This window comes from Zootermopsis nevadensis, unplaced genomic scaffold, assembly GCF_977971745.1.
Source record: "Zootermopsis nevadensis isolate Lab colony 2312 unplaced genomic scaffold, Znev_1.0 Znev_ptg000023l, whole genome shotgun sequence".
Lineage (NCBI taxonomy): Eukaryota > Metazoa > Arthropoda > Insecta > Blattodea > Termopsidae > Zootermopsis > Zootermopsis nevadensis.
Genome location: NW_028259155.1, coordinates 9,538,854 through 9,647,500, shown reverse-complemented (window position 1 = coordinate 9,647,500; position 108,647 = coordinate 9,538,854). Strand labels below are relative to the sequence as shown.

General features: G+C 40.0%; 2 protein-coding genes and 1 pseudogene across 14 annotated transcripts; 1 reads left to right on the top strand and 2 right to left on the bottom strand.

Moving 5' to 3' along the window:
• Positions 1–1,408: 1,408 nt before the first annotated feature.
• LOC147872922 (transcription-associated protein 1-like) lies at positions 1,409–35,794 on the bottom strand. Of its 10 annotated transcripts, XM_087354461.1 has the most exons (10): positions 35,714–35,729; positions 34,447–34,876; positions 33,701–33,850; positions 33,119–33,216; positions 32,532–32,619; positions 32,067–32,287; positions 31,497–31,708; positions 30,748–30,961; positions 29,891–30,027; positions 1,409–1,523 (listed from the first exon to the last, which is right to left on the bottom strand). In XM_087354461.1, the coding sequence occupies exons 8-10, from the start codon at positions 30,895–30,897 to the stop codon at positions 1,520–1,522; spliced, it is 291 nt and encodes a 96-aa protein (XP_087210587.1). In that variant the 5' UTR covers positions 30,898–30,961; positions 31,497–31,708; positions 32,067–32,287; positions 32,532–32,619; positions 33,119–33,216; positions 33,701–33,850; positions 34,447–34,876; positions 35,714–35,729; the 3' UTR covers positions 1,409–1,519. The 10 variants fall into 10 exon arrangements, with proteins under 10 accessions (XP_087210587.1, XP_087210583.1, XP_087210588.1 ...); XM_087354462.1 differs by lacking the exon at positions 1,409–1,523 and having other exon boundaries at positions 29,643–30,027; positions 31,497–31,705; positions 35,714–35,786; XM_087354458.1 differs by lacking the exon at positions 1,409–1,523 and having other exon boundaries at positions 29,646–30,027; positions 35,714–35,736.
• A 1,089-nt stretch (positions 35,795–36,883) lies between these two features.
• On the bottom strand, positions 36,884–61,018 carry LOC147872921 (peroxisomal multifunctional enzyme type 2-like; annotated as a pseudogene). Its single transcript, XR_015536617.1, has 27 exons — positions 60,939–61,018; positions 60,677–60,760; positions 60,017–60,154; positions 59,640–59,789; positions 59,022–59,166; positions 58,455–58,582; positions 58,110–58,226; positions 57,516–57,715; positions 57,067–57,127; positions 56,830–56,993; positions 55,389–55,512; positions 55,038–55,210; positions 54,460–54,636; positions 53,551–53,712; positions 50,921–51,100; positions 49,603–49,765; positions 49,009–49,208; positions 48,515–48,575; positions 48,278–48,441; positions 47,108–47,231; positions 46,757–46,929; positions 46,183–46,359; positions 45,291–45,452; positions 42,698–42,839; positions 42,249–42,344; positions 41,659–41,821; positions 36,884–40,317 (listed from the first exon to the last, which is right to left on the bottom strand). The product of XR_015536617.1 is annotated as a peroxisomal multifunctional enzyme type 2-like (transcript).
• Positions 61,019–71,607: 10,589 nt separating this feature from the next.
• Positions 71,608–107,293, top strand: LOC147872920 (uncharacterized). 3 transcript variants are annotated; one of them, XM_087354560.1, is made up of 7 exons: positions 71,609–71,710; positions 72,512–72,588; positions 74,421–74,584; positions 75,789–75,958; positions 77,491–77,662; positions 79,552–85,911; positions 89,443–107,293. In XM_087354560.1, the coding sequence occupies exons 3-5, from the start codon at positions 74,449–74,451 to the stop codon at positions 77,641–77,643; spliced, it is 459 nt and encodes a 152-aa protein (XP_087210686.1). In that variant the 5' UTR covers positions 71,609–71,710; positions 72,512–72,588; positions 74,421–74,448; the 3' UTR covers positions 77,644–77,662; positions 79,552–85,911; positions 89,443–107,293. The 3 variants fall into 3 exon arrangements, with proteins under 3 accessions (XP_087210688.1, XP_087210686.1, XP_087210687.1); XM_087354562.1 differs by lacking the exon at positions 75,789–75,958 and having other exon boundaries at positions 71,608–71,710; XM_087354561.1 differs by lacking the exons at positions 71,609–71,710; positions 72,512–72,588 and having other exon boundaries at positions 72,617–74,584.
• Positions 107,294–108,647: the final 1,354 nt, after the last annotated feature.

Here is a 108,647-nt window from a genome sequence, read left to right as displayed (position 1 = left end):
AGTCTTGAGAAGTTCTTGTCCCAAGTCTTCAGAAGTCACTTGTCCCAAGTCTTGAGAAGACATTCGTCCCAAGACTTGAGAAGTCACTCGTCCCAAGTCTTGAGAAGTTCTTGTCCCAAGTCTTGAGAGGTCACTCGTCCCAAGTCTTGAGAAGTTCTTGTCCCAAGTCTTGAGAAGTTACTCGTCACAAGTCTTGAGAAGTCACTTGTCCCAAGTCTTGAGAAGTCACTTGTCCCAAGTCTTGAGAAGTTCTTGTCCCAAGTCTTGAGAAGTCACTCGTCCCAAGTCTTGAAAAGTCACTCGTCCCAAGTCTTGAGAAGTTCTTGTCCCAAGTCTTGAGAAGTCACTCGTCCAAGTCTTGAGAAGTCACTCGTCCCAAGTCTTCACAAGTCACTCGTCCCCAAGTCTTGAGAAGTTCTTGTCCCAAGTCTTGAGAAGTCCCTTGTCCAAAGTCTTGAGAAGGCACTCGTCCAAGTCTTCACAAGTCACTCGTCCCAAGGTCTTGAGAAGTTCTTGTCCCAAGTCTTGAGAAGTTCTTGTCCAAGTCATGAGAAGTCACTTGTCCCAAGTTTTGAGAAGTCATTCGTCCCAAGTCTTGAGAAGTCACTCGTCCTTGAGAAGTCACTTGTCCCAATTCTTGAGAAGTTCTTGTCCCAAGTCTTGAGAAGTCACTCGTCCCAAGTCTTCAGAAGTTCTTGTCCCAAGTCTTGAGAAGTCCCTTGTCCCAAGTCTTGAGAAGATCTTGTCCCAAGACTTGAGAAGATCTTGTCCCAAGTCTTGAGAAGTCACTCGTCCCAAATCTTGAGAAGTTCTTGTCCCAAGTCTTGAGAAGTTGTCCCAAGTCTTGAGAAGTCACTCGTCCCAAGTCTTGAGAAGTCACTCGTACCAAGTCTTGAGAAGTCACTCGTCCCAAGTGTTGAGAAGTTCTTGTCCCAAGTCTTCAGAAGTCCCTTGTCCCAAGTCTTGAGAAGTCACTCGTCCCAAGTCTTGAGAAGTCACTCGTCCCAAGTCTTGAGAAGTTCTTGTCCCAAGTCTTGAGATGTCACTCGTCCCAAGTCTTGAGAAGTTCTTGTCCCAAGTCTTCAGAAGTCCCTTGTACCAAGTCTTCAGAAGTCACTCGTCCCAAGCCTTGAGAAGTCACTCGTCCCAAGTGGCGTGAAACGCGAAGAAAACTAAGAATATTCGAAATTTTCGAAAAAAATTGAATTCAGCTAAGACGGGTGAGGCACAGCCCTAAAGAAGACTTGGGACAAGAACTTCTCAAGACTTGCGACAAGAACTTCTCAAGTTTTTCTTAGAATTTTCCGAACTTGTACCAAAAACTAAGTTTTTGGCAAAGTTCGAAGAAATTCTAAGTTCTACCTAGAGTGTATGGAAGGAATTCAGGAATCCTAAATGATAACATTATTCAATAAAAAAAGTCTTTATTATGCAAAAAAATTCTGTTTGTACATCAGTTTACAAAATATAATTCATTCACTTCTTTCATCTTCTTAATCTCGACTGGAAAAAAGTATCATCACCTGAACAAAATCAAAAAACAAACATTAATTTCAATCAAAGCAAAGAAAATTAACTGAAAACAAAATAAATATATTCTGAGTAGGACTTCTCAAGACTTGGGACAAGTGACATCTCAAGACTTGGGACAAGAACTTCTCAAGACTTGGGACAAGTGACTTCTCAAGACTTGGAACAAGAACTTCTCAAGACTTGGGAGGAGTGAGTTCTCAAGACTTGGGACAAGTGACTTCTCAAGACTTGGGACAAGAAATTCTCAAGACTTGGGACAAGAACTTCTCAAGACTTGGGACGAGTGACTTCTCAAGACTTGGAACGAGTGACTTCTCAAGACTTGGGACAAGTGACTTCTCAACACTTGGGACAAGAACTTCTCAAGACTTGGGACGAGTGACTTCTGAAGACTTGGGAGTCTAGTCCTGACAGGGATGGGACAGGTCAAATTTAGAATGAAAATTTTTTGAAATTTTTCGAAAAATCAAAAAACGCTGCAAACCTTCTGAAATGCGCACAAAACCAAAAATTTTCGGAAAATTCGGAAAAAAATTAAAAGTTGAAAATTTTCAAAAATTCTTAGTTTTGTGCGCTTTTTGGACGATTTGCTACGTTTTTCGATTTTTTTAAATTTTTCGAAAAAATTGAAATTTCTCAAAGGGGTACCCCTTTGAGAATTTTCAAAATTTTTCGAAATTTTAAAAAAATTAAAAAACGACTGCAAATGGCGCGAAACGCAAAGAAAACTAAGAATTTTCAAAAAAATTTGAATTCAGCTAAGACAGGTAAGGCACAGCCCTAAACAAGCAGAAGTGACTTCTCAAGACTTGGGACAAGAACTTCTCAAGACTTGGGACGAGTGACTTCTCAAGACTTAGGACAAGTGACTTCTCAAGACTTGGGACAAGAACTTCTCAAGACTTGGGACAAGTGACTTCTCAAGACTTGGGACAAGAACTTCTCAAGACTTGGGACGAGTGACTTCTCAAAACTTGGAACGAGTGACTTCTCAGGACTTGGGACAAGTGACTTCTCAAGACTTGGGACAAGAACTTCTCAAGACTTGGGACAAGGACTTCTCAAGACTTGGGACAAGTGACTTCTCAAGACTTGGGAGTCTAGTCCTGATAAGGATGGGACAGGTCAAATTTAGAAGGAAAAATTTTCAAATTTTTCGAAAAATCAAAAAACGCTGCAAACCTTCTGAAATGCGCACAAAACCAAAAATTTTCGGAATATTCGGAAAAAAATTAAAAGTTGAAATTTTTCAAAAATTCTTAGTTTTGTGCGCTTTTTGGACGATTTGCTACGTTTTTCGATTTTTCGAAATTTTTCGAAAAAATTGAAATTTCTCAAAGGGTACCCCTTTGAGAATTTTCAAAAATTTTCGAAATTTTAAAAAAATTAAAAACGACTGCAAATGGCGCGAAACGCGAAGAAAACTAAGAATTTTCAAAAAAATTTGAATTCAGCTAAGACAGGTAAGGCACAGCCCTAAACAAGCAGAAGTGACTTCTCAAGACTTGGGACAAGAACTTCTCAAGACTTGGGACAAGAACTTCTCAAGACTTGGGACGAGTGACTTCTCAAGACTTAGGACAAGTGACTTCTCAAGACTTGGGACAAGAACTTCTCAAGACTTGGGACAAGTGACTTCTCAAGACTTGGGACAAGAACTTCTCAAGACTTGGGACGAGTGACTTCTCAAAACTTGGAACGAGTGACTTCTCAGGACTTGGGACAAGTGACTTCTCAAGACTTGGGACAAGAACTTCTCAAGACTTGGGACAAGGACTTCTCAAGACTTGGGACAAGTGACTTCTCAAGACTTGGGAGTCTAGTCCTGATAAGGATGGGACAGGTCAAATTTAGAAGGAAAAATTTTCAAATTTTTCGAAAAATCAAAAAACGCTGCAAACCTTCTGAAATGCGCACAAAACCAAAAATTTTCGGAATATTCGGAAAAAAATTAAAAGTTGAAATTTTTCAAAAATTCTTAGTTTTGTGCGCTTTTTGGACGATTTGCCACGTTTTTCGATTTTTCGAAATTTTTCGAAAAAATTGAAATTTCTCAAAGGGGTACCCCTTTGAGAATTTTCAAAAATTTTCGAAATTTTAAAAAAATTAAAAACGACTGCAAATGGCGCGAAACGCGAAGAAAACTAAGAATTTTCGAAAAAATTTGAATTCAGCTAAGACAGGTGAGGCACAGCCCTAAACAAGCAGACAAGACTTGGGACAATAACTTCTCAAGACTTGGGACGAGTGACTTGTCAAGAGTTGGGACAAGAACTTCTCAAGACTTGGGACAAGAACTTCTCAAGACTTGGGACAAGAACTTCTCAAGACTTGGGACAAGAACTTCTCAAGACTTGGGACGAGTGACTTCTCAAGACTTGGGACAAGTGACTTCTCAAGACTTGGGACAAGAACTTCTCAAGACTTGGGACAAGTGACTTCTCAAGACTTGGGACAAGAACTTCTGAAGACTTGGGACAAGAACTTCTCAAGACTTGGGACAAGTGACTTCTCAAGACTTGGGACAAGTGACTTCTCAAGACTTGGGACAAGAACTTCTCAAGACTTGGGACAAGGACTTCTCAAGACTTGGGACAAGAACTTCTCAAGACTTGGGACGAGTGACTTCTCAAGACTTAGGACAAGTGACTTCTCAAGACTTGGGACAAGAACTTCTCAAGACTTGGGACAAGTGACTTCTCAAGACTTGGGAAAAGAACTTCTCAAGACTTGGGACAAGGACTTCTCAAGACTTGGGACAAGTGACTTCTCAAGACTTGGGAGTCTAGTCCTGATAAGGATGGGACAGGTCAAATTTAGAAGGAAAAATTTTCAAATTTTTCAAAAAATCAAAAAACGCTGCAAACCTTCTGAAATGCGCACAAAACCAAAAATTTTCGGAATATTCGGAAAAAAATTAAAAGTTGAAATTTTTCAAAAATTCTTAGTTTTGTGCGCTTTTTGGACGATTTGCCACGTTTTTCGATTTTTCGAAATTTTTCGAAAAAATTGAAATTTCTCAAAGGGGTACCCCTTTGAGAATTTTCAAAAATTTTCGAAATTTTAAAAAAATTAAAAACGACTGCAAATGGCGCGAAACGCGAAGAAAACTAAGAATTTTCGAAAAAATTTGAATTCAGCTAAGACAGGTGAGGCACAGCCCTAAACAAGCAGACAAGACTTGGGACAATAACTTCTCAAGAATTGGGACGAGTGACTTGTCAAGACTTGGGACAAGAACTTGTCAAGACTTGGGACAAGCACTTCTCAAGACTTGGGACAAGAACTTCTCAAGACTTGGGACAAGAACTTCTCAAGACTTGGGACAAGAACTTCTCAAGACTTGGGACGAGTGACTTCTCAAGACTTGGGACAAGTGACTTCTCAAGACTTGGGACAAGAACTTCTCAAGACTTGGGACAAGTGACTTCTCAAGACTTGGGACAAGAACTTCTCAAGACTTGGGACGAGAACTTCTCAAGACTTGGGACAAGTGACTTCTCAAGACTTGGGACAAGTGACTTCTCAAGACTTGGGACAAGAACTTCTCAAGACTTGGGACAAGGACTTCTCAAGACTTGGGACAAGTGACTTCTCAAGACTTGGGAGTCTAGTCCTGATAAGGATGGGACAGGTCAAATTTAGAAGGAAAAATTTTCAAATTTTTCGAAAAATCAAAAAACGCTGCAAACCTTCTGAAATGCGCACAAAACCAAAAATTTTCGGAATATTCGGAATAAAATTAAAAGTTGAAATTTTTCAAAAATTCTTAGTTTTGTGCGCTTTTTGGACGATTTGCCACGTTTTTCGATTTTTCGAAATTTTTCGAAAAAATTGAAATTTCTCAAAGGGGTACCCCTTTGAGAATTTTCAAAAATTTTCGAAATTTTAAAAAAATTAAAAACGACTGCAAATGGCGCGAAACGCGAAGAAAACTAAGAATTTTCGAAAAAATTTGAATTCAGCTAAGACAGGTGAGGCACAGCCCTAAACAAGCAGACAAGACTTGGGACAATAACTTCTCAAGACTTGGGACGAGTGACTTGTCAAGACTTGGGACAAGCACTTCTCAAGACTTGGGACAAGAACTTCTCAAGACTTGGGACAAGAACTTCTCAAGACTTGGGACAAGAACTTCTCAAGACTTGGGACGAGTGACTTCTCAAGACTTGGGACAAGTGACTTCTCAAGACTTGGGACAAGAACTTCTCAAGACTTGGGACAAGTGACTTCTCAAGACTTGGGACACGAACTTCTCAAGACTTGGGACAAGAACTTCTCAAGACTTGGGACGAGTGACTTCTCAAGACTTAGGACAAGTGACTTCTCAAGACTTGGGACAAGAACTTCTCAAGACTTGGGACAAGTGACTACTCAAGACTTGGGACAAGAACTTCTCAAGACTTGGGACGAGTGACTTCTCAAAACTTGGAACGAGTGACTTCTCAGGACTTGGGACAAGTGACTTCTCAAGACTTGGGACAAGAACTTCTCAAGACTTGGGACAAGTGACTACTCAAGACTTGGGACAAGAACTTCTCAAGACTTGGGACGAGTGACTTCTCAAAACTTGGAACGAGTGACTTCTCAGGACTTGGGACAAGTGACTTCTCAAGACTTGGGACAAGAACTTCTCAAGACTTGGGACAAGAACTTCTCAAGACTTGGGACAAGGACTTCTCAAGACTTGGGACAAGTGACTTCTCAAGACTTGGGAGTCTAGTCCTGATAAGGATGGGACAGGTCAAATTTAGAAGGAAAAATTTTCAAATTTTTCGAAAAATCAAAAAACGCTGCAAACCTTCTGAAATGCGCACAAAACCAAAAATTTTCGGAATATTCGGAAAAAAATTAAAAGTTGAAATTTTTCAAAAATTCTTAGTTTTGTGCGCTTTTTGGACGATTTGCTACGTTTTTCGATTTTTTTAAATTTTTCGAAAAAATTGAAATTTCTCAAAGGGGTACCCCTTTGAGAATTTTCAAAAATTTTCGAAATTTTAAAAAAATTAAAAACGACTGCAAATGGCGCGAAACGCGAAGAAAACTAAGAATTTTCGAAAAAATTTGAATTCAGGTAAGACAGGTGAGGCACAGCCCTAAACAAGCAGACAAGACTTGGGACAATAACTTCTCAAGACTTGGGACGAGTGACTTGTCAAGACTTGGGACAAGAACTTCTCAAGACTTGGGACAAGAACTTCTCAAGACTTGGGACAAGAACTTCTCAAGACTTGGGACAAGAACTTCTCAAGACTTGGGACAAGAACTTCTCAAGACTTGGGACAAGAACTTCTCAAGACTTGGGACGAGTGACTTCTCAAGACTTGGGACAAGTGTCTTCTCAAGACTTGGGACAAGAACTTCTCAAGACTTGGGACGAGTGACTTCTCAAGACTTGGCACAAGAACTTCTCAAGACTTGGGACAAGTGACTTCTCAAGACTTGGGACAAGTGACTTCTCAAGACTTAGGACAAGAACTTCTCAAGACTTGGGACAAGGACTTCTCAAGACTTGGGACAAGTGACTTCTCAAGACTTGGGAGTCTAGTCCTGATAAGGATGGGACAGGTCAAATTTAGAAGGAAAAATTTTCAAATTTTTCGAAAAATCAAAAAACGCTGCAAACCTTCTGAAATGCGCACAAAACCAAAAATTTTCGGAATATTCGGAAAAAAATTAAAAGTAGAAATTTTTCAAAAATTCTTAGTTTTGTGCGCTTTTTGGACGATTTGCCACGTTTTTCGATTTTTCGAAATTTTTCGAAAAAATTGAAATTTCTCAAAGGGGTACCCCTTTGAGAATTTTCAAAAATTTTCGAAATTTTAAAAAAATTAAAAACGACTGCAAATGGCGCGAAACGCGAAGAAAACTAAGAATTTTCGAAAAAATTTGAATTCAGCTAAGACAGGTGAGGCACAGCCCTAAACAAGCAGACAAGACTTGGGACAATAACTTCTCAAGACTTGGGACGAGTGACTTGTCAAGACTTGGGACAAGAACTTCTCAAGACTTGGGACAAGAACTTCTCAAGACTTGGGACAAGAACTTCTCAAGACTTGGGACAAGAACTTCTCAAGACTTGGGACAAGAACTTCTCAAGACTTGGGACAAGTGACTTCTCAAGACTTGGGACAAGAACTTCTCAAGACTTGGGACGAGTGACTTCTCAAAACTTGGAACGAGTGACTTCTCAGGACTTGGGACAAGTGACTTCTCAAGACTTGGGACAAGAACTTCTCAAGACTTGGGACAAGGACTTCTCAAGACTTGGGACAAGTGACTTCTCAAGACTTGGGAGTCTAGTCCTGATAAGGATGGGACAGGTCAAATTTAGAAGGAAAAATTTTCAATTTTTTCGAAAAATCAAAAAACGCTGCAAACCTTCTGAAATGCGCACAAAACCAAAAATTTTCGGAATATTCGGAAAAAAATTAAAAGTTGAAATTTTTCAAAAATTCTTAGTTTTGTGCGCTTTTTGGACGATTTGCTACGTTTTTCGATTTTTTTAAATTTTTCGAAAAAATTGAAATTTCTCAAAGGGGTACCCCTTTGAGAATTTTCAAAATTTTTCGAAATTTTAAAAAAATTAAAAACGACTGCAAATGGCGCGAAACGCGAAGAAAACTAAGAATTTTCAAAAAAATTTGAATTCAGCTAAGACAGGTGAGGCACAGCCCTAAACAAGCAGACAAGACTTGGGACAATAACTTCTCAAGACTTGGGACGAGTGACTTGTCAAGACTTAGGACAAGTGACTTCTCAAGACTTGGGACAAGAACTTCTCAAGACTTGGGACGAGAACTTCTCAAGACTTGGGACAAGTGACTTCTCAAGACTTGGGACAAGTGACTTCTCAAGACTTGGGACAAGAACTTCTCAAGACTTGGGACAAGGACTTCTCAAGACTTGGGACAAGTGACTTCTCAAGACTTGGGAGTCTAGTCCTGATAAGGATGGGACAGGTCAAATTTAGAAGGAAAAATTTTCAAATTTTTCGAAAAATCAAAAAACGCTGCAAACCTTCTGAAATGCGCACAAAACCAAAAATTTTCGGAATATTCGGAATAAAATTAAAAGTTGAAATTTTTCAAAAATTCTTAGTTTTGTGCGCTTTTTGGACGATTTGCCACGTTTTTCGATTTTTCGAAATTTTTCGAAAAAATTGAAATTTCTCAAAGGGGTACCCCTTTGAGAATTTTCAAAAATTTTCGAAATTTTAAAAAAATTAAAAACGACTGCAAATGGCGCGAAACGCGAAGAAAACTAAGAATTTTCGAAAAAATTTGAATTCAGCTAAGACAGGTGAGGCACAGCCCTAAACAAGCAGACAAGACTTGGGACAATAACTTCTCAAGACTTGGGACGAGTGACTTGTCAAGACTTGGGACAAGCACTTCTCAAGACTTGGGACAAGAACTTCTCAAGACTTGGGACAAGAACTTCTCAAGACTTGGGACAAGAACTTCTCAAGACTTGGGACGAGTGACTTCTCAAGACTTGGGACAAGTGACTTCTCAAGACTTGGGACAAGAACTTCTCAAGACTTGGGACAAGTGACTTCTCAAGACTTGGGACACGAACTTCTCAAGACTTGGGACAAGAACTTCTCAAGACTTGGGACGAGTGACTTCTCAAGACTTAGGACAAGTGACTTCTCAAGACTTGGGACAAGAACTTCTCAAGACTTGGGACAAGTGACTACTCAAGACTTGGGACAAGAACTTCTCAAGACTTGGGACGAGTGACTTCTCAAAACTTGGAACGAGTGACTTCTCAGGACTTGGGACAAGTGACTTCTCAAGACTTGGGACAAGAACTTCTCAAGACTTGGGACAAGTGACTACTCAAGACTTGGGACAAGAACTTCTCAAGACTTGGGACGAGTGACTTCTCAAAACTTGGAACGAGTGACTTCTCAGGACTTGGGACAAGTGACTTCTCAAGACTTGGGACAAGAACTTCTCAAGACTTGGGACAAGAACTTCTCAAGACTTGGGACAAGGACTTCTCAAGACTTGGGACAAGTGACTTCTCAAGACTTGGGAGTCTAGTCCTGATAAGGATGGGACAGGTCAAATTTAGAAGGAAAAATTTTCAAATTTTTCGAAAAATCAAAAAACGCTGCAAACCTTCTGAAATGCGCACAAAACCAAAAATTTTCGGAATATTCGGAAAAAAATTAAAAGTTGAAATTTTTCAAAAATTCTTAGTTTTGTGCGCTTTTTGGACGATTTGCTACGTTTTTCGATTTTTTTAAATTTTTCGAAAAAATTGAAATTTCTCAAAGGGGTACCCCTTTGAGAATTTTCAAAAATTTTCGAAATTTTAAAAAAATTAAAAACGACTGCAAATGGCGCGAAACGCGAAGAAAACTAAGAATTTTCGAAAAAATTTGAATTCAGGTAAGACAGGTGAGGCACAGCCCTAAACAAGCAGACAAGACTTGGGACAATAACTTCTCAAGACTTGGGACGAGTGACTTGTCAAGACTTGGGACAAGAACTTCTCAAGACTTGGGACAAGAACTTCTCAAGACTTGGGACAAGAACTTCTCAAGACTTGGGACAAGAACTTCTCAAGACTTGGGACAAGAACTTCTCAAGACTTGGGACAAGAACTTCTCAAGACTTGGGACGAGTGACTTCTCAAGACTTGGGACAAGTGTCTTCTCAAGACTTGGGACAAGAACTTCTCAAGACTTGGGACGAGTGACTTCTCAAGACTTGGCACAAGAACTTCTCAAGACTTGGGACAAGTGACTTCTCAAGACTTGGGACAAGTGACTTCTCAAGACTTAGGACAAGAACTTCTCAAGACTTGGGACAAGGACTTCTCAAGACTTGGGACAAGTGACTTCTCAAGACTTGGGAGTCTAGTCCTGATAAGGATGGGACAGGTCAAATTTAGAAGGAAAAATTTTCAAATTTTTCGAAAAATCAAAAAACGCTGCAAACCTTCTGAAATGCGCACAAAACCAAAAATTTTCGGAATATTCGGAAAAAAATTAAAAGTAGAAATTTTTCAAAAATTCTTAGTTTTGTGCGCTTTTTGGACGATTTGCCACGTTTTTCGATTTTTCGAAATTTTTCGAAAAAATTGAAATTTCTCAAAGGGGTACCCCTTTGAGAATTTTCAAAAATTTTCGAAATTTTAAAAAAATTAAAAACGACTGCAAATGGCGCGAAACGCGAAGAAAACTAAGAATTTTCGAAAAAATTTGAATTCAGCTAAGACAGGTGAGGCACAGCCCTAAACAAGCAGACAAGACTTGGGACAATAACTTCTCAAGACTTGGGACGAGTGACTTGTCAAGACTTGGGACAAGAACTTCTCAAGACTTGGGACAAGAACTTCTCAAGACTTGGGACAAGAACTTCTCAAGACTTGGGACAAGAACTTCTCAAGACTTGGGACAAGAACTTCTCAAGACTTGGGACAAGTGACTTCTCAAGACTTGGGACAAGAACTTCTCAAGACTTGGGACGAGTGACTTCTCAAAACTTGGAACGAGTGACTTCTCAGGACTTGGGACAAGTGACTTCTCAAGACTTGGGACAAGAACTTCTCAAGACTTGGGACAAGGACTTCTCAAGACTTGGGACAAGTGACTTCTCAAGACTTGGGAGTCTAGTCCTGATAAGGATGGGACAGGTCAAATTTAGAAGGAAAAATTTTCAATTTTTTCGAAAAATCAAAAAACGCTGCAAACCTTCTGAAATGCGCACAAAACCAAAAATTTTCGGAATATTCGGAAAAAAATTAAAAGTTGAAATTTTTCAAAAATTCTTAGTTTTGTGCGCTTTTTGGACGATTTGCTACGTTTTTCGATTTTTTTAAATTTTTCGAAAAAATTGAAATTTCTCAAAGGGGTACCCCTTTGAGAATTTTCAAAATTTTTCGAAATTTTAAAAAAATTAAAAACGACTGCAAATGGCGCGAAACGCGAAGAAAACTAAGAATTTTCAAAAAAATTTGAATTCAGCTAAGACAGGTGAGGCACAGCCCTAAACAAGCAGACAAGACTTGGGACAATAACTTCTCAAGACTTGGGACGAGTGACTTGTCAAGACTTAGGACAAGTGACTTCTCAAGACTTGGGACAAGAACTTCTCAAGACTTGGGACAAGAACTTCTCAAGACTTGGGACAAGAACTTCTCAAGACTTGGGACGAGTGACTTCTCAAGACTTAGGACAAGTGACTTCTCAAGACTTGGGACAAGAACTTCTCAAGACTTGGGACAAGTGACTTCTCAAGACTTGGGACACGAACTTCTCAAGACTTGGGACAAGAACTTCTCAAGACTTGGGACGAGTGACTTCTCAAGACTTAGGACAAGTGACTTCTCAAGACTTGGGACAAGAACTTCTCAAGACTTGGGACAAGTGACTTCTCAAGACTTGGGACAAGAACTTCTCAAGACTTGGGACGAGTGACTTCTCAAAACTTGGAACGAGTGACTTCTCAGGACTTGGGACAAGTGACTTCTCAAGACTTGGGACAAGAACTTCTCAAGACTTGGGACAAGGACTTCTCAAGACTTGGGACAAGTGACTTCTCAAGACTTGGGAGTCTAGTCCTGATAAGGATGGGACAGGTCAAATTTAGAAGGAAAAATTTTCAAATTTTTCGAAAAATCAAAAAACGCTGCAAACCTTCTGAAATGCGCACAAAACCAAAAATTTTCGGAATATTCGGAAAAAAATTAAAAGTTGAAATTTTTCAAAAATTCTTAGTTTTGTGCGCTTTTTGGACGATTTGCTACGTTTTTCGATTTTTTTAAATTTTTCGAAAAAATTGAAATTTCTCAAAGGGGTACCCCTTTGAGAATTTTCAAAAATTTTCGAAATTTTAAAAAAATTAAAAACGACTGCAAATGGCGCGAAACGCGAAGAAAACTAAGAATTTTCGAAAAAATTTGAATTCAGGTAAGACAGGTGAGGCACAGCCCTAAACAAGCAGACAAGACTTGGGACAATAACTTCTCAAGACTTGGGACGAGTGACTTGTCAAGACTTGGGACAAGAACTTCTCAAGACTTGGGACAAGAACTTCTCAAGACTTGGGACAAGAACTTCTCAAGACTTGGGACAAGAACTTCTCAAGACTTGGGACAAGAACTTCTCAAGACTTGGGACAAGAACTTCTCAAGACTTGGGACGAGTGACTTCTCAAGACTTGGGACAAGTGTCTTCTCAAGACTTGGGACAAGAACTTCTCAAGACTTGGGACGAGTGACTTCTCAAGACTTGGCACAAGAACTTCTCAAGACTTGGGACAAGTGACTTCTCAAGACTTGGGACAAGTGACTTCTCAAGACTTAGGACAAGAACTTCTCAAGACTTGGGACAAGGACTTCTCAAGACTTGGGACAAGTGACTTCTCAAGACTTGGGAGTCTAGTCCTGATAAGGATGGGACAGGTCAAATTTAGAAGGAAAAATTTTCAAATTTTTCGAAAAATCAAAAAACGCTGCAAACCTTCTGAAATGCGCACAAAACCAAAAATTTTCGGAATATTCGGAAAAAAATTAAAAGTTGAAATTTTTCAAAAATTCTTAGTTTTGTGCGCTTTTTGGACGATTTGCCACGTTTTTCGATTTTTCGAAATTTTTCGAAAAAATTGAAATTTCTCAAAGGGGTACCCCTTTGAGAATTTTCAAAATTTTTCGAAATTTTAAAAAAATTAAAAACGACTGCAAATGGCGCGAAACGCGAAGAAAACTAAGAATTTTCGAAAAAATTTGAATTCAGCTAAGACAGGTGAGGCACAGCCCTAAACAAGCAGACAAGACTTGGGACAATAACTTCTCAAGACTTGGGACGAGTGACTTGTCAAGACTTGGGACAAGAACTTCTCAAGACTTGGGACAAGAACTTCTCAAGACTTGGGACAAGAACTTCTCAAGACTTGGGACAAGAACTTCTCAAGACTTGGGACGAGTGACTTCTCAAGACTTGGGACAAGTGTCTTCTCAAGACTTGGGACAAGAACTTCTCAAGACTTGGGACGAGTGACTTCTCAAGACTTGGCACAAGAACTTCTCAAGACTTGGGACAAGTGACTTCTCAAGACTTGGGACAAGACTTAGGACAAGAACTTCTCAAGACTTGGGACAAGGACTTCTCAAGACTTGGGACAAGTGACTTCTCAAGACTTGGGAGTCTAGTCCTGATAAGGATGGGACAGGTCAAATTTAGAAGGAAAAATTTTCAAATTTTTCGAAAAATCAAAAAACGCTGCAAACCTTCTGAAATGCGCACAAAACCAAAAATTTTCGGAATATTCGGAAAAAAATTAAAAGTTGAAATTTTTCAAAAATTCTTAGTTTTGTGCGCTTTTTGGACGATTTGCCACGTTTTTCGATTTTTCGAAATTTTTCGAAAAAATTGAAATTTCTCAAAGGGGTACCCCTTTGAGAATTTTCAAAAATTTTCGAAATTTTAAAAAAATTAAAAACGACTGCAAATGGCGCGAAACGCGAAGAAAACTAAGAATTTTCGAAAAAATTTGAATTCAGCTAAGACAGGTGAGGCACAGCCCTAAACAAGCAGACAAGACTTGGGACAATAACTTCTCAAGACTTGGGACGAGTGACTTGTCAAGAGTTGGGACAAGAACTTCTCAAGACTTGGGACAAGAACTTCTCAAGACTTGGGACAAGAACTTCTCAAGACTTGGGACAAGAACTTCTCAAGACTTGGGACGAGTGACTTCTCAAGACTTGGGACAAGTGACTTCTCAAGACTTGGGACAAGAACTTCTCAAGACTTGGGACAAGTGACTTCTCAAGACTTGGGACAAGAACTTCTGAAGACTTGGGACAAGAACTTCTCAAGACTTGGGACAAGTGACTTCTCAAGACTTGGGACAAGTGACTTCTCAAGACTTGGGACAAGAACTTCTCAAGACTTGGGACAAGGACTTCTCAAGACTTGGGACAAGAACTTCTCAAGACTTGGGACGAGTGACTTCTCAAGACTTAGGACAAGTGACTTCTCAAGACTTGGGACAAGAACTTCTCAAGACTTGGGACAAGTGACTTCTCAAGACTTGGGAAAAGAACTTCTCAAGACTTGGGACAAGGACTTCTCAAGACTTGGGACAAGTGACTTCTCAAGACTTGGGAGTCTAGTCCTGATAAGGATGGGACAGGTCAAATTTAGAAGGAAAAATTTTCAAATTTTTCAAAAAATCAAAAAACGCTGCAAACCTTCTGAAATGCGCACAAAACCAAAAATTTTCGGAATATTCGGAAAAAAATTAAAAGTTGAAATTTTTCAAAAATTCTTAGTTTTGTGCGCTTTTTGGACGATTTGCCACGTTTTTCGATTTTTCGAAATTTTTCGAAAAAATTGAAATTTCTCAAAGGGGTACCCCTTTGAGAATTTTCAAAAATTTTCGAAATTTTAAAAAAATTAAAAACGACTGCAAATGGCGCGAAACGCGAAGAAAACTAAGAATTTTCGAAAAAATTTGAATTCAGCTAAGACAGGTGAGGCACAGCCCTAAACAAGCAGACAAGACTTGGGACAATAACTTCTCAAGAATTGGGACGAGTGACTTGTCAAGACTTGGGACAAGAACTTGTCAAGACTTGGGACAAGCACTTCTCAAGACTTGGGACAAGAACTTCTCAAGACTTGGGACAAGAACTTCTCAAGACTTGGGACAAGAACTTCTCAAGACTTGGGACGAGTGACTTCTCAAGACTTGGGACAAGTGACTTCTCAAGACTTGGGACAAGAACTTCTCAAGACTTGGGACAAGTGACTTCTCAAGACTTGGGACAAGAACTTCTCAAGACTTGGGACGAGAACTTCTCAAGACTTGGGACAAGTGACTTCTCAAGACTTGGGACAAGTGACTTCTCAAGACTTGGGACAAGAACTTCTCAAGACTTGGGACAAGGACTTCTCAAGACTTGGGACAAGTGACTTCTCAAGACTTGGGAGTCTAGTCCTGATAAGGATGGGACAGGTCAAATTTAGAAGGAAAAATTTTCAAATTTTTCGAAAAATCAAAAAACGCTGCAAACCTTCTGAAATGCGCACAAAACCAAAAATTTTCGGAATATTCGGAATAAAATTAAAAGTTGAAATTTTTCAAAAATTCTTAGTTTTGTGCGCTTTTTGGACGATTTGCCACGTTTTTCGATTTTTCGAAATTTTTCGAAAAAATTGAAATTTCTCAAAGGGGTACCCCTTTGAGAATTTTCAAAAATTTTCGAAATTTTAAAAAAATTAAAAACGACTGCAAATGGCGCGAAACGCGAAGAAAACTAAGAATTTTCGAAAAAATTTGAATTCAGCTAAGACAGGTGAGGCACAGCCCTAAACAAGCAGACAAGACTTGGGACAATAACTTCTCAAGACTTGGGACGAGTGACTTGTCAAGACTTGGGACAAGCACTTCTCAAGACTTGGGACAAGAACTTCTCAAGACTTGGGACAAGAACTTCTCAAGACTTGGGACAAGAACTTCTCAAGACTTGGGACGAGTGACTTCTCAAGACTTGGGACAAGTGACTTCTCAAGACTTGGGACAAGAACTTCTCAAGACTTGGGACAAGTGACTTCTCAAGACTTGGGACACGAACTTCTCAAGACTTGGGACAAGAACTTCTCAAGACTTGGGACGAGTGACTTCTCAAGACTTAGGACAAGTGACTTCTCAAGACTTGGGACAAGAACTTCTCAAGACTTGGGACAAGTGACTACTCAAGACTTGGGACAAGAACTTCTCAAGACTTGGGACGAGTGACTTCTCAAAACTTGGAACGAGTGACTTCTCAGGACTTGGGACAAGTGACTTCTCAAGACTTGGGACAAGAACTTCTCAAGACTTGGGACAAGTGACTACTCAAGACTTGGGACAAGAACTTCTCAAGACTTGGGACGAGTGACTTCTCAAAACTTGGAACGAGTGACTTCTCAGGACTTGGGACAAGTGACTTCTCAAGACTTGGGACAAGAACTTCTCAAGACTTGGGACAAGAACTTCTCAAGACTTGGGACAAGGACTTCTCAAGACTTGGGACAAGTGACTTCTCAAGACTTGGGAGTCTAGTCCTGATAAGGATGGGACAGGTCAAATTTAGAAGGAAAAATTTTCAAATTTTTCGAAAAATCAAAAAACGCTGCAAACCTTCTGAAATGCGCACAAAACCAAAAATTTTCGGAATATTCGGAAAAAAATTAAAAGTTGAAATTTTTCAAAAATTCTTAGTTTTGTGCGCTTTTTGGACGATTTGCTACGTTTTTCGATTTTTTTAAATTTTTCGAAAAAATTGAAATTTCTCAAAGGGGTACCCCTTTGAGAATTTTCAAAAATTTTCGAAATTTTAAAAAAATTAAAAACGACTGCAAATGGCGCGAAACGCGAAGAAAACTAAGAATTTTCGAAAAAATTTGAATTCAGGTAAGACAGGTGAGGCACAGCCCTAAACAAGCAGACAAGACTTGGGACAATAACTTCTCAAGACTTGGGACGAGTGACTTGTCAAGACTTGGGACAAGAACTTCTCAAGACTTGGGACAAGAACTTCTCAAGACTTGGGACAAGAACTTCTCAAGACTTGGGACAAGAACTTCTCAAGACTTGGGACAAGAACTTCTCAAGACTTGGGACAAGAACTTCTCAAGACTTGGGACGAGTGACTTCTCAAGACTTGGGACAAGTGTCTTCTCAAGACTTGGGACAAGAACTTCTCAAGACTTGGGACGAGTGACTTCTCAAGACTTGGCACAAGAACTTCTCAAGACTTGGGACAAGTGACTTCTCAAGACTTGGGACAAGTGACTTCTCAAGACTTAGGACAAGAACTTCTCAAGACTTGGGACAAGGACTTCTCAAGACTTGGGACAAGTGACTTCTCAAGACTTGGGAGTCTAGTCCTGATAAGGATGGGACAGGTCAAATTTAGAAGGAAAAATTTTCAAATTTTTCGAAAAATCAAAAAACGCTGCAAACCTTCTGAAATGCGCACAAAACCAAAAATTTTCGGAATATTCGGAAAAAAATTAAAAGTAGAAATTTTTCAAAAATTCTTAGTTTTGTGCGCTTTTTGGACGATTTGCCACGTTTTTCGATTTTTCGAAATTTTTCGAAAAAATTGAAATTTCTCAAAGGGGTACCCCTTTGAGAATTTTCAAAAATTTTCGAAATTTTAAAAAAATTAAAAACGACTGCAAATGGCGCGAAACGCGAAGAAAACTAAGAATTTTCGAAAAAATTTGAATTCAGCTAAGACAGGTGAGGCACAGCCCTAAACAAGCAGACAAGACTTGGGACAATAACTTCTCAAGACTTGGGACGAGTGACTTGTCAAGACTTGGGACAAGAACTTCTCAAGACTTGGGACAAGAACTTCTCAAGACTTGGGACAAGAACTTCTCAAGACTTGGGACAAGAACTTCTCAAGACTTGGGACAAGAACTTCTCAAGACTTGGGACAAGTGACTTCTCAAGACTTGGGACAAGAACTTCTCAAGACTTGGGACGAGTGACTTCTCAAAACTTGGAACGAGTGACTTCTCAGGACTTGGGACAAGTGACTTCTCAAGACTTGGGACAAGAACTTCTCAAGACTTGGGACAAGGACTTCTCAAGACTTGGGACAAGTGACTTCTCAAGACTTGGGAGTCTAGTCCTGATAAGGATGGGACAGGTCAAATTTAGAAGGAAAAATTTTCAATTTTTTCGAAAAATCAAAAAACGCTGCAAACCTTCTGAAATGCGCACAAAACCAAAAATTTTCGGAATATTCGGAAAAAAATTAAAAGTTGAAATTTTTCAAAAATTCTTAGTTTTGTGCGCTTTTTGGACGATTTGCTACGTTTTTCGATTTTTTTAAATTTTTCGAAAAAATTGAAATTTCTCAAAGGGGTACCCCTTTGAGAATTTTCAAAATTTTTCGAAATTTTAAAAAAATTAAAAACGACTGCAAATGGCGCGAAACGCGAAGAAAACTAAGAATTTTCAAAAAAATTTGAATTCAGCTAAGACAGGTGAGGCACAGCCCTAAACAAGCAGACAAGACTTGGGACAATAACTTCTCAAGACTTGGGACGAGTGACTTGTCAAGACTTAGGACAAGTGACTTCTCAAGACTTGGGACAAGAACTTCTCAAGACTTGGGACGAGAACTTCTCAAGACTTGGGACAAGTGACTTCTCAAGACTTGGGACAAGTGACTTCTCAAGACTTGGGACAAGAACTTCTCAAGACTTGGGACAAGGACTTCTCAAGACTTGGGACAAGTGACTTCTCAAGACTTGGGAGTCTAGTCCTGATAAGGATGGGACAGGTCAAATTTAGAAGGAAAAATTTTCAAATTTTTCGAAAAATCAAAAAACGCTGCAAACCTTCTGAAATGCGCACAAAACCAAAAATTTTCGGAATATTCGGAATAAAATTAAAAGTTGAAATTTTTCAAAAATTCTTAGTTTTGTGCGCTTTTTGGACGATTTGCCACGTTTTTCGATTTTTCGAAATTTTTCGAAAAAATTGAAATTTCTCAAAGGGGTACCCCTTTGAGAATTTTCAAAAATTTTCGAAATTTTAAAAAAATTAAAAACGACTGCAAATGGCGCGAAACGCGAAGAAAACTAAGAATTTTCGAAAAAATTTGAATTCAGCTAAGACAGGTGAGGCACAGCCCTAAACAAGCAGACAAGACTTGGGACAATAACTTCTCAAGACTTGGGACGAGTGACTTGTCAAGACTTGGGACAAGCACTTCTCAAGACTTGGGACAAGAACTTCTCAAGACTTGGGACAAGAACTTCTCAAGACTTGGGACAAGAACTTCTCAAGACTTGGGACGAGTGACTTCTCAAGACTTGGGACAAGTGACTTCTCAAGACTTGGGACAAGAACTTCTCAAGACTTGGGACAAGTGACTTCTCAAGACTTGGGACACGAACTTCTCAAGACTTGGGACAAGAACTTCTCAAGACTTGGGACGAGTGACTTCTCAAGACTTAGGACAAGTGACTTCTCAAGACTTGGGACAAGAACTTCTCAAGACTTGGGACAAGTGACTACTCAAGACTTGGGACAAGAACTTCTCAAGACTTGGGACGAGTGACTTCTCAAAACTTGGAACGAGTGACTTCTCAGGACTTGGGACAAGTGACTTCTCAAGACTTGGGACAAGAACTTCTCAAGACTTGGGACAAGTGACTACTCAAGACTTGGGACAAGAACTTCTCAAGACTTGGGACGAGTGACTTCTCAAAACTTGGAACGAGTGACTTCTCAGGACTTGGGACAAGTGACTTCTCAAGACTTGGGACAAGAACTTCTCAAGACTTGGGACAAGAACTTCTCAAGACTTGGGACAAGGACTTCTCAAGACTTGGGACAAGTGACTTCTCAAGACTTGGGAGTCTAGTCCTGATAAGGATGGGACAGGTCAAATTTAGAAGGAAAAATTTTCAAATTTTTCGAAAAATCAAAAAACGCTGCAAACCTTCTGAAATGCGCACAAAACCAAAAATTTTCGGAATATTCGGAAAAAAATTAAAAGTTGAAATTTTTCAAAAATTCTTAGTTTTGTGCGCTTTTTGGACGATTTGCTACGTTTTTCGATTTTTTTAAATTTTTCGAAAAAATTGAAATTTCTCAAAGGGGTACCCCTTTGAGAATTTTCAAAAATTTTCGAAATTTTAAAAAAATTAAAAACGACTGCAAATGGCGCGAAACGCGAAGAAAACTAAGAATTTTCGAAAAAATTTGAATTCAGGTAAGACAGGTGAGGCACAGCCCTAAACAAGCAGACAAGACTTGGGACAATAACTTCTCAAGACTTGGGACGAGTGACTTGTCAAGACTTGGGACAAGAACTTCTCAAGACTTGGGACAAGAACTTCTCAAGACTTGGGACAAGAACTTCTCAAGACTTGGGACAAGAACTTCTCAAGACTTGGGACAAGAACTTCTCAAGACTTGGGACAAGAACTTCTCAAGACTTGGGACGAGTGACTTCTCAAGACTTGGGACAAGTGTCTTCTCAAGACTTGGGACAAGAACTTCTCAAGACTTGGGACGAGTGACTTCTCAAGACTTGGCACAAGAACTTCTCAAGACTTGGGACAAGTGACTTCTCAAGACTTGGGACAAGTGACTTCTCAAGACTTAGGACAAGAACTTCTCAAGACTTGGGACAAGGACTTCTCAAGACTTGGGACAAGTGACTTCTCAAGACTTGGGAGTCTAGTCCTGATAAGGATGGGACAGGTCAAATTTAGAAGGAAAAATTTTCAAATTTTTCGAAAAATCAAAAAACGCTGCAAACCTTCTGAAATGCGCACAAAACCAAAAATTTTCGGAATATTCGGAAAAAAATTAAAAGTAGAAATTTTTCAAAAATTCTTAGTTTTGTGCGCTTTTTGGACGATTTGCCACGTTTTTCGATTTTTCGAAATTTTTCGAAAAAATTGAAATTTCTCAAAGGGGTACCCCTTTGAGAATTTTCAAAAATTTTCGAAATTTTAAAAAAATTAAAAACGACTGCAAATGGCGCGAAACGCGAAGAAAACTAAGAATTTTCGAAAAAATTTGAATTCAGCTAAGACAGGTGAGGCACAGCCCTAAACAAGCAGACAAGACTTGGGACAATAACTTCTCAAGACTTGGGACGAGTGACTTGTCAAGACTTGGGACAAGAACTTCTCAAGACTTGGGACAAGAACTTCTCAAGACTTGGGACAAGAACTTCTCAAGACTTGGGACAAGAACTTCTCAAGACTTGGGACAAGAACTTCTCAAGACTTGGGACAAGTGACTTCTCAAGACTTGGGACAAGAACTTCTCAAGACTTGGGACGAGTGACTTCTCAAAACTTGGAACGAGTGACTTCTCAGGACTTGGGACAAGTGACTTCTCAAGACTTGGGACAAGAACTTCTCAAGACTTGGGACAAGGACTTCTCAAGACTTGGGACAAGTGACTTCTCAAGACTTGGGAGTCTAGTCCTGATAAGGATGGGACAGGTCAAATTTAGAAGGAAAAATTTTCAATTTTTTCGAAAAATCAAAAAACGCTGCAAACCTTCTGAAATGCGCACAAAACCAAAAATTTTCGGAATATTCGGAAAAAAATTAAAAGTTGAAATTTTTCAAAAATTCTTAGTTTTGTGCGCTTTTTGGACGATTTGCTACGTTTTTCGATTTTTTTAAATTTTTCGAAAAAATTGAAATTTCTCAAAGGGGTACCCCTTTGAGAATTTTCAAAATTTTTCGAAATTTTAAAAAAATTAAAAACGACTGCAAATGGCGCGAAACGCGAAGAAAACTAAGAATTTTCAAAAAAATTTGAATTCAGCTAAGACAGGTGAGGCACAGCCCTAAACAAGCAGACAAGACTTGGGACAATAACTTCTCAAGACTTGGGACGAGTGACTTGTCAAGACTTAGGACAAGTGACTTCTCAAGACTTGGGACAAGAACTTCTCAAGACTTGGGACAAGAACTTCTCAAGACTTGGGACAAGAACTTCTCAAGACTTGGGACGAGTGACTTCTCAAGACTTAGGACAAGTGACTTCTCAAGACTTGGGACAAGAACTTCTCAAGACTTGGGACAAGTGACTTCTCAAGACTTGGGACACGAACTTCTCAAGACTTGGGACAAGAACTTCTCAAGACTTGGGACGAGTGACTTCTCAAGACTTAGGACAAGTGACTTCTCAAGACTTGGGACAAGAACTTCTCAAGACTTGGGACAAGTGACTTCTCAAGACTTGGGACAAGAACTTCTCAAGACTTGGGACGAGTGACTTCTCAAAACTTGGAACGAGTGACTTCTCAGGACTTGGGACAAGTGACTTCTCAAGACTTGGGACAAGAACTTCTCAAGACTTGGGACAAGGACTTCTCAAGACTTGGGACAAGTGACTTCTCAAGACTTGGGAGTCTAGTCCTGATAAGGATGGGACAGGTCAAATTTAGAAGGAAAAATTTTCAAATTTTTCGAAAAATCAAAAAACGCTGCAAACCTTCTGAAATGCGCACAAAACCAAAAATTTTCGGAATATTCGGAAAAAAATTAAAAGTTGAAATTTTTCAAAAATTCTTAGTTTTGTGCGCTTTTTGGACGATTTGCTACGTTTTTCGATTTTTTTAAATTTTTCGAAAAAATTGAAATTTCTCAAAGGGGTACCCCTTTGAGAATTTTCAAAAATTTTCGAAATTTTAAAAAAATTAAAAACGACTGCAAATGGCGCGAAACGCGAAGAAAACTAAGAATTTTCGAAAAAATTTGAATTCAGGTAAGACAGGTGAGGCACAGCCCTAAACAAGCAGACAAGACTTGGGACAATAACTTCTCAAGACTTGGGACGAGTGACTTGTCAAGACTTGGGACAAGAACTTCTCAAGACTTGGGACAAGAACTTCTCAAGACTTGGGACAAGAACTTCTCAAGACTTGGGACAAGAACTTCTCAAGACTTGGGACAAGAACTTCTCAAGACTTGGGACAAGAACTTCTCAAGACTTGGGACGAGTGACTTCTCAAGACTTGGGACAAGTGTCTTCTCAAGACTTGGGACAAGAACTTCTCAAGACTTGGGACGAGTGACTTCTCAAGACTTGGCACAAGAACTTCTCAAGACTTGGGACAAGTGACTTCTCAAGACTTGGGACAAGTGACTTCTCAAGACTTAGGACAAGAACTTCTCAAGACTTGGGACAAGGACTTCTCAAGACTTGGGACAAGTGACTTCTCAAGACTTGGGAGTCTAGTCCTGATAAGGATGGGACAGGTCAAATTTAGAAGGAAAAATTTTCAAATTTTTCGAAAAATCAAAAAACGCTGCAAACCTTCTGAAATGCGCACAAAACCAAAAATTTTCGGAATATTCGGAAAAAAATTAAAAGTTGAAATTTTTCAAAAATTCTTAGTTTTGTGCGCTTTTTGGACGATTTGCCACGTTTTTCGATTTTTCGAAATTTTTCGAAAAAATTGAAATTTCTCAAAGGGGTACCCCTTTGAGAATTTTCAAAATTTTTCGAAATTTTAAAAAAATTAAAAACGACTGCAAATGGCGCGAAACGCGAAGAAAACTAAGAATTTTCGAAAAAATTTGAATTCAGCTAAGACAGGTGAGGCACAGCCCTAAACAAGCAGACAAGACTTGGGACAATAACTTCTCAAGACTTGGGACGAGTGACTTGTCAAGACTTGGGACAAGAACTTCTCAAGACTTGGGACAAGAACTTCTCAAGACTTGGGACAAGAACTTCTCAAGACTTGGGACAAGAACTTCTCAAGACTTGGGACGAGTGACTTCTCAAGACTTGGGACAAGTGTCTTCTCAAGACTTGGGACAAGAACTTCTCAAGACTTGGGACGAGTGACTTCTCAAGACTTGGCACAAGAACTTCTCAAGACTTGGGACAAGTGACTTCTCAAGACTTGGGACAAGACTTAGGACAAGAACTTCTCAAGACTTGGGACAAGGACTTCTCAAGACTTGGGACAAGTGACTTCTCAAGACTTGGGAGTCTAGTCCTGATAAGGATGGGACAGGTCAAATTTAGAAGGAAAAATTTTCAAATTTTTCGAAAAATCAAAAAACGCTGCAAACCTTCTGAAATGCGCACAAAACCAAAAATTTTCGGAATATTCGGAAAAAAATTAAAAGTTGAAATTTTTCAAAAATTCTTAGTTTTGTGCGCTTTTTGGACGATTTGCCACGTTTTTCGATTTTTCGAAATTTTTCGAAAAAATTGAAATTTCTCAAAGGGGTACCCCTTTGAGAATTTTCAAAATTTTTCGAAATTTTAAAAAAATTAAAAACGACTGCAAATGGCGCGAAACGCGAAGAAAACTAAGAATTTTCGAAAAATTTGAATTCAGCTAAGACAGGTGAGGCACAGCCCTAAACAAGCAGACAAGACTTGGGACAATAACTTCTCAAGACTTGGGACGAGTGACTTGTCAAGACTTGGGACAAGAACTTCTCAAGACTTGGGACAAGAACTTCTCAAGACTTGGGACAAGAACTTCTCAAGACTTGGGACAAGAACTTCTCAAGACTTGGGACGAGTGACTTCTCAAGACTTGGGACAAGTGACTTCTCAAGACTTGGGACAAGAACTTCTCAAGACTTGGGACAAGTGACTTCTCAAGACTTGGGACAAGAACTTCTGAAGACTTGGGACAAGAACTTCTCAAGACTTGGGACAAGTGACTTCTCAAGACTTGGGACAAGTGACTTCTCAAGACTTGGGACAAGAACTTCTCAAGACTTGGGACAAGGACTTCTCAAGACTTGGGACAAGTGACTTCTCAAGACTTGGGAGTCTAGTCCTGATAAGGATGGGACAGGTCAAATTTAGAAGGAAAAATGTTCAAATTTTTCGAAAAATCAAAAAACGCTGCAAACCTTCTGAAATGCGCACAAAACCAAAAATTTTCGGAATATTCGGAAAAAAATTAAAAGTTGAAATTTTTCAAAAATTCTTAGTTTTGTGCGCTTTTTGGACGATTTGCTACGTTTTTCGATTTTTTTAAATTTTTCGAAAAAATTGAAATTTCTCAAAGGGGTACCCCTTTGAGAATTTTCAAAAATTTTCGAAATTTTAAAAAAATTAAAAACGACTGCAAATGGCGCGAAACGCGAAGAAAACTAAGAATTTTCGAAAAAATTTGAATTCAGGTAAGACAGGTGAGGCACAGCCCTAAACAAGCAGACAAGACTTGGGACAATAACTTCTCAAGACTTGGGACGAGTGACTTGTCAAGACTTGGGACAAGAACTTCTCAAGACTTGGGACAAGAACTTCTCAAGACTTGGGACAAGAACTTCTCAAGACTTGGGACAAGAACTTCTCAAGACTTGGGACAAGAACTTCTCAAGACTTGGGACAAGAACTTCTCAAGACTTGGGACGAGTGACTTCTCAAGACTTGGGACAAGTGTCTTCTCAAGACTTGGGACAAGAACTTCTCAAGACTTGGGACGAGTGACTTCTCAAGACTTGGGACAAGTGACTTCTCAAGACTTAGGACAAGAACTTCTCAAGACTTGGGACAAGGACTTCTCAAGACTTGGGACAAGTGACTTCTCAAGACTTGGGAGTCTAGTCCTGATAAGGATGGGACAGGTCAAATTTAGAAGGAAAAATTTTCAAATTTTTCGAAAAATCAAAAAACGCTGCAAACCTTCTGAAATGCGCACAAAACCAAAAATTTTCGGAATATTCGGAAAAAAATTAAAAGTTGAAATTTTTCAAAAATTCTTAGTTTTGTGCGCTTTTTGGACGATTTGCCACGTTTTTCGATTTTTCGAAATTTTTCGAAAAAATTGAAATTTCTCAAAGGGGTACCCCTTTGAGAATTTTCAAAATTTTTCGAAAATTTAAAAAAATTAAAAACGACTGCAAATGGCGCGAAACGCGAAGAAAACTAAGAATTTTCGAAAAAATTTGAATTCAGCTAAGACAGGTGAGGCACAGCCCTAAACAAGCAGACAAGACTTGGGACAATAACTTCTCAAGACTTGGGACGAGTGACTTGTCAAGACTTGGGACAAGAACTTCTCAAGACTTGGGACAAGAACTTCTCAAGACTTGGGACAAGAACTTCTCAAGACTTGGGACAAGAACTTCTCAAGACTTGGGACAAGAACTTCTCAAGACTTGGGACGAGTGACTTCTCAAGACTTGGGACAAGTGACTTCTCAAGACTTGGGACAAGAACTTCTCAAGACTTGGGACAAGTGACTTCTCAAGACTTGGGACAAGAACTTCTCAAGACTTGGGACAAGAACTTCTCAAGACTTGGGACAAGTGACTTCTCAAGACTTGGGACAAGTGACTTCTCAAGACTTGGGACAAGAACTTCTCAAGACTTGGGACAAGGACTTCTCAAGACTTGGGAGTCTAGTCCTGATAAGGATGGGACAGGTCAAATTTAGAAGGAAAAATTTTCAAATTTTTCGAAAAATCAAAAAACGCTGCAAACCTTCTGAAATGCGCACAAAACCAAAAATTTTCGGAATATTCGGAAAAAAATTAAAAGTTGAAATTTTTCAAAAATTCTTAGTTTTGTGCGCTTTTTGGACGATTTGCCACGTTTTTCGATTTTTCGAAATTTTTCGAAAAAATTGAAATTTCTCTTTGAGAATTTTCAAAATTTTTCGAAATTTTAAAAAAATTAAAAACGACTGCAAATGGCGCGAAACGCGAAGAAAACTAAGAATTTTCGAAAAAATTTGAATTCAGCTGACAGGTGAGGCACAGCCCTAAACAAGCAGACAAGACTTGGGACAATAACTTCTCAAGACTTGGGACGAGTGACTTGTCAAGACTTGGGACAAGAACTTCTCAAGACTTGGGACAAGAACTTCTCAAGACTTGGGACAAGAACTTCTCAAGACTTGGGACAAGAACTTCTCAAGACTTGGGACAAGAACTTCTCAAGACTTGCGAGGAGTGACTTCTCAAGACTTGGGACAAGAACTTCTCAAGACTTGGGACAAGTGACTTCTCAAGACTTGGGACAAGAACTTCTCAAGACTTGGGACGAGTGACTTCTCAAGACTTGGGACGAGTGACTTCTCAAGACTTGGGACAAGGACTTCTCAAGACTTGGGACAAGTGACTTCTCAAGACTTCGGACAAGAACTTCTCAAGACTTAAAACGAGTGACTTCTCAAGACTTGGGACAAGTGACTTCTCAAGACTTGGGACGAGTGACTTCTCAAGACTTGGGACGAGTGACTTCTCAAGACTTGGGACAAGTGATTTCTCAAGACTTGGGACAAGGACTTCTCAAGACTTGGGACAAGTGACTTCTCAAGACTTGGGAGTCTAGTCGTGATAGGGATGGGACAGGTCAAATTTAGAAGGAAATTTAGAAGGTAGTCTTGTGTGTGAATCACGTACGTCATTGCTAAAATAAACCCCTGCCTTGTCTTGGAAGTGGAAGTGTCAATGACTGATTTCAAATCAGATTAAAATTTCAAAACTCCTTTGCGTTCGTCGGACTCCGTGAGAGACAATAATAACTCTACATGATCGGAAAAATCAACTACCTTTGCACTACAATATTTTTATTCACCGTCTTTACACAAGCTTATAGATTGTTAAAATCACATAAAATTATAACATTTCAACATATGATATTGTTACATTTTAAAATGACGACATGTTTCCATGTTCATTCCATCATCGTCAGGTCTATCAATTAAAATTAAAAACTGTTGCACTTGCTGCCCTGCGTATACTGATTTGTTCTACCCGTTAGATTTTATTTGTTTAACCTCCAGGCTTCTTCCATTTAATTTTTGAAGACTGCGCCTGGATGTCTTAAATCTGCAAAATCAATTTTAATTTTCATATCCTGATCCTGGCTACTGACATAGGAAATGGAATAATTTTAAAGAATTACTCAATATATCGTAATACAAGCAAAAGAAAAGTAATCACAAAATATTTAAAGTATTATAACATACCGGGTTGTGTGTGAGGTGCGTGTCCGATATTAATCTACCAAATACGTTTAACATAACAAATTCTATAAAATTAATAAACGAAATCCAACAATTGAATTTTCATAATAATAAAATTATACAAATTTGTTCTTTTGACATCAATAATATGTATACAAATATTCCAACAATCATGCTACGAGATATTGTAAGAGATATTCTAAATAGACAGAATATAAATACAGATCTAATAAATGAAATTACAAATATAACTAACATTATTATTAACCAAAATTATTTCCAATTGAACAATGAATATTGGAAACAAGAAACAGGGTTACCCATGGGAGCTCCAACCTCGAGCATATTATCTGAAATATTCTTACAATATCTCGAGCATGATTATATAGTAAATATATTAAACAAATATCAAATCAAATACTATAGTAGATATGTTGATGATATACTCATGATTTTTGATGCAAAAAATACAAATATAAAAAATGTTTTAAATGAATTTAACAACATAAATCAAAATATACAATTCACTTTAGAAACAGAACAAAATAACAAATTAAATTATTTAGATCTAACTATAATACGAAACGAAAACAACTCTGAATTCAAAATATACAGAAAACCTACAAATACAAGCACCATAATTCATGCCTGAACATTAACAAATGGCTATTAATTACTTAATAAACCGAAAAAATACATATCCCATGACCACAATAAACAAACAAATTGAATGTAACATAATAAAACAAATTCTAATAGAAAACGGATATAATAATTATGAATTAAAACCCAAAAATAAAATAAACAATGTAAACAACATAAATGAAGACAAAAACGAAAATAAACAAAACAAATGGGCCACATTCACATATATAGGAAAAGAAACCAAATATATAACAAAAACATTTAAAACAAATAACAAAAATAGCATTTAGAACAAAAAACACAATAAAAAACATCTTGAAACAAAAGCCACAAATAGACACAACAAATCAATACGAAAAACCAGGCATATATAGGTTAAAATGCAATGATTGCCCGTTAACCTATATAGGCCAAACCGGACGCACCTTTAGTCAAAGATACAAAGAGCATATTACAGCAATTAAACACAATAAAGATCATTCAGCATATGCAAAGCATATATTAAACACAGGACATACATACAACAAAATAGAACAAACAATGGACATTATAAAAATAATACAAAACAAGCGACATAGAGACACCATAGAAAAATATCATATACAAAGAACACATAAACAAAATCTTGCATTAAACGACAGTAACATCTACACGAACAATCCGATATTTAACATTCTACAGTCCATCGACCCAACCCCCTAAACAACTTTCACCCAATATATATAGCCATACACGATACTCACAGCTTAGTTGCAGTCTACAGCTCCGTAATATCGGACACGCACCTCACACACGACCCGGTATGTTATAATACTTTAAATATTTTGTGATTACTTTTCTTTTGCTTGTATTACGATATATTGAGTAATTCTTTAAAATTATTCCATTTCCTATGTCAGTAGCCAGGATCAGGATATGAAAATTAAAATTGATTTTGCAGATTTAAGACATCCAGGCGCAGTCTTCAAAAATTAAACGGAAGAAGCCTGGAGGTTAAACAAATAAAATCTATCGGGTAGAACAAATCAGTATACGCAGGGCAGCAAGTGCAACAGTTTTTAATTTTAATTGATAGACCTGACGATGATGGAATGAACATGGAAACATGTCGTCATTTTAAAATGTAACAATATCATATGTTGAAATGTTATAATTTTATGTGATTTTAACAATCTATAAGCTTGTGTAAAGACGGTGAATAAAATTATTGTATTGAAGAACACAAGCATGACGCAATTAAGATATAAGTTACCTTTGCACGTTGCACCAAGTACTACACCATACGCCATTCAAAGTAAGGTGATGAACGATACCGCAACACACACAAAGAGCCATTCGCCTCGAGTCCCCTCCAGAACAGGCCGCATCCACTCGTACGTGTCCGATGCACTGGCGTACATGAAACACAAACACAGATTATAAGTCAAACATACCAACCAGCAATCGCCAATGCTCAGAACTTGGATCCATAAAATGGAAAGAAAACAACACACTCGCACCATAATTTAACTGTATCACCCTTTTTTAAGTTAAAAGGGGGAGGCTCTTAGTGTCATTACATCCACCGGCAATCCCATTTTACGTAAACTGGATGTAAATGATCAATGATAAGGAGATATAAATACAATACCAATTTCAAAAGAATCAAACATGAGCATACATTTACAAAGTTCAAAACCACGACAACGAAGACTGAACCAATCTGACTCAAGTGATATCTCAACCTCTCACAAGAAATAAATAAAACACTCTCTCAAAAAAAAAGAAACTCGCCCTCAGTCTCTCACCGAGAGATAGGGAAGCTACCTTACCTATCCTGGAAATCCTCTTTCTTGGCCAAATTAAAATACCAATGCCAAACACATAAAATGAAGGCAGAGCTACCTCCAATGGAAAACATGGTAGAATACTATTATTATTATTATTCAGTGTTCTGTCTTACGACAAGTCCTTCAAACTGTGAAACTTGTTACAATGCAGATATCAAAACATCTTGTAAACATAAACAAGTGCATGTGCATGGTGGAATATTTCGCTATCTTGCCAAAGAATTTGATTGTGTGAATCATGAATTAGCACATTTCATAATCATATTTCTCGTATACTTACACAATGCATGTCAAGTAGACACAGAGATAAATCTCTCGCAGACATGAGGTCCTTCGTGATAACAGCCGATTGATTTCCTGTCGTCATATCAGTGAGCCAGCAAAGTGTTTCTGCACATACTCCACTCTTTTCCTGGCAAGCAGTAGTCATGTCAGGTGACGCATCCTTCAACCTCAGTAAAGTCCCATGGATCAATCAAGCTTCTTCTCTGCAGCTATTACCAGAAAAAAAAATGCAATCACATTCAACACATCACCTAATTTAAAGGTTTCATAACCGATCCCCTTGCTCAAAATTAACCAAAAGCACAGAAAATATCCCAGCAGCTCCGGTCACTGTGCACAATACTCACACGTCAACAAAACTAAATTCCTTACCTTCGCAATTAATCACTTATTAATTAGTAAACACATCACATTAAAGGCTCCACAGCACTACACACATCACACATGTAACAAAACCACTCATTAACAAAACCTTATCACAAATAGTCACCACCCTCGTCTACAAGCTATACCTAACCTCCAATTTTGATGTCCTATGAACAATATATTCACTAGAGAATCATGAATGCCTCTAGCATACCACAGATACAGCAATTATGCCAATCTCTCACCGCACATAGGTCTTTCAACATATCAAATCTCACATTTAAGTTCACAACATCTGAAGTACCTAATAAAATTGGACAGACTCATCTCTCTCACACGACAACCACATCAAATACATTCTAATGCTCATGTACTCACACAACGAATGCCTCGTTCAGACTGATATCAGTTTCTTGCGGATACGATGTTCCTTCTTTGTCCCAGCAGGTTTAATCTTCTGACATCAAGTCGGTCCGCCAACTGTTACCGCACGTACTTCAATGCTTGTCTGGCTGGCAGTACGCAGGTCACGTGACAAACAGCATGGTGCTCAGTAGAATCTGAAGGATCATTCTGTTTCTCGTAATCTGCTACTCCCAGAAAGAGAAAATACAGTCACATTCAAGAAATCAAGACATCACACTCTTCTAAGAGCACACAGTTTTACTTCACCAAGCAGTTAACACTCCTACCTTAGCCAATGAACAAGCACCTTCCATTTTCAGAAGACAAATTCTGTCAAGTTCATTACAAACCCATTCACAAGTTAACTTTAAATACGGGTCACGACAGTGTCACAACCAGCGACCTGACAAATTCTGAACTCCCTCACTCACAGATTCATACTGGAGCCTTTCTTTCCTCCCCCCCCAGCAAATTTAAAGCATTCGCCAAGTGGGCCATTATTCCACACGTCATAATACTGCAACTACAAACTCTACAACTCACACACATCACGTCAGTCCCACGCAACTTCTGTTGCCACTGATTCAGTGGATATTTAACGAACAGTTCGCTTGCCGTCTGTTTGGAACCGAGGATGTTGATCGCTGTCTCCAAGATACACGGCTCCCTCTCCTCGTGCCCCATTATGACAGCAAGGGAGTCTACAAACACCAGTCGGTCCATGCCCCTCAGGTTCGCCTGTTTTGATGTCATGGAGAAAGGACCTAAATGAAAGATTAAGAAATGGCAAGCCACTACAACACACCCAACATCTGTAGCACTTCTACTACTAAGGTGAATTCAACCGACAAGGGGCAAGAGGTAGCCGTAGCAATTAGATTTTTTTTCCATATCACCATCAGTAATGCCACTTTATCATACCTTCTGGAAGCAAAGGTGGAAACTTCACCATCAGTAATATAAATTGTTTCAATGTTGAACAATCTAAATTTATAAAACTGAACTCACCAGCTACCTGAGATATCGCCACCATTGTGTAGTGACAAACAAGGAACACACCGTCGTAACTCTTTCATGGCTGCAGCAACAAACACTCCTACCAACATACACAACAGGCCTTACTGGCTTTTCCAGATATGAAGCAGACGCTTTCAACAAGTTCACATACTAAATGTGGTTTTAAGAGAGATTTCAGGTTCTCACAGTGGTCTTTGGGTTCTAACACCACTTGGACTTACAGAAAACCAACACAGATTATGATTTTTAAACATTTAATGGTTCGCTATATCAGCTGCAGTTATCCTTGTGACTAAGCGCAATGCCATGAGGCAGTGGGAGCATGGAGGTACACTCCATGCATTCTCAATTATAGAACAATGTGGAGGTCAGCCTCAAAATGTGGTTCCTTAAACTGGCAAAGAAAAATCACGTTCTTCATTGTTTCTTTGTAGTCTCAATAGAAGAAATAGACAAGTTCTTTATTTCATTAAAACCATTTACTACTTTTCAGGAAAAAAGGTCTTCTTCTTTCAATAATGGCATTGCAATTCAGAAAATAAGTTCATTAAACAATTTACTCAAATGGATGAACTTGCCTGTGACTGCCATCTGGTGAGTGGCTCTGGCTTGCTTGTCCTGCAATCTGCACGCAATCCCATGGACTGCGGAGATCTCCACATGTGGATCATCAGAACTGCAACGGCGAATCACAATGAGTACAGATAATTACACTCACATCCTAATGTTCAGTGTACAAAATGTTGGTCACAACAGTGGCCAATGCAGTAGCTGCTTCCTAAATCAGCAACTGATGTAAAAGGGACAGAGAAAATGGGAAATCTGGGTTTATGATATGAGAAAGAAATACATTACGTGCAGATGCCTCCTGGTACTGGCAGGATACTAAACACAAACTAATTGTGATACAGCCTCTAACAGGCTCACTGTACCAGTAAATAATGAGTTCTGGGTGCTCAGAGAAAGATCTATACCAGTGCCTCATAGACTGCCATGGGACTCGCTTACAATTCTGCGTTGAAAAGCCAGTGATTAACAATCTGTTATGTCATGTTAGTACCATCAGGCTGGAAAAACATCTTTTATTTTGTACACTTTTTTAATATCAAGAATGAGGTTAGTTTTACAATATTCTTCTGCCTCCAACTGCTCTTATATACCTTGGACAGGAGAAAAGCTGCTGCACTGTATTCTCATCTTCATTAAAATTCAGGGATGCCACCAAGAAACAGCAAATTATTTCCCAGCACTGACGACGGTAACGGATCCGTCGTGCTTGACTTCAGAGCAATACATGCTGTCTCCACGACCTGGAAAACACAAGCAACAGTTTCAAGTTATAACGAGTGACAACGCAGGCCAGATTCACTGGTAAGGGAAGTCAAATGTTTTAGTTACAGTAACTTTCAAGTACTGCACTTACTGTAATACTCTAAACACCTTTTCTCCACATCAGGGCGCATGTCATATTTATTTCCAGAACCTTTGGGATTCATGGACACCAACATATCATTGACTAGACTTTTATTTTGTAAGTGGACTTTGACAAATCTCAACAATAAAATAAAAATTAATTACAAGTATATAATTTTTCTATAGTCTATGCTAACCGTAATAAACGTCAAAAAGGAACGTATTATACGCGTATCAAGTCATTTAATGATCTTCCACCAACAATTAAAACTCTAAATGATTTAAAGGTGTTCAAGCCTGCATTTAAATTATTTTTCATAATTGAATTGCAGAATCTGAAGGTTATGTACATTCACATGTGAAACACATCCTTGTAATTGTGTCAAAAGTACTGAAGTTTATATGTATTGTATGAAATGATTTGTTCTCCATCCTTTGGTTTAGTCCTAAGAAGGATCTATGGAATGTAAATAAACTGTACTCTCTAACATACCTGAACAATGCAATTCCTTATCCAAGTCACAAACACTACAGGTGCTTCGTTCTGTCTGGTTCTTCACATCTCCAACTCCAAAAAAGCTGCTTCCCCATCACGCACACAACTGATCTTCTGAAACGCTGATATTCAGACAAATTAGTCCTCCATGTCTTCGTTGATACCAGTAAACACACACTACAGCTACAGTTCACATGAAAGTTGCTACTCAGTACATCCCCTGATCTCAAACTACTCTTTGAGACAGACTAGGCACTCCCACTAAATCTATAACCGTACACCTCCTCGGAAAGCAAGGTAATCGCACGAGGGCCTGAGGTCTTCCTTGTGGCATTGTGAGGCATGCTACGAACACCCCATACTTGGTCACTAGGAATCAAAAGTGGGCAACGGCTATAGTATCCCACATGCTTGCAGGCACTCCTACCTGAAACAATACCAAATACCAAAATAAATATACGCATTGTGACACCAGTCGTAACTGCTACTACGAATGCACTCTACACCTCATCAATAATCAACTGGCCAACTAAACCAACCCTCCATGCAACCAAAATATTTCACACTTATGTCCTTCACACAAGGGAAAGATGACACACATCAATTCAAATTAACTTCCACGCCCTGGCAATATATATGAGAGTAAATCTGCACTGGACTCAGAATGCATCCTAGCAACCAAAGAAATACAGAGGGGCAGAACGCCCACGCCATTTTATCATAGGCAGGGACGGCAACGTCTGAAAAACAGCGAACTCATCCGACCTCCTTGTCATAGCAGAGTAGTAGTAAACTACGTCTTACGCAGGAAAAGTCTGAGAACTGTTGGACAAAAAACAATCTTCCACGTGCAAAATTCCTGTTGCGATAAAAAGTGAGCCTGCCAAGTGTACTGAACATACTCCACTGATTTCCTGGCAAGCAGTAGGCTGGTCAGGTGACAGACAGCTTTTCCCCGAGTAAAATCCCAAGGATCAATTAAGCTTCTTCTCTCAGCTATTCCCAGAAAGACAAAATGCATTCACTTTTAACTAACACAAATGCAAAAATAAACAGCATTCTGATGACGCAGTTGATTGAACATGTACTTTTGTTCTTGGGGAGGGGGGCACACCACACACACTTCTGAGTATATAAATGTCACTTATCAATGCCGTAAACGCCTCATGGCGTTTATTTATTTGATTCCTCGGGAATCATCGACACATAACCTCAACCGTTAAACGATAACACCCCATCATTCCGTAACCTGATGACAGCCCACCTAGATCGCTGTTCGCACACATAAACTTACAGCACCTCCAAGACTCCGAAGACTAGACTCACGCTTACCAACACACACTCACTCTCACTCACTCTCACTCTCACTCTCTCTCACTCTCTCTCTCTCTCTCTCTCTCTCTCTCTGTGCGAACTTGACCACAGCGAATTATAGTAGCGAACCCAGTAAACTACGTATTGAGCGGGAACAGAAGGGCAGCCGAATGGCATCGGCAGTTCGAGACCCAGCGGATTCTTACAGTAGTATTAAGTGTAGTATTAAGTTCTAAATATAAAACGAGGGCAGGACTGAACCGATTTCTGATTTCTGCCCTCTAAAAAAATAATTGAGGGTTAACGGGTGGGTGGGGAGCCGAAGATGAGAGAATGAGGGGGTTATGCAAAAATATATTTATGAGGGAGCAGCCAAAGGTGGTCCAAACAGACATCATATCAATCAACAATCTTTAACCAAAATGTGTTCAAAGCACTTGAGTCGAAAGAAAAAATCCAGCCAAATAAATCAACAAATCTGTCATCTACTGGGCATGAGATTTTTGCAAGCAAATCCAAATTCATAACAAACACCACACGCCAAACTTACAAGTTTACAAGTTTTAAAACCTTTATCCTTGCTTAACACACCACAAGCACAGAAAATACCCCGGCAGGTCACAGCACTACATAACAAAAACCAAAATCACTTCACAAATAGTCTCCACCCACGCCTACAAACGATACCTATACCAACTGGAAACAGCAATAATGTCAATCCCAAACTGCATTTACTTCTGTCAACATATCATCTCACACTTACAATCACAACATTTAAAGTGCATCCTATAGGTCAGGTAATTACACACTTCATTCATTGTCCCATCAGGTTTCCTGTTCAGATATCAAGTCAGTCTGCGAACACACTCAACAGCTTACATGACAAGCATGCAGGTTTGATGGTTTGATTTATTTCGCTGGATTGTTTCTTTTTCGACTCATATGCTTTGATGTCTGTATGTTGTTGGTATACCCCCAACTGAGCCCCCTTTTATATATTTGTGCATAACCCCCCTCATTCTATCATATTAGGCGCCCCACCCTCCCGGTAACCCACAATTATTTTTAGAGGGCAGAAATCAGAAATCAGAAATCGTTTGAGTCCTGAGTCCTGCCCTCGTTTTATATTTAGAACTTAATACTACTGTAAGAATTAAGAATTAATACTACTGTAAGAATCCGCTGGGTCTCGAACTGCCGATGTCGTATTCCGCAGGCCAGCACGCTATCCATTCGGCTACCAGGCTCCTACAAGATTACGATTCTGGATCTTCCTGATATATCGATGCCCTGCATTTCCCGCTCAATACGTAGTTTACTGGGTTCGCTACTAGAATTCGCTGTAGTCAAGTTCGCGCAGAGATAGAGAGAGAGAGTTGGTAAAATTTGTTGCGTGAATCTAGTCTTAGGTGCTGTAAGTTTATGTGTGCGAACAGCGATCTAGGTGGGCTGTCATCAGGTTACGGAATGATAGGGTGTTCTCGTTTAACGGTTGAGGTTATGTGTCGATGATTCCCGAGGAATCAAATAAATAAACGCCATGAGGCGTTTACGGCATTGATAAGTGACATTTATATACTCAGAAGTGTGTGTGGTGTGCCCCCCTCCCCAAGAACAAAAGTACATGTTCAATCAACTGCGTCATCAGAATGCTGTTTATTTTTGCATTTGTGTTAGTTAAAAGTGAATGCATTTTGTCTTTCTGGGAATAGCTGAGAGAAGAAGCTTAATTGATCCTTGGGATTTTACTCGGGGAAAAGCTGTCTGTCACCTGACCAGCCTACTGCTTGCCAGGAAATCAGTGCAGTATGTTCAGTACACTTGGCAGGCTCACTTCATATCGCAACAGAAACCTGACCTGCCTACTGCTTGTATCACAATGTTGTTGCACATTAAATCCCTTACCAGCTGTAACATTAACTTCACAAAGTTTACAGAACAGAATTGTTCCATCAGAACTAAAATATTCCTCACCGAAATCTTTAATGAAAGCTCTTAACTTTGCACTTTCAGAACACCACTTTTGGCATCTGAACTAAATGAAGGATTCACTGTAAATGCCCGAGAAATGTAGTTTCAAGTAAGAATTTCATACCCAAAATATGAATTTTATCCTCAAAATATAACCAAAATGATCCTAACCATGAATCACCAGTATTGTTCCCAACAAACTGTGGTCAACCGGTGTCCTTGAAGATCTAAACATGATTTTGTGATTGTAAATAAAATTTTCATGAAGCAGAGTCCTTGAGAAGCTAATAGTAGATCATACAGTAAAGACTGCACCAAACCCTTAATTTAGTATGACTCCTTCTTGTTCCTGTACGAACAAATATCTTTGAACAGAATGAGCAGTTGATTGATCCACTGGTTGCTTAGCCGCCTGACTGTGATTAAGAGATCAAGTGGCTAAAAGGGTGAATGAACTGACTAATTGATTCGTAGGCTATTTAATAATTATATTTCAACCGTACAAATTACTTAATACTAAATGGGATTAGGATTATTGTGAATGGAGGATCCAAGACATGAAATTGTAATCTGAACAAAATTAAACAAACAGCGATGCAAATACATAGTAATTAAATGGCTAATTTGAAGGAAAAAAAACATGCACAAACAATATTGATTATATAACTATCCACTGCTAATACTAAAGTGCCACTACATTCCTTGGGCAACACCAACCACCCACTGGTTTCTTGATTTGAACACTTTCCCAAAAAAACAGCACAATTCATGAAGCTCCTCATTATGTAATTTTCTCTCGCTGCCTGTATGTTTCTCTTAGTTACATGTATTCTGCTCATCACAGACATCAGTGCAAGACACCAAGTTTAACACCCACACAAAACAGCAGGTGAAATAAGTAGCCATTATTATCTGTAATTAAGAACTTTTCCAAAAGCAGGAACTTTGAACAATGAAGCATGAACTGGCCTTCAACCTAATAGAGGAAATAAATGTCTTAAATATACTGTCTCTTAGTATAACGATATTGCACAGTTCAGTATCACCTCACAATTGAATAAATATAGTCATTTCTTTCACTCTGATGTTGGAAACATACATGGCACCTATCACACCGTGCAAAGACGTCCATTCGACACAGCCCACACTGACAGGTTAATATTTCCCACTTATAGGACCACAGTTCCCTTGTTCTGTAGTGTCCTCTGTATCAATGAAACATTATGTCCATGTGACCATGCACTCTTTCTCCTACACAGTAACAATTCTAAGGCCATGTGATATCCCCAATTTCATCATGATCATGTAGTGACTGCTTACCATAATATACTACCAACATAATAAACAACAGGAAGCAGCAATTACCTGGCATGTCACAGCATTAGTGGGGGAGCCTACACAGACAAGACATGCAACATAAATCACATGCGTTGCGCATATGCGCATGCCAATCCAAATGTTCTTGGATCAGCACACAAGAACAAAACACAATTCTAACACACATGAAGAATCACAGCAAGGTGAAAAATCACTAACACACTGTCTGACCGGTATTCTACACTACTGTGAATGAAACAGTGATCCACAGAGCAATAAAATTAATTTAGTGTCCTACAAAACAACTCATTACAAAGATGGTTGCCTGCGACGTTGCACAAACTGATTTTTACATTAAATGGTGCAACAACCTGCAAGACAGCCACCTCCATATTCACTATCATAAGAACCTCAAAACTCAATTCAGTAATGGCAGATGACAAAGTTAAAATGAACAGAAGATCAAGAGAACTGAAATGGTAGATATTCACACCAAATTTCACAAAAACCAGTCAACTGCTGTGTAACTGAATCAGGCTAGATGGACATACACATGCAGCTTACTTAATTAATAAGACTGCTTTATAAGTCATTCAAAAACCACTGGATCAACTGGCATATTCTGATACACTATGATCAGATTCAACTGGAAGATCTGAGGAAACTGACAAAAAAAACCCTCTTCAGTCAGGACAGCAAATCCCCTGCTGAGACTTGTGCATAGGACGTAATTCATTTGAGAAACAGGAGTGCTAACACAACACTGCTATAATTTACTGGTAGAATCACTCCTTCCCAAACGAGGATTTGCACAGAATAGTTTTGTCCATGTACTACACAACAATTCAGATCATTTTTTCCTTACGCATAGGAGATATTTATTTATGGGGGATTTACACTAGTGACAGACTTCCTTCCTGTTGCTATAAAACAAGTTTGTGTCCCAAATTCCCCAAACCCTATTTCCTTCATGTATTCTAACACACAGGTAACCCACAAATTTAGCATTCTGTACTTGCTATAGTACATTCTTTTCCAACTGAAACACATTTGCTCATCTTACATTCAGTTCACATATGAATAAAATGGGAAGAACCCTGAGAGAAGGCACAGACAGACCACAGAAATCACGTCCACAACATTCACAATAACACTCACCTGCGAGCTTCTTCATACTTAATCTGCTGTCGCAAGAACACCGCATTCTTCAGCAGTTCCTGTATGTTACCAAGGTTATCCTCTGCCCCCTCCATAGACTTCACTGCCCTGGAGAACAATACAACTGCTGAAAAAACTACACAAAGTTCTGGGAAGGTCTTGTGATTCTCACTTTTCTTCCAAATCATATATATATATATATAGATAGATAGACACATGCACACACACCATATTTGGCGACTTTGTGTCAGGACTCAGGATCTTATTCCTTTGCCAGGCAGAAATGTCAAATGAATGAAGGTCTAAAATCACTAAGTTAATTGATTAAATAATAAGCTTTCCTTGTAACATAAAGAAATTACACTTCACATAATTCAAAATGTCAACTAGAAATGAGCAAGATGCTGCTACAAGCCTGTGGAAAAGTATTCACTTGGGAACAAGGTTCCTCTTGAATACTAGTGAACGAACAGAATTTCCTTTAAACCTTACCCAATGGCATACTCCACATCGTAGCAACGTCCCTGCAACTCATGATGCAGTCTGGTAACTTCTACCCTCTTCTCCACCATCGGGGGCAGTGCTTTGCAATGTTACGTATATAAGTTCAACATAAACAACTCAATCCATGTTTGACACGTTTTCAAACCTTTTTTAACTTTCATTTCCAATTCCGGGTCTGATGACAGAGACATCGACATGATTCTCAACACAGTTACGTTATATTACCGATAACAAAGCACATCCATATGTGCCTAATAATTATTCCAAATAATCGCATACGAAGTACAGCCGATTAACAAACTACAGTTCTGAGTTACAAAGCATGTTACAAACTATGGAACTTCTAAACTTCCGTGTTTAACAGTGAAGCCAAAACAGTTTCATTTTAACATTGGCAACGGCTGGAACGGTATATTTTATCGTCATTAACTTTTAAATTGGTGACAATGAAGGGAACCGGAACTAATTTTTAAGTGCGGTCATTGCCAGTAGGAGTCGAATTACATGCTTTGTTGCTTGTGAGTTGGCAACGAGTTGGAAGTTTTGATAAAGAAGTGCCATTCCGTTGGGAAAGATTCGAAGTACTCGTGCGTACAACACGTTGGGGAGTGTATAAATTAATATTTCGTTAAAAGTCTTGAAAGAATGAAATTTATAAGTATTTTTGTTCTCGCAGCCCTAGCTGCTTATGTAGATGGTAATGAGGAAGAAGAAACGGGTGCCAGATTGCTAATTTCGAAACAGATACTGAATAGATATCTGGTTGAAGACATGGACATAGTAGCTGGGATATTTAGATGTCATATTGTTTCAGAAAAATTATCGTCCGGTTGTTTTTGCAGAATAGAAATTTTTACATATCATAGGCCGTTTATGTTACAAGCCAAAGAATATGGAGCATCTCATGATAATATTGTATTTAGTACCCATATAATACCAACATACCTCATAAACTTGTTTGATTATAACACACAACATTCTTTGCAGTACACACTATATAATGTTGGCACAAGTACTGCTCTTGGTGTTAAGCTGAGTGACAGTAGCTTTCACAAAGAGGCCTTCACTTTGGTGGGTGGTCAGCTCAACATCAAGATTGACAGGATCCCTGCAGGGACAAATGTATCTCATGTAGTAGTTGTCAGACCAAGGAAATATGGATACTTCAACTTCACAGCTGCAGAAGTCAACTACAGACCAACAGAGGATGCCTCTGAAGTGAGTTATCACTTGCATGGACCGTGGTCAAAATTTATAGAAATGTTTGTAATTTCCATTGTGCTGGTCCTAAATTATATATTTAGAATGTACAGGAAGCCATTGTAAAATAATGAGCATAAAACACAAATTCTTCAGATTGATAAAATGATTTTCATTTTGAAACATTTAAATATTACTTGGAAAATCCATCTATGGACACCATACTTGTTTCTGTCTGCTTCTCTGATATTCAAAGCTCATAATTAAAATGAACTGAGGACTGAATATAGCTAACATCAAAGCTAAAATTGAATATTAATCTCCAAACTTCTTACAAGTCTTCCAAGTGGTGTTCCTCAGGTTTCACCATCAAATTTCTGCATACATTTCATTTTTCCAGAACTTCTTGACAAATACATATGCCACAAAGCCTGTAATCATGTAAAATTCCTAAGTTTATCTCTTGTTTTGTTTTTTGGGTTTCTGTTAACATCGTCACACACTGCTCCTGTAGGACGCAACAGAAATGCATAACAAGTCTTTCCGTTTCAGCTGCAAGTGGCCGTGACAAGCGAACCCGGCGAGGGTCTCATCATTGCCTTCCTTGACTATGATAAGAAAACCCTGTCTCTCAAATGAGATACAAACCCAAGATCTGCCAGATATGAAGTAGGAGAGTTAACCGCACAGACAAAACGTTTAACCGATGAAAGTTTTAAGTTAGTCTGTATAAAATTTACTCTCTAACAGTGCTGTAAATCCATGACAACTGTGTGATACATACTCCAGGTGGCAACAGTATTGCCATCTTTGGTGATGTTGTACTGGAACACACCACCGATCTTCTTGGCACGCTCTGGGTTTGCCGCAACCCGCTTTTTCAGCAAGTCAAACACACCATCCGAATCCAGCGCTGATGTGGATGCCTGCACCAACAATGCAACCTCACATTACAGTTTACAAAGCCACCAACATCATACACCATTTCTGCATGTCTCTAGGAACCTGTTAACTCTCTGGTGATAGAAAACGAAGGTCGAACATTGCCAATACCAAACAGTATCACTAGCTGCAGGACCAAGCCACTTTGGCACAGTTCAAACACATCTGTATTTGTCTAAGATCCAGCTTAATATTATCCTCCCCTTAAATTCTCAGTCTTACTTATGTCCAATTTTTTTAACAGGATTCCCACCAAACTATGCATACATTATGTGTTTTCATCTTATGAACAACACATTTAGTCCTTTAGTTCACTATCCTAAGAATCCACTTATTTGATCCTTCAAGATCCCAAATAATATTTGGTTGTTTTCAAACACAATTTAGGTTCTTCACACAAAGAAAGAAACCATATTTTACAACCATACAAAAGTGGAAAAATATGGATATGATGTAATTTGATCTTTAGCATTACTGAGAGTAGTTTCGATGGTTACACACTCTGTAATCAATAATGAGTACTTCCTGAACGTGTTAAATATTTATGAATACTATATTTTTAGCTTAAAAACAAATGCAAAACAATGTTCATATTTTCATTCTATGTCAGGACATGAGATGTGCCTCTGAACTACAAATTCCAGTTTTCACTTCCCTCACCTTGGTGGACCTCATCACAGCAGGCATAGTGACTGACTGATGCAACCAGCATACATCAGAGCTACTCACTTGTGTTTCTTCCATGACCTTGAACACAGCTACTGTACTGTACTGTACTGTACATGTTATCAAGACAACCTTACATGTAGGCTAAAGTGCAAAGTCTTTCCTGCCTCCTTGACAGTGACTCAGCTAGTCAAAAAACTTACTGCTTTTACAAAACAAAGGTTCATTATTCTGTTACACAAAACACACACAAATGGCCATATCATGACTCGGCTCCACCCCCAGCTTCATGCCAAAATTTTTTTCCAAGTCTAAGCCAATTTCTGACCTAATGACATTTTACATAAACAAGTGTAGTGAAACAATGTATTCATGTGACAACTTCTCTTTGTCTCCCACAGTTCACTATTCACAAAGCACTAAGTGAACTGTACAAATCGTGAAGTTTCTTCCTCACTTTGCCCACTGAAGATGCAAATATCCTGAGAAATTGATTTGCAGATATTTACCATAAGCTGGAAATGTAACTAGGAAAGAGAAAACAAAGAAATTCCATAGAGCTTTTGAGTAACCTCTGAAGACCAACTAGGAAATTAAAGAAAATAATTAACCCCTTCAGCCACAGTGAAGGTGCATAATATTCTATCAATACATTGTTACCTCAAAGAAAACACAACACGTCTCCACAACAACACTAAACTAGTTAATGCTGCTTAGAGAAATAAATTACTGTTTATTCTGAGATCAATATAAAACCCACATTATATATTCTGTGGGCAAAATGCAGAGATAATGACTGTTACAGCAGGTGGTACATACAGTTACAACTCAGCTTTAAAGGGTTAAAATGGATCTTACTGAAGATGTGATACTAGCAATGCTGTAATGTTTGGGATCTTAACAAAAAGGAAACATAACCTTGTCACTGAGAGTAAGAAATTGCTAGGCTGAACAATGCAGGTTATCACAAGATAACAGAATATCAGTTACACTTTATATCGATTATAAACACAACTTGCAATCTGTAGGAACAAACACCACACAGCTCAGGCCTGCCTCATGGACTTATCTTGAACCACTTGAACACAATCCACAACCTAACACCCAGTATTTTAAAGATCCATTTTAATATTACACTCCCATCTATGAGTTGGTCTCTGAAGCCATCTCTTCCCTCAGGTTTTCCACACAAAATTCTGTACTCATTTCATGTCTTGCTCATGCATGCTGTATGCCCTGCCCATCAGAGCTTTCTTATCATTTTACTAAAAATCCAGAATTAAATCTTATATTTGGCTCATTAAACCCACACTAAATTAAACATTCTCCAACACACAATTACAGAATTTACATCAAAATGTACATTTATATTAAGTAAGCTTTACATGCAAACAACACAGCTCAAATCCTTCGTCTTGTTTAGTAGCAGTGTACTGCATAATCAAATTGCATTTTTCTGTGAGGAACCTGCAATATGTGTGACTTTTTATTTCCACTGCGTAGACATGAAATTTGACACAAAAATTTCATTGGAAAAGCTGAAAGGAAAACAGTACTTGGGAGATCTACACACACACACAGACATTACTAAAATGCACCTTAGAGAAATATGATGTGAAGAGATAGATAGGACTCAACCAGCTCATGACAGAGCATAAGGGCAGAATTATGTGAACGTGATGAAAGGCCAGCAGCAACGAAATTTCTCACCAGCAGAACAACCATCATCAAAGATGATCTTGGCCCATCAGTCAGCCACAAAAACGTACCTTGTGCTGCGGGACGGATGCCTCGGTGAGATCGACATATGCGCCAGATATCACCACGCTCCCCGTCTCTTTCACCTTGGTCTGAAAGTGGATACGGTTCCCCTGTTGCCACATGTCAGTCTGTAGTGTCTGCCCAGGGATAACCGGCTTGCTGAACCGAGCCTGTAAACCAGTGACAGTCATCATTTTCTTCATACCCTCACACTCTGATGGCCTGTGTAGTGCAACGATCTAAACCATATTAATGGGGATATCAGGTTGCATCTCAGTCCAGTTTCTGACTATCCTTCTCAGGCTAATCAGAGTTCTCCTCAGTCCCTCCAAAGAACTTCCAGCATAGTAACATGAAAATTAATATTACTGCCCCTTTCCAAATTCTCTCATTCTATCTGATGCTATATAACCTCTGAAAATGAAACAGATTCATGAAATAACATCATATTTAACAATCTCTCTGATGGAAAAAAAGTACAAAGAACTTACAAAGCAACAAGATGATAAAATTAAAAAAAAGAGACTGAAATGGTAAAATGTTATGAACAGTCCTCCGGAATTACAACTTAGAAATCTACTATCAAGCCACACCATTGCACCATACTTCACATGAATATTTTTTTACTTACCATAGGCCTCCCTTAACGTATCCACTGTGAATGGGAGTCACGGTTATGAAGTATTCCAACAGGGATGCGAGAAAATAGGAAAGCATGTGGAAAGAATAAGAAAGTACAATGACTGACATCAACTGAACTGTACATCAGACACGGAAGAGGCAAGTGAAAAATGCTGTGAACACAAACAATCCATAGAACAACAGAAAGAGGGTGCTGGAATGTTATCATGAGAATGTGAAAATAGGAAAGCCCCAAAAATAGACGTTTCTATTACACACCTTTATGGCTTTGAATTTGGTTGGATCATTATCCGCATACTGCTGTAGGACATGGCGGGCTGAGAAGCCCAGCGAACACAGACCGTGCAGGATGGGCCGATCAAATCCACCAAATGCAGCCACATTCGGGTCAATGTGAAGTGGGTTGCGGTCTCCAGACAGTCGGTAGAGTGCAGCCTGCAGGAAATAATGTTGAAGTGTAGAAACATTGACAATTAATTTGTAGGTGTGTTTATGATCTCTCTGCATACTAAATTCTACAGACTTAGCTGCAGTGTTTCATTAGTCATAATTTTCACACACAGCAATAAGTGCAGATTCAAAGCAGTCAGCATTTTCAGTCTACATCAAATAATCTTAAGGATGCACATTTTACAAAGCTCTATCACCACAAATATGTCAAGATCTTAATTAGATTGTCCTTCTTCTCCATATTTCACACGTTAGTACTACTGACAGAAGAAACTAAAAATACATACACAGAATAAGAAAAGTTACATTCACCCCCCCCCCCCCCTCAAAGAAAAATAACCAAAGAGCCTCACACGTAACACATGCTTCCCTCTATTCTGACCTGATCAAGAGACGTGTGTAGCTCAACAGACAAATCAGGAACCCGCTTTGGTGGTTCTGCTGTTGGCACATCATAGGGTGAAGTACGCTTGTCTGTAACACCCTTCATTCCAACAGCAAATGTTGTCAGCAGGGACTGTGCCACCTTCTCACCACTTTCATCAAATGTCTCCACTGCAATAATGACAACAGACAGCAACTGAATTTGTATCACCTTGAAGACTAGACTTTTAAACCACTTATATTCCCCCTAGCCTAGACAGATCAATGAAAAAGAGACACGTTACAACTGCACGAACCAAGTTGACAGAAGTTACAAATGGAATGATCATACTGCACAATTTTATCTCACCTTCCACCAGCACAACAGTCCCAGATCCCTTGTCCAAGATATCCACCACCTTGCAGTGCACCTCAAGAGTCACTTCACTGTTGATGGGATGCAGAACCTCCAAGTACTGCTCACCATGCAACATCTGGCAACATAGCAGCAACACGATCCTCCTCAGTCAACTCCAATTATGTACTCAATCGTTTCTCATTCCTTTGTGCCTCATCAGCAACCCTAAGGTTCATAATCCAATCAGTCTCTACGTCGAAACCACTGAACTATCTTTAAGTTAGCAGAACTTCTCGAATCCATTTAGTGGAAAGAAAGAAAGAAATACTTTATGATATATCTGCAAAAACAACTGAATACTGTCATTTGTTTACACGACCGAGTGGCATGCCAGTGGGAAGCATCTACACTTTGTGCAGCTCACTGAATCAGTGTGAATTCTATCCTCACTCTCTCTATGGTGCAGGATATTCTTTGAAAAACTGACTGTATACTTGGCTTCTCAAAAAATAGAACACTTTCTTTATAGAAGCCAAAGGTTCATCACTGAGTTCACAAAAGCCTGCCATAAGACTAACCTGAGCCAGCTGCATCCAGTTTGCTCCATAGATTTCTATCTCCCAAAAATCCATCTTAACGCCATCCCACCTACGCCAATGTCTCACCCACAATCTCCTCCCTTCAGGCCTTCTAACCAATATCTTGTAAACACCCCACAACTTCACTAGCATAGAATACGACCTGAATGATCCTCCGTTGCACTGAACAGAAAAACAACCCACAGCAGTATTATTTTTGCAGAAGCTGGATCTGCTTTCATTCCATGAGGACCAGCAGACTTTTAATTTCTTCCTCACTGCATGTACAGTGAACTAAACAAGTCAAGTGCGATGGAGACTGGCTATTATATTCGTAATAGACAAAGCACAGGCAGTAAAATGTGCCTTGCGTTAAGATATATGGACATGTTCAGCTGCGAAGGCAAGAAATGCATATAGGACTCTGGTGGAGAAATCTCTTGGAAAAGAAGCCACTTAGAGAAGTGAGTAAGAGATGAAAACACAGCAAGAAGATTGTGAGGTGGCTCAGGGTTGCATCCGAAGGCAGGCTTCGAAATGACCGATGCTGAACCTTGCGGTTATCCTCAAAAGAGTGTGCTTATCAAGACATAACCTCACTTACCCTGGCAGGATTGAAATCCCTGCCACTGAACACCTCAGCAGTAACACTAGACTCCATCACGGCAGACACGCCTTGCAACACGAGGAACGTCGGCAACGCAGAGAAGTCTGCGTGGCCTTCATACAGGAATCTCAGGTCACTTGGGTTGGTCACAGTGCTACCAACTGCAATAAAACAAACACATTACTTGTCTGTCACACTGTCACAAACACACGCACATAATGGCACATTACTCACCTCCCAGTGCATACAGGATCAGGTCACGAGGAGTGTATTGGAACTTTGTCACAACACTCTTCTGGAAAGGAAATTGGGACCTTAAACCATGTTCACAGAATAAGTGTCATCAAAAAGACAAAAGAAGTTCAAGTCTGCACAAACATTAGCCACCATCAATACTTGGATGGCAGCACCAGCCATTGCCAAAACTAATGTACACCTCATTTAACAAAATACTGGACCTCCAGTGGCGTAAGCCACAATGAAGCAGTCAGCTTCTTCCAACACCATACGCAAGAAACACACAACTGAAGTAACGTAAACCACGTACTACAATTATGGCGACGGGCTAAAACCCTGTACACAATAAACAAAATTAATTCTGCTCATTCATACGTCTTATACTACACTCCCTCTATACACCTCCACTGGATGGTGCTTAGACACAGGGGTAACTTGAATAATTACTATCTGAAAGCATATGCAAAAAACTACATCGAGTCATAACTCACGCCATCAGAAGAAAGCCCAGAGTTCGACTTCATCTGCTCCAGAACGGTCATCAGGGTACCAGATGCCTCCTGGATGGACTCCAATTTAACGGCAGCAGACATATCTGTCACCTTGCCCCAGTTCTCACGAACAGCCTCTGGCGTCACCAGCTCATTCATCTGTGCACACAGCAGGCCGCCCGGTGAACGCACCAGATAACCTGAAGGTTGTCAGACAAGAACGCATCCTGATGGAAAGTTCTGCCGACACTCAGCACGGGAGGTAAACGGTTCTCTGCTTGTCTATCATTACTGCGCTTCATGGCTATTCCAAGCTGTTTCACTGAAATCAGGACCCTTGAAACATGAATCCGGTCATTCTACCGCTGTTGACACATCTATGGAAGTCCACATGCAGATTCTGCGACTTATCTACGATTGTGATTTGCAGTGAAAAAATCATTTCTGCATTTCACTGAAAGAGCAACAACAGACCCAACCTTCATGACCCTAATGAAATGCAGTCCTGTTTTGGACGGCATCACATGACTCAGAACCAGTGGTGTCGTTACAGGCATCGAGCATATTCCGAACAGGGGTGCCACTGACACTTACATTTTCCTGCCCAGCCAGCAGCAGATTCGATGATGGAGCCAGTCTCCTCACAGGATTCGTGACACAGCCACGTGACGACTGGCGCAATCAGCTCGAAACAGATACTGAATAGATATCTGGTTGAAGACATGGACATAGTAGTTAAGGTTAGTACAGCTGGGATATTTAGATGTCATATTGTTTCAGAAAAATTATCGTCCGGTTGTTTTTGCAGAATAGAAATTTTTACATATCATAGGCCGTTTATGTTACAAGCCAAAGAATATGGAGCATCTCATGATAATATTGTATTTAGTACCCATATAATACCAACATACCTCATAAACTTGTTTCATTATAACACACAACATTCTTTGCAGTACACACTATATAATGTTGGCACAAGTACTGCTCTTGGTGTTAAGCTGAGTGACAGTAGCTTTCACAAAGAGGCCTTCACTTTGGTGGGTGGTCAGCTCAACATCAAGATTGACAGGATCCCTGCAGGGACAAATGTATCTCATGTAGTAGTTGTCAGACCAAGGAAATATGGATACTTCAACTTCACAGCTGCAGAAGTCAACTACAGACCAACAGAGGATGCCTCTGAAGTGAGTTATCACTTGCATGGACCGTGGTCAAAATTCATAGAAATGTTTGTAATTTCCATTGTGCTGGTCCTAAATTATATATTTAGAATGTACAGGAAGCCATTGTAAAATAATGAGCATAAAACACAAATTCTTCAGATTGATAAAATGATTTTCATTTTGAAACATTTAAATATTACTTGGAAAATCCATCTATGGACACCATACTTGTTTCTGTCTGCTTCTCTGATATTCAAAGCTCATAATTAAAATGAACTGAGGACTGAATATAGCTAACATCAAAGCTAAAATTGAATATTAATCTCCAAACTTCTTACAAGTCTTCCAAGTGGTGTTCCTCAGGTTTCACCATCAAATTTCTGCATACATTTCATTTTTCCAGAACTTCTTGACAAATACATATGCCACAAAGCCTGTAATCATGTAAAATTCCTAAGTTTATCTCTTGTTTTGTTTTTTGGGTTTCTGTTAACATCGTCACACACTGCTCCTGTAGGACGCAACAGAAATGCATAACAAGTCTTTCCGTTTCAGCTGCAAGTGGCCGTGACAAGCGAACCCGGCGAGGGTCTCATCATTGCCTTCCGTGACTATGATAAGAAAACCCTGTCTCTCAAATGAGATACAAACCCAAGATCTGCCAGATATGAAGTAGGAGAGTTAACCGCACAGACAAAACGTTTAACAGATGAAAGTTTTAAGTTAGTCTGTATAAAATTTACTCTCTAACAGTGCTGTAAATCCATGACAACTGTGTGATACATACTCCAGGTGGCAACAGTATTGCCATCTTTGGTGATGTTGTACTGGAACACACCACCGATCTTCTTGGCACGCTCTGGGTTTGCCGCAACCCGCTTTTTCAGCAAGTCAAACACACCATCCGAATCCAGCGCTGATGTGGATGCCTGCACCAACAATGCAACCTCACATTACAGTTTACAAAGCCACCAACATCATACACCATTTCTGCATGTCTCTAGGAACCTGTTAACTCTCTGGTGATAGAAAACGAAGGTCGAACATTGCCAATACCAAACAGTATCACTAGCTGCAGGACCAAGCCACTTTGGCACAGTTCAAACACATCTGTATTTGTCTAAGATCCAGCTTAATATTATCCTCCCCTTAAATTCTCAGTCTTACTTATGTCCAATTTTTTTAACAGGATTCCCACCAAACTATGCATACATTATGTGTTTTCATCTTATGAACAACACATTTAGTCCTTTAGTTCACTATCCTAAGAATCCACTTATTTGATCCTTCAAGATCCCAAATAATATTTGGTTGTTTTCAAACACAATTTAGGTTCTTCACACAAAGAAAGAAACCATATTTTACAACCATACAAAAGTGGAAAAATATGGATATGATGTAATTTGATCTTTAGCATTACTGAGAGTAGTTTCGATGGTTACACACTCTGTAATCAATAATGAGTACTTCCTGAACGTGTTAAATATTTATGAATACTATATTTTTAGCTTAAAAACAAATGCAAAACAATGTTCATATTTTCATTCTATGTCAGGACATGAGATGTGCCTCTGAACTACAAATTCCAGTTTTCACTTCCCTCACCTTGGTGGACCTCATCACAGCAGGCATAGTGACTGACTGATGCAACCAGCATACATCAGAGCTACTCACTTGTGTTTCTTCCATGACCTTGAACACAGCTACTGTACTGTACTGTACTGTACATGTTATCAAGACAACCTTACATGTAGGCTAAAGTGCAAAGTCTTTCCTGCCTCCTTGACAGTGACTCAGCTAGTCAAAAAACTTACTGCTTTTACAAAACAAAGGTTCATTATTCTGTTACACAAAACACACACAAATGGCCATATCATGACTCGGCTCCACCCCCAGCTTCATGCCAAAATTTTTTTCCAAGTCTAAGCCAATTTCTGACCTAATGACATTTTACATAAACAAGTGTAGTGAAACAATGTATTCATGTGACAACTTCTCTTTGTCTCCCACAGTTCACTATTCACAAAGCACTAAGTGAACTGTACAAATCGTGAAGTTTCTTCCTCACTTTGCCCACTGAAGATGCAAATATCCTGAGAAATTGATTTGCAGATATTTACCATAAGCTGGAAATGTAACTAGGAAAGAGAAAACAAAGAAATTCCATAGAGCTTTTGAGTAACCTCTGAAGACCAACTAGGAAATTAAAGAAAATAATTAACCCCTTCAGCCACAGTGAAGGTGCATAATATTCTATCAATACATTGTTACCTCAAAGAAAACACAACACGTCTCCACAACAACACTAAACTAGTTAATGCTGCTTAGAGAAATAAATTACTGTTTATTCTGAGATCAATATAAAACCCACATTATATATTCTGTGGGCAAAATGCAGAGATAATGACTGTTACAGCAGGTGGTACATACAGTTACAACTCAGCTTTAAAGGGTTAAAATGGATCTTACTGAAGATGTGATACTAGCAATGCTGTAATGTTTGGGATCTTAACAAAAAGGAAACATAACCTTGTCACTGAGAGTAAGAAATTGCTAGGCTGAACAATGCAGGTTATCACAAGATAACAGAATATCAGTTACACTTTATATCGATTAAAACACAACTTGCAATCTGTAGGAACAAACACCACACAGCTCAGGCCTGCCTCATGGACTTATCTTGAACCACTTGAACACAATCCACAACCTAACACCCAGTATTTTAAAGATCCATTTTAATATTACACTCCCATCTATGAGTTGGTCTCTGAAGCCATCTCTTCCCTCAGGTTTTCCACACAAAATTCTGTACTCATTTCATGTCTTGCTCATGCATGCTGTATGCCCTGCCCATCAGAGCTTTCTTATCATTTTACTAAAAATCCAGAATTAAATCTTATATTTGGCTCATTAAACCCACACTAAATTAAACATTCTCCAACACACAATTACAGAATTTACATCAAAATGTACATTTATATTAAGTAAGCTTTACATGCAAACAACACAGCTCAAATGCTTCGTCTTGTTTAGTAGCAGTGTACTGCATAATCAAATTGCATTTTTCTGTGAGGAACCTGCAATATGTGTGACTTTTTATTTCCACTGTGTAGACATGAAATTTGACACAAAAATTTCATTGGAAAAGCTGAAAGGAAAACAGTACTTGGGAGATCTACACACACACACAGACATTACTAAAATGCACCTTAGAGAAATATGATGTGAAGAGATAGATAGGACTCAACCAGCTCATGACAGAGCATAAGGGCAGAATTATGTGAACGTGACGAAAGGCCAGCAGCAACGAAATTTCTCACCAGCAGAACAACCATCATCAAAGATGATCTTGGCCCATCAGTCAGCCACAAAAACGTACCTTGTGCTGCGGGACGGATGCCTCGGTGAGATCGACATATGCGCCAGATATCACCACGCTCCCCGTCTCTTTCACCTTGGTCTGAAAGTGGATACGGTTCCCCTGTTGCCACATGTCAGTCTGTAGTGTCTGCCCAGGGATAACCGGCTTGCTGAACCGAGCCTGTAAACCAGTGACAGTCATCATTTTCTTCATACCCTCACACTCTGATGGCCTGTGTAGTGCAACGATCTAAACCATATTAATGGGGATATCAGGTTGCATCTCAGTCCAGTTTCTGACTATCCTTCTCAGGCTAATCAGAGTTCTCCTCAGTCCCTCCAAAGAACTTCCAGCATAGTAACATGAAAATTAATATTACTGCCCCTTTCCAAATTCATACCCATTCATTATCCTCTCATTCTATCTGATGCTATATAACCTCTGAAAATGAAACAGATTCATGAAATAACATCATATTTAACAATCTCTCTGATGGAAAAAAAGTACAAAGAACTTACAAAGCAACAAGATGATAAAATTAAAAAGAAGAGACTGAAATGGTAAAATGTTATGAACAGTCCTCCGGAATTACAACTTAGAAATCTACTATCAAGCCACACCATTGCACCATGCTTCACATGAATATTTTTTTACTTACCATAGGCCTCCCTTAACGTATCCACTGTGAATGGGAGTCACGGTTATGAAGTATTCCAACAGGGATGCGAGAAAATAGGAAAGCATGTGGAAAGAATAAGAAAGTACAATGACTGACATCAACTGAACTGTACATCAGACACGGAAGAGGCAAGTGAAAAATGCTGTGAACACAAACAATCCATAGAACAACAGAAAGAGGGTGCTGGAATGTTATCATGAGAATGTGAAAATAGGAAAGCCCCAAAAAGAGATGTTTCTATTACACACCTTTATGGCTTTGAATTTGGTTGGATCATTATCCGCATACTGCTGTAGGACATGGCGGGCTGAGAAGCCCAGCGAACACAGACCGTGCAGGATGGGCCGATCAAATCCACCAAATGCAGCCACATTCGGGTCAATGTGAAGTGGGTTGCGGTCTCCAGACAGTCGGTAGAGTGCAGCCTGCAGGAAATAATGTTGAAGTGAAGAAACATTGACAATTAATTTGTAGGTGTGTTTATGATCTCTCTCCATACTAAATTCTACAGACTTAGCTGCAGTGCTTCATTAGTCATAATTTTCACACACAGCAATAAGTGCAGATTCAAAGCAGTCAGCATTTTCAGTCTACATCAAATAATCTGAAGGATGCACATTTTACAAAGCTCTATCACCACAAATATGTCAAGATCTTAATTAGATTGTCCTTCTTCTCCATATTTCACACGTTAGTACTACTGACAGAAGAAACTAAAAATACATACACAGAATAAGAAAAGTTACATTCCCCCCCCCCCCCCCCCCCTTCAAAGAAAAATAACCAAAGAGCCTCACACGTAACACATGCTTCCCTCTATTCTGACCTGATCAAGAGACGTGTGTTGCTCAACAGACAAATCAGGAATCCGCTTTGGTGGTTCTGCTGTTGGCACATCATAGGGTGAAGTACGCTTGTCTGTAACACCCTTCATTCCAACAGCAAATGTTGTCAGCAGGGACTGTGCCACCTTCTCACCACTTTCATCAGATGTCTCCACTGCAATAATGACAACAGACAGCAACTGAATTTGTATCACCTTGAAGACTAGACTTTTAAACCACTTATATTCCCCCTAGCCTAGACAGATCAAAGAAAAAGAGACACGTTACAACTGCACAAACCAAGTTGACAGAAGTTACAAATGGAATGATCATACTGCACAATTTTATCTCACCTTCCACCAGCACAACAGTCCCGGATCCCTTGTCCAACACATCCACCACCTTGCAGTGCACCTCAAGAGTCCCTTCACTGTTGATGGGACGCAGAACCTCCAAGTACTGCTCACCATGCAACATCTGGCAACATAGCAGCAACACGATCCTCCTCAGTCAACTCCAATTATGTACTCAATCGTTTCTCATTCCTTTGTGCCTCATCAGCAACCCTAAGGTTCATAATCCAATCAGTCTCTACGTCGAAACCACTGAACTATCTTTAAGTTAGCAGAACTTCTCGAATCCATTTAGTGGAAAGAAAGAAAGAAAGAAATACTTTATGATATATCTGCAAAAACAACTGAATACTGTCATTTGTTTACATGACCGAGTGGCATGCCAGTGGGAAGCATCTACACTCTGTGCAGCTCACTGAATCAGTGTGAATTCTATCCTCACTCTCTCTATGGTGCAGGATATTCTTTGAAAAACTGACTGTATACTTGGCTTCTCAAAAAATAGAACACTTTCTTTATAGAAGCCAAAGGTTCATCACTGAGTTCACAAAAGCCTGCCATAAGACTAACCTGAGCCAGCTGCATCCAGTTTGCTCCATAGATTTCTATCTCCCAAAAATCCATCTTAACGCCATCCCACCTACGCCAATGTCTCACCCACAATCTCCTCCCTTCAGGCCTTCTAACCAATATCTTGTAAACACCCCACCCCTCCACAATGCGTTCCGCATGTCCCGCCCGTCTTATCCTCCTCGATTTAATCGCCCTAACAGTATCAAGTGAGGGGTACAGTCCGTGAAGCTCATAATGCAATTTTCTTCCTGCCTCTTAGGTCGAAATATCCTAAACACTCTGTTCTCAAAGACCCTCAATCTATGTTCCTCCCTCAAAGTGGGAGACCAAGTTTAACACCCATACAGCACAACTTTTGTATCTTTAGTTTTCTTGATGTGAGATGAGAGGACAAAACATTTTGGACTGAATGATAGCAAGCATTCCCCGAGTCCACACCACACTGCTCAATTACAACTTCACTAGCATAGAATACGACCTGAATGATCCTCTGTTGCACTGAACAGAAAAACAACTCACTGCAGTATTATTTTTGCAGAAGCTGGATCTGCTTTCATTCCATGAGGACCAGCAGACTTTTAATTTCTTCCTCACTGCATGTACAGTGAACTAAACAAGTCAAGTGCGATGGAGACTGGCTATTATATTCGTAATAGACAAAGCACAGGCAGTAAAATGTGCCTTGCGTTAAGATATATGGACATGTTCAGCTGCGAAGGCAAGAAATGCACATACAGAGATGAAAACACAGCAAGAAGATTGTGAGGTGGCTCAGGGTTGCATCCGAAGGCAGGCTTCGAAATGACCGATGCTGAACCTTGCGGTTATCCTCAAAAGAGTCTGCTTATCAAGACATAACCTCACTTACCCTGGCAGGATTGAAATCCCTGCCACTGAACACCTCAGCAGTAACACTAGACTCCATCACGGCAGACACGCCTTGCAACACGAGGAACGTCGGCAACGCAGAGAAGTCTGCGTGGCCTTCATACAGGAATCTCAGGTCACTTGGGTTGGTCACAGTGCTACCAACTGCAATAAAACAAACACATTACTTGTCTGACACACTGTCACAAACACACGCACATAAGGGCACATTACTCACCTCCCAGTGCATACAGGATCAGGTCATGAGGAGTGTATTGGAACTTTGTCACAACACTCTTCTGGAAAGGAAATCAGGACCTTAAACCATGTTCACAGAATAAGTGTCACCAAGAAGACAAAAGAAGTTCAAGTCTGCACAAAGATTAGCCACCATCAATACTTGGATGGCAGCACCAGCCATTGCCAAAACTAATGTACACCTCATTTAACAAAATACTGGACCTCCAGTGGCGTAAGCCACAACTGAAGTAACGTAAACCACGTACTACAATTATGGCGACGGGCTAAAATCCTGTACACAATAAACAAAATTAATTCTGCTCATTCATACGTCTTATACTACACTCCCTCTATACACCTCCACTGGATGGTGCTTAGACACAGGGGTAACTTGAATAATTACTATCTGAAAGCATATGTAAAAAACTACATCGAGTCATAACTCACGCCATCAGAAGAAAGCCCAGAGTTCGAGTTCATCTGCTCCAGAACGGTCATCAGGGTACCAGATGCCTCCTGGATGGACTCCAATTTAACGGCAGCAGACATATCTGTCACCTTGCCCCAGTTCTCACGAACAGCCTCTGGCGTCACCAGCTCATTCATCTGTGCACGCAGCAGGCCGCCCGGTGAACGCACCAGATAACCTGAAGGTTGTCAGACAAGAACGCATCCTGATGGAAAGTTCTGCCGACACTCAGCACGGGAGGTAAACGGTTCTCTGCTTGTCTATCATTACTGCGCTTCATGGCTATTCCAAGCTGTCTCACTGAAATCAGGACCCTTGAAACATGAATCCGGTCATTCTACCGCTGTTGACACATCTACGGAAGTCCACATGCAGATTCTGCGACTTATCTACGATTGTGATTTGCAGTGAAAAAATCATTTCTGCATTTCACTGAAAGAGCAACAACAGACCCAACCTTCATGACCCTAATGAAATGCAGTCCTGTTTTGGACGGCATCACATGACTCAGAACCAGTGGTGTTGTTACAGGCATCGAGCATATTCCGAACAGGGGTGCCACTGACACTTACATTTTCCTGCCCAGCCAGCAGCAGACTCGATGATGGAGCCAGTCTCCTCACAGGATTCGTGACACAGCCACGCGACGACTGGCGCAATCAGCTCTGGGCGCAGCTGCGCAAATAAATCTGTGCAACAAACAAGTGACTTATCAGTATCACATTAGTGTTTATAATCATGAGACAATATTAAAAACTGCTGATAACAGATCTCCAAAACATGAACTATTTATTACAACTGATAATATGACAAAAGGGTGAATATACTTCCAAAATGCACTGTTTGCATCATTTTGATGTTCATTTATTGTAAACAGAAGTGACACACTGTCAGGCTTTAGTATCAGCAGCACCCACCAGGTGGCAGGATGTCTTCAGTAAGCCGGGATGCCGCAGTTGGCACAATCACATTGCAGTGGATGTTGTCCTTCCTGCCCTCTATCGCTAACGTATTGTTCAGACCAACCAGCCCCATCTTGGCAGCACTGCAACCATAAAAAAAAACATACATGGACTCCTCCCAAGAAATGCATAAAGCGGCCATCGCTCACACCAACTTTCTTATTTGAGAACAACTTTTCAGCCGCACAAATTACACAGTCCTGAAAGGAAGAGCGAACTGGAGAGGATGTAGAAGTGACCCTCGGTTATATAACACACTAACCCAGCATCTGTCTTGAGGAACTGTGGGGGAAAACAGTTTCTACCATTTCTGGCAACCAAAGACAAACTTTTATTTTTATAAATAACCAGAATGTTAAATCAATATTTCATAGGCGGGGGGAGGGGTGTATTGTAATTAATACTTTTAAATCCCAAAGATATTCAAAGCAGAACAGATTAATGTCCAAGATATCACGCACACATTATACAAATGATCAATCCTATGAAAGATAAATATACTGAAGTGTCACTAACACCGACCTGTAGTTTGCCTGCCCAAAGTTCCCATATAGACCAGAATTGGAGGATGTCACAATGACACGTCCATACTTTTGTTTACGGAAGTGAGGCCACGCGGCTCGAGTTGCCTTGAAAGCACCTGTTAGGTGTACGTCCTGAATTAAGCCTGCAACAGTAACAAATGATCATTAAACCTCAACAGCACTAGTAACTAGACAAAAAAGCATGCAAAACCATCCCTGAACTCAAGAAATCTACCATAGTCCCTTTTCTTTTGGCCTCCTATACAAAATCAACAACAGACAAAACAGCTCGGCATAGCAGACAGTATTTGTCAAGGTTTTCCTCAGCCTCTCTAGGCAAATGCCATGGACAGTCTCTTGAAACTGGTCAGAACCACAATGAGAATAGACGCTTGTGAATTTTAACTCTTTCAGAATTAGTCTCTGCAGAAAAATGATATTCCAATTTCACTGAACTATCAGACTTTAAGGTAAAATGGCCCCTGGGACAGCTACATAATATCCAGTCACTGGCGCTCTTAGTTTTCTGACTGACTGACTGTAGCAGTCCAAATACACTGAAAGTACCCCACAATCTGATATTATGGCCAAGAATAAGATTTAATCTCAAACATACTCCAGTCTGCGTCACTAATCCTGGAGAATGACTTGTCCAGGATCCCAGCATTGTTCACTACCACATCTACTCGTCCAAACTCTTCCAGAGCCGTCTATATAATCTTCTCTCCATTCACCACACAATCATAGTTGGCTACAGCCTTGCCACCTACCAGAAACAAAACAATCTACGATACAGATGCAATCCCGCGGTGCTGCGACTTCACCGTAAAACAGAAGTTGGAAAGGAAAGGGAATCAGACGGAGGTGGTAGAGAGGGACACAAGGAAGCAGTTTGTAAGAAGGAAGGAGAAAGAGAAGAGGTGAGAGGACAAAGAAGAAACTTACATGCAAATGCAGTAGCAGCCAACAAGCATCATAATGCACTAAACCCACCTTTGTGCCGGATCTCTTCTACAACACTGTCTGCTGCACTGCTACTCTTCCCATCGCCATGGCGACCACCACCAAGGTCATTCACCACAACTGATGCTCCACGCTCCGCAAACAGCAGGGCATATGCTTTACCCAGGCCTGAAACATAAAGTCATGGCTGGTCAGAATTATGAGGAACTGGCACACAAGAAATGATAAGTGGGTGAAACGACACACGGAACTGTTCATTACAAGAAGTTGTAAGCAAATGCCATGATTAATACGATTATGAGACAATGGAAACAGACAAATGATAAAAGAGAAGGGTATTAACTCACCTCTGCAGTGCACACATCACATGGCATGTGGAGTCTCATCATACTTTAATATTATCATGACAACTTTTATCCATGGAAATGGACACACACAAACTGGTACAATTAAAACTGGAAACATACTGTTGTAGCAGCCCACACCCTTCAATTTCATATTTTTGTCTTAACAAATGAGGGAAAGAACTATATTTTTTTTGTACAATATAGTCATTAATGAAGCTGAAACCGCGAAGACAAGAACGATAACCTAAAATAATTTCGACAAGAATTAAATATTTCCGAAAGAAAGTCTTGCATACTAGAAAAGCGATCAGGCACAAACATTATTTTCGTGTACGATAATCACCTGCACCAGCTCCTGTAACTACAACCACTCGGCCATCGAATCGCAGATCTGTCATGCTTAATAGGGCCCTACAGAAGTCCGAACCTGAAACAAGACGAAGTTACGTGACCAAACACACGGATAAGGTAGTACAAGTGCAAGATTAACCAGTACTTCGTACCTTGTTTACTTTCGTGTGTATAACTGCGAAGTCATCGTCAAGAAATAATGTAACCGTTAAAATTATAATACAACGCACAAATTGCTAAATCTTACTACGTACGATAAATCCGCCGCTGTCTAGTCGTAGACTCCAAGACACAATCCACTACCACGAGATCATCACAGTTTGTGTGCTTGTTTTTTCAGACCTTCGCATCAGATACGGCCAGTCTGCTGTCTGACATAACTGCAAAACCTCTGTACAAGAAATATGTACTGTACTTCAAAACAGGTTACGAAAGTGATCGACGCAATTTCGCTAGTCATTCTTTCCCATATCGATATATTTAGATTAATGCAGTGCTACCAATAGTATCAGTAGATCTAGCGAAAATGTTCGAAAGCAACAAATGGCATTTTACCTGTCTGAATGTAGAGTTCCCAAATTGAGATATTTCCTTGCCCTACTTTCACATTTTATACATTGTATCATAATATCCCATAGAAACTGTACTTACTGCTTTTATTTTTCTTAACTCATGTCACAGTTTTCCTGCCTATGTTATTAATACAGAAAAGAAACATGACTAACTTAAAAGCATGAAGTAACAAGGGGAATATGCTTACTGCCTTCATCACCAGAGAGATCGCCTAATAATGGTGTCAATTTATATTACACTACACTGCGCAATATCCCACAACGCTGTCATCTTCACACTCTTTTCACATGAGCATCTGCTCTACACAAGGAAGTTAAATCAGCAGCTAGGATGTGTCTTACTGAAGAACATTAGGAAAGAGCATGCAAATTGCAACAATGAAAATTAAATGTGATACTGAAAGCTGAATAAAGCTAAAGCAGTGTTAAATGTATTTTTTATAAATTACTATGATATTTTAATGTCCCCAGTCCAAGACTGTGGGATTTCATGTCAGTGACAACTTCAGATCAATTTATAAGATGTCACTAGTAAGATGGGATGTCTTAAAATTCAAGGTCGTGCAGACACATGTTCATGAATTTCTTACCTCATACCATCACACTGACAGTCCCGAGTTTCAGGCACACAAAGTTACAGCATAACAAAAGCATGCGAGTCACAGTAAGAATTGAGGTTCTCACAGTGGCGAGTACGAATATGACTCGTTTTCTGTGTTGTAATGCTACAACCCAGAAGGCAGCCATCTTCATGTGACTCACAATTTATTTATACTTTATTTAACGATGCTGTCACTAGCTGAGACTTTATAATGTCGAGTGAGAGGATGATAGTAAACAGAGAATTGGAAAACATGTGGACAGAAGTGATCATGGCCTAATTTAAGGAACTATCCAAGCATTTTCTGGAGGGACTGAGGAAAACCACAACAAGCCTTCGTCACGATAGCCAGTCTGCAGGCCAAGATCTGAACCCAGGACCTGCCAAACATGTAGCAGGAGTACTAACCATTCAACTATGATGTTTTGTGTGATTCACAAGATACAGACAATTTTATTACACATAATCAACTGGTTACCGTAGTAAACCGACGTTTCGGGAACAAAATCTGTCCCCATCTTCAGGGTTTGTTCCCGAAACGTCGGTTTTACGTGGGCAAGGAACTGAGACAATTGTCTGGATGTCGGATCTCGCGTGGTGGCAGATTTTGAGCAACTTCAATTCTATCTCCGATAATGACAATGACTTCGTGGATTCAAACTTGTTACCCTAAAATATGAAGCCAGCGAATGTGAACATTTGCCAAGTGAACTCTGAAAACCAGAGATGAGCTAAATGTGGAGCGGAGAATTTCCCGAAGCGATGCCTACCGACGCCAGTTCGCGTTCAGTTTCATCAAAATCCGTTCAGCGCTGTTGAGGGCAGCAACCCGGGGCATTCTCCTCCTGAGCCAGCTTTATCCACACAACCTACTTCCCTCGCCGGCCCGCGGTAAATTCGAGTAAAGATTCCTGTTAGTCCCCGGGTCTGGATTAATCGAGCAGGGCGAGTTATTAAGCGAACGACCAACATTCCGTAATTCTTTGGCAGGCCCAGCCCTCGCACAACGCCGAAGGCCAGATCACAAATAGCGGTCAAGGTCAGGGAACCGTCTCCATGGAAACAACCGACAGTCGGAGAGACCCAGAAAAACGACTGGCGGCATTTCTCAGGAGCTACAAGAAAGGAATTAGCACGTCTCTCGAGCAACTGACAGTTGCCTACACTTCCGCGAAGGATCATCACCGCATTCCCCAGAAGCTGAGGTCCGAACTCCATCCGAATTAAATTCAGACACTGTGTAAGTTCCACGTATTGAGATTAAGCAGATGTAATATGAGAGCGCCCTCACAGCTCGCAACGCCTCCTGTGATAACAGTTTCCTTATGATGTCATCGCCTGTAACGAGATCACGTGTGAGGTCGCACTCATAAAGAGAATGACATCACGCCACCTTCTTCGATATTATACATAAACTTCATGGTCCCAGGGCGCGTGAACTTGATCTTGTCTTGAGACTGAATAAAACTCTTCATATTATTATCTACAAACTGACAACCTTCAGCTATTTCAATCTGCCCGCCAATCCTACGAAATACTACCAACGTCTGAGGAAGCCGATTACCAACTTTACCTCAGGCACTTCCAAGCGTATTACAACTGCACGACGCACCTTCACATTCTCCCGCCCGCAGTTCACAATCTTCTGTTTCCCGTCTCCTCTCTAACAACGAATGTTTCCTACTGTTTTGTATGGGTGTGAAACCCGGTCTTTCACTTCAAGCGAAAACACAGACTCGGGGTGTCTGAGAAGAGAGCGCTGAGGGTAATATCTGGACCCGAGACGGATGAAGTGACAAGAGCGAGGAGGAAACTGCGTTATAAGGAGATAAGAATTTCGTTCAGAATTTGACTAGCCGACCGACCGAGGGCTGAAGATGGACTCTGCTCCATGCAGCTCGTTCTGGTCAGACTTTTACATCGCCAAGGATGCTGCAATCAATAGGCGTTCGGTGTAACCCAGTTATCGGCAACGTAGTCTGAAATCGGTTGTCAGCTTTACTGCGGGGCGTGGTGGCAACTTAACTTTCACAGAATACATTTTTATACGCCAAGGAACGGGGTCCTGCTCGATGCCTGACAGTCACGAAATTTGCAGGACTCATAAGTTCACTGTCGCTTTCATAAATGCCAGACTTAACCCTCTAAATCCCGAAGCTCGCCTAATTAGACAAAAGTGGTTAGTTGTTTGCGTTTTTATAATACAATATAACGTCTTCTAGATTTAAACACGTCATGCAATGAATGGATTATTACCAGGTTTTTGCGATCTACTTGCCTAGAAACTGCACCAGCGTCTGACATGAGAGATTTTCTCAACTCTTCTCTTATCTCGCCTCCTGCTCGAGATAAGGAGTGCGTGTTTGGTGGCGTTGTTTCCACGTCATTACTGAAGTGATAGAAAGTTTTTCCAGATTTTTACTAGGAATCCATCGCGTAACAGGCGACTAATATCAAATCATCACATGTCTCCGGCAAAATGTTTATGTGTGTATAAAACACTCAAAATACTTGGCAAATCAACCCAAATGCATTTTCCGATACCCTTCCGGCACGACAAAGGCGATAATTGAATGTCTGTTCAGTTACGTCATTCTTTGCAACTTCATCAGATACGCGTCGAGACCCGATGCTTCGCCTGAAAGTTAGAAATGGTTCCCGGAAGGCACTCAGGACCCGGAAGATTAAAGTTATTTCCAATAATCACCTTCTTTGCCATATGCACCGACGTCGACCGCAATAAACTTGTAATTAGCGTCCACGATGGCTAAAAGAACGATAGAAAAGAAAGCTTTGTAGTTGAAAGAGATTGGCTCCAACGGCGTTCAGAAAATTCCATTTTATCCAAAATTCGTTTGAAATGCGTTGAAACTCTCGTTGCGTAGGTTCAGGCATGAGTTGAGGTACCAACTTGTTTCTTAGACACCTAAGAACCTCTTTCACGATTGGTGAAATATGACGCGCTGATATACGGTAAGCAAACGATAGTGAAGCGTAACTTTCGCCAGTCGCCATAAATCTGAAGGGAAAAAATTGTCAATCACTCAATAAGTGATATCGTACACAAAGAACACGCACACGAAAATGGGCGTATTTTCTCATTTCAGATGGAGACTGTAGAAAACACTGGAAGTATATACGGGATTCATACAATCGATTTAAACGCAAAAGAAAAATGTCAACCGGATCAGCTGCACCACCGAAAAATTCTAAGATGTAACAGATCAACAATAGTTATTGATCAGATCTTCTGCATTTGTCACATACTAGAGAAAAGATGGGACAGTACATCAATCAATTAAAAGTTTTAGAAAGGCCTACCACTCTGTTTAAAAGAAAAGTGTTACACAATATTCTCATTGAAGCTGGTGAGTCTAATAAAAATGTGCTTACATGAAACCTGTAGCAAAATTCGTGTGCTTAAATATTTATCAGAGTCTTCAAGAATGGTCTGAAACAAGGAGATGCTTTGTCTCCATTGCTCTATAATTTTTTTGTTAGAATATGCCATCAGGAAAGTCCAAGATAGCCAGGAGGGTTTGCAATTGAATGGGGCACATCAGCTATTGGCATTTGCTGATGATGTTAATTTATTGGGGGACGACATAAATACAATAAAGAGGAACGCAGAAGTTTTACTAGAGGCTAGTGGACAAGTGGGGCTGGAAGTAAATCCAGGAAAAACTAAGTACATGTTAGTATCTCGTCATCAGAAGACAGGCGGGCAAAATTATCTTAGGGTGGCTAATAAGTCCTTTGAAAGGGTTACAGAGTTCAAATATCTGGGAACAACAATAACAAATCAAAATGACACTCATGAGGAAGTTAGGAGGAGACTAAATTAAGGAATTGCTTGCAACTTCTCAGTTCAAAATATTTTGTCTTCCCGTCTGATTTCTAAGAACCTGAAGATTAAAGTATACAAAACAATAATTCTGCCTGTAGTTTTGTATGGGTGGGAAACATGGTCTCTCACTCAGAGGGAGGAACTCAGATTGCAGGTGTTTGAGAATCGGGTGTTGAGGAAGATATTTGGGCCTAGGAATGAAGACGATGGGGCGTGGAGAAAACTGCACAATGACGAGCTTAAAAATCTGTACTCCTCCCCCAATATTGTGAGGGTGATTAAGTCGAGAAGAATGAGATGGGCGAGGCATGTAGTGTGCATCGATGGGACAAGAGGTGTGCACCGGGTTGGGAAGCCTGAGGGGAAAAGAGACCTCTGGGGAGACCTAGACGTAGATGGGAGGATAATCTCAGGCGGGATCTATGGGAGATAGGAGTTGAAGGAGACTGGATTTTGTTTGCCCAAGACAGGGCTTTGGTTAGTTCGGTGATGAAACTTCGGGTTCAGTAAGCCATCTGGTTGGTTATTAATGATTACATGTACTGATCAGTGGAAGTACTCTAAAATGTGATTTTCTTTTTATTGTGTGGCAAAGACTGAAGTAATTCATGGAACTTTGGTAGGGAAATTAAATTTATGTGCAGACATTTACAGGAAAATTAATACAAGATGATTTATAATATAATGAAGTTTTATATATGACTGATATAAAGAGACAGACTGAAAGATGCAATTAAGGAGAAATGAATGTAAAAATTCTGTTGTAGATTTTATAAGTTCGAAGCAGTTGATATTATTTTGTTATGTAAAAGAGAGGTCTGATGACAAACTCCTAAGATGCTACATTTTCAGGGGCGGAGGTTTCTTATGACTGGGCTTCCTTCGTAGCTGCAACTTCTCTGTTTGGCGAGTATTTTTAATTGTTCTTTTTGCATCAATACATTTATCAGGAAGTACTTGCCTAATTTCAAGAAGATGAATTTGTTATTAGAATTAGGAAAAGTGAATGTGAGAATTTATAAGATCCGAGAAAATAAAATGGACGAACGCGTGTTGTCAGTCTTCGTGAGGTTACGAGATTGTTCCTGAAGAAGGGCGTACCAAAGAGACTTGCATGCCAGGAGAGTGGAAAACCAATGTGGTAATTGTATGGAAATACTTTCGTTGTTGAATGCGTGGAGCACGGGCCACGCCCCTTCCAACGACCTGCCCAGGGCCATCGGTTGCTTGGAGAAAGCATCGTTCGAAGGAGGGCACTTTCCGGTGGGCATACGTTGGTAGGGCTGGGCGCGGGTGCGTCCGCTGCTAGGTAAGTTAAGAAAATAATTGATTTTTTTTTTTGAAATCGTTCTAGAAGCGCGCAAAACTAAACAATAACCAACCAGATGGCTTACGGAACCCGAAGGTTCATCACCGAACTAACCAAAGCCCTGTCCTGGGCCAACAAAATCCAGTCTCCTTCAACTCCTATCTCCCATAGATCCCGCCTGAGATTATCCTCCCATCTACGTCTAGGTCTCCCCAGTGGTCTCTTTCCCTCAAGCTTCCCAACCAATACCCTCTTGCCCCATCCATGCGCGCTACATGCCCAGCCCATCTCATTCTTCTCGACTTGATCACTGCCAGTCCAGGTTCCTAGTTCGACTCCCGAGATGAAAGGCAGACCTGGATTAGGCGCTCATATAAACGAAGGAGGCGTGATTTGATATTTGATACGCCTTATTTCATCCACATTGATCGAGTTTAATAATTTTGGCTTTGTTAATTTATTGGATCGGAGAGAGAGGCGACACTCAGTGGCTTGAACGTGAATTCAAGTGCTGTTAGGAGGTGGTCTGATTTCCTTTTTAACTTGCGTAAGACGGAAATATGTTCTGAGAGGATCGCAGTTCCTCGTTTAAATACTGACCGTGTGAAATATTTTTCACGGACTGTACCACTGACGCCAGTGCCTTTGTGTGTCCTGTCTTTCGATTGATAAGACTTTGGCGACGTCTAAACATTTCCTATTGCACGCAGATACACCATGCATAAGCTTTGGGTTTCATATTCTCTGAGCTGTGCTCTCTTTCTCGCTGATTGTTTTGGAAAGTTCAAGACCAGGAAAGTGAAAGAAGTCACTGCACACGAAGAATGCTTGATAAGAAGACGAATGAATACGCTCAACTCGTCAAAAATAATTTAAAAAATAGAATTTCGTAGTAGGAAGATGGGACATTTGTTTTATAACTTCATCAGATATAAAATAATTCTATTCCAAGTAAATACGACAGCGACACACGATGGTCGTTTCTTCGCTCTGTGACGTAAGGCTTCAGTTTTCTCTCCTGCCTCCTTTCGCTGTTACCAGGAAAACTAGGCTAGAAATGGGGCAAGGAAGAAGGCTCCGGAATATAATGCCGACAGCCCCAGTTCGACTCCAGATCACGTAAAACACGTGAGGAACTCGGTCCGACAAAGGGTTAATCTATTTCAAATTATTAATGAATTTAAAATAAAGGCGGATAATTAGAACATCAAATAGAACATTTTTTTTGGTTGGGGTTGATTCTTAAAAAGTCGCGGCCAATCAATGCCATGTAGAAGGAATTTCCAGCAATCTCGACAAAATTTGGTCTGTGTGCGAGTTCGATGCGTAAGACGTGGACTGTACATATACGAAAGTTATGTAGTGAAAAATATAAAAAGGAACTACGGTCTGTCCAGGTTTAAGGCTTTATATTTAACAGTTTTTAAAATATTTGTCCAGTGTTACATTTATGTTAGAATTGAGTGCAGTATAATTGTTACGGTGAATGTTCAGGCCTTCGAATTTTTTGTTATGCAGTCGAGCAAAATATATTGAACTTTTTATGCCGCTCTCCTTTCAGATGCCTGATATGGAAATATAGAACAATCGAAACATATGTCACTTGCTGGTTTTATGTGTATGGCATTTATAGAAACATTGTAATGCAGTACAGCCAACTTTTAAAATGATATCATGGAATGACAAAATGATGAAGGAAAGAAAAAGAAATAAAGGAAGCGGTGAAGTCTTGCTGTAGTTAAAAGAGCTCAGAAATTGTATTCCGTACAGGAATACACAAAATATCCTTATGTATTTTTTCAGCCTACATTTAGAAAGAGGTATTTCATCCCAACTGTTCGATAGTTCTCATTTAGGCCACTCGATGCGTAAGACGTGGACTGTATACAAAAATAAACTGATGATAATGCGAAGAATTTGTAAAAAGAAATGCAATTCAGGACCCAGGCTGAGGTGTGTTTATTTTCAGCGTATTTTTACAAAATGAATTAAGTCTCCGTAAACGAAAAGCTCGTGACCTGCACTCTGAAGCATTAGGTGGGCGTGGCTTGTTCAACGTCGCCCAGACAAAAGCCTCACGCGATAACTCGGTCTGAGAGTGAACGAAAGCGAAGTTCCTTATTTTTTTAAAAATTTTAGGTGTTTTCGAGTTTCGTATTTCTGGAGCTAGGAAAAAAGTAGCTGTGTTTGTGGAGATTCTTTATTACTTTTATTGCTGTTAATGTTGTTGTTTAATACATTTCATGTCTGCATTGAGTTTTGTCCTAAGTCTGCAGACTGCAATGCGCGTACCATCTGATTCACTCTAGAGCAGCGGCCCCGAAACATACATTCATCAGGGCGTCGGGAAACTTTTAGCCTGATAACAATTCGTAGTGATGATTACGTTCATATCAGATCGCAGGATGACCGAGACACCGAACAAATCAGCTTTTGGTCCTGCCTTCGAACTCCGGCTCGTTCGTTGTTGAGTTTTCTTCTCTCTCTATGGCACGTGTTCAGATCTCGGCCGGAAGACGCTCTCTGTCTCGACAGCGGTTTGAAGGTCGTTTCTTTCAAACAACGAGCAAATGGTCTTATCAGCCCCAACACGACATTTGCTTCGAAACAAATCGCCCTCGCTATTGCACAGAACGACGCAGTGGTTTTAAATTACAAATTGCGCCCTGGCGCCATACTTGCGGCGTCAGCCTTTCACGAAGTGTCCCGGACCAAATTATTGTTAGCTGTCACAAGACACTAGAAAAATAAAAAAGTTTTTCAGACGAGCGTGAGGTGGAATATATTTAGTCAGCACTTCACAAAATGGCCCCTTGGGATTCTCAGACACTGTCGTTTTAGTATATTTCAGGTTAAAAACGTAACTTACGGGATTTGAACTCTGAAATTGTATTAATTCAACCGTGGATAATGTATGAGGGGATGACAAGGTCCGTCTAGATAATCGTCCCAAATAGCAGAGAGGAAGTACCCCAAGGGATGCTGTGATATCCGGAATATAATTTATTCTAAGCGTTCCGCCTTCTCGAACCGGTTTGCTGAGGGGTCGCTTAACGGGGCGTAGTTACGCAGACTTGAAATATATTTTATTATAGAGAGTACAAATCATGTGTAGCACCATCGTCCCCTTCATTAAACCAGTGGTCTCCAAAGTGGAGTGCGCGAGATAATTTCAATTTAATTTTATTTGTGATTTTATGATGTGATGCTAGATTAAATGCGTACCATGCAAATTATTTATAAATAAACATAATAAAAATTACACTTAAATATTTATTTGTTCCGGGGGTGCGCGACCAAAAAAAGTTTGGAGACCCCTGTATTAAACCGCTTCAAACAGACTCAATAAACCCCCCCCCCCACTTTTAGGCTCTACAACTCCGTCAGTCTGAAAACACGTGCAATATCTCGACCATCTTGAAGGCAACTCCAGAAAACAATTGCACGACTTGCCCACGTGGCCTTGCGTCGAAAGAAATTAACAGTTGGGATTTGTGAAACGCCTTGATCTTGCAAGTCATAAGTCACAAACATGCCAGACATCACCAACAATAGAATCCAGAAATCAGAAACTACCACGTGTCAAACTAATACAAGCCGTGAAATACCAACAATGGACGTGAAGTGCGCGCTCGGACACGAAACTAAGGTTTGTCCGATTGCAATATGCAGTACGTACAAAACTGCGAAATATTGAAACAAGAACCCGTGACGAGAAACCTTTGTGCTCCAAGGCCAGTTTTAAACTGTGTGAACCCTGCGTGAGCCGTAAGCCAATTGTTAAAACTGAAATTGATGTTTTTCAATAACATTTTGCATTAAGCGTTTTAGTGACGAAAGAGTTTATTGTGAATGCAATGAAACTATTCTATTCAAATTGGTTTTCTTAAGACTGCGAAAACGTCTTTTAGAACCCGTTCACGGTTTCCTTTCCATTACATTAACTACATTACATGGTTCGGACGTTTTCAAATATTATCATCATCCTTATTTATCAAAATAAGTAAGGATGAGCACGAATGGGAAAGATGAGATTGCTCGCATGAAAGAGACCTTTTGGAATACTTTAACGTTGACGGGAGAGTAATATTAAAGTGGAACTGAAATTTGAAATGAAGGAGTGTCATGACATATAACTTACTCAGAACGGACACGAACAGTAAGCTTCTGTGACTGCGGCAATGAACTTCATAAAAATCTGTTTACCGCGTGGGGAAACGGCTTGGGTGCGGCCAGGGGGGGGGGGGGGGGTTTGTTACCAGGTGGACTAGAGAGCTGCTATTGGTGGGAAGTTCATCACACCATCGAGTCACACTGCTACATCCAGACTGAAAACATCAAGCAGTTAAGAGTAGCGTGTAGTGAGTGCACTTTTAATGTGTTCTGCGGGTGTTGCGATAATATTCTAGATTAAATAACTTTGCCTCTCTGAGGTAATCTTAAAGCTGTACCCATCAGAACACATGAAAGCCTGTCGTCTGTTGTTCGTTCAGTGGTTGTGGAACGAATGCTTTCAGGATGGCTAGTAGCAACGCGTCACTTCCCCCCCCCCCTTCTCGTTACATTTCAAACTTGTGTTCTCTGTTCTTTGCAGAAGCTTCCCGTCTCGCAGTCTATGGCGTGCGTTTGTGAGGAAAGGTTGCAGTTTCTTGATTTTCCATGGCGTGGCGTGGCGTTACTTCACTTCATAGACCCAGGTATTAAATCTGAATATTCATTGCAGTAAGGAAACTGAGGTTTCCCTTTTATCATTCGATTATCCTTCAAGACGCTGCAACGTACGTTGTTTGTTTTTTGTCTCTTGAGGTTGTGATGAGTTTGCAAAAGGGGGGGGGGGGTGAGAATGGAAAAAACCCGCTAAAAAGTGACTGCGTCGATGATTAACTTATGTTTGGTAGGTTAGGATTCATTTCTTATATTCATTCTAAGAATTGTATTATGCGCCGTCTGGAAATTGAAATATCAATGCGAGTGGATCTGCCATTACATCACCTAGCTGTGGCGTCTTGATCGCATTTCCAATGGGTGTGACATGGACAAGGAAAGTTGAACGCATATTATTACCATCTTCTTAAGAGAAGACTGATTTGGAAATATGTTTGTAACATGCTTTATTTTTATAGAAAATCTGCTGATTTGTTTGTGTATGCATTCAGGAAACTGGATGTTTTGGATGTGATTGCTTTTTGTCATTCTAGGAGCTCAATACTACAGGCTTTCTTGATCCTTCAGAGTCTGCTGAGTGGCAAATTGTGTGTTTGCTTCAAGATAATGTGCTTTCAATTAACAAAGCCACTTCCTAGCAACATTTTCTGGAGCTCAGTTTTCACACCATTGTATTTCTGAAAACACACATTAACCAAAATGTGTAACAATAATTAAGAGATGAAAGTGGTTACCACAGAAGTTGCTTAGGGTGAATTTGGTGTCTGGAATACGAAGAAAATGTGATGTCAGGGATCCAGTCATCTCAGGACTTTGTACATTTTTGTTTTCAGGGCTGGAACAGTTGCAGCATGGGCCCTTCATGGTGAGTGCAGAAGTGGTAGCAGCAGCAGCAGCTGGAGTTTAACAAGTAAGTCCCAGTATGACTGGAGCTTTCGTTTGCAACTAAAATTCTTCTTAGGTTGCCAGACATGTCGTGTGGTTGAAAGGTGTAAAACCAATAATCTTAAAACCTTGCATACCGTGTGGTGTATTGGAATATAAAACGTGCATACAAACAAAACTGTGTACACTTTGAATGGCACTAATGACGAACACATTTTGACCTCAAGAGGTCTTCAGTGTGTAAAAGAAAGTTAAATTCTTATAATACAAATATAAAAGATTGTGGTTTTTAACAGAGCATAAAGGGCAAGTTCTTTACAAAATCATATTTATGTGACACCTCGCTGGACATTGATTACTCAGGAGTTGGTGCATTATGTCGAGGACTTGGCTATTTTGTCCACTGGTCTGCTTGCCGTTGTTGGTCTGGTGAGACGTGGTCGCATCGCCTGTGCCTGTGAACTTCAATGATGCGTGGGCATTAGTTGATTTTATAAATGTACAGGTTATATTTTAACTCTGGAATCATGGTGGCCAACTATTGCATAAGAAATTTACTTGTTTCTGTTTGTAGCAAGGTCAAATAACACATCGGAGTCATGGGCCTTCTGTTCATTTGTGATATTTTGGTGTTTTGTATTTATGGGATTTTTCTAAAATGTCTGAGAATTTTACCGTTTGAGGCTTTGATCTCGTCCTCGGTGCTAAAGTGTTGATCACCTTGAGGATGAATATGTTTCTTAGAAAACAGATTTCCTCGTCTTCAACCACCTGGCATGGCTGGTAGCCTGAGAGAAATTCATTATATAAGTGAGATGCAGTGTTTAAATGACAGTTTTATCATGCAGCGTGGAATAATAACTTGTAAGACTTGAGGTTCTCACAGCGGTGAGTATGAAGATATCCGTCTTCTGGGTTATTGCGCTGATGATGGAGGCAGTATGACCTCTGAAACGTTGGTTAACATCGACCAGACTACACCGCGCAATAACCCAGAAGACGGAAATCTTCGAATAATAACTTCATTCCAATAGTGTAAGATAATGGAAAGAGATTGATTTGCATCCCAAACCATTTTCTTTCATGGACACTTTCACTATTTTACCATTGGCGGTTTTTTAGGAGATTATCTCTCAACTACTTGGCAATGAGTGCAGAGGTGACTGTATGTATAATTTTTATTCAAAATCAGCGATGTAAGAATTACGATTTAGTATAAGAATCAGTACGAGAAACATTGTAAAACGTTATAAATAATGGGTTTTTTTAAAAAAAAGTTTTGATTTGCTGGTTTCAAAAGTGGTGGTGTTCTGAACCGGCGCAAATCGAGGTTTACCTGTATACTGAAAATAGTTGTAGGACTAAAAGTAAAGTAAAGTAAAGCTGTCCCACTATACGCCATGTAGGCGTTTGGGGTGAGTGGAGGTATAGCTCCTCTCTTCCTTGACCCCGGCACTAGATGGGGGTGAGTGGTCAGCATCACGCCCCGGCCGGCTTTACCCCCGGGAAAGGACCCCAGTACCCATTGTATAGGAGGCTGGGTGGGCCCCAGAGCCGGTCTGGACGCAGAGGCTAGAGGAAAAATCCTCTGCCCCCATCGGGGATCGAACCCCGGTCGTGTAGGACTTAAAGGCATCTGCAAATATAAACTAAAGAACGAAGTGATAGCTGATTGGACTGGGAAATGTAAACTTCCTGAACACCTAATTTACCTTGATTTTAACAAATAATGAGTATAGTTACAAATAGTTTTTAACAAATCTGTAAATCTAGGAATTGCCAGAAGGCTACGAGACTACTGTTCATATAAAGTAATGTAATATGTATGGCAAAGTGTTACTTAAGTGTCTGACATAGGGGTGCCGAGTTGATTGAGGAACTGCGGATGAAGCGGATACGAGAACAAGAGAATCAGGAACATCGCTTTCTTGACAAGATCGGAGTGAAGATGGATCAAATCAATGCAACCCAACAGAAGACTCAGGGACCCATGTTTAAGGAACCTGAGAGTCACCATGCTGGTGAGTCTGCTTGGATTAATATTTTGTAGTATTGCAGCAGTGATAATCATACACAGTAAATTTTTATTGTAGAAATGAAGCCACTTACTATTTTATAAATGTTATTTGAAAAAAAAATTACTATTTTTAAATTGAAGGCAGTAAACTTATAAATTGAAGATTTCCAGCTCATGCCTAAACTTCGTACTATTTCTTCCCCTTCAGGTCTCGTACTCAGGTATTCATGTGTTAGAAGCAATTTATTCTGTGTGATTGAAACTACTGCCGACAAGATGTGCAAAAGTATTTCAAAACCAAAAGTCCTTCTAAATAACATGTACTGTTCTTTTCTATTAACGATTGTTTTCAGTCAATTCAAAAACTGTTTTCTCTTTTACTATCCAAAACACTGAAGATCAAGATATATAAAACAATAATTTTGCTGGTTGTCTTGTATGGTTGTGAAACGGTCTCTTACTTTGAAGGAAGAACGTAGATTAAAAGTGTATGAAAACGGTGCTCAGGAGGATATTTGGACCTAAGATGGATGGAAAAAGTTTGAAATTTAGAATATTACATGACTAGAAGCTGGGTGAATTGTATGGGTCACCCAGCATTGTGAGAATAGTGAAATCTAGGGGACTCTGATGGGATGGACATGTCAAACGCATGCAGGGGTTGGGGGCAATCAGTGCATACAGGATTTTGGTAGGGAATCCTGGAAAAGGACCACTGGGCAGACCAAGGAGGAGATGGGAGGATAACATCAACGTGGATCTTAAGGAGGTGGGCTATGAGGATAACAAATGGATGGAGTTGGCTGAGGATCATGGTCAGTGGCGGGGTTTTGTGTATTCAGTGTTGAACCTTCGTGTTCTGCTACCAGGGAATTTGTTACTTCAGTTCTTTTCTATGTAACAATGCTCACCTAGAGAAAATTGTCATTATTCCATCCTAAGCTGTTGTGTAAAGAAGTGACAAAATTCCACCCATAACACAGTTTACTCCAAAATGTTATTTGTTATATTTTGATGATAAAGATGGGAGTTTAGTGGAACATGAAGGTAATTTATTAAAATCTTCTACCACATTTGTCACATCCAAATTATTTCATGTGGGTGATGATATGGGATGGCCTTGGAAGAAAATTTTCCATTTGAAGGCATCCAAGATTTGATGTTTTATTGTAGTAAGAATAGGTTGTTTATCGTGAACAATTTTTCAGATCTTGGGGTCCATCTCTTCTTGACTGGACAGGCAATAACAAATTTCCATGCTACGGGTCTAATTCCTTCACTTGAATTAGAGTGCCTATTTGAATTATCGACTTGCCTATTTGTTAAAGCTGGACAGCAGTCTTCCACAATATTCATTTATCCATACAGCGTGCTACTTGTGAGTAATTAAGCACTTCAGATTTTAGGCATTGAACAATTAAAAATTGAAATATATTGTTTCATCTACGTAACTGTTTTTGTGTACAAAATCTAATATCGTGTTTCAACTAAAATATGGCTGTCCATGACCTATCCTTAATTCGTGATGAAAGATGTCTTACGCAAGGAGATGTGAATTGTTTCCTAATACATTGATAGTAAAGAAAGAATTTCAGTGAAATACTGCTGTATCTCTTGTGTAACGTAATAATATTTGCAGGGAAGTTTCTTTTTTATAGAACATTTTCCTCTTATGAATGAATAGAATGGCAGTTCTGATTTATAATTGTAGTCACTACTGTGGTAAATGTGAAGCTACTGTTTTAAATAGTTACATTGTGTGGCTGTGGCAACAGTTCACCTCTTCTGCAAAGCGTTTCCTCGGCAAAGTTGTTTGTGGGAACAATCACCAAAGTTTGTCATTTAATTCTGCTGGAATTTAATCAATACCTGGAGATTTATAACTTACCAACTTCCCAATGGCTAGTTCAACTTCATCAAAGTTAGGTTCTGGCACTAAGAGTTAAGCTGTATGTATTTTAATCTGTCTAACATCATCAGTCTTATGAACATTTAAGAGCTGGTTAAAAATTTTTTTCCATCTGTTCAAAATTTTGTTTGGATTTATAAGTAAATTGCCATTACCCTTTACCAAATTAGTCTGAGGTTGATATCCTTTCTTTAAATCATTTATGCCTCTGTACAGATCTCTGATATTTTTGTCCTTTCTATTTGTCTCCAGCTCAATAACTTTGCCTCTCAGATATTCCCTTTTTTATTCCTAAAAGTTGTTCTAGCTTCACCTCTCACATTACAAAGATTGTCCTTATTAGTTTGGGTCCTGCAACCATTGAAATTTTGTTTGCCTCCTTTGATCTATTAATATTGAACATTGTTCATCAAGCCATGGTTTATTTTGCTTTCGCTTGTAGTATCCTAGTTTCTCCTTGGATGAAATTTTGATACAGTCTCTGACACTTTCCGATTCCCTGTTGACATCCACACATTCTTCATTTTATCTGTCTCTAATATTTGAAACCTATTCAAAATTTCAACTTCACATTGCTTCTTTACCTCTCCATAATTTATTTTTTTAAATGAAATGTTTCTCTGTTGAAATTTCGCTTAATTTGTATTATCTCCTGAAAGCCTCTACCACACTTTTGCCACTACCAGATAATGGTCAGTGTCACAATCTGCTCCTCTGAATTACCTCATATAAATTATATTTGTCTGCCTTCTATTATCTGCTAAAGCACGTTCTATCTGATTGTGTGTGCTACCATATAGGGATGTCCAAGTATATTTATGAATATCAGGATGTAAACATTTTTGACTGTTTACAATTAGATGTTTTGATTTAGCAAAGTTTGCTGCTCTAACGCCGTTGTCATTACTAAGTGCATGGAGACTCTTGTTGCCTATTGTTGGTTTGAAAATATCCTCTCAGTTTTTGGACTGAAATCTCCAAGCAGAATTTTTATGTGACAGGATGGTGAAACGTTGTTGACCTCACGCCCAGCTCCCAATCTGGAGTACGACCCATTATCGGCTGTCTGCGACTGCCAAATCAATATATTCGCAGCTAACCTCCAGAACTGGAGGCTGTTCATCCACAACCTGAGGACGGGCCATGCTGGGTGACAGGGACCTACCATACGAGGTATAGTCTGCAATATAAAAACGTTTGATTCCAGTTTGTAAAGAGCTTCGTTTTTACTATTGTGAAACGTGTTTGTTATTTTACTCCCATTATTATTTATTCAGATCAGTTTTCCGTAGGCTGTCGTTCCAGTATCGTTCACATGCTCTGAATCTTTGCCTATTTTGGATAATATGCCAACAAGCGATTTGAGCTTCCATGTTGTTGTTCTGCTGAAGCTGATCAGTTACATTTTAAGGCTGTTACGCAAGAGACCTTCATATCTGAGGATGTCAAGGACTATTGAGCTACAGAGTAAGTATGCAAGCCCCTTGAAATATAAATTAATTCCTACTGCAGGACGTAAATTAGTAGAAGTGAGTTAATAAACTAAAATGCCTAAGGCAAAAGCGCGCGAAGTTTGGCGTGAATTGGCTTATCCACTCTTGAGGCACGAGGGAACATACATATCCAACCACAATGGGTCCAGTGATGGCGTTCGCCTTATATAAAATCTTGTGTCGGAGATGACGCGTCGTGTCACTTGGCTTCAGGTTTCTAGCTTTATAGTGTATGGCGAAAATTAGGTTATGTTAGGATGGGCAGATTTTGGTTCTGTCTCTTTAATTCGGTTTAGTTCTGTTTGTTCCCTTAAGTTCAGTTTATTTCAGTGTAGTTACGTACTAAGTACATGTTAGTATCTTGTCAGGAGACCAGTGATCAAAATCATATTAGGGTGGCTAATAAGTCCTTTGAAAGTGTGACAGAGTTCAGATATTTGGGAACAAGAGTAAAAATCATAATGATATTCCCGAGGACATTAGGGGAAGACTAAATTCTGGAAATGCTTCCTACTTTTCAGTTCAAAATTTTGAAATGTACAAAACAGTAATTTTGCCTGTTTTGTGTGGGTTCCAAACCTGATCTCTCACTCTCGGGGAGGAACATAGATTGCAGGTGTTTGAGAATTGGGTGCTGAGGAGGTTATTTGGGCCTAGGACAGAAGAGGATGGGGTGTGGAGAAAGCTGCATAATGAAGAGCTTAAAAATTTGTTCTCTTTTCCCAGTATTGTCAGGGTGATTAAGACAAGAGGAATGAGATAGGCGGGGCATGTGGCGCGCATGGATGGGACAAGAGGTGTGTGCACCAGGTATTGGTCGGGAAGCCTGAGGGGAAGAGACCGCCAGGGAGACCTCGATGTAGATGGAAGGATAATCTCGGGGTGGGATCTATGATAGATGTGAGTTGAAGGATCCTGGATTTTGTTGATTCTGTTAATTAGGTGATGAACCTTCGGGGTCTCTGAGCCATCTCGTAGGTTAGTTCTGAATAGTTTGGTGCTGCTTATGTTATGCGGGGTTTCGATGGTGTTTGCAACTATAAGTATGAAGATATTTTACTTTGAATGAATCTCTTAAACACTGCTTTTTAGAGTCAAGTTTATGCCATTGTTATTGTTAACTGTGTTAAAGGTTGCTGATACACGTTGTATTGTCCTAATGCTTATACCCAGTGGGATCAATCAGACTTCTCTGCTTGTACTGCGCTTCGTAATTTGAAGGTCACTCCCGCAGCCAAATGTGTTTCTGCTTTGAACATCATCTATAGGAATGTTGATATACTTTATGTTGCATTCATTTGGCTTCTCAGCTGTTGTGAAGGACATCAGTGAACGAATTGAATTCTTCTTACTGTTGTTGCTTTTAGACAATTTAGCATTATTGTGTGATTTTGGGGGGAGACCATTTTATAAAGACCTGATTTCCATATGGGAATTTGCCATGAGATGTTCATTATTTTTATATTAATTAAATTGTTTACATTTAGTTGAAAATTTTGTAGTTTTTTGTTTGCTAGAAATTATTACGTCTAATACTTGTACAACTACTGAGTAAAATGTTGGTTCCAGGGGAACAGTGGTCTTCGGAGTGTGACCAAAGGTATGAAAACAGCTGATATCTACTTGTGTCCTGCGCGTGGTGGTGCGACTGTTGTAGCAGCTCCAGGTACAGCGTCGCCATCTGCTGGTAGCTGTTTGAACAAGGAACAGACACCAGTCCCTCCGAAAGGTAGGGAAGCAAGAACATTTTATCGTACCACAGAACCATGGCTGCGTAGCCAACAGATGGAGAAATCTGCAGAATGTGTGACAGTCTACCTCGGATTATTGCTGCTAATGCTCAGGACACTGAAGAGGGCTCTAGTTACATCAAAATTCAGGCTGAGGCAGATTTTAAAGCATTTAAAAACTGCGTAATGTGTACTGAATTTGAGAATTGGTTCCGTTAAGAGATTCTTCTGATGTGAATAGTTTGCCTTGTGTCAAATTGAAATTATGTGGTTTTTGTGACTGCGTAATTTTTCCTTATTGATTTATTTTTTATTTTAACATTTAATGAACAGAAACAAACTGGAATGTTTGGAGTGTTCATTTAAAAGGGAGTTTTGAAACAACCTATTGATCGGTTGGTCTGCTATGTTATGGGTTCAGATATGGAGATCAGTTTTGTGGTACCAAACCAAGCGCTATTCATGCCCAGCAATGGAATAATCCATGGTTGACCAACTGGCCAACCCATCCTTATCTGGGTCTTGGTTGCTTATTTGACAACCACATCAGCGAAATAGGGCCTCAGAAATATTTAAGTAATTCAGTTTTTCTGCATAGTTCAGTGATGCAATTTTTCATGTAGGTTCAGTATCTTTTAAGAATGGTGTGCAAATTGCAACAAACATTTTAATTGGGAGACTTCTCTACATATACGAAAGTTATGTAGTGAAAAATATAAAAAGGAACTAGGGTCTGTCCAGGTTTAAGGCTTTATATTTAACAGTTTTTAAAATATTTGTACAGTGTTACATTTATGTTAGAATTAAGTGCAGTATAATTGTTACGGTGAATGTTCAGGCCTTCGAATTTTTTGTTATGCAGTCGAGCAAAATATATTGAACTTTTTATGCCGCTCTCCTTTCAGATGCCTGATATGGAAATATAGAACAATCGAAACATATGTCACTTGCTGGTTTTATGTGTATGGCATTTATAGAAACATTGTAATGCAGTACAGCCAACTTTTAAAATGATATCATGGAATGACAAAATGATGAAGGAAAGAAAAAGAAATAAAGGAAGCAGTGAAGTCTTGCTATAGTTAAAAGAGCTCAGAAATTGTATTCCGTACAGGAATACACAAAATATCCTTATGTATTTTTTCAGCCTACATTTAGAAAGAAGTATTTCATCCCAACTGTTCGATAGTTCTCATTTAGGCCACTAGATTGCAGTATCTGAGTGTCTGCCTAACGACATTCCTTGCCTGTCATTTTATCATCACCGCCCGTAGGATATTCAAAGTACGTTTCTTATGTCGTGTAGAATGCCACATCAACTTTCATCCAGTGGTTCTGGAGTTGAATTGATTAGACTGACGGACAGATATAACCAACTGATAATTCATTCTGGCTATGCACTCTGCGCAAAGAACGCGTAATAAACAAACACTGATTAACAAGTGTGTGGGACTGTATAACATAAGGTATTCGAAGACACTTGACATTCACCCTGTATAATTCAACTAAACATTTCTTCACAAAATGTGCCCAAAGATGGCTATCTTCTTGGTTGTTGCACTGTGTAGTCTGGTAGAAGGTAAGCGATGTTTCGGAGGTCCCTGCCTTCCTCCATCAGGGCGATCACCTTGGTGATGGAGGCGGCAAACACACCCGAAATGTCGATTAACCTCTACAGGGCTACACGGTGCAACAACCCAGAAGACGGCCATCTTCAGATACACTGCTGTGAAAACCTCAGCTCCTACAAAGTTATGCCTAAAAGTAATATATATATATATATATATATATATATATATATATATATATATATATATAAAGTAAAACTCAAACGATAAAAAAGAAAAAAGTTGGGAGTAATTACACATACAACAAGTAAGGTCATCAGATTCATTCACATCAAGGAACAAACATATTTTATTGCATGCTCAGACTACAATTACAAAATGCGAAAGATAGAACCATTATGAACAATTATCACGCCTTCCATACAGGGCCACTTTAAGGCAGTGGTGAGGCTATGGAAAAACATGATCTTGGTGTCTAATGTCCCATTTCTTAAAAATAGGGGGGATTCACAGCTAATTTACATTACTGAGAGATTTAAAAATCTTAATGTAAAAACTGTCTTGGTTTTCACAAAATGTATTTATATTAACAAAAACTGAATGGATAGGAAAGGATAAAAGGATAATATAAAAATTGTATGCATACAAGCTAAAGTGTGATATGCCATGTTACCCACGGATAAAGAAAGGTTTTGAATGTCCTTTGTGTTTCAACTGCCCAAATAGGTGAATACAAAGTACAAGTGAACTAACTGTTTAAAAGTCTGCTATACTGATGGCGCTCTTTGCAGCAACCAGCAATCAGAGACCCTTTTAAATCGGTGATTATCATCATATATATATATCAGGTATTATTCCAAGTAGCCTGTTACGGTTTCATTCCATCTTTTTTAACGGTCTTCCCAGGCTTCTCTTTCTATTCGGTCTGTAGTTCAAAAGTTGGTCTGGGATTCTATTACAGTCCATTCTTTCAGTGTGATCTTTCCAATTGGCACGATAATTCTGAATAAATTAGAGACTGGTTTGACTTTCAGTTTTTCTAGTCTTTCTTCATTTCTTTTGTGGTCAAAAAGTGTAAAGCCAGCAGTTTTCCTCATAAATTTCATCTCTGCTGCTTGCAATCTTTTCTCATCCGTTTTTCTAAGTGTCCAGACTTCACTTCCATACAATAGTACCGGTCTTGTTACAGTCCTGTAAATGTTTAATCTTGTATGTTGTTGTACTAAGGAGGGTTTGAAGACTTGGTTTCTGAATCTGGTTGTTTGTTTAAATGTTGATATTTTTGAGGGCATATGTTTCTCACCTTCATAAGTTTGTATGCAGCCTAAATAATTGTTCTTGAGTTTCATAGAATAGTCAAGTAGGGAATGGATGCTTCTTCTGTTTCAAATTAACAGGTGAACGTAAGGTATGCTCTTCTCCTACCTTGACTTTTCGTATGTCTTGGCCTGATTCTATGATGTTCCTTGTTTTCGTTCAGATTTGCCATAAATCAATAGCTTCAAATAAGATCATTACAGGTTATTGGTTACTTCATAAACTACATCTATCATCCTATGTATTAAAATAAAGCCATTACATTTCAAAGTTGTTCTTTCATCACCTGAAGATGGGGCCAGAGCCAGCCCTTGAAATAGTGTGGCTTCAGTATAGTGACTAGCTACGGGCTGGACGACCGGGGTTCGATCCCCGACGGGGGCAGAGGATTTTTCCTCTAGCCTCTGCATCCAGACCGGCTCTGGGGCCCACCCAGCCTCCTCTACAATGGGTACTGGGGTCCTTTCCCCGGGGTAAAGCCGGCTGGGGCGTGATGCTGACCACTCACCCCCATCTAGTGCCGGGGTCAAGGAAGAGAGGAGCTATACCTCCACTCACCCCAAACGCCTACATGGCATATAGTGGGACAAACTTTACTTTACTTTTTAAAAGCAATATTTAATTATAATACACCATCATCAGAACCTATTAGATTTAATTTGTAAATATCTGAATCACTCCCAAACATCTATAAACACACAAATTCAAGCAATACAGTGAAACCTCTATCCATCGTTCCCGGAATTATCGTTTTCCCGGATGCATCGTCCGTTTTGTTCGGTCCCGGATACATCCCATATAAAATAATGTTACATTTTCCCGCTTCTATCATTCCTTGAACTATCGTTTTATCGCATCGATCGTTCAAAAATTTTAGTCCCGGCCCACAATTTTCCCGCAATGATCATTTCTGAGAAATTATAACTAAATTTACGCGATATTTTTAGAATTTAATTCCGAAAGACGCGCAATGTTTTTGGAATACACAGTAGCGGTAACCTGTTATGTCGCCCAACCAGCACAGATTCTTTTGGAATGAGGGGTGATAGTTGGAGTGAATGGCGGTGCTCATTGTCAGAAATTTTATGAGTTTAATAAGGGTGCACTCATATTTCGCGATGTTCCTTTTTGTAGAATTATCCTTATATAAACACATTTATTTGTTTCCCAACTATTTTATTAAAGTATTAGTCCAACACCACATACATTTTCTTATAGTTTATATTCTGAATTTGACTGTAGCTGTTACTGGTAAGAAACATCTTATAATTAGAAAAAAAGATGTTTTTACACAGAACACTAAATATGCATCATCTGAAATGTACAAGGTTTCTGTCGGCTGGATACGAAGTAAGGTATATGTACAGAAATTAGGAATCCTTTGGAAAGCGATCACTGAGTAGACCAAGAAGGAGATTTATAAGTTTAGAGTAGGGAAGGGATGTGACCACTTCTTTATTCAGATATATTTTAGTGACAGATTAAACGTCAAATTTGTCTCAACATACGTTGCTTTGCTTTCTGGAAGCACTCTTTGTCTTTCTGGAGGAGATATATAGCCTCATAATATTTGTCCTCGTTTGTGGCTGTTAATGCGTTATTCATCAGTCTTTTTCCTTTCTGCAGAAAAATAAAAATAAAGAATCTGTGGTAAACATTTTCCAACCTGGACAATGATGAGTAATACCCAAACACAGAAATTAACGTGTAAGAGAGACAGTTGTTTTAGTTGTGCAAACAACGTCCCTTTATAACAGCGTTAGTTCAACATATCAGATGTACAGGTGGCTTGATTGTTCAGTTAAAATAGTAAATGGCTGAAACTCTTGTTCTTTCACTATTAAAATTTCAACACTGCCACACCCAAGCAAGTTGGGTTGTAGTTAAAAGAGTAGTAATGAACTTTTGCTTTCCACAAAGCGTAGAGAATGTTTTATCAGCTAAGTAGCCATCACTTCCTCATCAAGACCCCTGCACTACAGAACGAAACAGTTCCACATTAATGTGAAATGAAAGTCAAATTCAAAGTACATTCACTCCATTCATTAACGTGTTACTGAATTTTATTTAACCTTTACTTAAAAATCAAACAAAATCTTACCTCGTATGGAGTACTTTCCTCCATTTGGTAATGTTCTAAAAATAAGCAAGAAAGCAAAAATTAATTTATATTGCATAATATTTCTTACTAAAAAACCTTGTTAGTTATGAAACATGGCATCATTTACATAGGACTCCTCCGTGTTTTTGTTTGCCTTAAAATCCTCCTAAGCCCTAATCGCTGTGCCACAGTACAGTTAAAGTTGCCTCTGTGCACAAGCATCAAGTCATGCGAGCGTACATTTCCTATATTTCTTTTGGGGCTTAAAAATTCTTGTACATTTTAAGACTGTCTCAAAACTTTATATTAATAAACTGCAAATCTGTCTCAACATACGTTTCAAAGCGTTCTCAAAATGCTTTGCAGCTTTCAGGCAGTCTTTTGATGCCGAGAAAGACGAATCTTTCCGTTCTGTGTTTCTCGCACGCCGTGTTGTCTGCTGGTTCTGGTGAGGACGCTTCTCCGCGCCCTTAGTGGTGTTCGGAGTTCAAATCCAGTTCTGTCACCGCTACCGTTGTGCGTACAGTTGATGCGTCTCGTTGTAATTACTGCATGTCCGGCCCCTCGTGCCCCGAGTTAGTCTGCGCCATTTGTAACCGTTCCTCTTCGGGTTTATTTGTTAGCCTTGATTCTGCTCTTGGTTAAACGAGACACGAGACTCTTATGCTGGGTTTAGTTTAAGATCGCCTCAGCCGTAACTCAGCTTTATCGATATATAGGTATCTTTGCCCTAACAGATTAGCATTATCTGAACTTTCAAAAATGGCGGTCTGACCCAACTGGCCAATCAGTAAAATAGTAGCTGCGTGCACAGAGCATGGCACCGGCCACGATTTGTCGCTCTCTGTTATTTATCTTATGGCTATATTACAACACATGTTATAAAGTATAAATACAGTACTATAGATTTAGGTCCAAGATTGGCAATCCATTCAAGTGCTGACGGAGAGGATAGGAGGAAGTCCGATTGTTCCCCTGGGTATGCCCTCAGGCGGCATTTCTGCACAATATGTTTGATGGTCTGATGACTCACACCACAGTCACAGTTGGCTGTTTGAATTTTTCCCTAGTTGTTAAGGACGTCTGCACATGCACCATGGCTGGTGCAGATCCTGTTGATGGTTTTCCATGTTTGTCGAGGAAGGCCTTGTCCCGTTGGTGATTTCTGAGGGTTATGTGGCTGTTTGCGTCAGGAGGAGTTTGTTCTGCCCAGGTAATTTTGCTTTTAAAATTGCCCAGCTTGAAGGAGTTCTGCAGTAACTCGTGGGGGTCGCCTGGATCTCAGTCTTTCGAGATTAATATTGTGACGTGTTGCCTTGAGAGCAGCATATCAATGTCATAAAAAGTTTAGTTGTCTGTTTATTGACATTGTCGCGTCTGGCATTGTTGTTACTTTATAGACATTGTTGCGTTTGGCATTGTTGCGTTAGACATTATTGTCTGGCATTGTTGTGTCTGTTTAATGACATTGATCGTCTGCCTTACTGCTGGCCCCTTGTTTTCTCTTCTTAAGCCTTCTTGGCTGCAGCTTCTTTTTCTTCCTTTGCTTTTTGGAAGCGTCTGCAGCTCGTTGCTCTGAAAACAAAAAGTTCTGATAATATTTCCTGGTTGGCAGGTCATATATCTTAGAGTGAAATGCTATATGCAAAAATAAAAACCACAAAGCAGAGAAAAATGCACCTCAAATACCTACAGCATTCATTAGTTTTTGCTGTTGTAGGCCTTGTCAATCCACCGGGATTTCTACAGAGGGTTAATCAGTTGTATTGAATGTAACACTGCAGTCAGATTACATAATATTTTCACTGGTGTTTTTTAAAATGTCATTCGGTATGCCATACATTATATGTCTTTCCTTTGCATTGAACGTGCTTACATCTGTGATATAATATAGCATGCTTTATTCTTCTGTCCTTTAAAGCATGTCTATTACTGGGACGTTATCCCGGCGAGTAAAACCTTACGTCTTGCATGCAATGTTTTTGACTGCAGGAATTACAAACTTATTAGGGAAGAAGGGTACAGTGACAGAATGGGATATATGATTTATATTCAGTGTTTCAAGAAATAAAGTACACAGGCATTTATATCATTTTTTTTATTGATCTTTAAGCCGCCTCTCGCGGCTGCAGCTCTTTATTCTGAAAACAAAAAGTTCTGATAATATTTCCTGGTTGGCAGGTCATATATCTTAAAGTGAAATGCTATATGCAAAAATAAAAACCACAAAGCAGAGAAAAATGCACCTCAAATACCTACAGCATTCATTAATTTTTGCTGTTGTAGGCCTCGTCAATCCACCGGTATTTCTACATCTTTGTGTTATTTTCGTCATTAGTGTTGAATTCGCTCATCAATACGAGCGGTATGTCACTATTATATTCTAGTTCGAATGTCTTTGATACCATGGTATCGACACTCACTGGGATATTGATCACTTGGCCGACGATACCGTAACTCGATCCTCGCAGCCTCCGTATCTGCATGTAAAGGGAGTCGCGGTGAAATCAAGGGATCGATTTTGGGCAGAGGTGGGTCTGGGATCGGCGGATATACGCTGGAATCCGCCCCTTAGAACACTGCGCCTTACAGTTGTTACAGAGCTTGAAACCACTCACGTCCTCCGTAGGGAACTCTTCTCGCAGTACGCCAGTGACACTGCTATTGGTAGGCTTCAAATGATTTTTGAACCACAGGCGGTCGCAAATGTCACGTTTATGGCCAAAGTCGTTGTCTAAGAATGTTTTTTTTAAATAATTGTCGGCCCCGGTACAAGTCCAATTTTGGGCCCCCGTCGCCATATTGGGTATGCCAAGTGAGTCCGAATTGTCTGGGTCGACCTCCATTGCACTCTCCGTCTCATCAGCAACGAAATCCACATCCATACTTGACCCCAGGCTTGTCAGATGCAGCCTGAGTTGTCCGAGCGCGCTTACGTTGCCTATATTCGCGGCAGTACTGCGCGTTGGTTTTGGGTCCGGGCCCGGCGTTTTCGGTGTCATTCTCTTTGGAATTTAATGCTCTACGCATTCGTGCCCGATTTTTGTAATTCTGGTTGTACTACACTTCAGAATGTTGGTCGGCGTGACACAATGCAAAATTAAAATCTCATTGACGTCAGGAACAAGGACCGCGCCACAGAAATGTCCTGTCACCCTCTACCCGCATATTTCACTCTCGATTGAGTGACCGGAGGTAGCGGTGAGACGCTGGTCTCCTCATTGTCTGCTGCTTAAGAATTGCGTTCGTAAAAGTCCATGGAGATGGCAAAAGATTCAGTGCGGTTCCGTGCATTTGGTGCAGATATTAAGAAGTCTTCTACCCTGTTATGAACTAGACCTAGCGTCACATAGAGGATCAGTAAGGAGATGTGACGACAATGTGGAAGCATTAGTAACAGCTCAGATTTGCTAATGTACTTTGCTAGGAAGGCGTTCAATAACATGTCAGCCATCAGAGAAAAAGGTTAAAAAAAAAATCAGTATTGCTGCTGACACATTTCCATTGTCTTACATAAGGGATAAATAAATCCTGCGTTATTCTAACTTATCTCCCACGACTTATTCTGACTTCTAGGAACAAGGAAATGTTGCAGATGATTACGATGCGTTAATTCCATGGTCTTCGGAACTTTGATAGCGACAAGGATCTGAGTGGAGAAAGAAGGTTGTGCTCAGACAGTTGTTACTGATGTTCAGTATCTTTAAATTTTCTGTAGTCACATACCTATAAAAGTTGTGACCGATTCAGAACTTGGGATGGGCTCCACTTCCCTTGCTTCTGCTGCAGCTGCTACTACTACTACTAATAATAATAATAATAACAATAATAATAACTTTACTACTACTGCCAATCTGTCCATGAAGGTTCGGGTAATCAGGTTTGCATTCTATAAGCAGCAAAATTGGCTCAGAATTAACAGAAACCTGCACTTGCCTCCTTTTCCTAGTACCATCAGGCCTTCTAAATCGTCTATGCTGATATTGCCTGTCCGTGGTTGTTTCTCTGTAACAGAGCATCAGAATTATGGGTTTAATTGGGGAGCAGCTTTTATTTGCACTAATCATTATATTAGTCTTATGAGTAAAATAAACCATGATACTGAAATGTACAAGGTTTCTGTGGGCTGGATACGAAGTAAGGTATATGTACAGAAATTAGGAATCCTTTGGAAAGCGATCACTGAGTAGACCAAGAAGGAAGATTTATAAGTTTAGAGTAGGGAAGGGATGTGACCACTTCTTTATTCAGATATATTTTAGTGACACAGAAACTGCAAATTTGTCTCAACATACCTTTCTTTGCTTGCTGCAAGCACTCTTCGGCCTTCGTCAGAAGATATATAGCTTCATAATATTTGTCCTCGTTTGTGGCATCTCTTGCGTTACCCATCAGTCTTTTGGCTCTCTGCAGAAAAAGAAAAAGAAAATCTGTGGTAAACATTTTCGAACCTGGACAACCAAGATTGGCAATCCATTCAAGTGCTGACGGAGAGAATAGGAGGAAGTCCGATTGTTCCCCTGGGTATGCCCTCAGGCGGCATTTCTGCACAATATGTTTGATGGTCTGATGACTCACACCACAGTCACAGTTGGCTGTTTGAATTTTTCCCTAGTTGTTAAGGACGTCTGCACGTGCACCATGGCCGGTGCGGATCCTGTTGATGGTTTTCCCTGTTTGTCGAGGAAGGCCTTGTCCCGTTGGTGATTTCTGAGGGTTATGTGGCTGTTTGTGTCAGGAGGAGTTTGTTTCCCAAGCAATTTTGCTTTTAAAATTGCCAGCTTGAAGGAGTTCTGCAGTAACTCGTGGGGGTCGCCTGGATCTCGGTCTTTCGAGATTAATATGAAGGATGTCGTCGTGAACTGAGAGGTTAGGATTTACTTGCACTTTCTTAAATTCTGTAGACAAGGCTTCTTGTCTACGTATTGCTGGTGGTACGATTCTGCTCAGTACAGGTAGCCAGTGGGTGGGAGTTGTTCTTTGACAGCCTGTTATAGTCCTCATTGTAGTGTTGAGCTGTGAGTATAATTTGTGGCCAGGTGGGCTGTTAAGCCATACCGGAGCACAGTATTCCGCTGTCAGGACAACCAGGCCTAATGCAGAGGTCCGTAGGGTAGATGCTGAAGAGCCCCAGGTTGTGCTGCGTACTCTCTGTAGAATGTTGTTCCTGGTTGTTATTTTTGCAGCAGTATTATGTAGACATTTCTTGAAGGATGGTGTTCTATCAAGGAAGGGCTAGGGATCAATCGCCACTTCTTGAGGTATTCGCCAAGCGTTGTCAGGTCTCTTGAGAGGATTGTCTCGGTATTCTCAAAATGCCCGCGGCGTCCAAGAGGATATTTTCCGCCTTCACGTCTCTGTGTACGATTCCCAACTCAAAGAACAGATGAGGACGTGTCATGTTTCAGCATGTCACTATGTATGAATCCCGCTCTTATATTGTTGCTTATGTAACTACTGAAAGAATTATTATGAATGCAACTTGCCCTTCTCCACAAATGAAGATCAGAGTACTGGGGAAGGATTTTTCGTTGAAAGTGTATATGATCAGTTTAGAACAGCCACATCATCCATTTCCCTCAAGAATTTGTGATAGTTCTCATCATCACATGGATCCGTGAGGGACCACCATCCCTGGCTGTCTACACTGAACTGTAGGCTAATGTCTCGGTATTCTCAAATTGCTTGCGTTGGGTTTCCAGTGCCAGGTTGTCCGCATATCCGAATTTTCTCGATACTGTGTGTGGCTCCTTTAAACAACTCCGGAAACCGTCAGGGGAAAAGTAAAATTCCCTTAAAGGATTTCCGGGCTCTTCGAAACAGCTCTGTGAACTTCATGGGGAAAGCCACGTAATCCATGATGGCCTTCTTGGCCTGCCCCAGGCCTATTACTTCTTCCAACTTGACAGAGGGCTTCCTCGAAATTCTATTCAGAAAGTCATGCCTGGAGAAAAAATCAATAAAATTATAAGAGAGAAGGAACAATTTTTTTCTGTGACAAACACTTGTACAGGGGATCTTGTGTTGTGGTAAAGATAACGCCTGTACTCCAAAACTGACATAAAGAATGGAATTAATATGAGCTTCTCAAATGACTTATTATATATAACCAACGTAGTGACATTTTATTTAATTACTTTACTACTGAAACTGACCTGTTCATACGTACTTTGAATTAGCATACATTCAGACCGAAATTCAATTTGTAAATAGGGTGGGTATTATTGACATGCAACCTACATCCTGTCATCTTCAAATCGTTTCATCTTTGAAATAAAAGAAACACGTAAGATTAATAATATATATATTGCTGGGCGTTACTCTTTATCATGCTTCGACGTCAAGTTCTAGTTTAATTTTGCTTAGAACTTGACGATGAGTAATGTGTTTGAAAATTTAATTTTGCTCTTTTACTTCTCATCTGCAGGTCGCAAAAATGCATGTGATCAGTGGTACAATACAAACCAGAGATACACGAGTAAAAGAAATACTGAGATTATAATGTCACATGCATCTTTCCCTAAACATTTTCTTGAAACGAAGTTATTATACTTCCAACTGCTCTTACGCTTCCAACACATATTGTGTAGCTTGAACGGGAGGTGCCGCGTGAGTCCCTCTCTGGCTAGCCAAATAGTACGTCACAATATTTTCCAAAATTTAACTAATGTAAGAGAAATCACAGTGCAATGTTTCCCATTAAATTTGACCATTAGACACTTTTTCAACGAACGTCTTCTTTTAAGCGCTGGTGGTGAGTGGTTCCCTTCGGAACATCATCATCATCTTCCCAAACTGTACGTAGTCTGACCGCATTCGTGCACACAGCGACTGGTGATCTTATCCGATCTCTGCGCCTGGGAATGTTGTATCCCTGCACATTGCAGAGCGCCATCGCTTGTCGACCAGAATGTAATCGATTTGGTTTCCTGTTCAATCATCGTTCGACTTCCGTGTGTACAACCTTTTTGGCGGTAGACTGAACCTCGAGTTCATTACTGTCAGCTGTCTCTCAGAGCAGAACTGCAATAAATGCTCGCCACCTTCCTTTCTGTCACCCAGTCCGACCTTGCCCATGACGCCGTCGATTCCATCCGTATTTCCAATTTAGCATTGAAGTCGCCAATAACGAATAGAATCTCCCGACATTGCCGCAGTCGGTCCAGCGTTGCCCCCAGGTTAAGGTAAAACGCTTCTACAATGTCATCGTTTGCTGTACTTGTGGTTGCATAAACATGTGCGATATTCACTAGTACTCGGATCCTGGCAGGTCGATGACAGGATCACTGTACTGAGAGTCGCGGGGAACCCCATGCAAAATTAAAATCTCATTGACGTCAGGAACAAGGACCGCGCCACAGAAATGTCCTGTCACCCTCTACCCGCATATTTCACTCTCGATTGAGTGACCGGAGGTAGCGGTGAGACGCTGGTCTCCTCATTGTCTGCTGCTTAAGAATTACGTTCGTAAAAGTCCATGGAGATGGCAAAAGATTCAGTGCGGTTCCGTGCATTTGGTGCAGATGTTAAGAAGTCTTCTACCCTGTTATGAACTAGACCTAGCGTCACATAGAGGATCAGTAAGGAGATGTGACGACAATGTGGAAGCATTAGTAACAGCTCAGATTTGCTAATGTACTTTGCTAGGAAGGCGTTCAATAACATGTCAGCCATCAGAGAAAAAGGTTAAAAAAAAAATCAGTATTGCTGCTGACACATTTCCATTGTCTTACATAAGGGATAAATAAATCCTGCGTTATTCTAACTTATCTCCCACGACTTATTCTGACTTCTAGGAACAAGGAAATATTGCAGATGATTACGATGCGTTAATTCCATGGTCTTAGGAACTTTGATAGCGACAGGGATCTGAGTGGAGAAAGAAGGTTGTGCTCAGACAGTTGTTACTGATGTTCAGTATCTTTAAATTTTCTGTAGTCACATACCTATAAAAGTTGTGACCGATTCAGAACTTGGGATGGGCTGCACTTTCCTTGCTTCTGCTGCAGCTGCTACTACTACTACTAATAATAATAATAACAATAACAACAATAATAATAACTTTACTACTGCTGCTGCTGCCAATCTGTCCATGAAGGTTCGGGTAACCAGGTTTGCATTCTATAAGCAGCAAAATTGGCTCAGAATTAACAGAAACCTGCACTTGCCTCCTTTTCCTAGTACCATCAGGCCTTCTAAATCGTCTATGCTGATATTGCCTGTCCGTGGTTGTTTCTCTGTAACAGAGCATCAGAATTATGGGTTTAATTGGGGAGCAGCTTTTATTTGCACTAATCATTATATTAGTCTTATGAGTAAAGTAAACCATGATACTGAAATGTACAAGGTTTCTGTGGGCTGGATACGAAGTAAGGTATATGTACAGAAATTAGGAATCCTTTGGAAAGCGATCACTGAGTAGACCAAGAAGGAAGATTTATAAGTTTAGAGTAGGGAAGGGATGTTACCACTTCTTTATTCAGATATATTTTAGTGACACAGAAACTGCAAATTTGTCTCAACATACCTTTCTTTGCTTGCTGCAAGCACTCTTCGGCCTTCGTCAGAAGATATATAGCTTCATAATATTTGTCCTCGTTTGTGGCATCTCTTGCGTTACCCATCAGTCTTTTGGCTCTCTGCAGAAAGAGAAAAAGAAAATCTGTGGTAAACATTTTCGAACCTGGACAACCAAGATTGGCAATCCATTCAAGTGCTGACGGAGAGGATAGGAGGAAGTCCGATTGTTCCCCTGGGTATGCCCTCAGGCGGCATTTCTGCACAATATGTTTGATGGTCTGATGACTCGCACCACAGTCACAGTTGGCTGTTTGAATTTTTCCCTAGTTGTTAAGGACGTCTGCACGTGCACCATGGCCGGTGCGGATCCTGTTGATGGTTTTCCATGTTTGTCGAGGAAGGCCTTGTCCCGTTGGTGATTTCTGAGGGTTATGTGGCTGTTTGTGTCAGGAGGAGTTTGTTTCCCAAGCAATTTTGCTTTTAAAATTGCCCAGCTTGAAGGAGTTCTGCAGTAACTCGTGGGGGTCGCCTGGATCTCGGTCTTTCGAGATTAATATGAAGGATGTCGTCGTGAACTGAGAGGTTAGGATTTACTTGCACTTTCTTAAATTCTGTAGACAAGGCTTCTTGTCTACGTATTGCTGGTGGTACGATTCTGCTCAGTACAGGTAGCCAGTGGGTGGGAGTTGTTCTTTGACAGCCTGTTATAGTCCTCATTGTAGTGTTGAGCTGTGAGTCTAATTTGTGGCCAGGTGGGCTGTTAAGCCATACCGGAGCACAGTATTCCGCTGTCGGGACAACCAGGCCTAATGCAGAGGTCCGTAGGGTAGATGCTGAAGAGCCCCAGGTTGTGCTGCGTACTCTCTGTAGAATGTTGTTCCTGGTTGTTATTTTTGCAGCAGTATTATGTAGACATTTCTTGAAGGATGGTGTTCTATCAAGGAAGGGCTAGGGATCAATCGCCACTTCTTGAGGTATTCGCCAAGCGTTGTCAGGTCTCTTGAGAGGATTGTCTCGGTATTCTCAAAATGCCCGCGGCGTCCAAGAGGATATTTTCCGCCTTCACGTCTCTGTGTACGATTCCCAACTCAAAGAACAGATGAGGACGTGTCATGTTTCAGCATGTCACTATGTATGAATCCCGCTCTTATATTGTTGCTTATGTAACTACTGAAAGAATTATTATGAATGCAACTTGCCCTTCTCCACAAATGAAGATCAGAGTACTGGGGAAGGATTTTTCGTTGAAAGTGTATATGATCAGTTTAGAACAGCCACATCATCCATTTCCCTCAAGAATTTGTGATAGTTCTCATCATCACATGGATCCGTGAGGGACCACCATCCCTGGCTGTCTACACTGAACTGTAGGCTAATGTCTCGGTATTCTCAAATTGCTTGCGTTGGGTTTCCAGTGCCAGGTTGTCCGCATATCCGAATTTTCTCGATACTGTGTGTGGCTCCTTTAAACAACTCCGGAAACCGTCAGGGGAAAAGTAAAATTCCCTTAAAGGATTTCCGGGCTCTTCGAAACAGCTCTGTGAACTTCATGGGGAAAGCCACGTAATCCATGATGGCCTTCTTGGCCTGCCCCAGGCCTATTACTTCTTCCAACTTGACAGAGGGCTTCCTCGAAATTCTATTCAGAAAGTCATGCCTGGAGAAAAAATCAATAAAATTATAAGAGAGAAGGAACAATTTTTTTCTGTGACAAACACTTGTACAGGGGATCTTGTGTTGTGGTAAAGATAACGCCTGTACTCCAAAACTGACATAAAGAATGGAATTAATATGAGCTTCTCAAATGACTTATTATATATAACCAACGTAGTGACATTTTATTTAATTACTTTACTACTGAAACTGACCTGTTCATACGTACTTTGAATTAGCATACATTCAGACCGAAATTCAATTTGTAAATAGGGTGGGTATTATTGACATGCAACCTACATCCTGTCATCTTCAAATCGTTTCATCTTTGAAATAAAAGAAACACGTAAGATTAATAATATATATATTGCTGGGCGTTACTCTTTATCATGCTTCGACGTCAAGTTCTAGTTTAATTTTGCTTAGAACTTGACGATGAGTAATGTGTTTGAAAATTTAATTTTGCTCTTTTACTTCTCATCTGCAGGTCGCAAAAATGCATGTGATCAGTGGTACAATACAAACCAGAGATACACGAGTAAAAGAAATACTGAGATTATAATGTCACATGCATCTTTCCCTAAACATTTTCTTGAAACGAAGTTATTATACTTCCAACTGCTCTTACGCTTCCAACACATATTGTGTAGCTTGAACGGGAGGTGCCGCGTGAGTCCCTCTCTGGCTAGCCAAATAGTACGTCACAATATTTTCCAAAATTTAACTAATGTAAGAGAAATCACAGTGCAATGTTTCCCATTAAATTTGACCATTAGACACTTTTTCAACGAACGTCTTCTTTTAAGCGCTGGTGGTGAGTGGTTCCCTTCGGAACATCATCATCATCTTCCCAAACTGTACGTAGTCTGACCGCATTCGTGCACACAGCGACTGGTGATCTTATCCGATCTCTGCGCCTGGGAATGTTGTATCCCTGCACATTGCAGAGCGCCATCGCTTGTCGACCAGAATGTAATCGATTTGGTTTCCTGTTCAATCATCGTTCGACTTCCGTGTGTACAACCTTTTTGGCGGTAGACTGAACCTCGAGTTCATTACTGTCAGCTGTCTCTCAGAGCAGAACTGCAATAAATGCTCGCCACCTTCCTTTCTGTCACCCAGTCCGACCTTGCCCATGACGCCGTCGATTCCATCCGTATTTCCAATTTAGCATTGAAGTCGCCAATAACGAATAGAATCTCCCGACATTGCCGCAGTCGGTCCAGCGTTGCCCCCAGGTTAAGGTAAAACGCTTCTACAATGTCATCGTTTGCTGTACTTGTGGTTGCATAAACATGTGCGATATTCACTAGTACTCGGATCCTGGCAGGTCGATGACAGGATCACTGTACTGAGAGTCGCGGGGAACCCCATGCAAAATTAAAATCTCATTGACGTCAGGAACAAGGACCGCGCCACAGAAATGTCCTGTCACCCTCTACCCGCATATTTCACTCTCGATTGAGTGACCGGAGGTAGCGGTGAGACGCTGGTCTCCTCATTGTCTGCTGCTTAAGAATTACGTTCGTAAAAGTCCATGGAGATGGCAAAAGATTCAGTGCGGTTCCGTGCATTTGGTGCAGATGTTAAGAAGTCTTCTACCCTGTTATGAACTAGACCTAGCGTCACATAGAGGATCAGTAAGGAGATGTGACGACAATGTGGAAGCATTAGTAACAGCTCAGATTTGCTAATGTACTTTGCTAGGAAGGCGTTCAATAACATGTCAGCCATCAGAGAAAAAGGTTAAAAAAAAAATCAGTATTGCTGCTGACACATTTCCATTGTCTTACATAAGGGATAAATAAATCCTGCGTTATTCTAACTTATCTCCCACGACTTATTCTGACTTCTAGGAACAAGGAAATATTGCAGATGATTACGATGCGTTAATTCCATGGTCTTAGGAACTTTGATAGCGACAGGGATCTGAGTGGAGAAAGAAGGTTGTGCTCAGACAGTTGTTACTGATGTTCAGTATCTTTAAATTTTCTGTAGTCACATACCTATAAAAGTTGTGACCGATTCAGAACTTGGGATGGGCTGCACTTTCCTTGCTTCTGCTGCAGCTGCTACTACTACTACTAATAATAATAATAACAATAACAACAATAATAATAACTTTACTACTGCTGCTGCTGCCAATCTGTCCATGAAGGTTCGGGTAACCAGGTTTGCATTCTATAAGCAGCAAAATTGGCTCAGAATTAACAGAAACCTGCACTTGCCTCCTTTTCCTAGTACCATCAGGCCTTCTAAATCGTCTATGCTGATATTGCCTGTCCGTGGTTGTTTCTCTGTAACAGAGCATCAGAATTATGGGTTTAATTGGGGAGCAGCTTTTATTTGCACTAATCATTATATTAGTCTTATGAGTAAAGTAAACCATGATACTGAAATGTACAAGGTTTCTGTGGGCTGGATACGAAGTAAGGTATATGTACAGAAATTAGGAATCCTTTGGAAAGCGATCACTGAGTAGACCAAGAAGGAAGATTTATAAGTTTAGAGTAGGGAAGGGATGTTACCACTTCTTTATTCAGATATATTTTAGTGACACAGAAACTGCAAATTTGTCTCAACATACCTTTCTTTGCTTGCTGCAAGCACTCTTCGGCCTTCGTCAGAAGATATATAGCTTCATAATATTTGTCCTCGTTTGTGGCATCTCTTGCGTTACCCATCAGTCTTTTGGCTCTCTGCAGAAAGAGAAAAAGAAAATCTGTGGTAAACATTTTCGAACCTGGACAACCAAGATTGGCAATCCATTCAAGTGCTGACGGAGAGGATAGGAGGAAGTCCGATTGTTCCCCTGGGTATGCCCTCAGGCGGCATTTCTGCACAATATGTTTGATGGTCTGATGACTCGCACCACAGTCACAGTTGGCTGTTTGAATTTTTCCCTAGTTGTTAAGGACGTCTGCACGTGCACCATGGCCGGTGCGGATCCTGTTGATGGTTTTCCATGTTTGTCGAGGAAGGCCTTGTCCCGTTGGTGATTTCTGAGGGTTATGTGGCTGTTTGTGTCAGGAGGAGTTTGTTTCCCAAGCAATTTTGCTTTTAAAATTGCCCAGCTTGAAGGAGTTCTGCAGTAACTCGTGGGGGTCGCCTGGATCTCGGTCTTTCGAGATTAATATGAAGGATGTCGTCGTGAACTGAGAGGTTAGGATTTACTTGCACTTTCTTAAATTCTGTAGACAAGGCTTCTTGTCTACGTATTGCTGGTGGTACGATTCTGCTCAGTACAGGTAGCCAGTGGGTGGGAGTTGTTCTTTGACAGCCTGTTATAGTCCTCATTGTAGTGTTGAGCTGTGAGTCTAATTTGTGGCCAGGTGGGCTGTTAAGCCATACCGGAGCACAGTATTCCGCTGTCGGGACAACCAGGCCTAATGCAGAGGTCCGTAGGGTAGATGCTGAAGAGCCCCAGGTTGTGCTGCGTACTCTCTGTAGAATGTTGTTCCTGGTTGTTATTTTTGCAGCAGTATTATGTAGACATTTCTTGAAGGACGGTGTTCTATCAAGGAAGGTCTACGGATCAATCGCCACTTCTTGAGGTATTCGCCAAGCGTTGTAAGGTCTCTTGAGAGGATTGTCTCGGTATTCTCAAAATGCCCGCGGCGTCCAAGAGGATATTTTCCGCCTTCACGTCTCTGTGTACGATTCCCAACTCAAAGAACAGATGAAGACGTGTCATGTTTCAGCATGTCACTATGTATGAATCCCGCTCTTATATTGTTGCTTATGTAGCTACTGAAAGAATTATTATGAATGCAACTTGCCCTTCTCCACAAATGAAGATCAGAGTACTGGGGAAGGATTTTTCGTTGAAAGTGTATATGATCAGTTTAGAACAGCCATCATCATCCATTTCCCTCAAGAATTTGTGATAGTTCTCATCATCACATGGATCCTTGAGGGACCACCATCCCTGGCTGTCTACACTGAACTGTAGGCTAATGTCTCGGTATTCTCAAATTGCTTGCGTTGGGTTTCCAGTGCCAGGTTGTCCGCATATCCGAATTTTCTCGATACTGTGTGTGGCTCCTGTAAACAACTCCGGAAACCGTCAGGGGAAAAGTAAAATTCCCTTAAAGGATTTCCGGGCTCTTCGAAACAGCTCTGTGAACTTCATGGGGAAAGCCACGTAATCCATGATGGCCTTCTTGGCCTGCCCCAGGCCTATTACTTCTTCCAACTTGACAGAGGGCTTCCTCGAAATTCTATTCAGAAAGTCATGCCTGGAGAAAAAATCAATAAAATTATAAGAGAGAAGGAACAATTTTTTTCTGTGACAAACACTTGTACAGGGGATCTTGTGTTGTGGTAAAGATAACGCCTGTACTCCAAAACTGACATAAAGAATGGAATTAATATGAGCTTCTCAAATGACTTATTATGTATAACCAACGTAGTGACATTTTATTTAATTACTTTACTACTGAAACTGACCTGTTCATACGTACTTTGAATTAGCATACATTCAGACCGAAATTCAATTTGTAAATAGGGTGGGTATTATTGACATGCAACCTACATCCTGTCATCTTCAAATCGTTTTATCTTTGAAATAAAAGAAACACGTAAGATTAATAATATATATTGCTGGGCGTCACTCTTTATCAAGCTTCGACGTCAAGTTCTACTTTAATTTTGCTTAGAACTTGACGATGAGTAATGTTTTTGAAAATTTAATTTTGCTCTTTTACTTCTCATCTGCAGGTCGCAAAAATGCATGTGATCAGTGGTACAATACAAACCAGAGATACAGGAGTAAAAGAAATACTGAGATTATAATGTCACATGCATCTTTCCCTAAACATTTTCTTGAAACGAAGTTATTATACTTCCAACTGCTCTTACGCTTCCAACACATATTGTGTAGCTTGAACGGGAGGTGCCGCGTGAGTCCCTCTCTGGCTAGCCAAATAGTACGTCACAATATTTTCCAAAATTTAACTAATGTAAGAGAAATCACAATGCAATGTTTCCCATTAAATTTGACCATTAGACACTTTTTCAACGAACGTCGTCCTTTAAGCGCTGGTGGTGAGTGGTTCCCTTCGGAACATCATCATCATCTTCCCAAACTGTACGTAGTCTGACCGCATTCGTGCACACAGCGACTGGTGATCTTATCCGATCTCTGCGCCTGGGAATGTTGTATCCCTGCACACTGCAAAGCGCCATCGCTTGTCGACCAGAATGTAATCGATTTGGTTTCTTGTTCGATTATCATTCGACTTCCGTGTGTACAACCTTTTTGGCGGTAGACTGAACCACGTGTTCATTACTGTCAGCTGTCTCTCAGAGCAGAACTGCAATAAACACTCGCCACTTCCCTTTCTGTCACCCAGTCCGACCTTGCCCTTGACGCCGTCGTATCCATCCGTATTTCCAATTTAGCATTGGAGTCGCCAATAACGAATAGAATCTCCCGACATTACCGCAGTCGGTCCAGCGTTGCCCCCAGGTTATGGTAAAACGCTTCTACAATGTCATCGTTTGCATAAACATGTGCGATATTCACTAGTACTCGGATGCTGGCAGGTCGATGACAGGATCACTACTGAGAGTCGCGGGGAACCCCATGCCGTATTATTGTGTTTCTGGTGTAAGGTGATGGAAACCCCATTGTGACTGCTGCTGCCAGATGTGAATACGAGAGTGTCGCCTGTTGAAGTTAATTCGCCTGTGGTGTTCCAATGCGTCTAGCTTAGTTCGAGTATGCCAACGCCGTAATCATCCATTTCTTGCTCCAGCAATGGAAGCTTTCCAGGTTGTCTCAACCCTCCTCGTACGTTCAATGTATTTCTGAGCAATCCAATCCGACTTGTGTGATCGGGTATTCTTAGCACCCCTGCCCAATTTAATGGGCACTGGGACTCGGCGCCATTTTGATTTATGGCACTGTTTATCGGGATTTTCTTGCTAGAATACCACTGTGGTTTCACCTTGCCTCTCGTGCTATATGCCTACACGAAAAATATCCCAAGCAAAATGTCCGATTATATTTTTAAGAAGTAAATATATTCTTGTTTCCTGGAATTATATATGTTGTAAAAATGGCCCTGCATTATTTGTTGTGCTTTGAGGTTAAGTACAAAGCTTCATCATTTTGCTTTTCCTACATTATCTCACCATTTTTCACTAACCCCCGGAGAAGTGTGAACGCGGGGTTCCAGAGCAAAATCTTCTGCAAATTGTTCCAGTTTTACCATGTCTTCATCCTTTACTTTCGGTTTTCACGTGGCTAGCGCCCGCATCATGTGTCCCTGTTAACAAAGAAGTGCTAGGTTAGGGAAGCACTATAGTAATAGGACTTTCATTAGCCTGTCCATGTCGTACATCTTTCGAAGTCATTTTCGTAGAACCTTTCACTCTTGATGAGGAAAGCGTAAAGTCCTCCACAGTGACACTAGGATCTGTTTGGGATAGCACGCTGACAGGCCAAAAGTGAGTCGGATTTTGCACATCTGTTAATGGCTGCATGAATGCATCTTTTATAATTTCACAAATGTAGAAGAAATTGATGACGTGCAGAACAACGATGCAAGCAAATAATAATAAATAGATAATAAATTCTGCGCTTGTTAGTTGACACCCTCAGAATCTGAGAACTTGCGATGTCCCTGTTAAATGGAAGTACAGGAGAAATGCTCTCTGAATATGGGTGCCCACATTTCGGACATTTCAGATATTTCCATTTTTATTGTTCTGGAGTTACCTCAACGAGTTACTCCCTGATGGAGAGACATCACCTCATCCGCTACATTCCAGCTTACTCAGCGAATTAAAGTGACAGAATAAAGCAATTTGCACTAAACTTACCTCCTGATCAGACGGAAACTCCTTCGACAGGCCGAAATCTGTCAGAACAACATGGCCCGCGGCGTCCAGAAGGATGTTCTCCGGCTTTAGGTCCCTGTGTACGATTCCCAACTGAAAGAAACAAATGAACACGTCTCAAGAGCATTGGGGAGAAGGAAACGCATTTTGCATTTTCGATGTGTGCATTTTTATGCATTCTTTATAGTTGATTTAAATCAACCAAGACTTGACCAGGATGAGTTTGGCAGAGAAGAATCTTGTTTCATTCTCCGTGATCCTCCCTCGCTCTCCAGAAGTTCAATAAAGTCTTTACCTGCGACGTAATCTGCAACAATAAAGACGAGGTCGCGTTGTTGTGAGGACTCTTAGGCCACTGAATGCTGATGTATTGTATGTTTCATTCGGCTACAGTATAATTACAAATCCAAGCTCTGCAGAAGACTAAGAAGGGAAATAGTTTAACGGGAAGCGAAGGATTATTCCACAAACGGGGTTCGTATGACGACCCTACACATTTAGTTACGGTGATGTTTCGTTTGATGTACTCACCCATTACGAGATGCAGGTGTTCATTCGACTGAAACGCGTAGTGGAGCTGCACGAAGAAAGGAGTGTCGCGCGTTTTTTCAAATACGCGACGCTCCGTCCACGCGTGGTCGATGTCCCTCCTCTTCATGATCTTTATGGCGTAAAGTTTCCCGGCGTCGCTTCCGCCCTTCTTCCTCGCCAGGTAAACCTTGCCAAACCCTGTAACAGAATCTCAGTTATGTTTCATCTTGATATCTGTACAGGTACGGGCTGTCGTATCAGCAAAGTCTCCTTTCAAATAATTATGATACTCTATACCCTTTTTTTCCAATACCGAAACTTCGCGATGAATATAAAATTCATAAATACGTGGTTCGTCTTCTCTTCAACAAGCTCTAAAGCACTCTCTGATAGGTTAAGCCCTTGTGCACAGGATATTACTAGATTATATTGTTTGCTGCGTGGTGACAGAAACGAGGTGTAATACCGTTTAGGTCTGTCAGTTTTCATGACTGCAACTTTTATCGTTAATGTGCTTACGTGTTGAATCTCCGTGGAGTGGTCTTTGACCCATTCGCGAGCTGTCTGCATAATTTGATTAATTCTAACTTGTTTGAAACCCTGAGTTTCTAAATGTCTCCGCAAATAAAAGTTGGCAGTTCGTAAATGATCCACCTTTTAACATTTTTTAGCATTCATGAGTAGAAGTAGAATATGGCCTACACAGTTCTTAAGAGCCCTAATTCTGATTTCTTTAAAGTAAAAGGAAATGTACACTGTGCATAAGATGAACTACCTCTCGTGTTTATCAATTTCGATGTTGTGGTATTTCGATACAGTGTAAACCAGAATGCGAAATTAGAATGTCGATAACATTAGGAAGAGAAAATAGGCCACAGACACGTCTTTCTTGTTGTAAAACATGGCCCTACATTGCCGAATAATTTACCTACATTATTTGTTGGGTATTGAGGTTAAGTTAAGTACAGAGCTTGATCTTTTTTGCTTTTCCTAATATTCCCCACAGTTACACAATTTTTCGTTAATCCCCGGAAAAGTGTGAACGTTGGGTCCCACTGAATTGGATCTTCAGACACTTACGAGGGATTTAGTAGCTATTCTTTATTATGATTTTGTTATATTTTCTGGTGGTGTCTCTAGCTTGTTTCTTTAGAAGCTTCTAATAATATTTTCACTGGTGTTTTTTAAAATGTCATTCGGTATGCCATACATTATATGTCTTTCCTTTGCATTGAACGTGCTTACATCTGTGATATAATATAGCATGCTTTATTCTTCTGTCCTTTAAAGCATGTCTATTACTGGGACGTTATCCCGGCGAGTAAAACCTTACGTCTTGCATGCAATGTTTTTGACTGCAGGAATTACAAACTTATTAGGGAAGAAGGGTACAGTGACAGAATGGGATATATGATTTATATTCAGTGTTTCAAGAAATAAAGTACACAGGCATTTATATCATTTCTGTTTATTAAGCCTTCTTCGCGTCTGCAGCTCGTTGCTCTGAAAACAAAAAGTTCTGATAATATTTCCTGGTTGGCAGCTCATATCTTAAAGTGAAATGCTATATGCAAAAATAAAAACTCCGAAGCAGAGAAAAATGCACCTCCCCGCGCATTTAATCATGTTGGGAATAAAGCAATATAGTGAAAATCCAGCTAAGAAATGCGGCCAATGCAAATTATATGATTCTAATACCTACAGCATTCATTAGTTTTTGCTGTTGTAGGCCTCGTCAATCCACCGGTATTTCTACATCTTTGTGTTATTTTCGTCACTAGTGTTGAATTCGCTCATCAATACGAGCGGTATGTCACTATTATATTCTAGTTCGAATGTCTTTGATACCATGGTATCGACACTCACTGGGATATTGATCACTTGGCCGACGATACCGTAACTCGATCCTCGCAGCCTCCGTATCTGCATGTAAAGGGAGTCGCGGTGAAATCAAGGGATCGATTTTGGGCAGAGGTGGGTCTGGGATCGGCGGATATACGCTGGAATCCGCCCCTTAGAACACTGCGCCTTACAGTTGTTACAGAGCTTGAAACCACTCACGTCCTCCGTAGGGAACTCTTCTCGCAGTACGCCAGTGACACTGCTATTGGTAGGCTTCAAATGATTTTTGAACCACAGGCGGTCGCAAATGTCACGTTTATGGCCAAAGTCGTTGTCTAAGGATGTTTTTTTAAAATACTTGTCGGCCCCGGTACAAGTCCAATTTTGGGCCCCCGTCGCCATATTGGGTATGCCAAGTGAGTCCGAATTGTCTGGGTCGACCTCCATTGCACTCTCCGTCTCATCAGCAACGAAATCCACATCCATACTTGACCCCAGGCTCGTCAGATGCAGCCTGAGTTGTCCGAGCGCGCTTACGTTGCCTATATTCGCGGCAGTACTGCGCGTTGGTTTTGGGTCCGGGCCCGGCGTTTTCGGTGTCATTCTCTTTGGAATTTAATGCTCTACGCATTCGTGCCCGATTTTTGTAATTCTGGTTGTACTACACTTCAGAATGTTGGTCGGCGTGACACAATGCAAAATTAAAATCTCATTGACGTCAGGAACAAGGACCGCGCCACAGAAATGTCCTGTCACCCTCTACCCGCATATTTCACTCTCGATTGAGTGACCGGAGGTAGCGGTGAGACGCTGGTCTCCTCATTGTCTGCTGCTTAAGAATTGCGTTCGTAAAAGTCCATGGAGATGGCAAAAGATTCAGTGCGGTTCCGTGCATTTGGTGCAGATGTTAAGAAGTCTTCTACCCTGTTATGAACTAGACCTAGCGTCACATAGAGGATCAGTAAGGAGATGTGACGACAATGTGGAAGCATTAGTAACAGCTCAGATTTGCTAAAGTACTTTGCTAGGAAGGCGTTCAATAACATGTCAGCCATCAGAGAAAAAGGTAAAAAAAAAAAAAATCAGTATTGCTGCTGACACATTTCCATTGTCTTACATAAGGGATAAATAAATCCTGCGTTATTCTAACTTATCTCCCACGACTTATTCTGACTTCTAGGAACAAGGAAATATTGCAGATGATTACGATGCGTTAATTCCATGGTCTTAGGAACTTTGATAGCGACAAGGATCTGAGTGGAGAAAGAAGGTTGTGCTCAGACAGTTGTTACTGATGTTCAGTATCTTTAAATTTTCTGTAGTCACGTACCTATAAAAGTTGTGACTGATTCAAAACGGGATGGGCTCCACTTCCCTTGCTTCTGCTGCAGCTGCTACTACTACTACTAATAATAATAATAATAACAATAATAATAACTTTACTACTACTGCCAATCTGTCCATGAAGGTTCGGGTAACCAGGTTTGCATTCTATAAGCAGCAAAATTGGCTCAGAATTAACAGAAACCTGATCTTGCCTCCTTTTCCTAGTACCATCAGGCCTTCTAAATCGTCTATGCTGATATTGCCTGTCCGTGGTTGTTTCTCTGTAACAGAGCATCAGAATTACGGGTTTAATTGGGGAGCAGCTTTTATTTGCACTAATCATTATATTAGTCTTATGAGTAAAATAAACCATGATACTGAAATGTACAAGGTTTCTGTGGGCTGGATACGAAGTAAGGTATATGTACAGAAATTAGGAATCCTTTGGAAAGCGACCACTGAGTACTCCAAACAGGAGATGGAAGGATGGAATGAAGATTGGTCTTAGGGAGGTGGAGGCTGTGAGGAAGGCAAATGGATGGAGTTGGCTCAGGATTGTGTCTGGTGGCAGGCTTTGGTGTTGATGGTGTTGGACCTGCAGCTTCTCATACAAGGAGTTAATTAGTTAGTTAGTAAAATAAACCATGAAATTCCCCATCGTGCTTTGTTATAGTTATGGAGGAACCAGTCAGTGCCAGTTCGCATGGCGGTCTGTTTCGTGATATGCAAAGTTATCATCTTTAAAAGAAACATGTCAGCTGTTTCAAATATTGCCAGCAAACATAGCACATTGTCTAATGTTATTGTTGTCTCTTAAATGACGCTAGCAGCTAGCTAAATGAAACTGGCTAAGATTCATGTGGCTCTGTATGCTTCCTGATGAAACACAAATTCCAGATAATGTGCTGAGTTCAAGGCACCCCGGCTAGCGTAAGCAAACTTCCGTTTTAGTTACAAGGCTCTGTTTACCATTTCCAGCAATGCTTTTCGTACGCAGGAATGGTGTTACTTTGCGCTTGTGCAGGACTCCGCCTTTACTCAGCTTCTTGGTCGGTTGTCTGATCGCCTATAACCTAACACATAAATAGAATAAAATGATACATACTCTATAAATTTATATTTCTGATCTCTCATGACCGCTTGGATGTCTGTAGCTTTGATTTCTTATTGACTTCCATCTGAGCACGAAGAGCGTCTTCATGCTTCTTTGCAACAAATTTTTGAGATCTGATTTCATTCTTCATATCTGTCACTGCAACATTTCATAACTGTGTTAGTTCATCTTGTTAGGCCTTTGTAGCTGGAGTTAAGATTATAAACTTGGCTTCCAGCAATGAGACATGTCATATATTTAGGATCATCCCACATTACAGCTGACTTTGAAATGACAACTGAAATATTTGCCAAAATGTTGGATAACATTCATTCCTGAGAGCCATTGTTATTCAAAATATTATAGTAAAGTCTCTTGTTCTTTAGAAGCAAAACTTCATTTCTAACTCAGATTTACGAAAACATTTTGTGGGTAAATGGAACAAAATGTCAAGCAAGATGCTGCAGTTCTGAAGAGACGTGCAGTAACGTGGTATATATGTAGGATTTGAGGTTTTCATGGCAGTGAATCTGAAGGTGGCCGTCTTCTGGTTTGTTGTTCTCTGTAGTCTGATAGAAGTTCGCCGACGTTTCAGAGGCCGCCCTAATGACGGAGGCAGTATGACCTCTGAAACGTTGGTTAACATCGACCGGACTACATGGCACAACAACCCAGAAGACGGCCATTTTCAGTAAAATGGTAATTGATAAAATTTCATAATTTGTATATCATCTGTACACTTCAACTTTGTACAATAATAAGATAAAAACCTACATACACTGTGTCTGCAGTTTGCTTATTTCTCTTTCCTGCCCTGAGAGCTTCCTTATTCTCCTGTGTCTGAGCACGAAGTGCATATTCGTGCTTTTTTGCAACAACTTTATGAGATCTGACTTCATTCTGCAGTTCTGTTTCTGTAACATTTTATGAAGATATGATATGGTCTGTTAAATTCCTCTTGGGAGAGTGTTTCAGGAAACAAGAAATTAAGCATTCCAATTGACAGCACAATTTATACATAGTTACAAGTTTAACAAAGTTTTGAAGTCTGGCACATATTTTATTTGGACACTACGTATTTAAATGCACTAGTGGGTCTTAACAATTTTTGAATCATTGTGTGGCAAACAAGCAGTGGCTGTTCCAATTACAGTTTGTGATGTCATCCTAGAAACATTTCTCCAAGAGTGATGTGGGTGGAGCAGGTAGCAGGCATTAGAGAGATGGTAAATTCATAAATTATTTTGGAATAATTTAAGGGAATATTACTTTGACAGGCTGAGAATGAATGACAGATTATTATTAAAAGGGACAGTAAACACAAAGTGTCAAAGGGAACACTCCATTCATCTGCCTCATGATTGGGAGTAATTGTGGGATCAAATGAACCTTCGGGTTCCACAAAATGTGGGAAATTTCAGGACTAGCACAGCAACTGTTGACTTCTCAGGAGTATTTTGCACCTTGAAATTACATAAACAATGGTGAACACATATCAGAGGGCATCGCTATCACAAAACTCTGTAATGAAGACAGGATCTCATTTGTTTTATGTTTTCAGAGCAGTGATTGTTATTGGACTTGGCATAAGTCACTGTAATTTTAAATATGCAAAACAGTGACACTTCATCTTATTAAGCTTTTGCAGCCAGGAATGAGCTGCATTGAATGTTGAAAGTTATCCCATGTTTGCCGTTACTTTTTATAGTTTTCAGCATTTGACTTGGTTCATTCCCCAGAAGCTAAAGTTGTTCAAAATTTAATCATGGCATTTCTCCTTGTTTGCAAGGAAAACATCATCTTTGATATAGGGAGAGGAAAAACTGTTGAAGGTAAGTGGAACAGAATGGTAAGCAGAATTTGTTCATTAATATCCATTGTATTACTTGAAATTGAGACTTGGCCGAGGAATAATAGAATGATAACAGAACACAAGTGAAAGGAAGTAGATTTCAAGTTATAATATATGGCTTGCAGGATTTACGTAATTCATCTAATAATAGTATAGAAGTGTATGATTTGCACTTCTGCTGACAATAACTTGTCTCCCTTTCATGTAGGGAACTTGTTTTTGTAAAGTTTGGGGATTGGAGGAATGAAACATGAGGCTTGAAGCTCTCCATACTTTGGACTCTTCA

Bases quoted from the DNA above. Each gene is read 5' to 3' on its own strand.
- LOC147872922 (XM_087354453.1), bottom strand. From the start codon at position 33,743: ATGAAGATGAGAATACAGTGCAGCAGCTTTTCTCCTGTCCAAG. The intron at 33,217-33,700 runs GTATATAAGAGC...TCGCCGTTGCAG, and splicing joins CAGCTTTTCTCCTGTCCAAG to TTCTGATGATCCACATGTGG. The intron at 32,262-33,118 runs GCAAGTTCATCC...ACATCAAAACAG, and splicing joins TCACCAGATGGCAGTCACAG to GCGAACCTGAGGGGCATGGA.
- LOC147872920 (XM_087354560.1), top strand. From the start codon at position 74,449: ATGAAGCGGATACGAGAACAAGAGAATCAGGAACATCGCTTTCTTGAC. The intron at 74,585-75,788 runs GTGAGTCTGCTT...ACAATTTTTCAG, and splicing joins ACCTGAGAGTCACCATGCTG to ATCTTGGGGTCCATCTCTTC. The intron at 75,959-77,490 runs GTGAGTAATTAA...TTTATGTGACAG, and splicing joins ATCCATACAGCGTGCTACTT to GATGGTGAAACGTTGTTGAC.